Source organism: Apodemus sylvaticus, chromosome 5 (genome assembly GCF_947179515.1).
Source record: "Apodemus sylvaticus chromosome 5, mApoSyl1.1, whole genome shotgun sequence".
Taxonomy (NCBI): Eukaryota; Metazoa; Chordata; class Mammalia; order Rodentia; family Muridae; genus Apodemus; species Apodemus sylvaticus.
This window is the reverse complement of record NC_067476.1, coordinates 156,698,158-156,842,336: the sequence shown is the minus strand read 5'-3', so window position 1 is coordinate 156,842,336 and position 144,179 is coordinate 156,698,158. Positions and strand designations below refer to the sequence as shown.

Genomic DNA, 144,179 nt, shown 5'->3' with positions numbered 1-144,179 from the left:
TGAGAAAGGGGTAGCTCTTCTTAGATCTGTTCTCTGACCCATGTCCCTGTGGACAAATGTCTAAATTCTGCAGAAAATAAGAAAAAAATCCAAAAAACTCCTCCAAGAACCTCTTATTTGGTGACTTCAATCAGAGTGGAAGTGACAGAGAAAAGATGCCAGTTTCCTACGGCATCTCCCAAAGAGGGTGCATTATTATAAGTAGTGTCACCATCGCCACTACATCATCATCACTATCATTATCATTCTACATTCCCGACCATAGTTACACCTCCCTCCTCTCACCCCAGTCTCCCGTCTACCTCTCCTCTGCCCTAGATCCACCCCACCTCTGCCTCCCCTCAGAAAAGAGCAGGCCTCCCTGGGGGACATCAACCAAACACAGCAAAGCAAGCTAAATAAGACCAGGCATATACGGTCACATCAAGGCATAGACGGTCACATCAAGGCTGGACAAGCAACCAGGTAGGAAGGAAAGGGTCCCTCCCACAAGTAAGCGAAAAAGGCAGGGACACCCCCTGCTCCCACCGTCAGGATTCCCCTAAGAACACCAAGCTACTTGACCATAACATATGGTCAGACGAAATAGGTCAGACCGGTACAGGCTCCCTGATCTCTGCAAATTGCCACAAGGCTCGGTGAGTCGACTCTGCAGGCCGTGTTCCCTTGGTGCTATCCTGACCCCCTGCTTTGTCCAATCCTTTCTCCCTTCTCCACAGGATTGGCTGTGGGACCCTGCATCTGCTCCCATCAGTTGCTGGGTGAAGTCACAATGGTTTCTTTTATGACGATTCTGCTGGATTCTCCCAGTAGTTTCTCCCTCCCTCCTCATGACCCGCTCCTTCCTGTTCTCAACCCCTCCTCCCCCAGTCTACCTCTTATTTTATTTCCCCTTCCCAGGGAGATCCTTGTGCCCTGCCCCTCACCCAAGCCCTCCTTATTACTTAGCCTCTCTGGGTCTGTGGACTGTAGCATAACTGTCTTTTCTCAGCCATTAAAGGTTAGGCTCACAACCAAATATATAACAGTTGGGTGTTTTGCAGTCACCGAAATACAGAGCTTTTGCACAGAAGTAGCAGCCCTGAGCAAAGGCAGGCAGTGCGGAGCTGAAGACCAAAGATGACCAGCATGGCCACGCATGACCAGCGCTGCCACGCATGACCAATGCAGCCACGTCCCCTGGAAACTCAGCAAATGTGCTGGAGTTTACAGCCCCAAGTCTTGCAGAGAGACCATGTCATCTGTTCAAGTAACACAGGCATGCTCATTGTCTGGGGTAGTCCATGCAGCTCTGGGAGGAAGGAGGATTTATATACCTCGCTAAAAGGCCAAGAGACCGACCTACACACGTTTGACATTCTTTCATTCACAAAACAAACGAGCCCTGGGTGCTACTGAGTTTCACATTGCGTTGTGCAGAATAAATCAGTTACAGACACCAGCCTGTCTTCAAGGAACCTATAAGACACACATTAATAGAATGTACTAAATGATCTCTGTAAGGGATATTGATGGGTATTCAGAGTTAGGAACTGATTTAGAATATTAAATATATATTTAGGTAGTGAAAGAAATTCTACGTTGGAAAACTAAGAGGAGAATGGATCAGATTCTTAGCAAGGATGAAAAAGTTTCAGTACAAAGAGTGTCATGTGGGGCCTCTGGATGGAACATCAAAGTTCTGGTTTAAGAAATACATCTTCACCGGGCAGAGGTGGCACACGCCTTTAATCCCTGCACTTAGGAGACAGAGACAGGTGGATTTCTGAATTCGAGGCCAGCCTGATCTACAGAGTGAGTTCCAGGACAGCCAGGGCTACACAGAGAAACCCTGTCTCGGAAAAGAAACAAAAAACCAAAAACAAAAACAAAAAAACTTCACTGAGAATGAACAGGATTGACAGGCAAGAGTGTAAAACAAGAGAGAGATCGCTTGGAATTATTCTCATGACTCGATCCTGAAGTAGTTCCCAACCTACGGTCAGAGATTTGAAAACAGGAAGGACAAGTTCATCACGGAGCTCAGACCTTGACTGCACTGTGGTCACTTATGTCCTTTCAGTGAGTGGTTTCTCAGGCTCCTTCAGTCCATAATCTCCTTGGCGTATCTCCACTTCTCCTATAGAGCATGGCTCTATCCATGAGACGACGGTCCGCCATGAGTCCAGGTTCGATCAAAGCTATGCTGTGTTCAGCCTGTCTGATGACAATGCACAGGCATCCTGTTGTAACTAACGCCTTAGATGTGCGTGTCCTCCAGGGCTGCCTCTCCCTTTATGACCTCAATACAGAACTCTCCAGATTGTGAACAAGGTTGAACAAATTCTCATTGGTTTGTCCCATTGTCTGAAAGGCTTGATTTTTAACCTGCTTTGTGAATAGATGTTTGAAGGTATGTTCTAAACTAGGGGTTGCAGAGATGGCGTGGTGGTAAGAGCACTGGCTGCTCTTTCAGGAAAACTGGGTTCAATTCCTGCACCTGCGTGGCACCTCACAACTGCTGAAAGCGGCATTCCCAGGGAACGCAAACCTTCCTCTGGCTTCCACAGGCACTGTAAGCCCACACGTTACATATATTCAGCAAAACATCCATAATACATGGGATGAAAATAAATATCTTTAAAGTACTATAAATTAAAGGATCTTGCATAATATGAAAAGACCGGATAATTATTGGATTTTCAAACAGATAAAATTCTTCATCTATTACTTGCTAACCTATAAAGTGCCAGGGGTATTAGCTCACTAATCTAACCCTCCCCTTCTGCATTCATAAAGTGCCAGGAATTCCTTTGCAATTGTCAATACAGGCTTTAAGAGATTGTCAAACAACTCAATTGTCCGTGATACCAATATAAATATTTTTGCTGACTTAATCCTTACTTTTGGAGAATTAAATAAATTAAAGAAATAGTTTTAAAGATCCACAGTTCTTGATAGAAAAAAAAGTAGTTTCTAATTCTAAGCATTGCTACCGTAATATTAATTTGTATTCCCTGATATGCATTAAATTCTGGGGAAATGAACTTGTTCTCCACAAAGGGGAAATCATTAGAGCCTTGGGAAATGAATCCCTTGCACATAAGCCAGGACCCTTCAGGAGGGCTTGCTTCCTATACAACTCACAACTTCAACAGGCTTAACAGACAAAGCCCAAGGGTAAAATTGCACTTAACGTGTTCTCAAACAAGCTTTGATTCAGAAGGCTAAGAGAGGTATAGTGAAATGGTTGGGGGGGGGGGGCAGTAATTGATACAAATTAAACTAAGCTTTCAGTCAATAGTGTGATTACCAGGGCAATGAGCAGTGGAAAACAATATCTCATAGTAAATATGAAATCCAGTTGAGCTTTATGCTGTACCACAGTGATCATTGCTAGATGTGTTCAAATGTCAGGGAGGTACACACAGAGCATTGTCCTGTGTCTGTCCTGTGTGTGTGTTATCTTTAGGAACTGAAAATCCACATTTTTTAAATTTATTTTTTATTTTCAGTGTGTTTTGAATAAAATGAAGGACAGGTGGTATAAAATTTGCCCCTGTAAATCTAACATTTTTAAACAAACAATAACAATGAAAACCCCAATTATACCATTAGTGTATGTATGTGTGTATTCATATATGTGTGTGTATGTATGTATGAGTATAAGTTTGTGTATGTGTCTCCATGTATGTGTGTGTATGTGTAAGTGTATTTTTGTGTTTGTGTGTCTTTATATGTATCTGTATGTCCATGTATGTTTGTGTGTTTTTCTGTGTATGTGACTGTGTATATGCATGTATGTGTGAGTGTATGTTTGTATGTCTGTGTATGTGTGTGTATGTCCATGTATGTGTGTATATGAGTGTATGGTTGTGTGTCTGTGTATGTGTGTGTATGTCCATGTATGTGTGTGTATGAGTGTATGGTTGTGTGTCTATGTATGTGTGTGTATGTCCATGTATGTGTGTGTATGAGTGTATGGTTGTGTACATGTATGTGTATGTGTGTGTTATCACACAGTTCAGCTGACATAAAAAGTTAAACATAAACATTTCCGTTTGTAATATTTTCTTCAAGTTCCCATGATTTTTAATTTTTCATATTTTACTCTGCCCATTAATATTCTTTGTTGGTTTCAGTTGTCTTTTAGAGTATTTATGGAATTTTTGCTATTTTTCATACATATACTTCATATACATTAAGACGTAAAGTATTTCACATAGGAAATGGCCTAAGTCTCCCTGGTCCTGGCCTAGCTTGAACCCCATGAGAAGTGAAGCTGTAGGCAGAAGGGTTTCCCACTGCTTGGCCCATCTGTGGATCATGGAAGCAATCCCTAGCGAGGAGCTCAGTGAGATTTCCAGGCTCTTCTGGTGGAAGAGTGACATAGAAACGCGTGGATGGATGAGAGGCAGACTCCATGACTGACAGCAACTGCAAGAGGAGCTGCTTAGCTATGCAAGCCTCTAGCCCTTTAAACTCACCCTCATTTCAGGACCAGGAAGACAGAGAGGATGGCTCCTTGAGCCCTTTGTACCTGTTTCCAATGTGGCCACGTGAAATAAATCCCCCTCTGTCACCATCATTTGTCTCTTTAATTGACTGATAAAGGACAGTCGGCCAAATTTATCTCCTTAGGGCTGTCAGAACAGCTCCCTAAACAGCAACTTATTTATGGGGAGCACTCAAGAACTTGCTAGGCCTTGCAAGCTTCCTGGTGCAGTTGCCTGGTGATTTAAATGGTTAAGGGCACAGGGATTGTTCTCTACTGTCTAGGCCTGGCCTCTGGCAACTAAGGCTCCAGTAATGGCTCCTCTGTGAGAGTTCAGTAAGAGCCGTTTGTGTAATGAGGTCGCAGTGGACTCTATAAGGAGCGGAACTGTACTTTAGGGCTAATATCCATTTGTGAGTGTATACCATGCTATTCTTTCTGGCTCTGCATTACCTCACTCAGGATGGCCTTTTGCAGTTCCCATCCATGTGCCTGCCAACTTCATGATGTTATTGCCTATCATGGCTGAGTAATAATACTCTACTGTGTAGACGTACCACATTTTCTTTATCCATTGTTCTCTTCCCCAAGCCTTGAGCAGGCTAATCAGACCTTGTTTTGCCACAGTTGCCTAGCCCACCTGGAGTGGAATCTTTCCACCAGGTAGAAGTCTCGTGATTACCATATCCACAGTATTCCTGCAAAAACAAGACTGCTTGAATCAAGAACCAAGTTGAAACACAGGCTGGATCTTTACCTGTATAAATGCAGAGCTGAAAATTAAACTTTGAGCCTTGATCAGAACTTTTGTCTTGGCTCCATTCTTCTCTCGCCCCCACCCCCCAACTACCTTAATTCCAGCCTCCCTTTCAGGTAAACCCAGTTTGCCCGTGACTGCTGGATGGCTACAATCCATTCTTTGGTTGAGGGACATCAACCAAAATGTCTAGCTTGTTTCCAGTTTCTGGCTATTACCAATGAAGCTGCTAGGAAAACAGTTGAGCAAGTGCAGGATAATCATGCTACAAAACACAGACCTGAAGAAAGCTAAGCAACAAGGAGAGCCCAAAGGAGGACACTTGACTCTCACCGAGAAGGGGAGATACATCAGGCATCTGGAGTGGATCTGGGAGAGGATTGATTGAGGGAGGGGTGGAGATGTTACCCAGAGGGATGAGGTGGGGGAGGACAGAGGGAGAGAGTACTAGGAGATATTGGGGGGCATTTCTGGGACAAGCTAGAGAGCTAGGACAAGGGAAGTTCCCAGGATTCTGTGAGAGTGACTCTAGTAACTAAGATTCCTAGCAGTGGGGGATATAGAGACATAAGCCATTATCTCCCGTAACCAGGTAAGACTTCCAATGGAGGGACTGGGATACCAACTCATCCACAAAATCTTGGACCCATGATTTGTCCTGCTTACAGGATGTGCAGGGGTAAAAGACTGAATCAAGATATCACATTTATCCACCAAATGGTGTTTCTATTATTTCCAATTATGAAAAATACTATAATTGAAGTAGGAGGTAATACCCCTTTGAGATACTAATTGCATTTCCACTGGGAGTTTTGGCATATACACTGGTGTTCTTTGATTTGTGGTGAGATTACAATCTAACAAGTCTATTACAGTTTTAAAAGATTGCAAATCAGAACCTAGATGACCCAGTACCATAATAAAAGGACGTTACCTCTCTGTGTTCGTGGTAGCCTGGCTGATCAGAAGCAATGGCAGAAATCATGCATTATCCCAGTGTCATTTAACCAGGACATGGGTCGAGATAGTTTATACTAAATACCGCCTGCTTTTGCATTGTTGCAAAGTCAAAAACCCCTGAGCTGAACATCACAACTGAGGAACCATTTACACTCAAAAAGAAAGTGGAGAGAGGCTTACAGGGTTATGTGTCAACTCAAGTTTAGTTTTTTGAGTAATTTCATTTTTTTCTGTCTACATGGCCACGCCCATTTATCTTCCAATCAGGATGTACCTAGGCTTGCCCCTTCCCCACGTTCTTACTAATGTCTGTCATAATTGCTTTCTTTTTGATAAAAGCCTTTCTTACATGTGTGAGGTGTTACAACACTTGACTTTTCATAAGTGGGTAAATGTATATTTATGTATACATGTATATTTGTCATGTATATTTGAAGATAGACAGTTGTCACTAGGAAACTGAATGTTAAATGATATAGCTGGGACCAGAAATACAAATATTAGACACTGCCACCTACTAGGCCTGAAGTAGAGGGAAGAAGAGTTGGTAAAGGATAAGAAATGCTGTAGGATTAATACACAATAATAATAGTGATTAATATGATAATAATATCATAATACTGTATTATATGGTTACAATTTGCTGAGAGATTTGATCTCCAGTGTTCACACTATACCCCAAAGTCATGGCATGGTTGATAAGCAGTGGTTGGACGCTAGTTTGAATATGGTAATCAATACACAATAGGCCTATATCAAAACCTCGTGACATACACTTTAAAAGTGTCCATTGGCAAAGTATGCACTACTAAAGCTGTCTGCAGCAAATAAATAGAATAAAACATTGCAGCACATTTGGAGTTATCCAATATATTTGGTGAATGAACTGCTTAACGCAGGCTGTGATTTATGATGCATTTTGAAATTGAAAACTTTTCATGTTTTATGTACGCAAACTCTTCACCTTCCATGTGAAAACTCAGCTTTGTAACCACAACTGGAAGTAACTTGAGTGCAAGTTGTGCAGGACACACCTGGGCTCTCGTTTGTCCCACTCAGGCGCTTTCAGATCTGTTCTTTCAGAAATAGTAATTGAGAAAAACTAAAATCATTTACCTGAGTTCCTTTGGAAGGCTGTTTTGATTTCCAATCAGATTGCAAATCAATTAAAGGGAATCATTATTTGGTGGCAGTTGGCCGTGTTAACTTCAACCATCTGCATGGCCGCATTGCTGAGAGACAGCCTCAGCAAGTGGTGGCTTGCATTGTCTAACATGGTGGTAGGTGCAGCTAAGAACCACTCAGGGGCTCCTCTGCTCCACCTGCTGTGACCCAGACTTCCTCCCAGATAGCAGTGATCTGAGGGTATTCTCATTTCCATGTAGCCATTTCCTGCAGGGAACCAGAGACTCAGAATTCAGAAAGAAAAATTTTTTTAAGTTGCTCACGTTACAAAAGCTCATAAGAAAGCTCTAAGACTCACAGGGACCTGAGGTTCCTTAGACATGAAGGATTTCTAGGAGAAGGGAGGCTTCGTGAGAATACATTACTTACTTAGCTTTTGTCCTTTATCTCTTTCTTTGATGACTTCTGGAGGTTACAAAGCATAGCACAGCAGCTAAACATGGAAATCATGTGACCCACATCTTCCATCCCCAAGTCCCGCAGTCCCCATACCACCTCCCTGAGGATGTAAACTCCCTTTTCAGTCTTCACATATGCACAGAGTGTTATCCACTCATAATGACATTCTACTATTAACCACAAGGTCCTGAACCCTGTCTCACTATGGTCTCTAATCACAAACTTTACATGGCAGCTGTCCATTAAAAATAACATAATCGGCGTTCATTTCCTTCTCTCATTGGAGGATGACGGATCAGCACAAATGTCAAGAATTGTCTTTGGTCAACCAGGAGCTTACAATGGAAAACAGAGAAGTTTCTGGAGTCTGTTTCAGCAGGACAGAATATTCTGCAGGAAAGAACACAAAGGGCTTTCACAGAAACTAAATAGTTTTATTATGGGAAGGTGCGTGCAATTGTGAAACAATTACAGCAAACTTCCAGCTGTGTGGAACAGTGGGGAAATAAATATAAGGCTGTAGTATGTAGTTTCTACTACCCAACTTTAAACTCCTGGAGGACCGCACTACCAGCCCCTGCCCAGAGAATATTGGACCCTTGGATGAAAAACACAGACACCCATGTAGCTCAATTTCCACCCGCCTTATTGGCATAATTGGCAGGCTCTTCTAAGCCTTCCTTGGCTATCTCACACACTTCTTTTCACTCCCACTCAGCCCCCTAAATCTGCCCTCAACTTTAGTTGCTCAGTCACCTTCTTCTTGTTGAGCCCCCTAAATCTGCCCCCAGCTTAATTATGTTTCTAATATCCCACCTGCTATCCCAGACCCAGTCAGAGAAGCAGCCAAAGGCCACTCCACCCTAAATCTCACATGACTGGTGACTCCTTCTCTCTCCAAAGCATGGTGAATCTATTTCTCCTCCTCTTGCATCTCATAGACTGTCCTTGGGGCCCTGGAAGTCCCACCATTTTCCCTCCACAAAGCAATTGGCCCCTGGCATCTTTATTGATTGATCAAGAACTAATTGGGGAACAGGACCTTAGTATCAGAACCACCCATTACGTAAAGGGTTTGGGATTCATTTTTATGGTGTATCTACACCATCATGAGAGCAAAGAGAAGGGATGAGAATGGAGAGGCAGGACCTGCCTACTAAGGGAACCACTGTTATCTTAGTGGCAATAAACAGCCACATTCACTGACAATTCATACCTTCCAGAATTCCGATTTCACAAACATCTTTTCCTTTAAAAACTCTCTAAGACTTCTGATGAGCCTTCAGCAAATCAGAGGAAGAAAGATTTTCCTAAAACAGGACTGAAAAGAAGGCACACACGTCCACAGAGAACCCTCAGAAGCTATACAGTTTTCTTCTACATTGCACATGAATTGGATTTAAAATCCTAAGATACTCTTGAATGGTTTGGGTATTTGCATCACCCAAAGGAAAATGAATAAGTAAACACACTTCAAAATCCTGATGCAAAACAGAAACCAGGATTATGAATGGTGTACATACATTTAAGCATGTTCCTCACTTAATGAGCTGATGTGTTTTTATTATCTTAAAAACATGTTTAAAATACCTTTTAAAACACCTTTTCTCTAATTAGCTATTTTTTTAAAAAATAGGATGCTAATTAATTATGATTATTATCTATGATCATTATTCATTAGCACTAAAAGAGGAAAAACTGCATCAAAATACTATCTCATAATTTTATTTAATTTGTATACTTGAAACTACCTTTTGGGGGATGACCAGTTGGCTCAGTGGGTAAAAGTGCTTGCCACCAAGCCTGAAGGACCTGAGTTCAATCCCTGAGACTGACATGGTAGAAAGTGAAAACTAGTATGGAGCCCAAAGATGAACAAACCGGTGTGTGTGTGTGTGTGTGTGTGTGTGTGTGTGTGTGTCTGTTTGTGTGTCTGTGTGTGTGTGTATGCACACACTCAAGAGAGTACTTGTGTGCAAGTGCACACCCACAAACAAAAGGAAAAAATATGAATGCCTAGTTATTTGGAAAAATTCTTCTATGAATATTTAAAGGATTTGTAACAAAAACACTTAATTTGATGAAATAATTGAGTCATTAAACTAGTGTTGCTCTCTCTGAATTAGTTTTGGTTTGGGGACACATTCTTGGTGGTGTACTAAGTCCACCCCTTCAAAAGACTAGCTTTGGCACAGTAATTAAAATTCCAAATGCACCCTTCTTATCATTCAACAATTCACTGCTTGAGATTATTAATTGTGTGATTGTTTTGATGGCAAATGCAATTTTTTAAATAGAATATTCATTACCAAAAGATATGTGAAACAGAGTTTATATTGCTAATGTCTTACCAGAATTTTAAAAAGCAAGCACATTTATGTGAGAATTGTGTAAGTGAAAAGAGCAAAGTTTGAAATAATATATGATTGGAGCCTAGTTATACATATTAAAAAGTAATGAAATAGTTATAAACACACACCTAATGTCACATGGTTCTGAAACATTCATCCTGAAATCAATTTCAACAAATTATTGCCAGAATTTTCTTTTATGGAGTGGGTTAGAATAAGGAACAATCAGAAGAATGGAATTCACATTTGTTTTCAACCAGGAACCCTTTATATATTTTCTTTTTTTAAAATTCGATATATTTTTTATTTACATTTCAAATGATTTCCCCTCTTCTGGCCCCCCACTCCCCGAAAGTCACATAAGCCCCCTTCCCTTCCCCTGTTCTCCCACCCACCTTTTCCCACTTCCCTGTTCTGGTTTTGCCTTATACTGCTACACTGAGTCTTTACAGAACCAGGGGCCACTCCTCTGTTCTTCTTGTACCTCATTTCATGTGTGGATTATGTTTTGGGTATTCCAGTTTTCCAGGCTAATATCCACTTATTTGTGAGTGCATACCATGATTGATCTTTTGAGACTGGGTTACCTCACTTAGTATGATGTTCTCCAACTCTATCCATTTGCCAAAGAATTTCATGAATTCATTGTTTCTAATGGCTGAATAGTACTCCATTGTGTATATATACCACATTTTTTGCATCCATTCTTCTGTTGAGGGATACCTGGGTTCTTTCCAGCTTCTGGATATTATAAACAGGGCTGCTATGAACATAGTGGAGCATATATCACTATTACATGCTACGGAATCCTCTGGGTATATGCCCAGGAGTGGTATAGCAGGATCCTCCAGAAGTGAGGTGCCCAGTTTTCTGAGGAACCGCCAGACTGATTTCCAGAGTTGTTGTACCAATTTGCAACCCCACCAGTAGTGGAGGAGTGTTCCTCTTTCTCCATGTCCTCATCAACACCTGCTGTCTCCTGAGTTTTTAATCTGCCATTCTGACTGGTGTAAGGTGAAATCTCAGGGTTGTTTTGATTTACATGTCCCTGATGACTAATGAAGTTGAGCATTTTTTTTAAGATGTTTCTCTGCCATCTGAATTTCTTCAAGTGAGAATTCTTTGTTTAACTCTGTACCCCATTTTTAATAGAGTTATTTGGTTTTCTGAGGTCTAACTTCTTGAGTTCTTTGTATATATTGGATATTAGCCCTCGATCTGATGTAGGGTTGGTGAAGATCTTTTCCCAATTTGTTGGTTGCCGATTTGTCCTTTTGATGGTGTCCTTTGCTTTACAGAAACTGTAATTTTATGAGGTCCCATTTGTCAATTCTTGATCTTAGAGCATAAGCTATTGGTGTTGTGTTCAGGAACTTTCCCCCTGTACCAATGCCCTCAAGGGTCTTCCCCAGATTCTTTTCTATTAGCTTCAGTGTGTCTGGCTTTATGTGGAGGTCCTTGATCCATTTGGAGTTGAGCTTAGTACAAGGAGATAAGGATGGATCTATTTGAATTCTTCTGCATGCTGACCTCCAGTTGAACCAGCACCATTTGTTGAAAAGGCTATCTTTTTTCCATTGGATGTTTTCAGCCCCTTTGTCAAGGATCAAGTGGCCATAGGTGTGTGGGTTCATTTCTGGATCTTCAATTCTGTTCCATTGATCCGCCTGCCTGTCACTGTAACAATATCATGCAGTTTTTAACACTATTGCTCAGTAGTATTGCTTGAGGTCAGGGATACTGATTCCCCCAGAATTTCTTTTGTTGTTGAGAATAGTTTTAGCTATCCTGGGTTTTTGGTTTATTCCAGAGGAATTTGAGAATTGCTCTTTCTAACTCTATGAAGAATTGAGTTGGGATTTTGATGGGTATTGTTTTGAATCTATATATTGCTTTTGGCAAAATGGCCATTTTAACTATATTAATCCTGCCGATCCATAAGCTTGGGAGGTTTTTCCATTTTTTGAGGTCTTCTTCTATTTCCTTCTTCAGAGTCTTGAAGTTCTTGTCATACAGATCTTTCACATGTTTGGTAAGAGTCACCCCAAGGTACATTATACTGTTTGTGGCTATTGTGAAGGGCGTCATTTCCCTAATTTCTTTCTCAGCCTGCTTATCCTTTGATTATAGGAAGGCTACTGATTTGCTTGAGTTGATTTTACAACTTGCCACTTTGCTGAAGTTGTTTATCAGCTGTAGGAGTTCTCTAGTGGAGTTTTTTGGGTCACTTAGGTAGACTATCATATCATCTGCAAATAATGATAGTTTGACTTCTTCCTTTCCAATTTGTATCCCTTTGACCTCCTTATGTTGTCTAATCAACCAAATAATTGGTCACAAGACAGACCTCAACAAATATAAAAAGATCGAACTAATCCCATGCCTCCTATCGGATCACATAGAATAAGAGTGGTCTTCAATAGCAACAAAAACAACAGAAAGCCCACATACACATGAAGGCAGAACAATACTCTACTCAACGACACCTTGGCCAAAGAAGAAATAAAGAAAGAAACCAGAGACTTTTTAGAATTTAATGAAAATGAAGGCACAACATACCCAAATCTTTGGGACACAATGAAAGCAGTGCTAAGAGGAAAACTCATAGCCCTGAGTGCCTCCAAAAGGAAAATGGAGAGTGCATACACTAGCAGCTTAATGACACACCTGAAAGCCCTGGAACCAAAAGAAGCCAATTCACCCAAGAGGAGTAGAAGACAGGAAACCATCAAACTCAGGGCTGAAATTAGTCAAGTGGAAACAAAGAGAACCATACAAAGAATCAACAAATCCAGGAGCTGGTTCTTTGAGAAAATCAACAAGATAGATAAACCCTTAGCCAGACTGACCAAAGGACACAGAGAAAGTATCCAAATTAACAAAATTAGAAATGAAAGGGGTGATATAACAACAGAAACTGAGGAAATTCAAAAAATCATCAGATCCTACTACAAAAGCCTATACTCAACACAACTGAAGAATCTGGAGGAAATGGAAAATTTCCTAGACAGATACCAAATACCAAAATTTAATCAGGACCAAATAGATCATCTAAACAGTGCCATAACCCCTAAAGAAATAGAAGGGGTCATAGAAAGCCTTCCAACCAAAAAAAGCACAGGACCAGATGGCTTCAGTACAGAATTCTATCAGACCTTCAAAGAAGACCTAACACCAATACTCTTCAAACTATTCCACAAAATAGAAACAGAAGGAACACTACCCAATTCCTTCTACGAATCCACAATTACGCTGATACCAAAACCACACAAAGATCCAACAAAGAAAGAGAACATCAGACCAATTTCCCTTATGAACATCGATGCAAAAATACTCAATAAAATTCTTGCCAACTGAATCCAAGAACACATAAAAAAGGATCATCCACCATGATCAAGTAGGCTTTATTCCAGGGATGCAGGGATGGTTCAATATACAGAAATCCATCAATGCAATCCACTACATAAACAAACTCAAAGAAAAAAACCACATGATCATTTCATTGGATGCTGAAAAAGCATTTGACAAAATTCAGCATCCTTTCATGCTTAAAATCTTGGAAAGAACAGGAATTCAAGGCCCATACCTAAACATAGTAAAAGCCATATACAGCAAACCGGTAGCCAGCACCAAACTAAATGGAGAGAAACTTGAAGCAATCCCACTAAAATCAGGGACTACAGGGCAGCCCCCTTTCTCCTTATCTTTTCAATATTGTACTTGAGGTACATATTTTATTTCTGTTTTGTTTTATATTGTTTTGTTTTTAGCTGCCTGGTGTTTAATCTAATACGCATAGACAATTAAAACACAAAAACAATATAACTATGGTTGGATCTGAGGCAACCAATAAGTCCTTTTTTTTGGATTTTTTTGGGTCTCTTTTTTTTGTTTTTTGTTTTTGTTTTTTGTTTTTTGTTTTGTTTTGTTTTTCGATACAGGGTTTCTCTGTATATCCCTGGTTGTCCTGGAACTCACTCAGTAGACCAGGCTGGCCTCAAACCCTGAAATCTACCTGCCTCTGCCTCCCAAAGTGCTGGGCCACCACCACCCGGCCCAATAAGTCTTTAATGAGTGCATATGAATATATATTTCCTAATGATTTTCATACGTGTTTAATTTGAGGGATATAAGTAGGAATGTGTGAGAAGTTGTGCATATAAATTCTGTACCTAGAAAGACTAGAGTGTCAAATCCCCAAGGGCCAGAGTTACAGGCAGTTGTAACCACAGGATTTGGGATGCTAGAAACAGAACATAAGTTTTCTACAAGAACTGCACATGCTCTTACCTGCTGACTCACCTCTCCAGTCCCATGAATATGTGGTTTTATCTGGGAAATATGTGAAGAGTACATATATGACAAGCATTTATAAACATACTACTACCCATGAAGGATGTATGGCCATCCATCTATCATTGAATCTGTCCCCCAGATTATATCTAATTCAAACCTTTTCCCTTTGAATTATAAAATTGTTGTCATAAGTTTGTTGCAGGATATTTAAACCATTTATTGGAAAAACTTGTTTCTAATTGTAGTGTGGCTCAGCCTTAGCACACGTCTTTAATCACTCTGGCTGGAATACAGACATGCTCTTAATATATGCTTTTAATCCCAAACAATGCAGGTAAAGTTAGTTTGTAGAAGGAAGTGCCCATGTTTGAAAGTGATGTCCAATTGAGTGGTAGACAAAGTGATGAATCAGAGAGAGATCTTGTAGAATAGGATCTGCCCAGTTCTCATGAGAATAGAGAGGACAAAGAAGCTACATGAGGGGCAGTGCAGAGGGAGGAGGCCTTTTTATCTGGAAAGATTTACAGACAGGTTGAATAGAGAGCAAGCTAGACACAGGTGAAGACAGAATGAGCCAGAGAATGAGAAGGAGTCAAAAGATGAGATCAGATGGCCAAAATTAGTATGAGGCCAAGCAGAGAGATTCAGAAGAGAGAGAGAAGCCAGATTAATCAGTTAGTGTGGAAAGGAGTTTTGAGCCAGAACAGCTGAGTTGAACCAGCCAGCCAGAGTTCAGAAAGATAAGGTGAGCTTATTTGGCGGTAAGTTCATTCCCTTCAAGCTTATCCCCTTCAAGTTCAGAGGCTGAAAACATTCTAGATCTAGACTGTAAAGAGGCTAGACACTTACAGGACTCAGCCTAGGTTAGCAGATTGTGGCAGTAAGCCTCAGATGTCAATCAATTCAGGTTAATAAAAGTTACTTTTACATGAGGTTCTCTTTTTGTTTTATTTTTAATTAATTAATTAATTACACTTCATCTTTTATTCCCCATTTGTCCACCCTTTGATTGTTCTACATCCCATAACTCCTCCCCACCCCCTTGTCTCCACATGGATGTCCCCACCCCACCTGACCTCTAAACTCCCTGGGGCCTCCAGTCTCTTGCGGGTTAGGTGCATCATCTCTGAATGAACACAGACCCAGCAGTCCTCTGTTGTATGTGTGCCTCATATCAGCTAGTATACGCTGCCTGTTTTGTGGTCCAGTGTTTGAGAGATATCAAGGGTCCAGATTAATTGAGACTGCTGATCCTCCTAGAAGACTGCCCTTCTCCTCAACTTCTTTCAGCCTTCCCTAATTCAGCAGCAGCGGTCAGCTGCTTCTGTCCATTGGTTGGGTACAAATATCTGCTTCTGACTCTTTCAGCTGCTTGTTGCGTCTTCTAGAGTGCTGTCATGCTAGGTCCCTTTTTGTGAGTGCTCCATAGCCTCAGCGATAGTGTCAGGCCTTGGGATCTCTCCTTGAGCTGGATCCCACTTTGGGCCTGTGGCTGGTCCTTCTTTTCCTCAGGCCTCTCCCCATTTCCATCCCTGTAATTCATGTATGTCCTTTGAGGTCTGAGTTTCAACCCAAAAAGTGGCCAAACTCTGCAAAGAAGGAAGTATCTGAACAAGTATGCTAAGTGTTTAAAGATTATAAAATTAATTATTGTCTCCCCTACCCTTTATTAGTGGGGACAGTTTCTTGCTTGAAAACACACGGTGCTTTGAATTTATGATACACAATCCTCTTTCACAGAAAGAAAGCATCTCAGATTATATCCTTTTCAGTTCCTCGAAATATAATGGATAATAAATTACAGAGTTTAATTAAAACCTCTTTATCAGATGGGCATTTACCCGTGACTTGGTTATGCGCAACTGGGGTTTCTGTGGAGGGTTTCGTTTCCATTTCTCTTCATGATTTTACTCACAGATTCTTATAATTGCATTTCAAATTACATCCATTTCCACATAGCCGTACCATAAACACGTCAAACATTTATGACAACCCCTTTGCCACACTCACTTAAAAGTCCCTCTCATGTTCCTTTTTTGAGAAGTCGTCCTTTCCTCCGTTTTTAAATGGCAATACAAAGTAAACATTGGATTTAAGGGGGTGGGGGTAGAGAAGAGAAACCTAGCTTGAATTTCAGCTCTACATTTAGACTTGCTTTCCTTCCTGGAGACTCAGTTCCTGTTCCCACTACAGCGTAAGCCTGGTCATCCTCTTGAATAAAGAACAGGATGTTGCGTGTGAAAGGAGACATCTCCTGGCATCCAGTAAGGGGTGGGTTTGGTAATAGTCATTATTATTTCAAAATTTTACTAAATGTCTCAAAATAGTTTTCTCTTTTGGAGTTTTGGAGATGTTATGATACAAAAAACCCTTAATACTATTATCCCAGGCTGAAAGTGGAGAGTTTACTACATTATTAAGGTTTGGGCTTCACAACTTCACTTCCTTCCAGCATAGGTTTTCTCTGTACATTAAAGAGTGCGACTTCCCTTCAAGTTCACTATAGTCACAATGTTAACATCATTCTAAATTGGTGCGATTTGAAAATGTTGCCAGATTTTGCTTCTTATTTATATATCACAGGAAAGAGAATGACATTAATGGATTAAAGTGTTCAAAATCTACAAGGTGCCAGAAACAAACATTTTGCTAGAGACAGAAAAATGACCAAAATAATCTACAGGAAGACTATCAAATCCTTCATTTAAAGAAATGTGTTTTCCTGGAGATGGAGAGACAGCTCAGTGGTAAGTTGGTTCCTGCTCTTTAAGAAGTTCCATGCTTGTTCCCAGAACCCACATCAAGAGGGTCAGGATCACCTGCAACTCCAGCTCCAGGGGATCTGACAACTAACCACTTCCAGCAACCGAAGGCACCCAAGAGTGTGGTGAACACATACACGCACATGTACACGTTCACACATGCACACACATATATACACATATGCAGGTCCACACAAATGCACACATGTACATATCGACACACGTGCATGCACATGCTCACACATATATGCATACACACAGGTACACACATGCACTCAAACATGCATATACAAATGCACACACATATATACATATATGAAGGCCCACACAAGTGTACACACATGTGGACAAACATGCATGCATACTCTTGCACACACATACACACAAATACACACACATAGACATACTCACACAGAAACATACACATAAAATAAACAAAGCTTTAAAATGTGATTTTTCTTGAAGATTTTTTTTTATTAGTACGGTCATATTTTTCCTTTCCATTGACCATGGTTTGGGCAAAGAAATTCATTTAGTAGCCCCAGCTCTTTACATCTTCATAAAGATAAATGATCAGTAGCTCCAACCAGGGTAGTGCAAGCACAGAGCCTCATTCTCTCTTCTTCCTCATGGAGAGTTTACTCTGGTTTCTTTCCACTTACTTAATCGTTTGACCATTAAGCAAAAGACACATTCACCATCTTACCCCTGGCTTTATACCTGTGAGGAGAGAAAGGTGAGCCCTCCACAGAATGGTATACACTGGCCATCGCAGAGCAATGCCAAGATGTTATAAAGCAATCCCTTAAAATCTGCAGCCACCAGAGGGGTGCTTGTCCTTGTGGCATCTGATTAAGAGGAATGGAGCCAAAGCATAATAGACAAATTTGCTTGCACTAATTCGTCCAGCCAGTGTTTCATTAAAGTATGTTTGGGGGCCAAAGCCCAGATGCTTAAAAACATTGTAAATTATATCGGTTTCTTAAAATCCTAAGTAAGATCAATGATGGCCGGTGAGATGGGCCACCACCTGCTTTAACCCTCTTTGACAAGTATCCTAGGTGAATCTGATAAGCCATCCCTTAAACAAAAAAGTTAAAAACTAAACAAGCCCCTGGGTGAAGTGGAAACTTTGGTTTCCTTGGAAAGTCGGTTGTGTCAGATGGTGTTTAGCTCGAGTAAACACATGAAGCAGACATAGGTAAAAGGATGTTTTGCTAAAGCAGATGTTTGAAAGACCGTTTCACTGAAGTGGACACAAGTGAAAGGATATTTTACTAAAGCAGCACATGAAATGACCCGTGAGGAAGGATTCTTTGCCCACAGCACGCATGTACGGGTTCACTTTACATTGCGAGAGTCACGTGAGGTTTTGCTAAAGCAGGGGCCAGACGTGTGGCAAGGCAAGATCCATGCAGAACATGTGATATCTGGAGGGAGTGTCTGCAGGTCAATAGAACGCAACAGACAGTGCTGGGGGCTTGCACAGCTAGCTTTGCAATGCTTTGTTGGTTCCACATCTTAGCTGAGAGAGGCACAGCCGAGAACTTCTCCTGGCATCCCTGGAGGTCTAGGTTGGTTGCTCTTGATGGCTCCTGCCAACTTGGCTGAGGCCTGGCTCTTTCTGCTAGGTCATGGCCCTGCTGCTGATTCACGTTTGCTATCCAACACTACGGAACTGCACTGGTGACATATCCGCGAAGTGTTTGCGAGGGTATCCAGCTCCCACTGGAGACTCCTATGAACTGAACTGCTGATTTCCTGACAACACAAATGGGATTTGCTCCAAAAAGCAGTTTTCTAAACAGGTCCACATCCCCTGTATCCTAATAACCTTTTGTTTCCACTACCTCTGGTGTGGGGGGAGGGGGGCAGAAGATGGGGTTAGAGCACTTAAGAACACATATTAAAAATAGGGTTTGAAAATTTTAAAACTACACCTGGGCCTTACACACACACACACACACACACACACACACAAACATTTCTTCTATTCTTCTTAGCTATGTTTTCCTAGTCTCCTTGCATTCTCCATTGAGTTTTGTCATTCCTTGAGTCAGGAACATTGGCTGGGTGTGACGGATGAAGACTAGACATGCTGAAATTCCAGTTCCAACGAAGATGCCCTGGGTGTGAGATCTCTGCAGCCACAGACACCCCGTTCTCCAAGCTCTTGGTCTTCTTTGCTCTGCAATTTCAAATAGATCAGATTGTTTTGGAAGTACGAATACAGGATTGCTAGGTTACTGACGCTGAAAACATATGGAAGCTTCGCCTTTGTCTGCCTTAAATGCTGGAGGGGGATTGGCTCCAACCGCTGGTCTGCAGAATTCTCACACATGCAAACAGTCCTTGGTAGCTGAGGATCTTCTCTACACCGTCCACATCTGCACAACGAATGAAATCATCAGCTACAATCATCACGCCTATTTCCTGTACGCTATTACTGTACGTTAAGAGTTGCATCCCCAGAGAGCCACTCCTTTGGCATATGACTTGTCACCACCGTTCATCTGAGCAATGGATACTTCCATTTCTAATCTGCCGTGGCAGTCTCTTTCGTTTTCAGATCAGGAAACTTAAGATAAGAACACTCAGAGATAAAATGAGCAGAATTCCAACTGACAAGTTTGTGGCAGCCCATAGCCTCGTAGGGATGATTGCTTCCACAGAACAAAATCCATAGACGGGAATCAGGAAAGTCACAAAGAATGGTTACAAAGGGCAATGGGGAAAAAAGTGAATATCCCTGCTGTGACTAGGATTTTTAAGGCTTTTGACCCATAGTGAAAAATTGAAATCTATGCAAAATTCCAAAATCAAGCAAAGTTTCCTTAGTTTGTTACTTTGGTTCGGTTTGGTTTGGTTCGGTTTGGTTTGGATGATCCATGTACTATGTGTGCACAGCGCATATGCGATGGCATGTGTGTGCTCATCAGAGGGTGACATGCGGGAAATATTTGCCTTTCCACTCTGTGGATTAAACTCAGACCATTTGTCTGGGCTGCGAGCCTTTGTCTGCTGAGTCATCTCATGGGCTCAAGCCTACAGTTATGAATTAAGAACAAATGTAAGCTCTTATGTTAAAAAAAAAACTATAACCTGTCTTTGATTTAAGCTCAAAGTTTCCAGTTTAAGATCAAATATGTATGAGTTTGGAATCAAAGATCATGAAATGTAGAAGGAAACTAAGCTCAAAGGGAAAATGTCACAATTCATAGTAAACAGCAGAACGGGGCTCCAGGAACTCGTCATCAAAGAATTATCTAATATGTAATAAAAATAGCTATTTGTCTAAAAAGGTCTAAAGGCACCGAAGAACAGAGACAAACACTTCACAAAGAGAAGACGTAGCTGTAAAGAATATAAAGTGAGAAAATACAATTATTTTAAAAAATAGGTGTAATTTAAAGATAAATGGATAGTTAGATACCAGCTAAGACGCTTGAGTACAAATAGTGACTAGCGACTAGGAATCTGAATTCTCCCAAATGCTGGCCAGAGGTGGCAGTTAGGGAGGGGAGGTGGAGAGATGAGGAAAGAGGAGTGTCTCATGCCAGGCCTCTGAGAGTCCTGTCAGAACAGGGAGATGGTCATTACTGTGGAGAACCCTTGTGAGACCAATGATTCCATGGTGGAATATATGAAAGTCAGAGAAAGCCAAATAAATGTCAGGGGACAGGGAGCAGCCTGGAGATGCAAGGAGGACCTAAGGGACAGACACTGCAGGGGGGCAATGGACAAGGGAAGGAGGACTTGCAAGGTTTCCCCCGCAGGGACAGTCTTCAAAGACCCAGGACAGCAGAGGCTGTCACCAGAGACCAGAGACCCTAGGCAGAGGCTGTCACCAGAGACCAGAGTTTCAGGACAGAGGCTGCCACCAGTGACCTTGTGGTTCTAGAGTAAAGTAAAACAGCATTGGGTTTCCAAAAACAAAAACTGGAACTTTTACTACAGACAGACTTTCGTTAAATAATTTTTAAATTAACCAGACATTAAATTACTCCAAAGACACTCAATATGAAACAGTAACAGGTAATAGTGCTGCTCTGCTGTGAACAATGATCTATGTTTTGCAGAGGTGTGGCCAGAGTTTGAACAAATGCCCTCAAGTATTCTGTCAAAAATAAGTTACTGAAGAAAACAGTATGATGAGGGTTGGGGGGAGGGGGGAAGAGAGGAAAACAAATTAGGAACAGTAACATGGAGAATATCATCCCATTAAGGGGGGATATATTTTAAAAAGCAGGAGGGAAAAGGGAATCTATTCAAGTTGAGACAGTGGTATAATCTGTAATCATTATTACAGAAAATGGTAGAAATGTGCCAGTGTGTATCTCAATGGACACCAAATATACAGGTCTTGAAGAGAAATCCTTTGGAGGTGTTTATGGATGACACATAACACAGCTCACGGTTTTCCATAACAAAGAGCAACAGAAACCCACGTTGACTGAATCTTTGCTACAGAATGGACACAGTTCTTTCTGCCTAGAATGGTAATCCTCCTAACCTTCTATGTTACAAAGCAAATAACTGAGACCCAGAGGCATTGGGAAACTTACTCAAGGATTCGCATCCAAAGAGGCAATTTTGGATTTTGTGCCCAAAGATGCTGAGACTAGATTGGCAGTTACATTCTTGAATCTATTCAGGAATTCCATGCAGAGAGACTTGGGATGGTGAAATGGCTCAGCACGTCAAGGTGCTTGCTAGTAAACCTGATGGCATTAGGTTCAATTCCTGAACCCCAGAGCTGTAAATAGAGAACAGACTTCTGTAAGCTGTCCTCTGACTTCTGAAGGTTCACTGGGTAGCATATTGTATCCCTTATGCACAAAATAAATGTAATATCTTTTAATTAAAATGTATTTTAAGAAAAGAAAAAGACTTTTTCTTTTCTTAAAATACTAATGAGAGCTTACTAAGAGACAGCAATACAGTAAATTGTGGATGTTTGCAGTGGCTACCCCTGCTCCTGGAACTGTTTGAAACCCTGCAGACTTGTGTTATGCTTACAAACTATCAAGTATCAACTAGAATGTATTTTCCTACGTTTTAGAGCAGTTCCCTAGTGGGGCTTATAGAAATACACGTCTCCTGTCTCTCTTTCCTCCTGAGACTAATTTTCAACAGCTCAGCCCTGCTAAGGATAAGGAGACATAAATATTTGGATAATCAAAAGGTGACTCTCATCCCACTACCCAAGTCAGGGCCAAGACCAATGCGGTCAAGGACACATGGTCTTTAAAATTCCGGCCCATGTCTTGCCTCTCCAGTTTCCCAGGAATCATTATGGGAGCAGGGTTGAAACAACACAGCTTAACCAAGTTCATTTTCAGAGCACCGCAAGGTCTTGTTTTGATCTCAGACAAGCCTGACCGGTTAATACAAGGAAGAAAATTGTTTTCAAAGATGAATGTGAATTTATCAGTATTTTCTCTAGGACAGGCATGGGGGATATATGGAGGTAGAAGTTCATCTGGGGGAGGGGCAGAAGGTTAAGAGTTCAAGAAGTAGAGAGGAAAATAATAAAGAAGAAACAAGGACCATAATTCACAATTTCTTTTCTCTTCTAAATCACCACTTCGCAGCTCTTTCTCTATGGTCTGAATGATAATGCCCACATGAGAGAGAGGGCGCCTTGTGTTATCTTGTGTTTCCCTTCCCAGATAGATTTCAAGTGAAGATTCATACCAGTGTCAGCTGGTTTCTCCTCAGTGTCTTCTCTCTCTCTGTCCCACTGGGAACTTTCCCGGGGGGCGGGGTGCACAGTCCCCCTTTGCCCGTGGTATTCCCACTTCGTCCATTCTCTTGGCCCTTCCCCACTAGGAGGTGTGAAATGCTTTCTCAACTTTGTACTTCTTGGCTTATCTAACATGCTATGGCTTCCAGTTCTGGTCAATCATTCCTGGTCACGTTTTCCCCAACGTTCTTCACCTTTCTGTCAGTGGTGCTGGTTTGGGTTTCCACTGTTATATGTTGTTTGCTTCTGTGTTTGGCTTTTCGCTGTATACAGGATATTTATTGATCAAGTATTTTTCAGGAAAGTAGAGCAGAATGGGACTCAATTCCGAAGCAGGTTTTCAGTGTTTTCTAGGTTCCACATTCATCCTAACAGTGGTGACTCATTAAATTCCAATGAGTAATTATCTTGGTGTAAATATAAGTTATCACTTATCGTTTGTTGGGCAGATGATTGGCCCATTTTATTCTTATTTAATCTGTGTATACATCTCATCCTATCTGCTTTACCCACTTAATCGATAGGCATGCTGTATCTTAGAGGTGTGAATTTGCCCTTGTTCCTGCAAATGAGTGGTGGATGAAAACTACAGTCATATATGGTCCTTCCAGAGGCAGAAGGGGGTTGAGTGGATTGGGGAGAGGTTCTTGTGCCAGGCTTGGTTCAAGAGTCCCTTGATGAGATGCTTGCACTGCACAGCATAGGAGAGATAAATGAATGAGTCCATTTAAAATAAATAAGCAAAGCCAAGTTGGGAGATGGTCAGAAACGACTACTTCCTGTGGCTAATAAATAAAAGTCATGTCCAGTGCTCATATCCAGCCATTATATTTTGTCGCACTAAAAGTGGTTCAGTGATTCCTCAGATGCAAACACACGCATAGGCAAACCCCTCGTGAGTGTGGGCTGTCACTTCAGAGGTGAAATTGTGGAAGGGATGTGACTTCAGCTTGTTATTTCCTCCAGAGTCTTCACCCCGGGAGAACCCAGTTTCATGCAGCACTCTCAAGTGTTACATGGTTGGGGTCAGAAGATTCTTGGTAACAGACAAAAGAACCTGACACACGTCCTATGAACGTGGAAGCACGTCCTCACCCAGCAGAACCTCCGGAATCCTGCAGCCACAGACAATACCTTAAATGCTGATGTGTTTATAAAAAGAGAAAGAGAAAGAATATGTTCTAGGGGGTGTGGTAAGGTGTGGGAGAAGGGGGTGTCTCAGCAGGTCCATGCTGAGGCATTCCTTCCCCCCCCCCCCGAGGGAACAGCCACACAACAGTATATTATAGAATAGAATTTATTCAAGGCATAGAGAGGGGAGTTAGGAGGGTAGCAGAGACAGAGGAAGGCAGAGAGAAGGAGACAGTAGAGGCCACCATGACCATGTGGAGAGAGGGGAGATGGGAAGGGGGAGAGGAGAACCCAAAAGGGCAAGAGAGAAGCAAGCAGGACACAGGAGTAAGAGAGGGAGGAGGGGGCGAGCAGCCCCTCTTATAGAGGGCCAGGCTTACCTGTTGCCAGGTAACTGTGGGGCGGAGCTTAGACAGAATCCTAACAAATGCTGCCACATGTGACACCAGGAAACTGAAACAGCCAATCCAGTTCTTCCCCAATTCTTCATGCAGAGGAAACACATGATAACACTTGTTCATGGTGGCAAGCAGGCACTCCTTAGACTCCTTCCTCACACAGCATAACTGATACCTATGGAGCTGTAGGAAGGGAAAAGAGGTGCACAGGCAATGCATCCCACAAAGTGTCTGTTGTCTTATTAGAGACTCATAATGCTATTCCTCCTGGACCAAGTCTAGCTTTAGATAAGCAAAACATTAAGTACTCCAGTAAGTAGACGCCATGAGAACATGTCACCTCAGGATAAGCTAAGGTTTAGGGTTGTTGTAATGAGTTCTTCACATTTTCTGAATTATTTTTTACCTTAGAGATCAGAAACTATGAATTTTTCAGTAAGCATGCATGGAAGAGGTGAGTATTTAAATCAATAAATTGACTTAAACAATATAGACTGTATGCCATACAACGAATACTTAGCATTTATTAGCGTTGCCATGAATAATCTATGTCATCGATGCAGGGTCAGGAGTAAACTGTTGAAAAATTAAAATTACATCTGGTTCACTGCACATTTGTGTTTGAGTCATGTTCGCAGTTTCATCCTTAGCAGGAACAGTCACCCTGTGAGCCAGGTCTCAAATCAGACAGATTTTTTATATTATCAAGACAGGTTTGTACAGGCTCCTGAAAGTGCCACATGATAGCTGACTTACCAACGGTGTCTCTCAGGTGGCCCCACACAGGCCATCAGGAACTGTTTAGTGTGTGTAACAGGGTGTGTGAGGGGGTGGGCATGAACATGCTTACATGAGAGCATGCATATACACAGATGCTCATGCATGTGAAATAAATGATGTAATATGCTGTTGTTGTTGTTGTTGTTGTTGTTGTTGGGTCAGGGCCTTAAGTAGCCCAGGCTGGCCTCAAAATCTCTGTTTACCTACAGCTGAGCTTGAACCTTTGATCCTTCCACCTTTATCTCCCAGCTGCTTGGATTACAGAGGTGAGCTACATCACACACACTTTTATGTGGTGTTGGGAACTAAACACAGTGCTTTATGCCAATCGAGCCACACCCCCAAAGGAGAACGATTTTAAATGCCTAAATATGCATATGCCACTAATTCAAGTGTTCTCTTTTTTTTTAAAGGTCAGCAGAACACACCGCCTACGAACCAGTGTGAGCAACCGGCCAATTACTACCTCGCTTCCCTTACGGTCTGAAGAATATAACACACGGAATTCTGGGAGATTTATCTAAGAGTGCTTTCTGCATCTCAGTTTCATGAGTAAATTATTCTCAAACCATGAGGTTCCTAAGCTTGACCCTCCTGAAATTGAACCAGTGGTAACCAAAGAGAGCATTTCTTTATGATGTCCATTATCCTGGCGAAATGGAAGAGTATGTTCAGAGACACCCTGGGCTCAGAAGCTGTGCTCCACCATCTGGACTAAGACCCCCAGGGTTAGAAAACTACAGAAATTCTACAAATCAGACCTAGCGGCAGCCTCCAACATCCCCGGTCTCTGTTTTATTTATCTTTCCTGGCCACCTCCATTTTCCCCTCCAAATGGAAAGCTAAAGTAAGAGATGTGTTTGACAGAACATTGTCAGAATTCATTTTACAGAAACATACTGTTCACAGTGTCTTTTGATCAGTGGCACTGCCTTTTGAAATTGAAATGGAATGGATTATAGTGTGACCCTCCTCCTCTCCTGAGCTAGCTTTGGAAGTATTGTAAATACAGGGCTTTTTTTTAAATTGTTGTTGTTGTTTTGTTTTGCTTTTGTTTCTTTGGCTCTTTGAGGTTTAAACTTGCCTAAGAGTGACTTTACCGAGTCTTGGAAAAAGATGCTCCCAACAGGGCTGATCAAGGGGACTAGGACAATTACTTTAGAATTGGCCTGTAAGGATGCACACTCACAAACCAGTCACACAAAATGTGTAATTAAGCTTAAGTCTTTGAGGTTTTGGATGAAGAAAAGACTAGACGAATGTCAAGAGTAAACTTTGCAAGACGTGAAGCATCAGATCACCTTCTCGGGCTTTGTGAGTCGTCTTTGGGGAAAAGGTTGAACAGACTGAGACCACGTCTGGTCCTTCTGGTCCTCCTGGTCCTCCTGGTCCTCCTGGTCCTTGGCACAGCACATAGCAGGGTTTAGGATGCTCTTCTGCTCTGCAGGCTTCCCAGGTTTTGCTCTTGGATTCCTTCTCTTCCACCTTCAGCTCTGCTCTCTGCTGGGGAGTGTGTTGCCTCCCACCTGGCTGTAGGCTCTCCAGTTACACCCTTACATAGGATGTCCTCAGTGCACCCAGGGACTTTATCTTCTTTCTAGATGTTTCCACAACCCCAAGAAGTCAGGAGGGCATCAGATCCCATTACAGATGGTTGTGAGCCACCATGTGGCTGCTGGGAATCGAACTCAGAACCTCAGTGCTCGTTCCTGAGACAAATCACATATGCTCAAGATCCCTCATTGGTTTGTCTTGGCCATGTGCCCACTCTGGCATGGAGGAGGGAATGTTAAGTTCAGTAACCTTAGGGAGAGATAGCTCTAAAACGGAACATCAAAGGCAACCCATTAAGCGCACTGCCCTTTGACTACAAGTACATCAACCAGTGCATGTAGTGCTTGAAGTATAATGCTGTATTAAAAAAATATTCATTAACTATAAAAAAGTTTAAAAGTATAAAAAAGAATAAAAACGTTGCAATACTTTCCCTTATAATGAACATGACAAACTAATAATAATAATAATAATAATAATAATTAGCAAACACCTGCCACAGATGGAAACTTATTCTCTCTGTAGCTGAGGGGTGGTTTTTGTCAGAATATAGACTGTCCAAAACTAGGAACATTCTTAAAACAGATTCAAAAAGAAGGGAGTGGGAGACAGGGAAGGATTCTGAGAAAGGGTTACGGGGAGGGAGGGAGGGAAGAGGGGGGGAGGGGGAAGGGGGTAGTGAGTGGGATGTAAAGTGAATAAGTAAATAAATAATAAAAATAAATAGATAAAGATATTAATGCTGAATGTGTTTATGAGGGGTAGAATATGCTAGTTTTATAAAGTGTGAAAAAAAGAAAACTACATTTAGAAAGAAAGGTATGATTATCGTAATTGGTGACTCTCTAAATCTACCTCTGCGTACAAAAACCTCCTAAAGCTAGTAAACTCAAGTTATTACAAAACAAACGAAAAACCAGATACTTCCAGTTAACTACAATTGCACCAAATCTATGCTGGACCTACATAAACACTTAGACGTTGGGGCAAGAGTCAAATGAGCTTTCTGAAACTGCATCTGTGTGGGCGCAACATGCGTCACACCCTGACGCAACACAGGGTCGCTTTTCAAAAGCCCTCTTCCGGTCCTCGCAGCTGCACAGCCGGCCCTCAAAAATAATCCTGGCTTCTCCAAAGCCCGACAAAGCCCATCCAGGACGAAACTGCCTTAATGATTAAAGTGGTTTATATGGGGTGCCCCCACTGAATCACTGCTCCCGTGTCAAAAAATGGACATTTAAAGGGCGCTGGCAAAGGCTGGCCACATGTGCTGCTCCGGTCAGGTCTGTAATTTAACACCCATCTGCAGAAACAGTCACAACTGCAAAGTGACAGATAACCCTGATCATGACAGAGAAGAACGGCTCAGACCAGAAAACGGCGTTTGTGTGGAAAGGCTGCATGCAGAAACACTGACGTGAATATGTTACTGTTTCCTCTTCTCTTCCACTTTGGAGCGCACACTGTCATGTAAGTCTCACTCACAGAAGACCCACTCAGCCACGGGCACCGAGTTCTCGCTGATAAAACGGGCATTTGCCACACAGAGTTTGCGCACCTTGCGGATAAAGACACTGGATGAAATCACAAACCAAATAAATACAAAACTCTCACAGCAAGGTGACTGCCCCCACAGAAACGAGAATGTTTCTTCCCCGGGGGAAAGGCAGGATGGGTGCTGTGAGATGCTCCCTTCTGGATGCGCCAAGGCGTGGCCATGGCTGGTTTTGTTTATGATCTCATTGAAGCTGAGGTTGCTGACACAGGGTCAAGGCAACAAGGTAAGTTGACCTTCCCGTAGGCAGCAGATTGACTTCATCAGACAAGACGTGAACAAGAGACGTGAAAGGGCAAGAGGGATTCTTCTGCAATGTCGGGGAATGGGACAGGAGTTGGGTATGTGTTGGGTATGTATATGCATGCATGTGTGTGTGTGTGTGTGTGTGTGTATGTGAGTGTGTGTAGTGCATGTGTGGGTGAAAGGGATCAAGTGTATACAAGCGTGAAATTGTCTGAGAGTAAATACCATATACTGAAACGAAAAGTGTGTGTGAATGTGTGTGCATGTGTGACTGTGTGCATGTGTGTGTGACTGTGTGCAACTGAATGTGCTTGTGTGTGTGCATGTTCTTGTTCATGTGTATGAATGTGTGCATCTGTGTGTTTGTGTGTATGTAAGGTGTAGACATGGAACAAAGGGAGGGGATTAGACTACCTACTACAGAGCGGGTAAACTGAGGCAGCCTCTCTGTGGGTGTCCCGGTTTGCTTTCTTATTGCTGTCATAAACACCATACTCAGAGCAATGTAAAGAAAGAGTGCATTTGGCTTATAGCTTACTGAACATTATGGAGCGGAAGCCAGAGCAAGGGCTCAAGGCAGGAACCTGGAGGCAGGAACTGGAATAGAGACGGTAACGATGCTGCTTACGTCTCGCTACCTTTCTTACGTATCCCAAGCCCATCATCAGCCTAGGGATAGCACCGCCAACAGTGGGCTGGGCCTCCTGTATCAGTTATCAAATGTTCTAGGGAAAACTAGTGAGTCTGTGTAGGCAATTCTTCAGCCAAGGGTCCCTCTACCCAGGTTTGTGCCAAGCTGACAGCTGACGGTAATTATGATGGGCTGACAGAAGACAGGATCTGGTAAGCCACATGTCTAAGAAATGGCTCATTTCAAGGAGGCCATGGACCAAACTCCAAGACATGAGGACATTGGAAGGAAGTAATTACACCTTCTCCACTGAATTCTGAAGAAACATTTCTGTTAATTGAAAATTCTATAAAGCATAATATGCTTTAGACAAAGCCATCCACAAGGGGTGAGGGGGTTCATTGTTAAAGAAATCTTTACATAAAGCTTATCTATAGATTTTTATCCCTCTCTTGGAACTTTGTAGCTCATTCAGTAGTTTGTAAATGACTATTTTTTTTTTTTGCAACAAAATATAAATCCTCAGGTTTTAAGTGTCCTCGACACAAAAGTGAAGTTAATTAGTTTGATGTAGCTATCCCACAATATATATATTTAAAATATCATGCTGCTCCTAGTTTATGTATGACAAGAGAAAGAACAAAAACTGAGCAGGAGGAAAGGGTGGAGGCCCACACGGAGGGGGAGAGGAGGAACAAGGGGAGGGAAGAAACGTCTTCCTGATAACAGCTAACCACTGTGCGTTCAGAGCTTAGCACCAATGAGCACACAGTGGGTATTCAGATTTCTATTTGGTAGAAATAAAATGGGTGAGGAGATGAGGAAGCTTGTTAGCAAAGAGATTAGAAGAAATGAGGAAAAATCAAAGTTTCAGGACTAGCTCCTAAAATGTCAGAAAAAGATGCCACCAGCTTTTCCCAGAACAACTAAGCCAGAGGGGGTCGTCTGCACTGCTCCGTCATGGACGGCAGGCCTTGTGCTCACTGTTCATCCTCAGTGTTTGGATCCATTCGTTCGACTCTAACTACTGAGACCTCCGAAAGGTAATAATATCACAAAACACACACGCAGCCTCCATAGCCCTGGGGAGAATCCCAGTTCAAGCCAGATGCTGGCTCTGGTAAAGACACAGCCCATTTTCGGATTTTACCTCTTGGAGACGGTGGGAAGCCAGAGCGGACTGGCTGAGTGGCAGCCCTGTATGAGCCTCCAGCCCCGATGATCCCTGTGACTTTATTAATGTGGTTGGCTATTACAAGGCTTTGATCTCTGATGGACTTCCCACTGTTCCTCAGAATAAGAAGCCTCCCTGGGTTTATTACAGTCCAACTTATCCATAATGCATTTAGGATTATTTTTTCCATCCATACCTCTGCCCCCATTATGGCTTCATAGAGAAGTGATTTTTTTTTCCTTCTCTAAAAATAAGGAGTCTTGCTTGGAATTACATTTTTAAGATGACAGTAATCCAGTAATCGCTTCTAGGAACCCAGATTTGTAGGACAGCATCCCTTAGTGATTATTATATGCTGTGATACAGGGATGGTGATGAGAGGGGAGCTCGTTGTTACTGAGAGTTCAAACCTAATGAAAGTTGACACACATTAAAGGCGAGCCTGAAAGGAAAGCAATTTGGGTCTTTTTTTAAAAAATCTCAGATCAAGCCCTTAATATGATACAGGAAAAAAATTACCCAAAAGCTACAAAAATTAAGAAAAACCTTATTTAATATATGTATATTGCATCAAAGTCCTTTTCCCTCCCTGTTTCACTTAAAATAACCCAGACAAATCACTTCCTTGTATTATAAAATGTGCAATGACTTCAAAGAAGGCGTTCTACTCCTCTCCAGCTCTGTTTTCCTATAGCTAAGCTAGTGAGTGTTTATTAGACGCTCTCCTTCCCTTCTGCAGAGAAGAGGAAAGCAAAGCATCTTTCTTTCTCACTGTACATGTTTCTATTTCTTTTAAGAAGCCGTTCCTTTCGCAACACACAGTGGCTTTCTCTGCCTAGAGGAGACAGGATTGCCAAAGCCCTGAGCGTTGGCTATCTCTGAAAATGCACCTGCTCGTGAGCTGGAGCGGGCATGGGTATCATACATTGGAATCTGTTAACGTCTCGTCTCGCTAGAAATCCATTCTACCCAGAGGGAGACAGACAGAGACAGGAAGTGTCAAAGCAGAAAGTGCACTTAACTAGCAGACAACAGAGAAGACCCAGCCATGACAGTGTGCTTTGCTTAGAAATGCTGCAGCAAACCCAGGCAGAAGGGGGGCAATTTCCTATCTTCATTTAAAATAAGATTGGCCCCTTGTTAGTCAAATCAGAATTAAACCCAGGTTCCTTGGGTTGGTTAAGGTATGGTGGAGGAGAAATGTAGGTTTCGGTCTTGAGCCTGTTGTGTAAGAACAGCTCCCTCCACTGGGCTCAAAATTACCACAATGGTTGGCATGGCGGATTTTGCAGCTCATGATGTTCCAGCTGCATTCTGATTTGGCTAGTCTTGGAAGAGGGGTAAGTCTCATAGTGTTATCAGGTTCTGCTGTGTGTGCCTTAACAGAAAGAGATATTAGATATTCCAAAAAATGATAACAAAATAAAGTGCGCATGCACTCACGCACGCACGCACAAAACAAAACAAAATGCTTCCACACAAGGCAAAGTGCCCAACACAATGTGTTTTAGTCCTTTCCACATCTATGATGGTTCAGATTTCTGATAAATGCATTCACACCCATTTAAAAAAACATGGAAAATGGATGTTAAAATTAAGGCAACAAATATGCCCACGAGAACAGCAGAAACTAGATTCAGGGAGAAAATATATTGTGAGCTTTGAAGTGTTCCGTATATGAATACAGGTGGCCATTGCTACACATTGCTCTTTCTGCGTAAATGACACAGCATGTGGGTTAAGTCCCTGGGTGCAGGATTTGTTACATGGCATAAATTGGGGCTAATTTGTGTTTTCCTTCTGCACATGGTAAAACCTGATGGAGCAATGGTGGTCAAGGTCCGACTAACTCTGTGCAGTTCCTTAAGGATTATTCGAATGCAGGACACCAGAGCTGGTTTTTAGTTTCATTTTCTGCCAGCTTCTTCTCTAGGAGGGCCTCGTTCCTGGGAGAGTCTCTCTAGGAGCTGTTGAGTTTTCTAGGAGATATAGTGTTCACAAGCTATGGGTTCCTTGAGTTACATAGGTGGGTATGAGGGATTGTGGGAAACTTGTATCTCTCTATGATTCTATCACAATGCGGCCATTGTAATCAAACCCAAGGCAGTGCATGTTCACTCAAGCCAATGGCTGTGGCTTTTCTATGACAGAGTCCATGTGAGGTCAGCTGACCAGTACTAGACCTACAGACTGGCTGTTTTTCCTAACGACAACGGGCAAGGTAAAAAATGAAAGGAATGTTACAGACAAATGACACTGATGTGACCAGAGTAAAGGGAATGAACTCTGGGCAACTGCATGACCGCTGGAGTCCCACAGAACATTCTGGATGGCCAGGTACATAACATACTGACAAGCAGAAACCAAATTCAAAAATGGACAGTATGTTGGTTAGTTTCAGTTGGCAACATGACACAGTCTATAATCACCTGAGACTGGAAATCTCAGGAAGGGGTTATCTATATTGGATTGGCCTGTGGGCAGGTCTGTGGGGACTATCTATAAAACAAAATCGTTTCATCAACATCGTTGGTATGTGGCTAGAAAGATTGCTCAGTGCTAGAGTATTTGCTGTGTGTGCAACTATGAGGGCTTGGGTGTGGATTCCCAGGAGCTCTAGGCTGTTGGAGTAGTGTTCATGGTGGGCGGTCATTGGCCAGTCAGTCACCCTAAAATGAAGGGTCCCAAGTTCAGTGAGAGACACTGACTCAAAAGGGTTTGGGAGAGTGATATAAACTTCTGACATGTATATGGACAGGCACAGGGAAGTTCACATACACACACACACACACACACACACACAGAGAGAGAGAGAGAGAGAGAGAGAGAGAGAGAGAGAGAGAGAGAGTCTATGAGTGAAAGGGCTTAAGCAAAACCCACGGTGTTTCTCATCCGAAGTCACAGCATCAAATGAAGGTTTAAAAAGAGAGGATGGGGGGGGGGTAAGGGAGTGTGGCATGGCAGCGTAGGGAAGGGGGTGCCCAGGCAGGCCCCTGTCCAGGCACTTCCTCCCCCTGAGGGACCACACACACACACAGGTATGGTATAGAATAGAGTTTATTCAGAGTAGGGAATGAGAGTAGTAGAGAAAGGCAGAGAGAGAGAGAGAGAGAGAGAGAGAGAGAGAGAGTGTGTGTGTGTGTGTGTGTGTGAGAGAGAGAGAGAGAGAGAGAGAGAGAGAGAGAGAGAGTAGAGAAGTGGAGTGGAGGCCGGCCATGACCATGTGGGGTGGGGGGAGCCCAAGGGGCAGAGAGGTGAGAGTATGTGGGAGAGCAGAGAGAGCAAAGAGGGAGAGGAGGGACAAGTAGCCTCTCTTACAGTGGGCCAGATCTCTGGAGCAGGGCATACCTGGCTATTGCCAGGTAGGTGTGGGGTGGAGCTTAGACAGAACACCAACAGTGAGTATATGTATCAGCATATATGAGTGTATCTGTAGGAGTGTGTGTGTGTATGTGTGTGTGTGTGTTTGCATGTGCATGAGTGCACATAGGTATGAGAGTATATGATTGGGTGTGCGTCAAAGTGAGTTGAATGTATGTGTGCTTCTCTATGTGTGTGTCTGTGTTGTGAGAGTGCGTTTTAAAATAAAGCCCAAGTCATCCCTAGGACACTTAAGTGCCAGAATTGTAGGCAAACTAGACTTTCAGCATTTGAATTGGATGCTGTTAATTTCACAGCGCTCATGACCACACAGGACAGTCAAACAGTAGCTAAGTCAAGTCCCCCCCCCCCAAAAGTTCCTAATCTTTGAGTCACTGTCTCAGGCTCCAGCACACCTGAATCTACAGTGATTAAGAATGGACAAAGGGGTGGTGGCGTTTTATATACACATAATTACTTTAAAAAATAATTTCAAAAGGGGATTGTGTTTCAGGTTTAAAGAAAGCAAACCGATGCATTAGTGTCCATTGAGGTCACTCGTCACTGCCTCCTGCTTTATAACGCATGTGTGCTTTGGGAATTGAGTAATCCACGCCTGCAAACCCAGCACTATCACCAGATTGCACTGAACAATACACTAGCATCTCTCAGGCTCTTTCTTCCCCAAGACTCCGACAAATGGGAAGCACTCTTTTCTAAGGGAAAAATAGGCTTGCAACAAGGATTAGTTTGTAAGTCAATATGCACAGTGACTGGAGAATGACCATTGTCTCTTCAGTATCCCATTCAAAAGAAATCTTATTCTCCAAAGCATGAGATAATCAATGGTAGCTCCCCAGGGGCTATTTCTCAGCAAAGAGCAGACAATGTCTCCTTTTATTTGCAGGAAATGGTTTCTAGCTTTGTGTGGGTCAGATTGAGAACCTTCTCAGGAGCCTGTTGAGGATGATACTATCCTTTCTGAAAACAGGTGTATTTTTTCTCCAGAAGCTTTGTCTTAATTCTCAGGGCATTGATTGGAGATCCAAGAAAGGGGTCGGGGGTCAGGACAAACCCCCTGGCGGAAGGAACATAAGGCTGAGAACTGAGTATGAAGAAGGACAGGGTTAGGAAGGTGAGCCCATGAGCCACGGGTCATGGAGACACTCGGTAGAGTGTCATATTGAATATAAAATGTACAGAGTTTGCCCTTCTTCCTTCACATAGGCAGCCGTGAACATGTGGGGTGAAGACCTGTCATCTACGCTGCCTTCAAATTACCGAAGCTCTGTTTAAGCTTTCCAGGCCTCTCACTGTATTTATGTTGATTGAGAGGAAAATAAATGTTTTGGATACTTCAATTGGAACTGACAAAGATGCATGTATGTCTTCTTCAAGTGAGATGGTTCAAGCATTGCAATTACGCCAGAACCAGACAATAGAAAGATCTGTGTAGCATCCTTCCGTGAGGTTAGATGTTATGGTGACAATCATTGCTAGCTACCATTCTCATGCACATTTTTCCCCGTGCGTTTTAGAAAAAAAGAATTCAGTTTTGCATAGGAAAACACTGAACTCTTTTTTCTTTACTTTTTAAAAATTTTATTCATGTATTTATGTATTTATGTATGTATTTATTTATTTAAATTTATTTACATTTCAAGTGATATCCCCCTCCCAAAAATCCCCTATCCCAATCCCCCTCCCCCTGTTTCTATGAGGGTGTTCCTCCACCCACCCACCCACTCCTGCCTTCCCACCCTCAATTTCCCTACATCTATCATAGGACCAAGGACCTCTCCTCCCACTGATGCCTGACAAGGCAATCCTCTGCTACACTTGCAGTCAGAACCATGTGAACTCCTTGGTTGTTGGCTTAGTCCCTGGGAGCTCTGGGAGCTCTGGTTGGTTGATATTGTTATTCTTCCTATGGGGTTGCAAACCCCTTCAGCATATGCAATCTTTTCTCTAACTCTTCCATTGGGGACCCTGCACTCAGTGCAATGGTTGGCTGTGAACATCCAACTCTGTATTTGTAAGGCTCTGGCAGAGCCTCTCAGGAGACAGCTATATCAGACTCCTATTAGCAAGCCTTTCTTAGCATCCACAATAGTACCAGAGTTTGGTGATTGTATCTGGGATGAATCCCCAGGTGGGACAGTCTCTGGATGGCCTTTCCTTCAGTCTCTGCTCTACAGTTTGTCTCTATATTTGCTCCTGTGAGTATTTTGTTCCCCTTTCTAAGAAGGACCGAAGCATCCACACTTTGGTCTTCCTTCTCCTTGAGCTTCGTGTGGTCTGTGGATTTTATCTTGGTCGACTTAGCAGTGAATGCATACCATGTGTGGTTTTTTGTGATTGGGTTACCTCATTCAAGATGATATTTTCTAGGTCCATCTATTTTCCTAAGGATTTCATGAATTCATCATTTTTAATAGCTGAGTAGTACTCCATTGTGTAAACTTACCACATTTTCTGTATTCATTCCTCTGTTGAAGGACATCTGGTTTTTTTCCAGCTTCTGGCTATTATAAATAAGGTTTCTATGAACTCTTTTACAAAAAGAACTTGACTCTCTGATCTTTCCTAGATGTGTCTGTAGTACATCAGTGGGTTCTGTCCCTGGAGCTGTCAGCAGAAACACCTATGAATGGAGTTCATTTCTGAAGACAAAGGCAGACCCTGCCCATTTTCCATCCTCAGACTGTGGAAGGTCCTTGAAGCCCTGGAATAGATATCCAAGCATTAGTAAGAATTGTAAACACATACAGATACAATTCTGGTTTAATTTCCTTGGTTGTGATGAAATATCCAGACAAGGGCAACTTAGAGAAGAAAGGGTTTAGTTTAACTCACAGCTTCCAGCTTCTGACTAGTACTGCAGAGAAGTCTAGGCCCAGTTGCTACAATGTAACTTGAAGCAACTAGTTACATCACATCCATAGTTAAGATCAGAAGAAAAAAATCATGTATGCATGCCTACATGATTACTCTCAGCCTGCCTTTTCTACTGTTCTGTAATTCAAGATCCAAATAAAAGGACTGGTGCTGCCTACTTTTCGGATGGGTCTCTATACCACAATTAACCCAGTTTAAGAAAAATCCCTTGCAGTCTTGCTCGTGAGCCATCCTAATGGAGACACTGCCTCATCGAGACCCCTTCCATGATTCTATGCTGTGTCGAGTTGACAATTAATACCAAGCACCACAGACATCTCATGTCATGGCCACCTCACCTTTGCTAGCAGTGTCCAGAGGGTGATTGATTCTGTGTCTACAAGGAAGGGAATGTAGACTGATAACTGATTGTATTTCTGTACCAGGAATAAGGAATATTAAATAAAATAAGATAATAAAATGAAAACAAGGAGAATGTGCCAGGGCATGAAAACTTTCTTGAGTCAAGCCTGGCATAGCGAGCCCCTCAAGGGAGGTTACAGAGACCAGCTGTGATTTACCAAATGAAAGTGAGCTCCCACAGCAAATGTGGTGCAAGTCTGTTCACAGGGGCATTCGGGAAAGAAAGAGGTTGTAACAAATCACTGTTTGCTTAGTTTTCAAGAGAAGACTCACTCTAGCAATAAATCTTGAAATCATAAAGGAGTTGAGAATTATCTGGGTTTTTTTTTTCAAGAACCACAGTAAAAATTGATTTCAACATGAAATTACCAATAGAAGCCTTTATTCGAGATACGATTTTAGACAATGCAAAGGATCCTCACATAGACTATTTAGTGCAATTGGAGACAGGGGTGGTAACTCCACAGTGAATAATCTGGGCGACCACCATGGAAAAGGTGAGCAAAGAGAGACTCATGAATAACAGCTAAATTGACATCATGGGTCCCTAGTATGGTACGCAGAGGAAGAAGACACAATAGTATTTACACAGCTGATAGCATCCAAGTGCAACTTAGCTAGAAAAGAACATTAAAACTTAAATCAATGAGATTTCAGAAGCACCCATTGTTTAAGGGTACTATTACACCCACCCCAGATGAAAGCTACAGGCAGTCACTGGATACTGAGAGACTCCAAGGATGAGAACCCTGATAGGTTTCCTAATCCCAAATGTTCAGGCCTAAATGTACATACACATCAGTAACATTAAATAGATTTCACAGATTATATTTATATACACATATGCTTTCCAATAGTTAAAGAAGGGGTCATAAAGTTGAGGGAGACTTGTTGGAGAGGAAATGGAGGTAAGATTGTAGGAGTTGGAAGGAGACACCATGGGACCAAAAAAATGATGTAAATACAGTCCTTGTGCATGAAATTCTTAAAATAAATAGTAAGGCAAATGTTTAAACAGAAAAAATGAGAAACCATCAATTAAAAAATGAAAGATATGCTGTAGCTAGATGAAACATATGATTTTTGCTCAGATTTCACAACTGGAGAAATGCTACTTGTAAATACCAGCTTTAAAACAAATGGATGTGAGACAGAGGTTAGATGATACAATTCAAATAATGCTGGAGTCCCCGACATTGATCCATGTGCTGTGGTTCAGGTCATAGAAAGTCATCTTCTACAGAACCAAATCGATCGCATGGTCACATGGAATCAGGTGGTTGAAAATGACTCACAGATATCTCTTCAGGGCAGAGGGAGACAGAGAGGGAGAGGGAGAGGGAGAGGGAGAGGGAGAGGGAGAGGGAGAGAGAGAGCACTTATGTTTCAAAACAGCATGAGCAAAATGAACTTGCGAAGGAAAAGGCTTATTTTATGTTATAGTGTGTGGTTCATCATTCAAGGAAGCCAGGGCAGGAACAGTAGACAGGAACCTGAAGTCGGGGACTGAAGCAGAGCCCCTAGATGGATGCTGCTTACTGGCTTGTTCACTCTCCACAGCTTGCTCTGCCTGTTTTCCTATAACACCCAGGCCACCAACTCAGGAGTAGCTCTGTTCTTGGTGAGCTGGGCCCCACATCAATCACTAATCAAAAAGTAGACTACAGACTTGTGCACATGGTAGCATTTTCTCAACTGAGAGTCCACCCTTTCCCAATGACTCTAGCATATCTCAAGTTGGCATAAACCCTGTTTGAGGAACAGGCTACTCAGAGGCATACTGTATTCTATGAAATTAAATGTTTCTCATTACAAATGGAAATTTTTTTAAAAAAAATATGCCAATGGGAAAAAAATCAATGAATTGACATAAAAGTGTATAATAAAAAGTGATACACAGTATATACATTTCAGAGGTGAGGCTAAAACAACTAATGGCATTCTCTTGCCAAAGGGAGGTGGAAACAGAAAAGGAGCATACTAAATATTAAATAAGATATTTCTAAATGTACAAAAGGATCAGAAGCTATACACAACTGAAGAAATTAATTTGAATATAATGACTTCACTCATTCATAATGCAATATAAACTTAAAATTCACATAGATATAGAGCTCAGTTCTTTGAATTAAAACTGTTCATGGCTACTATGTATTACGTATATTCTCACAAGTTTACATGGCTACTCTGTATTACATATGTATATTCTCACATGGTTTCCATGGCTATTTTATATTACATACATATATTCTCCCATGGTTTACCTGTGCATCATCTCTATGGACCAAAACAAGCTAACTCTTTGTTTTGATTGCCTATTCCCAGAACACCAGATCCATTATTTGTGCTGTTTTACTAACTGAACATCAATGGGCTGGAGAGATGATTTAGAAACCAAGAAAACATCCTGTTCTTGTAGAGTCCCCAAATCTGATTTCCAGAACAGCATCTTGGGGCTCACAAGCACTTTCAGTTCTAACTCAACATGATCCCCTCTTCTGGTCTCTAAGAACACCTCAACTCATATGTATATACCCAAACATAGATGCACACATATTCATATATTTAGCAAAATAAGTCTTAAAAAGTAGTAAATTAATGTGTTTTTAATAATAGTTCATATAACCCTGGTGTACAAAGTGACAAAAAATAATATCATAAAACAAGATGACAGTTATTCAAATAACTATTTTATAGTTAATTGAAACAGTCATGATTATAAATTAATAATCTTCATAAAACCTCAGTCAATTATATTTAGCTATTCACATACAGTGCTTCTCAACCTTCCTAATACTCTGACTCTTTAATATAGTTCCTCATGCTGTGATGATTCCCCCACCATAAAATTATTTTTCTGTTACTTCATAACTGTAATTTTGCTACTGTTATGATCTATAATGTAAATATTTGATATGCAGGGTATCTGATACACAGCCTCACAGATTGAGAACTACTGATTTAGAAGCCAATAAGCAATGAATCTTGGGGAACCAAGACTTGTTTAATACTTGAAGTGAGTGACTTTTATTTCAAGTAAGTTGCATATCAAGAAAAATGATCATCTAAAAACAAACCTGGAGCTAGTATATTAGTAACTTTTCTATGGCTGTTATAAAACACCATGACCAAAAGAAACCTAGAAAAGGGGGCTTTATGTGCCTTCCTTCTGGAGGGCCACAGTCCACCATGCCAGGGGAACATGGTCTAGCACCCGGAACAGGAAGCCAGACTGTTACATGTTTATCTACACAGGAATCAGAGAGAGAATACAGAAAGTGTGGTAAGGCTACAATGTTTCAAACTCCACCTGCCAGGGACATACTTCCTCCAGCAAGGGTATATCCTTTAAAAGTTTGATGACCTCCTGAAATAGCATCAGTAACTGGGGTAAATACATACTACTAAGTGTTTAAATGAATACTAAGTGTTCACATAAACCTGTGGGAGACATTTCCCATTCAAGACCCTCTCACCAGACATCATGACCAGGCAGTCACTACAAGACAAAAATTAAAGCCACAACCAAAACCTGACCTGAATCCTAATTTATACACTGGTTTATTTAGCTTTTTCTAATCCTTCCCTGTCTTTGCTTGTCATAGTTACTTATATATTGATTTAAATAGAAAAACAACAATGAATTCACCAATTGATTTTATAGTGAATAAACTAGTAACTCGAGACTCTGATATATCAAATTAAACAGCCTTTCTGCTGTTATAAGTTATTTTTTTGAGACATACTCTTCCGGCCAAGTTAGCCTCAACCTCATGATCCCCCTGTTTCAGTGCCCAATGCACTTATAGGCATATGCCACCACATTGGACCATGTGCTTTGTTTCTTATAAAATGTTTTGTAATAAACATTGATCTACGTGACTTGGCCTTAAATAAGTCTCTTAAGACTCGACACTTTGAATTCTATGATGTTATTTTAAAGAAAGTTGACATCCCACCTCAGATTTTAAATTATAGATTTGATACCAGGTATTAGGCCCAGTGACCGATTGACATAGAAAATGATTCTTTACTCCCTGAGACGTCTTGGCCATTTAAACTTATGGACTTGGTACAGAATATCAATTCTGATGACTGATTAGCATGGAAAAATGATTTTGTTCTCATAGATATCCATATTTTACTGTCTGAGTTATTGTTATTAATATATTGCTATTGAAATTGCTTAGCGAAAGTGTGTATATTAGCAACATCAATGTGTCTTTCTCTCTTTGTGAGTAATAGATTAAGGGGTAAAGCTTAATATTATGAAATTAATTTTCAAATATTGCCGGTTTATGGCTGTGAAGAACGTGTTTGGAAAATTGCTGAATCGAATTAATTGGTATTCTGATTTCACTTCTAATGTGAAGCTTCTTTTTAGATTGAAAATAAATGAAGAGAGACATTGAGCTCTCTAGACTGACTGATCTATGGACAGTCTAATTAGCATGCAGGACCTTTCCTCAGTATTCACCTGTCTGCTGCACACCTACAACAGCCTTGTGACTGCACCATTACCAGAGGAAGGAGAGGTTACACGGCTTTCCTGCAAAGGTACCCGGCATACGGTTGAGTGCTCCTCTGATCTTCAAAGTCCCGGGGGGTCTGCAGTCTCTGGGTCCCTAGGGGCTCACATACAGTTCAGGGTTTTTCACCCGAGAGATGATGTTGTTTTTTAAAGACAATAAGAACTACTGTAGAAAATGAAAAAAAGATCTGGTTCCATACTTTCTTACAAGTATAATCTGGGAAGGAATGACTGAGCTCACCTTACATGTGTATTCAGTAGGAAACATGGGCACAGAGAGAGAAATCCAAGCTGCTGCCCATCGCCGCTTCTGTCACTCCCATTTTTGATCCTGGCCGAGTCTCCTCTTGTCTATCCACAGCTGACCAGAGCAGATGTATATATGTGTTTGCGTTTCTCATCTATTGCTTTCTCTCTTCCCTCCCATTCCTCCCTATTACACCCTCATTGTTAGTCCTGCTCAGACATGCCAGCTAATGGGAGGTCTTTTGACTCTAAGTCCAACATATCCATTTTTCACAACATGCTAGTTAGCCAAGAATCAGTATATGCCCCTCTCAGGTCACAATAATAAAAAAACAAGGTCACTGGCTTCATGGTATCTAAGGAAGTCCTAGGAATGATAAGCCAATCAGGAAACAATAACAGAAGCCTCACTAACGAACCACAACAAGGAAAGCAAGTAGCGAAGGAGAAGACAGCCCGGAGGTGGGATCACCTTTCCAAAGGGAAGATAATGTCACCTGACTGAACACCAGCTCCACAAATCCACAGACAGCAGGTGGCTTCCCAGAGTAAAGAGGCAATGAGGAAGTCAAGACCGTGGGTGGAGTCAGGGTGGTGAGTGACCAGCAGTGGGCTACAAGAAGGTTCTTCAGGGGGGGTCTCCTGTACTGCTGGGGCAGGGGCGTATCAGCTTCCGGGTGTGTGGATTTAGCTATGCACATAGAAGTCTTACGTGAATAAGTTATTTATATGTTTTCTCTGTATATATTTTGCTATAAAATACAATGCATGTATATTTATAAATACATGTGCGTATATATAAGTAAATATATAAGCAAGCAAATGAGAGAGAGAGAGAGAGAGAGAGAGAGAGAGAGAGAGCATACAGAACCGGAAACACAATCTTGCCAACACTCTAGAAACTTCTGGTCTGCTCCCTAATGTCCCACCCATTCTCATGAATAAAGGTTAATTTTACTTATAGCAAATTGATTATCTTGTTTCTTCTAAAATGTCTTTCCTGCCTTAGGATAATAGCTAAGAGGTGGGGCTCCTATTCCCAGCTCTTGAGACTTCAGTGCTGTTTTGTGTCTGGTTTGCTTTCATGAACAGAATCATACAAGCTCAGGACACTCATAGAAGTGCGGCCATCTTCTTTCCCCATTGTAGTTTATGTATCTCAAAACTGTGTGTTTCTACTTGTCTCTATTCTGTTGTGAGTCTCTCTCGGTATAGTGTTTGTGTTCTGGCCTGCTATTGGGTTGTTCCCTCTGGGTCTACTGTGAACACTGCTGGTACAAGCATCCTTCTAGGCATATCTGTGTGCATCTACACATGTTCCTGCTGGTGTAGCCCCCAACAAAAGGAAAACTGTGCCCTTTCAGCTCTAACCTCTGTGGTTTCTCAATCACACTGCTCTGTGTATAAGAACTTGGTACCTCGTGGCCATGCCAACCACTGGTACTGAAATTTCTTTATAACTTTCATTCTTTCTCTCTCTCTCTTTTTCCTTTCCTCCTTTATCTCCTCTCTTTCCCACTCCCCTTCCCTCCCTCTCCTTTCCCTCCCTCTCCCCTTCTTTCCTCTCCTCCTCTTGCTCTTTATCTCCTCTTTCTTTCCCCTCTCTCTCCTCTCTCTTCTCTCTCTTCTCTCTCCTCTCTTCTTTCTCTCTTCTCTCTCCTCTCTCTTCCCTCTCTCTCTTCTCCATCTCTGTCTCTCTCTGTCTCTCTGTCTCTCAGACTCTCCCCCCCCCCATTAGTGTAGATGGATACTTACATATGTGCATCTGGGTGCCCATGTGTGTGAAGACCTGATATAAAGCACTGTGTGAAACCTTCTTTTGTTGACTGTACACATTTATTTTATGAGATAGAGTCTCTCACATACACATGTTTGGCAAGGTTTATTGGCAAATGAGCCATCTGTCCCATCTCCCAGGAGCCCAAGTGATAGAAGCACACCACCATCTCTACCTTTCTACACTCTGACTCCAGGGTTCTAAACTCATGTCCAGAACAGTTGTCACTTTGCAGATTGAATCATTACCTGAGTCTTTATTCTTAGTTCTTCACGTGAGGACTTATATTTAATAAGCAGTTACGTTAGTTGTTGGTATCCAGCACAGATTCTGAAGCCAGAACAGATAGATTTTGCCAACAGATGAGATGCAAGGAATGAAGGGTAATATCAAGGTTCACAATCACCTTCCAGAATGAGGAGGATAGGGTTTCCTGACATTAGCAAGACTGAAACCAGGGCTGGAGAGGTGGTCTAGTAATTAGGAGCTCACACTGCTTTTCCAGAGGACCACAGTTAACTTTCTAGCATCTAAGTCTAGCAGAACAAAACTGCTATTAACTCCAGTTCCCAGGGTATGAGGCCTCTGGCTTCCTCAGACACCCATAGCCATGTGTGTACATAACCACTCATGTATAGACACACACACACACACACACACACACACAAGACAAAATTCTTTTAAAAAGAGATGGAGTCAAGTAGAACTATTGGTTTATATGAACAGATCATATCTGAAAATTATGTTGTATAAACACTCTGTGCCAAATAGCTATTTTAATATAGGAATCTAGACCTCAGAGGAAAGGCCATCAACAGATAGTCACGTTTACTTTAGGGAATGATATAATTTGGAGGAAGACAGATACAGACACAGATATTAAAAAATGTCAGGCTGGCCTTAGGAGGTTCTAAAGTCTCCATGATTTTATGGGAGGAAAAGAGTCAGAAAGAAGCAGTAAGGAATGAAGTAAATGTGTGTTTTTGTTTTTGTTTTTTAAAAAAAGCAACTCAGGGATATCGGAAACTATGAATGTGCTGATCGGTAAGTAATATTGGTGGTGATGGTATTTTATAGGGATTCATCTGCAGAGAGTGGGAGCCACAGAAGTCTGGTTGCCTGGGGCTGGTAGGAACCGGTGAGAAAATAGAGTTTTTAATGGGCTGAAAGGGATGTTAGAAAATGAGAATGTATAGAGCTCAGGTTCTATTTTTGACTGGAGAGAACAGAGGAATGGGTTTGAAAGAAGGAAGAACAGCCGCAGCAAGTTAATATAAAGATGAAAAAGCTCAAGAACACTGTCATGTCATGCCATAATGGTCTAGAAGGGGAGGTAGATTAACAATGCAGTAAAAGAAAGAAGAAGAGAAAAAACAGAGCAAAGACCTAACAAAAGGCAGGAGTTCTGCAGGTCTAGAGAAGTGAGCAAGGTAAAGATGCCGTGGGGCAGAGATGCAGTGTCAGGAAGCCAGGATAGAAAGCACACAAAAATGTTCCAGAGGGCTTCCATTTCTGAGTAAAGTTTGAGTGAGATCCCAAGATGATAGAGAGAAAATTGTGAATAAACGGAAAAATGAGACAAAAACAAGTTCTAATCCTTACCAGGAAAGCATAAAAAGATAAGCTGCTGTATCCATGTAAAACATGATTACTGTGAATTAAAATACAGACCAATCATGAACATGGATGTTTTTTGACAAGGTTCCACTACTAACACACCAGTAGAAGAATGCCTAGTTACACTATAGATACATGCAACTAAGCACCAGCAAATAGAACCAAGGTTTTTTCTCTCTCACAAAAGTTTAGAATAAAGTACCTACTGGTATTGGTTTAGCTGCTAGGTGATATCCCTGAGAGGCCACGTTTTCTGTCTTCAGCTGCTGTCATTTGCACATTGGCCCTACCCTTCTCATGGGCATTCATGATACAAATAAGGACGAGCTTCTCCAGTTTTAGGGATTTACTTTGGGGAAAAGTTGGGATTCCTAAGAATAATAACGAGACTTCTGTCCCCATCTTAATTGCTATTTCTATGGATCACAGCCAACCCTAGCTACAAAGGAGTCAGACAATGAGTCTGTGAAGATAGTCACCCTACACCGTGTCATGGCTTCAGTTAGGGAAGAACGGCAGAATGAGCTGTGTTGTAATAGACAGCTACATGTGAAGATGGTGGGTGTTTAGTTCACTCTTGTTGGAATTCATTAGTTTATTTGCTAAACAGGAGAAAGGATTCAGAGAGAGCAGTGATCTCAACCATGAAAGGTATTGAAAATAAAAAATAAAACATACTGTGGGGGTTGGGATCAGCTGTGGAAGAAGAGTTTGACATTTTTTAGCTATGACTTCGATTTTGATGAAAATATAGCAACTTGTGTGTTGAACTCCTGAATTTTTTTTTCTTTGAAACAATCACTAATCTTTTAGAACATACATTTGTAAGACTCAGAGCCTTAACTTACCGGAGACACCAGAGTGAACAACGTGAAGATGGGAATCGATGCAAAAGCAAGAGGAATTTTATTTACTCCAGCATGCTGGGGTCGCCCTCCACATGGGGAGAGAATGATCACGAGTAGTCCATCCAGCTGGCCTTTACATAGTCCTCAGGGCAGTTGCCATTAGGCACAACGTGATTGGCAGAACAGTGTTACCTTTAAGCTAGTTGGTTATTAGGGAATGAGGGGACCTGATAGTCTCCCCTAACTGCAGGAACCTCCCTGTGGTCTGAGGAATGTAATTTACCCTCTCCCTTTTGGGCAGGGCAAGTGTTTCATGACCTTTCCAAAGTTCCTGAGCTAACCCTTTCAAATGTCATTCAAAATAAAATACTGACACAAAAGAAGACTAACTCATTATGGAAGATTAAAATATATGATATCATGTTTTGGCTTCTTTTAATTAATTAAAATTAAATAAGGTTTATAGCCCCAACTTTCTATCTGTCTTGTGATGAAAGACATTTTGTGTGTCATGTTTTGTCTATTAAATAACAGGTAAGCCCTAAACATTCTGTGGACTAGACTGTCAGTGTCAGTAGGGGAGAGAAATTTAAATTAACACAAAAAGTAACACTTGCTTGTTTTGCCAGAATCCTGGAGGTTTAAGAATCATCACCAATAGCACAGTTTGGGTTTGTTTTTTTTTTTTCATAAAATTGATTGAATTAATATCAACTCTGAAGTATTATTAACTGAAAATTCATACTTAAGTTGCAGATATGAAGAGAGTAAACATTTTCCAAGGGCTGTATCATTTCTTCTAGGGGCAGAAAGTGTGCTTTTCATAATATACAGGATGGTTACATGTTGTCTAAGACTTATCCAAGTTGTACACACACACACACACACACACACACACACGAATGTCCCAGGTCTGGCTCCCCTGGCTAGTGAGGATGTCAATCAATTGCCCTGTTCCATCATTTCTACCATGTTCCAGTAAAACAGAGTCCCTCACTGAACCAGGAGCCAGGCTTGTCACCAGCAAGTGGCCATGACCCTCCTGCTTTTCTGCCCTCCATACCTCTAGTACTGCAGTTGAAGGCATGTGCAGTCACTTCTGAATTATTTCTTTGGGTTCTGGGAACTCAACATGAGGTCCACATGCCCATATAGCAAACACTCTTACCTGCTGAAGCATCTCCCAGCCCTGAAGGCAGGTTCTTTACCACAGACATTTATGTTGTCCCCTCAGTCCTCAGAACAACCTGAAAGGATCCACCCTCTACAGACTATGGGAGCAGTGAGCGCTCCTCACAGGACAGAAGTAAAATGAAGTCAAAGCAAGAATTCAGTAATCAATCATGCTCCACGACCTATCATTTCAATTAGAATTGTGTCCCTACCTCATTCTTCTACCTGCACAAAACTCAGACCTCCTTCCTACTCTGGGATTGACATGTATGATCTACACCTACATATTAAAGGAGAACTTTGTTCAGTTCCAAACCCAGATTTTCAACTGCCCATGCTGAGGGTTGGGAGCAAGGGCGAACTCCCTGAATTACGCAGCTATCTTGATAGAGCCAGCCTGGGATTTTCAGAGTCCTGATTCTCTATGGTCTTAGAAATGTATCCTCAGAAGACATCAGTTCAAGGGAGAGAGGAGAGGAAAAGTCAAAATCTTGCTGAAATATTAAAACCTACACAACTCAGTAAATTTAACATACAGGGCATATTCTCACAGAACTAATTTGATTCCAAGAGGCAGACATTATCCTTCAAAGTCATTTGTCAACATTTGACAAGGATATGTCCTTTCTAATTTTTCTGAGATCTATTTGCTTGTATCTATGTGTATTCTGTCTATCGGCTGCCTGTAAGAGAAGAGGTACACAGTATGTGCACCATACATTGCTTATAAGTTCAGAAGGAAATGCAGCTGGAAACTCTGCACGTTGCTTTATAACAGTAGATTGGAAGGCTAAGCACAAATGCAGCCATCCTCCAGCATGTCAGCCAATTATTTCCAAATTGAAGCTGTCATTTACATTTAGACTAGTTGTCCATGATCATCCTTCCTCAAGAACTGTTAAGGGAGCAGCCCACATGATACAGGAACTTTGATTTCTTGTTTCCTGAGGATCAATCTTGACTTGTTAGGAAAAACTTGCCAAAATCTGCTACCTATTGAACTGTCATCAAAGACCTCGCAGATAGACTTATACACATTGAAACTGTTTTGTTTCCTGATAGTTATCTAACTAATATTATGAAGATCAAAGAGTAGCAGGAGTTACTCAGAGAGCCCACAAGACACTGTGCTGCAGTAAAGAGACTAACAATCCATTCTTGACCTTATTCACTGACTCATATTCAGACCTGAACAGAGAAATCGGCCAGTAGCATTTCCAAAACCAGGAAACGCAGGACTTCTTATTGTAAAATGCATCTTCTGCTTGCTAATTGCCAAACACAGGAGCCTCCCACAGGACAGGAAATCAATGATGTGGCTTTGTAAATAGAGAGCTGGGTACCACACAATCAGACAAAAGCAAGGTGATTTAAACTGAGGTATATGTGCACAAACAAAGAAAATCTTCACCTGATGTCTGTGGGTGAAATGTTTTTGTGACCTAAATGACCTTTTGTCGTACTAAAGGCATGTTCTGTTCTGAATTTCTCACTCCTGAGACATACACTCCATCACAACGTAAGAGGGCCATGAATGGATATGTGTTGTGGACTTTATAGTCACAACATGGGTGTGGTTTCTGGTTCTGAACTAATGGGGATGAGACGGTTATATACAACAATGCATACAAGGCCAGGTTAGAGCCATTTATTTTTGTCTAGAACCTCAGAAAGCCTCTTAGTACTAAAACACAAGGGTACAGTGATCTTGAATTCAAAGACTACACTGGCCACAATAACATCAGTCTCAGATGAGGATCAGAGTAACGTGATAACTAAGTTTGATTTATACTTTATTGTTTATTTAGTTTCATTTGCACAAACATTAATTATTTTTGGTTGGTTCATCTGGACTATGGTCAGGGTCACAATCAATCCCAAAAGCCTTGCAAGGGCAGACACAGCCACTGTGATCACAGTCACTCAGAGCCATTGTGAGGACAGAGGGCTGAGAAGGTCTAAGCATGCAAAATGGAGTCTGGACAAGATGGTGTCACCTCAGGTCCAGGAGAGTCTGGACAAGATGGTGTCACCTTAGGTCCAGGAGAGTCCATCCACAGTGAGGCAGCATGACAGAAAGCATGGATCTGGAAACAGAGAGATCACATCCTCAGTGCCAACAAGGAACAGGGAGAGCAAACGGCTGTGCAAAGCTCTGCACTCTCCAAGTCTATGGCCAGTGATGTGCTTTCTCCTGCAAGGCCATGCTGCCTAAACCTCCCCAAACAGTGCCACCTACTGGTTACCCAGTGATCAAACACAGAAGCCTAGGGAAGGCATTTCTCATTTAAACCACCACACAGGCTCTCTTCATCTTTTATAAGCGATATAAACTCCCATACTTACTCTCGTATTTCCTTATTAATAGGTAACACCTTTATGAGTGCTGGCATTGAGATTTTAGAGTTATTGTTATTATTGTCATCTTGATTACATAGTTTGAGTGCTTTGCCTAACTTTATTTTCCCCATAAGCCCCATTATTTTTACCAAGTAATTCTGCAAGCCTTCCTGGGAATACACATACTGCAGTCTAGTAATATGGATGGACAATATATATGGCATATAGATCAGAGAATGACTCTCGTGAGGCATTTACCTTTTCTTCAGTTCAGGAAAAGGATGGTGCCTCCTGGAAAGAATTACTTCATCCTTTGAGCAAGGTAAACTATGAAATTTAGCTTTTAATATTAGACCTGTAGAGAAACTTAGTGCACATTCTATCAATTGCATCGGCAGGAACGATCTTCTGTCCTACACCTATCACTTGCTTCCTGGATTTCTCTCACATTGCTTATGGTGAGTGTGGAGGCTTCATCAGCCCCCTACTAAGTGCTTTTATGATGCCATTATTTCATATGTGTTCTTCTGAGCTACAGATGGTGTTGTCTAGAGAAAGGAAAGAACCCCTTTCATATACACATGTGTACTCACAAATACATGTGGTCATATAAATGATACGCATACCTGCTGTAATAGTTTGTATATGCTCGGCCCAGGGAATGGCACTATTAGAAGGTGTGGCCTTGTTGGAGTAGGTGTGTCACTGTGTGTGGGGGCTTTAAGACCTTCATCCTAGCTGCCTGGAAGTCAGTATTCTGCTAAGCATCCTTCAGATGAAGATATAGAACTCTAAGCTTCTCCTGCACCATGCCTGCCAGGACACTACTATGTTCCTGCTTGGTGATACTAAACTGAACTCTGAATCTGTAAGCCAGGCCCGATTAAATGTTGTCCTTTTAAGAGTTGCCTTGGTCGTGATATCTGTTCACAGCAGTAAAACCCTAAGACACCTGCAGATACCCCTATTCTGTACTTAAAAATCACTTGGTTATCTAAATAGAAGTAGCAGGTGTAAAGTTCAAAGTAATTCATTTGGAGCTGAATGACTAGACCAGTTGATGACTGGCTTCTTCAACAGACACTGGGCATTTCAGAGTTGTGAGAAGCTGGCCTCTACGGCCCCACTAGGATTCTGCTTGTCAGGTTGGAACAGAACCAGAATTCCCTACAAGCATTCTGGGTTCATTAAGAAGTTAGCACATCCTCTCCAGCTCCCTAACTCACACCCCAGTGAGCGTTAACAACACTGAGCGGTGCTGAGTCAGCAGGCCATAAACTCTGCATATACACAGATGAGAGGGGATTCAATGCACAGAATGTCCTAGTTGTAAAAGGTAAGCTATTACCAAGACACAGGACAAAAAAGCATCATAAAATGCCAGTCATATCAGCTCCACAATAATTCCAAAATGTGAAGGACAGACAGTTAACTTGGGTCGCTAGGATGGGCGTGGGATGAGACCCTGTAGCACTGTGCGTTTGTTCAGCACATCCACAGCATGCTGTGATGATGGTGAATGCAGGCTCCCTTTTCTCTCTGCCTCACAAAATTCCCCCTTCTAGGAACTCTACCCATTTCACATCTGTGTGCAACTCCTATCCACAATGCACAGACTCCCCTTCTGGAAAACTGCCCCAGCTCCGGGCACTACTGTGCATGCCACTGACTGGCCCGTACTTGTTGGGTTTGTTTTCTTCAAAGTGAGGGGACTGTTCAGTCAAGTTCTTTCCCCAGAGATGCTCATGAGAAGAGGGTGATGAGAGACAGCCCACAGTTCCAGAGTTCTTGACTCCGCCCTGGCTTTAGCACTAAAGGTTCTGGGTATTTCACATCAACATCTAACAGGAAAGATTGATCACTCTAGAAATGGAGCCATTTGCTTTTAGCTTCTTACCTAGCGAATTTTCTGCCATTCTGGTCTTCAGAGCCCAATAAAGCACATGCACACAAGACAGCTCACCTCAGCCTCTGCACCTGGACAAGTCAGAGATAACCCACTTCTTCTGTGCCTGGAAAAGTCTGACAAGTGGGTTCTCAGAAAAGCAGGCAAGCACACTGTCCTCATTACCTTCCTGCTGCTGTGGTAAACACCATGACCAAAAGCAACTTGGGGGGGGGGACACAAAGGTTCTCTTTGCTTACAGGTTATAGACTTGTCTTGAAGGGATGCAAGTCATGAATCTGGAGGCAGGAACCAAAGCAGAGATGAGGGAGGAATGCTGCTAATTGACCTGTCCCTTTGTTTTCTTATACAGCCGGCACCATCAGCCCAGGGATGGCACTGCCCACAGTGGGTGGTGCCCTCCCATATCAAAGGCCGATCTAATCAAGTCAATCCCTCAATTGAGGGAACCTCGTCTCAGGTGACTCTAGTTTGTACCAAGTTCACAAGACTAGCCAGCACGTGCAGTTTCACCAAGGGACTAACATTTTATTGATAAAGATAATTTTAGGTAGATATTACAAGAAGTTAAAGAAATGAGGATGATGAGATGGTATCCAGGAGCAAGTGGGCATAACAGTAGACAAGGGGCAGGGCAAAGCCTCTCTGAGGACCATTCTTACTTTGGCTAGAAGAATCAAGAAGCACAGTGACAGAGCATTCTGTGTAGAGGACACAAGGATGCAGGCATCCTAGACTGGAACATACTTTAGGAATGCATAGGAAGTCCTCCATTTTGATGCTCTTTCCTGGGTGTACTGGCTGGTTTTGTGTGTCAACTTGACACAGGCTGAAGTTACCACATAGAAAGGAGCTTAAGTTGGGTCAGTGCCTCCATGAGATCCAGCTGTGGGGCATATTCTCAAATAGTGATCAAAGTGGGAGGGCCCCTTGTGGGTGGCGCCATCCCTGGGCTGGTAGTCTTGGGTTCTATAAGAAAGCAAGCCAGGGGAAGCAAGCCAGTAAGGAACATCCCTCCATGGCCTCTGCTCCTGCTTCCTGACCTGTTTGAGTTCCAGTCCTGACTTCCTTTGGTGATGAACAGTAGTGTGGAAGTATAAGCTGAATAAACCCTTTCCTCCCCAACTCGACTCTTGGTCATGATGTTTGTGCAGGAATAGAACCCCTGACTGAGACACTGAGATACTGGGATCATCAGCACATCTGCCATCTTCCCTTCTCCAACTCACTTTGCACAGTAGGTGAAGCAACAACCAGGTGGTAAATTCAGGTAGAATCATTTGGATCTTGTGTCTCAGGAGCAAGTGCACGATCTGATGAGGGAGGAGCTATTTGTCTGGCCTCTTTAAAGGCTACTCTGCCCAGCTGGGCATGGGAGAAGCAGGAATGCTGCCTTGCTAAGGGGCTATGATGTGGTTTCCAGCTACAGCTCCAATCCAGCCTCTGTGGAAACCAAGGGGACATTTGACCACAGTTTCTTCATCTGGTTTTCAATGCATTTGGAACCTACATAGGCACGGGTCTTCTTTACCTTGGAGGTGCAGGATGGACACTCAATGTCAAGTTGCATCCAATAAAGGACTCTTCCAAATACAGGAAGATTCTGAGTTGCCCAAACTAGACAGGCATTGGTTAAGCCTCCATATAAAACTTTTCAATGACTATTTTATCCTTAGAGATAAAATCCAAAGCCACAACTAAGTCCTGGCTAATTTCTTCCATTCTGAAAGACAGACTTTCTGTCACCTTTTATCAGTGCTTGCTAGCCATTTTAGGTTCTTTATTTATTATTTTAATTATTTTATCTGTGTAGATATTTCTACTGCATATATCTCTGTGCAACTACATGGGTGAAGTAGTCATAAGGCTAGAAGAGGGCATCAGATTCCCCTGGAACTGTAGCTATAGACAGTTGTGAACTACCATGTAGGTGCAGGGAATCAAATCCAGGTCCTCTGGCAGAGCGACCAGTGCTTTTAACCTCAGCACCATCTCTCCAGCACCTCCATTAGGCTCTTAAATGTCTACCACCTCTTTGCCGTCCCAGCTCACTCCTGTCTGGTTTTCTCTCGTATGAGATTTTTGTACTTCTTTGGTCCATCATTCTCAGGTCCAGATCTGCATTTCTTAGGGTTCAGTATCAATAGCATGACTGGAAGGAGGGCTCCCTAAAACAGGCTTGTCTTTCGTTCAGGGTTTTTGTACAACAGTCTGGAGATTGCTAGGAGTTTGTTGACCTGTGCAATTCCTAGTGCCTCAATTTCACAGAATTCCTCACACTCAATGAGACCCCGGTCAATCTTTCCCATCTCCCATTTCTCTCTATTACCCAGCATAGTTATAGCCACAGGGGAAATAGTCTGTCAGCGCTGTAAAAGCAAGAGAAACATATGGCTTTTGCATAGACCTGCATTTTCAAACTGCATTCTGTAGCACTCTACCATGGTGTGTGTCAGAAGAAAAACAGGGCAAAGCCTCCCCTGCACCCAACTCCAGCTTCATGGGGAACTTGGCCTCTCACCTGTCTTCTCCAATTCAAACTTCTCAGCAAGGGTTCACTTGAAAGATTTGCATCCAAGTGAAGCCAGACAAAGAGACATTCAACTGAAAGAAAGAAAACTTATTAAAAGAAATTTGTGCTTTGATAATTCTGATAAAAGTTCTCGACATAGATGAATAGCTCTCACAAATGGGTGTTATTCAATGTAACCTGTATCTTTTCTAAATCTTCCACCCCACCCCCACCCACCACCCACCCCCCCACCCCCACAGCCCACCCCCACCCCTTCACCCCCGCTAAAGGATTATGTGTGGAGAACTACCAGTAGAGTTAAACTGAGCTTAAAGTTATTTATGCTTCTGAGTGCATTGACCTCTGTCTCCACCATGGTTTATATGACTATATCGGATTTGGTGTCCACTAGAAAGTGATTGAAAGTCCAGGAGTAAAGAGGTGCTTCTCAGGAAGAAGGCGTCGGGTGAGCAGGGCTCAGTTCATCTCATTCCGTCTGCTGTCTCCTGCCTTAAGATGGCTGCTGCTATGAATGTGGCTCATAAGATATCAGGATGAGAATTCCAGAGCAGCGAAGAGTTAGAAAGAAGTCTCAGAGATCAACTGTACTGAAGGACAGTCCTTGTGTTGAGTGTGATTTCAGTGAATGAACGTATTAAGTGTGTCAGCAGCTCAGTTTTCACGGTTAAAAAAAAATTAAAAATATAAAATAATAATGAGAGTTGATAGATTCAGATATGCAGATGTGGATTGATAAAGATAGAGACATATGATACAATGAGACCTTTCTACCCACCCCTACACCTCTGAGAAGCATCAGGGAGTACTGATAAACGAAAGACAGTGAACACAGCTGTGCTCACCCTGGGGTTTCTAGCTGCTCTCTTCTGGAAGTAAGAGGTCTGAGACAGGACAGAATAAGGTGACACTGGAACATCTAAAGCCAGAGCAACAGGTACCGTGAAAATAAAGCACAAGGTGGAATCTGTGTCAATCTCAGGATTCCAACTGGACATGACAGCCAACGACACCCGCTGAATTAAATATGAACCTCTGAGCTCGTTCTGATCCAAGGGGTAGAGCAGAAATGGTTTCCTACGGGAGAATATAAGATAATAAACGTAAAGAGAAAATATAATGGCGTTAGACACTCATTTGACAGCCATGTGTAATAATTCAGTCTCACAATGTGTGGATATTGAGCTAGGTAGTAAAAAATTAATGATGAATTGGGTGTTCATGAATTTTCAAGTTACACAAATATGTCCCTCTTTGTATGATTTTTGAAAATTCACTGCATGTATGCATGTTTCAAAACCTTGACTTATCCATCCCGTTACTCCCTCTAGGTACACCTAGATCCCCTCTTCAATATATTTCCCTTCTAACTTCAAGACTTTTAGTTGTTTATTACCAAATGAATTCAATTAGTCCTGTTTCTATGTGGAGTTACCTACCAAGATGTAGTGAACCTGTCAGTGTCTCCCCCATCTCCTTCCTGTATTAACTTCCAACTGCCAACAGCTCTTCCTCGAGTAGGAATGGGACTTTGGGAACCACTCCGAGTGCCATTCTGAGCTTTAAATGGTTGATCCTGTGCAGATCCTGTATTTGTGACCACAGTTGCTATGATTTCATGCGTGAAATAGCTACATCATTATAAAAAACACAATCCTTTTTCCATAGGAAGGGCCTGGAAATGAATGGAGGACATCCCAACAGCAGCAGAACAAACGTCCTCTGTGGACACCAACCATAAGTGTGCAGAGCTCCAATCTGTGACCCTCTGGCCTCTGGAGAAGATGACGAGGACACATCGGGGAACTCTGATGGGCAGGTACTCAGGAACACATGTCCTCTGTACGTTTCTGAATTGTTAAATGAATGCTGTGGAAGTTAAGCCAAGATGGCCGTAGTGCTGCATAGTGAACAGGGAAATGGGCATGGGCCGTTGTCCCATAATGAAGAAGATGGAAGGGACGTAGGCCCTGCAAGGATTCTTTTGCTCTAAATGACATCACTATAAAGTCTGAAGACACCGGAATTCCATACAGGATGGAGACAGAAGCAGTACTGGTGTCGATGGCTGAGTTCAATGCCAAGCTACACTCGTATAGAAGAATAAACTCATGTGTGAGATGGTGTGCTAAATCAGTGGGTGCTTGGGGGCAGCTGTATCCCGTGAGCAGCCAAGCCTCTAGGGAAACTATTCTTTATAGTAGACTTTTATCTAACTTTTAAGTTGTTTCAAAATTGAAAGAATGCATACAGGTACTGCTTTCAATGCTCTGAATCATTCATTTAATCGGTTCATAAAAATCAAGACAAATTAAAATTATGTGAGATTTTCTTTTATGTGGGGCAAGAGAGGCATTTTAATTAAGCATTGTTCTTCTTCCCATAGAAATGAATGTACTCCTCACTGGCCAAATGTTTATGGACCACGTCCTGCATGCTTCTTGCTGTTCCAAAGAGAGCAGATAGTAAATGACTCCTTCCACCTCTAATGAGCAATGCATCCTCTCTCTCTCTCTCTCTCTCTCTCTCTCTCTCTCTCTCTCTCTCTCTCTCTCTTTCTCTCTCTCCCTCTCCCTCTCCTTCTCCCCTCTGTATAAGTCTTTTCCTGATGAAGTTATATAGATTTATATATAACACTCATATAAATATATATGAATATATATATATATATATGAAAAATTAAAAGAACAAGTAGGCATGTCTTCAGTTCTTCAGTCTGCCCTTGCCTTTGGACCACAGACCACATTACTGGTCTTCATATCTTGCTGAGAGAACTCCTGGAACTCAACAGCTCAATACAAAAAAACAAACAAACAAACAAACAAACAAACAAAACCAGGGAAAGTGTCTGGTGCATTCTTGATTATTGTTAAATGTAGATACATCTTTTTACCATTGTGTGTGTGTGTGTGTGTGTGTGTGTGTGTGTGTGTGTGTGTGTGTGTGAATTGAAAGGACTTTTCTTCCATGGGGAAGATGCCAGCACAGAAAATGGGCTCTAAAATCACCTGCGTGCTCCCTAAGGAGGGAGGGGAGGGGCACTGCGAGTCGAAGGGGACCTGTTTAATTGTTTTTCTTCTTAATGAGGACACAACACACAGCAGAAGGATGGGATCAAGTGTCCTCTTCCATCGTGGGTGGGAGGAAAACACCATGCTCCAGGTGACATCACAGACTTAAAATCCCTCTGAGGATATCATGATGTGGTTGTGAGGATGACAGATCTAAAACAAACCTGCAGGACTGTGCAGCGCATCGTGAGATCTCAGACTGGGCTCATTTCATGACTTAGGGTTACTCTAATTGTTCAAGAATTTCTCAGTCATGTTGATAAAGGCTAAAGTAAAATGGCAGTCAGACTTGCTCCTTGTGTGTATGAGATACTGTTTCTGTTAGGTTAATCTTATTTTTATGACTTTTTTTGAACATTTAAATAATAAAGTTTGCTCCAGGAAATGTAGGAGACACAGAACAGCATTTTGTGGAAGTCTGCATATGGCACTGTGCACCAGTGTTCTGAGTTACACTTGCTAATCACATGTTAATGCAAACATATTAGCTAACAGAAGAGAATCCATAAAGTTCTCGTGTTCTTCTGTGGACTATGTAGGGATGGTATGTATTTTTAATAAAAACATGTTCAATGAATCCAATAACAATTCTTTCAGTCAACCCTTTGCTTTTAGACATTAAAATTCTTTCAAAGGCTGGCCTACATGCCTGCCAACAGAAGTACAGATAAAATGATATGATGTGTGTACACAATGGAGTTTTGTTCAGCCATCAAGAGTTAAAGTATGTAGCATGTTGGGAAATGGATATGCCCACATATGTACATACACATGCATATATACACATACATGTACACATGCCACATATCTATGTATATATCCAACACATATATGTATATATATATATATATATATATACATATATACATATGGATACATACCACATATATATGCATGCATACACACACACAATGGAAGAAGAAGGAAATGGATTAAGGAAAGGAAAAAGACCTGATTGAGAAAGGGCTGGGAGAGAATCAAGAGGGTTAATGAAAGGAGTGAATACAGCCAAGGTGCATGAGACACCAAAGGAGTTATCCACACAATGCTCACTACTATATGACATGAGCTGAAGGTGTGCAATAAAAATTAAAAAACAGTTTTCAAGGCTCTTTTCATGAATAATGCTGTAATCGATGTATAAATGTATGGTAATTACACTGTACTTTATTACATAATGATAAATTCATTGGCCAAGTTCTTTATATTTGGAAAACATGTGTCTGTGTCTGTGTCTGTGTCTGTGTCTGTGTATGTGTGGGGGGAGACAGAGAGAGAAAGAGGGAGACAAGGAGGAAAGAGAGGAAGAGGGAGAGAGAAAGGGGAAGAGGGAGCGAAGGAAAGAAAGAATTTTAAGATTTACTAGGCATGAGTCCACAATGTGTCTGCTTTCAGTCCAAGTGGTTTCACCACTTAGTGCTGAAAGCACACACATTGTCAGATGGGAAACATGGAGTCCAGAGCATCTTGAGTTTGTAGGGATCTTCCTCTTCAGGCTGACAAGCAGCAGCAGTACCTTCTCAAACTCTTGAGCCTCAGAAATTCTGACATCACCTTGCTTTGTCTTTGGGCAATTTCTAAGCGTCTTACATTCACATCATCTTGAGGTTGGTGCTAAACCGTTGCTTTTTAAGCTTAGTTCTGCTTTCTATCTGAGCCTTGGGGTTATGTGTCTGCCTCAGACCCTTTAGTTCTCTAAGTCATTTCACACCTGACCAACCTTTAGAATTTTGGGGCCACTTCTCAGCAAGCACATTTACTATACAGAGCTCTGACCTCTTAGCCACTGGTGACTGGACCCCAGTATATGCTTGGGCCATCCCAGGTCTACCTGTCCCTTCCACAATAATTCCTAATTCAGCCCAAGACCTTTAGTGTGTGGCCTAGAACAGAGAGGACGCACTATTCCGGAGGCACATTTAGACATCTCCAGTCTGTCCTGTACAGCTGGAATCAGCCAAAGAAGAGAGAACTGTGATACAGAGAGGAGCAGAGATCTGGTCCAGAGCCAGTGTCCTGGAGACTGAATCTGGCCATGTCATTCCTTCCCTGAGTCACAATGATAAAATCCTGCCGAGGGCCTCCTTGTTCACGATTCTCCCAAAATTCCCAGCAATAAAATACTAATGTTTTATAACTGATACAATTCTCCTGTTCCCGTGGCTGAGATTAGCATATTTGAGAGCAGAGTGTCCCTTGTAAGGATTTTGTAATAGAAAGAGCCAGAATGAGCTCAGTGTATGCTCTAGGCACTAGGCTTCATACTGGTTCTGAGTCCATATGCCCCATTTTACCACCATCTACAATCATTGATTTTAAAATATATATGTGCAAACTGTATACCTTCAAGAATGAGAGAGAAGATGGGAATGTTAGCTGATCATCTACTCAAAATCTTCAGGGTTTTCTTGTGGATGTGAACACATTTGCATGAATCTGGGTGTACATGTGTGTGGACACGAATGTAGAGGTCAGATGTTGTCTTTGGATGGCACCTTCAATCCCTCTGTACATTATTATTTGATACAGTCTTTGACAGTTTGAAGTTCACCAATTCTGGAATAGCTAGCTGGCCAAGTCCCAGGGATCTATGTAGCTTCGTTTCCCTGGTGCTGGGATTATTTACTGAGCCATTTCCCCAAGCCTGACTATGAATATTCTCGTGTTCATAACATTGATTTGGGGTGAGAGAAATGGCATTAGAGCCAGAGAAGTCAGAAGAAGCCCAACCTGGGAAGGCAAGAATAGACAATCACTGAAGACTTGACTACCCCCCTATATATGTATGTGTGTGTAAGTACATGTACATGAGAATATATATGTATATGTGTATATATTTATATATGTATATATACACATATGTGTACATGTATATGTACATATATGCACATGCATGTGTGTATGTATATACATATATGTGTATACACAGATGCACATGTGTGTGTGAGAAAGAGAGACAGAGACAGAGAGCAATCCTGGACCCTCCAGTGCCACACCCCTTAAGGTACACCCCTACAGTGAACTTGGCAGTGTTGAACATGGTCACAGCCCCAACACCAGGAGGTCCTATGGTTCACTGACAATTGTGACCTCCAGCGATCCAGCTGCATTCAGGACATCCACACTCCTAGGACATTCTTTCTTGTTTATCTTTCTTCAGAAGAATGAGGCATAAGTTTTAGTCATTGAGGCAGTCTGGAACACATCAAAAGGAAGCATCACTCTTTCTCCATTAGTCATGGAAGGACTGATCCGTCATTAGCTATATTTTAATATCTGTGTTTGCTGGAAACAGTTAAAGAGAAGTGTTAGATTTTTTTCCTTGGCCTCCACATAAGGAAAACAGCATTTCATTAATGACTTAAATAGCAGCAAGAACTTGGCCTCTGGTTCATAAGTTAATCAAGAAAGGATTAAAGGGTAGAATGAAGATTACAAATTCCATTTTTGATGTTGTCTTTAAAGCCTTTACAGCAGTTTTAGCCATCAGGGCTACACCATGGCTGCTATCTGCTCCCCCACCTTGTTTGTTGTATCTGTTTTAACAATGTGACTGAGGAACAACAGTCATAGTATAAACCTACCTGTTTATGGTCTATCAGCTCCTTCCATCCATTTGACTAAGAATTCCATGAATTCATTGTTTTAAATAGCTGAGTTGCAAGTACTCCATTGTGTAAATGTACCACATTTTCTGTATCCATTCCTCTGTTGAGGGACATCTGGGTTCTTTCCAGATTCTGGCCATTATAAATAAGGCTGCTATGAACATAGTGGATCATGTGACTTTGTTATATGTTGGTGCATCTTTTCAGTATATACCAAGGAGTGGTATAGCTGCCTCCTCAGGTAGTACTATGTCCAGTTTGAGGAACCACCAGACTGATTTCCAGAATAGTTGTACTCTCTTGCAATCTCACCAAAAGTGGAGGAGTGTTCTTCTTTCTCCATATCCTTGCCAGCATCTGCTGTCACCTGAGTTTTTGATCATAGCCATTCTGATTGTGAGATGAAATCTCAGGGTTGTTTTGATTTTCATTTTCCTGATGATTAAGGATGTTGAACATTTCTTTAGGTGCTTCTCAGCTATTTGGTATTCCTCAGTTGAGAATTCTTTGTTTAGCTCTGTACCCTATTTTTTAGTAGGGTTATTTGATTCTCTGGTGCCTAACTTCTTGAATTCTTTATATATATTAGATATTAGCCCTCTGTCGGATTTACACCCATACTCTTCAAACTATTCCACAAAAGAGAAACAGAAGGAACACTATCCAACTACCCAACTTGTTCTATGAAGCCACAGATACCCTCTACCAAATGTAGGATTGATAAAGATCTTTTCCTGGTCTGTTGGTTTCCATATTGTCCTATTGACAGTGTCCTTTGCCTTACAGAAGTCAATTTTATGGGGTCCCATTTGTCTATTGTTGATCTTAGAGCATAAGCCATAGTTGTTCTGTTCAGGAATTTTTCCCCTGTGCCCACATGTTGGAGGCTCTTCCCCATTTTCTCTTCTATTAGTTTCAATGTATCTGGTTTTATGTAGAGGTCCTTGGTTCTCTTGGACTTGAGCTTTGTACGAGGAGATAAAAATGGATAAATTTGGATTCTTCTACCTGCTGACTACCAGTTGAACCAGCATCATTTGTTGAAAATATTGTCTTTTTTCCACTGGATCATCCTCAGTGAGGTAACAAAAGAATATACATGGTGTGCACTCACTGATAAGTGGATATTAGCCCAAAAGCTCAGAATACCCAGGATACAATTCAAAGACCACCTGAAGCTCAAGAAAAGGAAGACCAAAGTGTGGGTGTTTCAGTCCTTCTTACAAGGGTGAACAAAATACTCACAGGAGCAAATATGGAGACAAAGTGTGGAGCAGAGACTGAAGGAAAGGTCATCCAGAGACTGTCCCATCTGGGAATCCATGTTGTGGATGCCAAGAAGTGTATGCTGGCAGGAGCCTGATAAAGCTGTCTCCTGTGAGGCTCTGCCAGTGCCTGACAAATACAGAAGTGGATGCTCACAGCCAACCATTGAACTGACCCCGGGGTCCCCAATGGAGGAGTTAAAGAAAAGACTGAAGGAACTGATATTGTTGTCAGAAGAACAACAATATCAACCAACCAGAACCCCCCAGAGCTCGCAAGGACTAAACTGCCAACCCAGGAGTACACATGGAGGGACCCATGGCTCTAGCCACTTATTTAACAGAGAATGACCTTACTGGCATCAGTTGGAGAAGAGGCCCTTGGTCTTGTGAAGGCCTGATTCTCCAGTGTAGGAGAATGCCATGGCAGGGAGGCAGGAGCAGGTGGATGGGGGAGCACCCTCACAGAAGCAAAGGGAGGGGGATGTGATAGGGGGTTTGGGGGGAACCAGAAAAGGGGATAACATTTGAAGTGTAAATAAAAAAATCCAATAAAAGAAAAGAAAAGAAATATTACACCCACCACACACACACACACACAAACTATGCCTGGAAATAAATCTAGCCAAGAAAATAAAAGATCTCCACAGTAAAAACTTGGAAAAAACAATCTACCAGCTCAGTGGTATTAGTGCACTGGAGCATGGTGAGACTATAATCAGACCCTAAATGTAGATGGTGTCTGCAAAGCCTTCGGATAAGGACCTGCTGCCAGGGGCAGTCACACCCCTGCCCCTTCCCCTCCCTACTTTTCTCCCAGCTTATGGAAACCATCAACCAATTTCCCATCCCTACCTAATCTGCTTATTTTGAAGAGTTCTCATTCATCCTGTACAAGCTTTCTGCCACTGTTGTCTCTACGTGTAATTCTCACAGTCTGCTACCAACTCAAAAACTCAACATAAAATGAGGGAGGTGATGAATGCTTAGAACCCTGGCACTTTCGAGCCACAGCCCAGGGATCCGGCATTCAAGGCCATCTGCAACTACACAGTGAGTTTTGGTCCAACCTGTGCTATTTTTGAGACCCCTGTCTCAAAAATAAATTGATAAATACAAATCAATTAAAGAACAAAGCTCTGGGGGCTGGAGAGATGACTCAGAGGTTAAGAGCACTGACTGCTCTTCCGAAGGCCCAGAGTTCAAATCCCAGCCACCACATGGTGGCTCACAACCATCTGTAATGGTATCTGATGCCTTCTTCTGGTGTCTGAAGACAGCTACAGTGTGCTGACACACAACAATAAATAAATCTTTAAAACAAATAAAAGAACAAAGCTCTGTGTCCCCATAATGATGCATTTGTGAAGGCCAGCCCATCTTTATGTCATGACTTTGTTGTGAGTTTCGATATCACAGATAAGCTTTGGACAAACATTGGTGTCATAGGACATCTGCTTCTGTGGGCGCCTTGAATATAGAAGCAAGGTTCGAATAACAGGGAGGTAGGTCCTGTGTGGGTCTCGCGTTTCCTCTGGAATTGTTGGCCACGGGACCCTGAGTGTGGAGGGTGGAGGGAGCCAAAGTGGCAAGAGAAGTTCAGGGCGGCTGGGAGTGCGCAGAAAGAAGTCAGTTTCTCCGGAAGTGGGCCTCAGAGACAGCTCATTTTGTTATTCCAGGGGTCAGGAATATAAGGGCCCTTTGGATTAGGGTCAGGAAGGGCTCATTGGTCATAGCACAGTACCTAATTATCATATGGGCTGGAGGAAGGAGCAGGACTTAGATACTGAACCATCAAGCACTTGTAGGAAGCTCTGCGTAGGCTCATCTTCCAAATAGGGTCAGGCATCTGTGCTCAGTGGTTTCAGTACATTGTATTTTGGAGAGGCTAGAATCAGACCCAACGGAGGTCAGGCAAAGAAAGGGAAGACCCGCTGAGAAAGGGAGCACTCCATTTTGTGCCAAGCTTGGAGAGGTGTCCATATGACCTTAATAGAAAGGTTCTCCAACAGTTCTGAGTGTGTGTGTGTGTGTTGGGGGGGCAGGGAGAACAGGCATAAGACCTCTAGACTATATGAGTCGCAAAGACAATTCTCCCCAGAGACACTTGCCCTTAGTTGTAATTAAGTCCTGTGGTTGCCAGCAGGCTTTATTTCACAGTGTGTGAGAACTTCATGTCAACCAGGTGTCTTGTGCAGGGATTCCTGCACAAACATCATGACCAAGAAGCAAGTTGGGGAGGAAAGGGTTTATTCAGCTTACACTTCTGCATTGCTGTTCATCACAAAAGGAAGTCAAGACTGGAACTCAAGCAGGTCAGGAAGCAGGAGCTGATGCAGAGGCCATGGATGGATGTTTCTTACTGGCTTGCTTCCCCTGGCTTGCTCTCTTATAGAACACAAGACCACCAGCCCAGGGATGGTACCACCCACAAGGGGACCTCCTCCCTTGATCACTAATTGAGAAAATGCCCCACAGCTGGATCTCATGGAGGCACTTCCCCAACTGAAGCTCCTTTCTCTGATAACTCCAGCCTGTGTCAAGTTGACACACAAAACCAGTCAGTACACCAGGTTATCCCAAGTTTAGGAGGCATCTTTCTTCCGGATGTTAATGGGGAAAACCCTTTTAAATTGGCCCAACACACCTGCAGATTCTGCTGCGGGAATTTATTCTAAGAATACATTCTAGAATATTCAGAACCCTTCAGAATTGCCTCAGGCATACCTCCTCTTCTCTGTCCCCACAGAATGATGCACTTTTGCACTGAGACAGTAGCAATGACATAAACTCCACTCGCCCGGAGATTACAGTTTAGTAAAAGCCGGGCAGTAAATGCTGTAAGTCTGTCTCTTTATCTGACCACTGGAGCTTTTGTGTTTAAAATATTTATGCCGTGCTTCATGAACAGAAGCCCTGAAGTGACTTGTTATGTAGAAAGACATGTAGGTACAAATACCCCTAGTAAAACACGGACTTATATAATTAGAAATGATTACTTACTATAAGCATGGCCCGGTGGCATATTGTTAGTGACTGCAGCACAGAGAAGACTAAGGCAGGAGAAGTGGGGATTTGTGGCCAGCCTGGGCTGGATGGAGACAAACATACATGGAAGTATAATGAAACTCTGCTCCCCAAATCAAAATAAGATTTAATGTACTACTGTTTCTGCTTTCTCATGGCAATTTGTTGTTATGGGTATGGATTTACTGTTTGTTTGGTATGTTCAGGCAAAAAACAAACAAAAACAAAAACAAAAAAACACCAGTACAATCCCTCTGCACAAATCTATGTCAGGATTTTGTTTCATTTTTGTATTGGGCATTGCAAAGTCATATGGAGGAAGGAGATAATAAGGATGAAAGGCACATGGATCACTCAGCTAAAAGTGTAACTATGGGTTCCTAGGCGGCGGCGGCGGCGGCGGCGGCGGCAGCGGCAGCGGCAGCAGTGGCTGCTCCAGCTGAAGGGCCATCAGCAGTGGAACCAAGGCGTCACAGGGACCAGTTAGGCCCTGCGCCCACGACCACTGACCTTCGCTGACCAGCCGGGCAGCAAGCAGCTGCAGTTGTGCGGTGCCTTTCCTGCACGGAGGCCACTTCAGAACTCGGCCTCCCACCAGTCAGGAGAGGCGCATCCATCTTGGTTCCGTACTCCACGGATCGGACTGAGGTACACAAACATAATCCGAGGCCAACACCGCGGTGGTCTGAGCCCGACGGGCGTTGGCCTGCACCCAGGCCCTGGGTGGGTCGGGGGGCGATCGGGGTGCCAACCCAGGCAGGAGGTTTTTTTGCACAGGCCAGCGAGCGCGCCGCCGCCATTTTGCCTGCAGGACGACAGAGAGCTCAGGCGGGCAGACCTGTAACAGGCATAGCCTAAGGCTAACAAAGCGGGGGTCCAGGCCCCAAAAGGCACAGGACTGACCCCAAGAACTGGGCGGCTTGGTGGGCCATCTGTGAGTCAACCCGCCCAGGTGATTGTTAGCAAAGCAGACTCTCCCGGCGCTTTCAGGGAGCACGGGCGCGCACGCCCGCCATCCTAGTCACCTGGCAGACCCAATTAACAGTCATAGCCCTAGGGGAACTTTGCTCGGACCTTGGCCTCCCAGGCTTTTGCCTGGACTCAGGGACTGGGCGGCCAGGCTAACCTTGTGTGCGACAGCCCGGTTGGCGGATCAGCTGCCCAGCGGAGTGAGCGGAACACAGGGGAGGTCACAGTAGCATACACCATCGATGCTCCCTGGGAGTGCACACGGGCTCCATCTGCTCCACAGACACAATCTGGGGCAAGGCCTCAGGCAGAAGCCCTTAGCTCTACTCTCTCCGCTTCCGGATCCAGATCAGTCTGGGCAGCAGCATTACATCTCCAAGTCCTGCAAGTGGCTAGCTGGGCTTCCGGGCGGCCAGCTGGGAGAAGTCAGTGTGCTCCAGTGAATCCAGCGGGCCCCAGCGGGAGCCTTCGGGTGCCTGCTTTGGGATCGGAACAGCCTGGGCAGCAGCACACTGTCTACAAGCAGTGCAGGAGGTAAGCTGTGCACCAGAGGCCAACTGGGAAGGGGCAGCTTGCACTGGTGAGTCCAGCACTGACAAGATAAACTAACACCAGTGAGAACTAGATGGCAAAAGGCAAACGCAGGAACATCACTAACAGAAATCAAGGCAATATGGCAACATCTGAACCCAATTCTCCTCTACCAACATGTCCTGGATACCCCAGCACACCAGTAAAACAAGATTTGGATTTAAAATCACTGGTCATGATGCTGGTACAGGAACACATGAAGGTCATACATAAAGAAATTCAGGAGAAAATGGATCAAAAGTTAGAAGCCCTTGCAAGGGAAACACAAAAATCATTGAAAGAAATCCAGGAGAATACAAAAGCCAACAAAGAGGAAATGCAAAAAACACTTAAAGAAATACAGGAGAACTTTGCTCAACAGGCTGAGGTCATGAAAGACGAAACACAAAAATCTCTTAAAGAAATACAGGAGAACTTTGGTCAACAGGCTGAGCTCATGAAAGAGGAAACACAAAAATCTCTTAAAGAATTACAGGAAAACACAAACATGCAAGTGAAGGAGCTAAGCAAAACCATCCAGGATCTAAAATCAGAAGTAGAAACAACTAAGAAAACTCAAAGGGAGACAACTTTGGAGATAGAAAGCCTTGGGAAGAAATCAGGGGACAGAGATGCAAATATCAACAACAGAATACAAGAGATAGAAGAAAGAATCTCAGATGCTGAAGATTCCATAGAAACCATGGACTCAACAGTTAAAAAAAATGCAAAATGCAAAAAGCTTGTAACCCAAAATATCCAGGAAATCCAGGACACAATGAGAAGACCAAACCTAAGGATTATAGGCATAGATGAGAGTGAAGATTTACAACTTAAAGGGCCAGCAAACATCTTCAATAAAATTATGGAAGAAAACTTCCCTAACCTAAAGAGAGAGATGCCCATGAATATACAAGAAGCCTACAGAACTCCAAACAGACTGGACAAGAGCAGAAATACTTCCCATCACATAATAATCAAAACACCAAATGTTCTAAACAAAGAAAGAATACTAAAGGCAGTAAGAGAAAAAGGCCAAGTAACATATAAAGGAAGACCTATCAGAATCACAGCAGACTTTTCACCTGAGACTATGAAGGCTAGAAGGTCCTGGGCAGATCTCATGCAGACTCTAAGAGAACACAAATGCCAACCAAAACTACTATATCCAGCAAAACTCTCAATCACCATAGATGGAGAAACTAAGATATTTCATGACAAAACCAAGTTTACCCAATATCTATCCACTAACCCGGCCCTAAAAAGGATAATAGGAGGACAACACCAATACAAGGAGGGAAACTTCACCCTGGAAAAAGCAAGATAGTAACCTTTCATCAAACCCAAAAGAAGTTAAGCATTCAAATTTAAAAAATAACGTCAAAAATGATAGGAAGTAACAATCACTATTCCTTAATATCTCTTAACATCAATGGACTTAATGCCCCAATAAAAAGACACAGACTAACTGAATGGATACGTAAACAGGACCCTACATTTTGCTGCTTACAGGAAACACACCTCAGGGTCAAAGACAAACACTACCTTAGAGTAAAAGGCTGGAAGACAATTTTACAAGCAAATGGTCTCAGGAAACAAGCTAGAGTAGCCATTTTAATATCAGATAAAATTGACTTTCAACCCAAAGTCATCAAAAGAGACCATGAGGGACACTTCTTGCTGGTCAAAGGAAAAATACAAAAAGAAGAACTGTCAATCCTGAACATCTATGCACCAAATGCAAGGGCACCCTCTTTCGTAAAAGAAACTTTATTAAAACTAAAAGCACACATTGCACCTAACACAATAATTGTGGGTGACTTCAACACTGCACTTTCCTCAATGGACCGATCAGGAAAACAGAAACTAAACAGGGACACAATGAAACTAATTGAAGCTTTGAACCAATTAGATTTAACAGATATATATAGAACATTCTATCCTAAAACAAAAGAATATACCTTTTTCTCAGCACCTCATGGTACCTTCTCCAAAATCGACCATATAATTGGTCACAAGACAGACCTCAACAAATATAAGAAGATCGAACTAATCCCATGCCTCCTATCTGATCACTATGGAGTAAAAGTGGTCTTCAATAGCAACAGAAACAACAGAAAGCCCACATACACGTGGAAACTGAACAATACTCTACTCAATGATACCTTGGTCAAGGAAGAAATAAAGAAAGAAATTAAAGACTTTTTAGAACACAATGAAAATGAAAACACAACATACCCAAACCTATGGGACACAATGAAAGCAGTGCTAAGAGGAAAACTCATAGCCCTGAGTGCCTCCAAAAAGAAAATGGAGAGAGCATACATTACCAGCTTAATGACACACCTGAAAGCCTTAGAACAAAAAGAAGCTATTTCGCCCAGGAGGAGTAGAAGGCAGGAAATCATCAAACTCAGGGCCGAAATCAATCAAGTAGAAACAAAGAGAACCATACAAAAAATCAACAATACCAGGAGCTGGTTCTTTGAGAAAATCAACAAGATAGATAAACCCTTAGCCAGAATGACCAAAGGGCACAGAGAAAGTATCCAAATTAACAAACTTAGAAATGAAAAGGGAGATATAACAACGGAAACTGAGGAAATCCAAAAAATCATCAGATCCTACTACAAGAGCCTATACTCAACACAACTGGAGAATCTGGAGGAAATGGACAATTTCCTTGACAGATACCAAATACCAAAATTAAATCAGGACCAACTAGACCATCTAAACAGTCCCATAATGCCTAAAGAAATAGAAGGAGTCATAGAAAGTCTTCCAACCAAAAAAAGCACAGGACCAGATGGCTTCAGTGCAGAATTCTACCAGACCTTCAAAGAAGAGTTAACACCAATACTCTTCAAACTATTCCACAAAATAGAAACAGAAGGAACACTACCCAATTCCTTCTACGAAGCCACAATTACGCTGATACCAAAGCCACACAAAGATCCAACAAAGAAAGAGAACTTCAGACCAATTTCCCTTATGAACATAGATGCAAAAATACTCAATAAAATTCTTGCCAACCGAATCCAAGAACACATCAAAACGATCATCCACCATGATCAAGTAGGCTTTATCCCGGGAATGCAGGGTTGGTTCAATATATGGAAATCCATCAATACAATCCACTACATAAACAAACTCAAAGAACAAAACCACATGGTCATTTCATTGGATGCTGAAAAAGCATTTGACAAAATTCAGCATCCCTTCATGCTTAAAGTCTTGGAGAGAACAGGAATTCAAGGCCCATACCTAAACATAGTAAAAGCAATATACAGCAAACCGGTAGCCAGCATCAAACTAAATGGAGAGAAACTTGAAGCAATCCCACTGAAATCAGGGACCAGACAAGGCTGCCCCCTTTCTCCTTATCTTTTCAATATTGTACTTGAGGTACTAGCTCGAGCAATTCGACAACATAAGGAGGTCAAAGGGATACAAATTGGAAAGGAAGAAGTCAAACTATCATTATTTGCAGACGACATGATCGTCTACCTAAGTGACCCAAAGAACTCCACTAGAGAGCTCCTACAGCTGATAAACAACTTCAGCAAAGTGGCAGGTTATAAAATCAACTCAAGCAAATCAGTGGCCTTCCTATACTCAAAGGATAAGCAGGCTGAGAAAGAAATTAGGGAAATGACCCCCTTCACAATAGCCACAAACAGTATAAAGTATCTTGGGGTGACTCTTACCAAACATGTGAAAGATCTGTATGACAAGAACTTCAAGACTCTGAAGAAGGAAATGGAAGAAGACCTCAAAAAATGGGAAAACCTCCCATGCTCCTGGATCGGTAGAATCAATATAGTTAAAATGGCCATTTTGCCTAAAGCACTATACAGATTCAATGCAATACCCATCAAAATCCCAACTCAATTCTTCACAGAGTTAGAAAGAGCAATTATCAAATTCATCTGGAACAACAAAAAAACCCAGGATAGCTAAAACTATTCTCAGCAACAAAAGAAAATCTGGGGGAATCAGTATCCCTGACCTCAAGCAATACTACAGAGCAATAGTGTTAAAAACTGCATGGTATTGGTACAGTGACAGGCAGGAGGATCAATGGAACAGGTTTGAAGATCCAGATATGAACCCACACACCTATGGCCACTTGATCCTCGACAAAGAGGCTGAAAACATCCAATGGAAAAAAGATAGCCTTTTCAACAAATGGTGCTGGTTCAACTGGAGGTCAGCATGCAGAAGAATGCAAATTGATCCATCCTTGTCTCCTTGTACTAAGCTCAAATCGAAATGGATCAAGGACCTCCACATAAAGCCAGACACCCTGAAGCTAATAGAAAAGAAATTGGGGAAGACCCTTGAGGACATTGGTACAGGGAGAAAGTTTCTGAACAGAACACCAATAGCGTATGCTCTAAGAGCAAGAATTGACAAATGGGACCTCATAAAATTACAAAGTTTCTGTAAGGCAAAGGACACCATCAAGAGGACAAATCGGCAACCAACAAATTGGGAAAAGATCTTCACCAATCCTACATCAGATAGAGGGCTAATATCCAATATATATAAAGAACTCAAGAAGTTAGACTCCAGAAAACCAAACAAACCTATTAAAAAATGGGGTACAGAGTTAAACAAAGAATTCTCACCTGAAGAACTTCGGATGGCGGAGAAACATCTTAAAAAATGCTCAACTTCATTAGTCATTAGGGAAATGCAAATCAAAACAACCCTAAGATTTCATCTTACACCAGTCAGAATGGCTAAGATTAAAAATTCAGGAGACAGCAGGTGTTGGAGAGGGTGTGGAGAAAGAGGAACACTCCTCCACTGCTGGTGGGGTTGCAAATTGGTACAACCACTCTGGAAATCAGTCTGGCGGTTCCTCCGAAAACTGGATACCTTACTTCCAGAAGATCCTGCTATACCACTCCTGGGCATATACCCAGAAGACTCCCCACCATGTAATAAGGATACATGTTCTACTATGTTCATAGCAGCCCTATTTGTAATTGCCAGATGCTGGAAAGAACCCAGGTATCCCTCAACAGAAGAGTGGATGCAAAAAATGTGGTATATCTACACAATGGAGTACTATTCAGCCATTAGAAACAATGAATTTATGAAATTCTTAGGCAAATGGATGGAGCTAGAGAATATCATACTAAGTGAGATAACCCAGACTCAAAAGGTGAATCATGGTATGCACTCACTAATAAGTGGATATTAACCTAGAAAACTGGAATACCCAAAACATAATCCACACATCAAATGAGGTACAAGAAGAAAGGAGGAGTGGCCCCTGGTTCTGGAAAGACTCAGTGAAACAGTATTCAGCAAAACTAGAACGGGGAAGTGGGAAGGGGTGGGTGGGAGGACAGGGGAAGAGAAGGGGGTTTGCGGGACTTTCGGGGAGTGGAGGGGCTAGAAAAGGGGAAATCATTTGAAATGTAAATAAATTATATCGAATAAAAAAAAAAAGTGTAACTATGGAGATGTCACCCGGAGTGGAACTATTAGAGGGTGTGACCTAGTTGGAGTGGGCGTGGTCTAGTTGGGGTGGGTGTGGCCTTGTTAGAGTAGTTGTGTCACTGTGGGTGTGGGCTTTAAGATCCTGGTCTTAGCTGCCTGGAAGTGAGTATTCTGCTAGCAGCCTTCAGATGAAGAGGTAGAACCCTCAGCTCCTTCTGCACCATGCCTGCCTGGATGCTGCCATGTTTCTATCTTGGTAATAATAATGGACTGAACCTCTGTACCTGTAAGCCAGCCCCAGTTAAATGTTGTCCTTATAAGAGTTTCTGTGCACTCTTTGGTTGGTGGTTTAGTCCCTGGGAGCTCTGGGGGTACTAGTTGGTACATATTGTTCCTCCTGCGGAGCTACAAATCTCTTCAGCTCCTTGGGTCCTCTCTCTAGCTGCTCCATTGGACCCTATTCTCATTCTATTGGTTTGCTGTGAGCCATGGGTGTTTTGATCCACATTCTAATAAGGATCAAAGTATCCACACTAAACCACCAACCAAAGAGTACACATGGAAGGACCCATGGTTCCAGCTACATATGTAGCAGAAGATGACCATTTCAGACATCAATGAGCAGAGAGGCCATTAGTCTGGTGAAGGCTTGAGTCTCCAGAATAGGGGAATGCAAATCAGGAAATTAGGGGGGGTATGCAGGGGGAGGGAGGATGGGATAAGGGGTTTTTGGTGGGGTAACATGGAAAGGGGTTAACATTTGAAATGTAAATAAAACAAATATCTAATAAAAAATTAAAAACAAAAATGTTGTTGTGATAATGGCGTTTGTTCACAGTGGTAAAACCCTAACTAAGAGACCTGCCCACAAATACTTTAAGCCGAACAAATCAAAGGATGCACTATCTTATTAAAATATTTATTTTTGCCCTTTTCAAGTTGTGAATATTTGTGTGTCTCTGTGTAGTGTAGGATTAGTTCCCTTATAAGAAGGGTCCCCAGGGAGCTTACGACTTCCTCTACCATGTAAGGAAGCATAAAGAATAATCTCCCTGAAACAGAGCACAACCCAACGTCAGAATGGGTCACAAATAGAAAGTTCTGGAAGGAGTCACTGGGGTTATAGCCAATGTCACTGACCATGGCAAAACAGGAGGTGCTAAGGTGAGAAGGGACTTCATAATTCTCAGCAGATAACCTCCTGAGGTATGAGGCTGCTTAACAATGCAGCTACACCACTCCTTAGTCAAAAGGGAGAGAACTGGTTAAAGAGACATCAAACCTCATTGATTGAGGCTGGCTGTATTCACGCACAACTGTTCCCGAGAAGCGCTCAGCCCTCTGAATGCAGCCAGATCTCAATAATAAAATGCTCAGAGTAATCAGGACAATTAAGATGTATTTAAACATCACTGGGCTGAGGGGGGGAAATGGATTTTTTTTCTTGCTGCTGGCGATGCGAGCAACAAAAGTCCTATCCTCTAACAGACTTACCCAAGAAAGCCTGTGACTTGATCAAGAACAAATGGTAGCAATCTCGCATCCCAATAGCTTCTTGCTGATTCAATTAACATCATGCTCATTTAACAAAATCTACCAACATTATTAGGCTGCATTGATGTAGCACAGGCTGAACCCTGTCCAGGGACTTAGGCTTGGAAGTTTATTTTCCAATTTCATTAAAAAAACAAAACAAAAAAACCAAAAAACCCCAGCTCAGAATGAAGTAATAAGATGCTAAACATTGTGCCAAGTGGCAGAGGCTTAGAATTCTGGTCAGGGGATGTACCCAAGCCTCTCTGAGAAAAATCATGCTGAAATAAGTAATGAGAGGGGCACTTTGAGCAAATGCTAAACTTCCCTCAGATCTGGTTACCCTACTAAGGATTGTAAGCTTGACTTTAAGCAAGCTTTGGGTGTTCACAGAGGTGACAGTTCCTGGGCCATTAGTGAAGGCACTATTGTGGGACTTTTACCAAATGGAGTGATTTTCTTCCACCCCAGCACTACAATATTTCCCTGAAGGAAAGAACACTGGGCTCCTTGTTTCTTACTCTTTTGTTTGCTCACTCAATCGCTTGCTTGTTTTCAGTATGAAAAAGGAAACTAGAGAAAGTGTTACCTGGGGGTTGTCAAAGAAAGACAAGGATCCACTGACAGCCAGAGTCATTCTTACCAGTATTCAGGTCACCCGGGAGAGAAGGGAGGGTGGAGGGTCCTGCAGCTCAGCCTCTCCCTCAGTCATTGAGCATGGGTCAAAGGGAAGGGGTGTGAGCCCTCACAAGTTGGGGAGCTCACCCTTTGTCTAAAGGGGTAGCAACTAGACACCCTGTTTCCACAGCATCCCAAAGGGCTTACACCCACCCACCTCCAGTCCCTGACTGGATTTCGATGGCTCCCTAGTGTCGTTCAGTAACTGTAACCTGGCATTTAAGTTCAGCAGAGTCTTTCTCTTCTTACCTGTCCACACTCCTACGGCATCCTTTTTCTTCCACTGTACCCAGGGTTTCTATTCCTGCACAAATATCACAACCAAGGAGCAAGTTGAGGAGGAAAGGGTTTATTAAGCTTATACTTCAACACAGCCGTTCATCACCAAAGGAAGACAGAACTGGAACTCAAGCGGGTCAGGAAGCAGGAGCTGATACAGAAGCCATGAGGGCTGGGTGCTACTTACTAGCTTGCTTCCCCTGGCTTGCTCAGCTTGCTTTCTTATAGAACCCAAGACAACCACCCACCCTTGTGGGATGGTACCACCCACAAGGAACCCTCCCACCCTTGATCACCAATTGAGAAAATGCCTTACAGCTGGATCTCATGGAGGCATTTCCTCAATTGAAGCTCCCCTCTCTGTGACAACTCCATCCTGTGTCAAGTTGACACACAAAACCAGCCAGTACAATTGACCCTTTGACACACAAACACATCACTATTAAGTCTCAACCCTTACTTTCTTACTCATCCCCAAGATCTAAATAACTTTAAAAGTCCCAGTCTTTGCAAATTCTTACATATTAAATTTCCAATCCCTTTAAAATATCCAATCTCTTAAAATTCAAAGTCTTTACGATTAAAAGTCTCAACTATGGGCTCCACAAAAACTATTTCAAGAGGGAAAAGTATCAGGGCACAGTCACAATCAAAATCAAAATCAAACTCCAACCATCAAATATCTGGGATCCACTCACAGTCTTCTGGATTCTTCCAAGGGCTTGGACCACACCTCCAGCTCTGCCCTTTGTAGCACACACCTTGTTTTCTAGGCTACAGATGCCTGTACTCCACTGCTGCTACTGTTCTTGGTGGTCACCTCATGGCACTGCCATCTACAAAACACTTCTGTCTTTTCGCTGTAACTAGGCTTCACCAATAGCCTCTCATAAGTTCTCATCATAGTGCCAAGCCTCAATTCCTTTGCATGATCCCTTCAAGTCCTGGGCCATCAATTGCAACTGAGGCTGTACCTTCACCAATGGCCTTCTGTGGTCTCTCACAGTGCTGTGCCTCAGCTGCTCTTCATGACCCCTTCATGCCTTCAAAACCAGTACCACCTAGGTGACTCTTACACAGTACCAAGTCCAGCCACAGCACAAGGTACAACCTTGGCTATCTCTAAAACGCAGCCTCTGTCTTCTCAGAAAACACTTCCCAGAAGATCTAACCTCAATGTTGCTGGTCTTTTCTTAAACACCACTAATTTCTTAGCTCCAGCTAACCAGCATCAATGGTCACAGTAATGTAAAGTTTTCGTTTTAGTAGTTCTGGTATCTTGTTAATCACAGCTAATTCTTCAGCCCCAGCTAACCAAAACCACAGAACCCAGAACCATCACAATCAAAATAGCAACAGCCCTGATAAGAGTCTTTAATCTTCCCTCTGAAATTTCACAAGCCAGGCCTCGATCTTCTGCACTGTTTTTAACATTATCTTCCAAGTTCCTACACAATATTCCACAGAGCTCATAACACTGAATGGATCTTCTAGCCCAAAGTTCTAAAGTCTTTCCACAGTCCTCCCCAAAACAGTCATGTTGTCATAGGAATACCCCACTCTTTGTACCAATTTGTCTTAGTCAGGGTTTCTATTCCTGCACAAAAATTATGACCAAGGAGCAAGCTGGAGAGGAAAGGGTTTATTAAGCTTACACTTCCACACAGTTTTTCATCACCAAAGGAAATCAGGACTGGAACTCAAGCAGGTCATGAATCAGGAGCTGATACAGAAGACATGGGTATTACTTACTGGCTTGCTTCCTCTGGCTTGCTCAGCTTGCTTTCTTATAGAACCCAGGACCACCAGCTGGCAGTTGGCACCACCCACAATGGGCCCTTCCCTCTTGATCACTAATTGAGAAAATGCCTTACAGCTGGATCTCATGAAGGCATTTCTTCAATTGAAGCTCTCCTCTCTGTGACAGCTCCATCCTGTGTCAAGATGACACACAAAACCAGCCAGTACACTGTCTCACACACACACACACATGCACACTACAAGCTAATAACACACACATACATGCCATCTACTGAAAGCCTGACATTCCATTTATACTATCTGATTTAAAAGAAATCCATCCAGACACAGGAGTTTTACTTCAGAGCTAAGCAACAGGGCTTCTCATCTTTCTCACATGTAACTCCAGGCCAAATGGGCCAAGATCCACAGAGTATAGAAATATCCACTCCACTCAATATTAACTGATTGTGGTTCTCTATAAGCTCAGCGTCAACTTCCTGTTTCTCTTTAGCATGCTCCAGAAGGCCACCCAGCAGCAGCTGCTCAGGGCTGGCATGAGGCATGAGGCTGATTTCAATCTCTAGGTCCTTAAAGCCCAAGCAGAGTTGCCATGGTGAGAACCAATGGCTGTACAAAATGAGATGCCCACCTCCTCTGCCTCTGAAGTTCATGTTGGCACATCCGCCATGGAACAGGCTGCTCATGGCAATACCCTGAAGACACATCTCTTCAGTGCAGTGGCTGTTAGTACCTCAGGCGTCCTCAGACACTTGTTGGGAAGAAGGGTTCAGTGACAGTGGGAGGGACAACAGAGGATGGTGGAGTATATAATGTCAGAAAACATTATACATGTGCAAAATCTTTATTAAAACTCTCTAAACGTACCTTTCCTACTTTCTGTAGTTACTGAATCTGTGTGTGTCTGCATGTGTGTGTGTGTATGTACGTGTATAGGTGTATATGTATAGGTGTATGTGTGGGGGGGTGTATGTGTGTATGTATATGTGTGTATGTATGTGTATATGTGTGTGCATGTGTATGTATACATGTGCATGTGTGAGTATGTGTGTGTATTGTGTGTGTGTATGTGTGTGTATGTGTGGGGGTATATATGTGTGTGTATGTATATGTATATGTGTGTGTGTGTGTGTGTGTGTAAATGTGTGTGTGTCTGTGTGTGTGCACAGACTAGAAAATAGCCTGGAATGTGCTATGCAGGTGTCCTTCATTTTGTCTAGCTTTTCTGTGACAGGGTTTCCTCTTGGTCTGAAATTCATCAAGGAGGCTGGCCTGGCTGCCAGTGAGCCCCAGGGATCTGCCTATCTCTACCTCAAACCCAGATCACCAGGCCCCGCTCCCCAGGATCACTGAACTTGTTTTGATTTAAATAAAATCTAATTCCATCATCCTACCCTCCCTTTCCTCCCTCTTAACTTCCCCAGTACCCCATCTGAAATTCACAGCCCCCTTGCCTTTAGCCATCATTGCTAAATATGCCTATGAGTGAACAAATATAAAAACTCAACTTGCTGAGTCTCTTCAGTATTGCCTGCATGAGTTGGTACAGCAGTGCATAAAGGCTGACTCACCCAAGTAAAGGTGGAAGGGGGGAGCCCAACCCCACAGGGGCCTGCATCTCATGTGAGCTCTGGGATCAAACTCAGGTCTTCACAGTTTGGAGACCTTCCCCTGTAGAGTATTTTTGAGAAAGAGCAGTGCGATGTTCCCAAAGAACTTACTTTAAAGTGCTATTTAATTCTTAGTAGGCCCAGGAAGACCACACTCTAACAATGACCCATCCCTGAGTTTTTGCTTTGTAGAGGACAGCTGCATCCCAGCATGCTTGCAGGGCACATTAATTCATAAGCCATCACTGCTTTAATTACTTATTTATGAATCTAATTATCCCCTAACACAAATACGTGGGACTCAACTCAGTATGCATTCTCCATTAAAGGATTTTTGAGCCATTAGTGGAAAATCCATAGGTAAATTAAGTCTGGAGCCCAGCTCTGTGTGTTTCTTTTGTGTAAGGACTTACATTCCAAAGGAGGCTGATCTGATGATGCTCAGTGTGTGTGTGTGTGTGTGTGTGTGTGTGTGTGTGTGTGTTTGCACAAACTCATGCACACAGGCTCTGAATGAAACTTCCTGAGCCTTCAGATCTTCATAACACAATTGAATAAATAAAAGCCACATTAATATTTTATATATTATTAAAAGGCCTTTTAAAGGAGAAATCAAATTATTTTCCAATTAAATCTAAAAAAAATAATTTTAAAATAATTTAAAATATTGGCTCAAAAATTTCCATTCTTCAAAGCTAGAGACAACACCTAAATTTTAAGAGCATTTATGAGAATTATATAATTACAATAATTTAATAACACATTTACTTATGTGCTTATTAGTAATAGGTTAGCCATCTTACATACTATGACTCATTTTGTCTCCAGAATAATTATGTTAATATCCCTACCTTATATATGAGTGAATTAAGGCACAGAGAAGCTAAGTAAAACTCCCAAAGTCACACAGCTGGAAGGACTAACAGGTTCCTGACTCTTGCCTGACATAACAGGACTTCATCACAGGTGACTTGGGTAGAGTCCATACTCTGAATTTCCTCACTGTACTGCCTCTAAAGGTTTGTACAAGTCTTTTATCTTTTCTGTGCATATGTATATGGCATGTGTGTGCATGTTCATATGTGAGTGGGTGCATGTGTCTATATAGGTCAGAAGGTGATATCTAGTGTTGTCCCTAATTGCTATTAGCAAAGTCTCTCTCTCTCTCTCTCTCTCTCTCTCTCTCTCTCTCTCTCATTGAACCCAGAGCTCAGTGACTCAGCTATTAGCCAGTCAGCTTGCCCCAGGGATCACCTGCATCTGCCACTCATAAACTGGTATTATTGCCAGGCCACTTGGCCCATCCCTCATCACACAGGTCCTAGAGCACTAGACTCTGGATCATTAACATTCTTATCTCGTGAGTCATCGCCCAATCCCCTTCTTTTATTGCTTTAATAACAACCATAAGCACTATAGTCTTCTTTAATGTACTTTTGTATGTTCTTTTATGTCAGAAAAGATCAATACATGTCCTTACATACAAAGGCTGACTGAGATGTCCAGATTTCATTTCCTCACTGGACCATGAGTTCTTGGTATCCATGGATTCTAAACATCTCTATCAACGGCTTCTTCCAGGCTCACTGAAAACAATGCAGTAGACAGTCATTCAGTGTCTAGAAGGATTTCCCCTTAGAATTAGAGAAAGTGGCTCACGTAGTTAACTCTGATGTATCTGTGCACAAAGAAAACATCCTCTGTGAAGCCAGAAACAGATGTTCAGACTTGGGCGAGCTGTTAGCTTTCAGTGTGCAGCACCACTGACTTCAAAGGCAGAAGATAGGAAGTGTAGATATTGAAACCCAACCCGCTCTCAATCAAATAGGTCAATAGAAAGTGGGAGGAGCATGTTGTGGAAAAATTTTAAAAACTAGTACTAAAGCAACGAGCATTTTCTTAATTTGTAAAGAGCAAGATGAAAAACAGAAGAAACTAGAGGAGAGGCAGTGTAAAGACAGGGTGACTAGGGGTAAGCAAGGTTGAAAACAGCTACTTTTGGGGCTGGAGAGATGGCTCAGCAGTTAAGAGCACTGACTGCTCTTCTGAAGGTCCTGAGTTCAAATCCCAGCAACCACATGGTGACTCACAACCATCTGTAACGAAATCTGATGCCCTCTTCTGGGGTGTCTGAAGACAGCTATAGTGTACTTACATTGAATAAATAAATAAATCCTTTTTAAAAAAAGAAAGAATTTTTTAAAAAAGAAAAGAAAACAGCTACTTTTGAACTCAGAATGTTAGGTTCTCCCCAGAAGTATATATTTGTAATTTTTCTGCAACCTGCTCACTTTAATGCATTTTCTGAGTCTATCTGATAAAGGCTTGTTCACCATGGAGCTATTTATTTTGTCAGGCGAGGTCAAAACAAACCAGGCTTTGTGGGTCACACATCCACATTTTCACCGCAGACACTTTGTGTCCCTAGAGTGTTGCCGTACATTAGAAGGAAAACTGACAGTTCCAACCGTCTTCCTTGTGCCAAAAGTCGAATCTTCATATCTGCATTTGCTTCACCTCCATGTGTATTTCTAAACCTCCCTCATGGGAGGCTACGGCAGCTTGTGGGTTGATTTATCCTCTTTCCTTATAAATGTAATTGTGTTGTGGTTAGAACATTTGATATGAAATCTACCACTCAGCAGAGGTTGTACTGTGTTATTTGCTGCAGTGCCTCCTTTCCGTTTGAGGCTGAAGAGTATCTCCTGAGTGTGCATGGACCACATCAGTCCGCTCATCTTGCAATGCACTTAAGGTAACCAAACACTTAAGGTTTGGGTTGTTATGATTACCAATGTATATATAGCTGATTTTTGAAGTAATGATTTTCCTAGAAAATGCTTTGTTGAATTTATCTCTGCAAATTAAATATAAGACCTTCTTCTCGTCTTCCTCTTCCTCCTTCTTCTTTTCCTCATCCTCTTCTTCCTCTTCCTCCTCCTCTTCCTCCTTCTCTTGCTCCTTCTCCTCTTCCTCCTCTTCTTCCTCTTCCTCCTCCTCCTCTTCCTTCTTCTTCTCTTCCTCATCCTCTTCTTCCTCCTCTTCCTTCTCCTCCTCTTCTTCCTCTTCCTCTTCCTCCTTCGTTTCTTCCCCTCTCTGTTTCTGATTCTCTGTCTCTCAAGCTGTTGACTGGGAAGCCAGCATTAACCACCAAGTTTGCTATCTCATGAACAACCACAGTGGGGGTTATGGAATTTCTTTTCACCTCTCTATATCGAATAAGCTTCCAATTACACCAGAACCCCGGTCTTCTCAAAGGATCCATGTGTACGCCTTTTGAAGTCTCTCTGACTCCACACAATGCATCTAACTTCCTTTGTCAATGCTGTAATTACAAACTGCAGTACTTGATGGTGGTTAGCACATGTGAGATACTAACAGGACGCCAGTAATTCAGTGGAAATGGCAGCGTCAAGAAATTGCTAGAAGCCTGATGCAAAGCTCTACACACACAGCACAGCAAAGGAAGTTTAATTTTGTGTCTCAACATCTTTCATTATGAAAGGCTCCAAACAGTAGCTCTTAACAGAAAGGCACGGATCGGGCAGTGCGTTCGTCTGCATCTCGGATGCACATGTCTTAGATTACAAGGTTTGCCTCCATCTTCTCTAAGAAGAAGAGTTCAGTCACAATTGCAGCATGGATGGGGGAGGATTCACTGTCTTAGGAGCTTCTGGTTTCTAGGGCAGAGAGTTTTCTCTAGGGATGTCTCTCCTGGCCAGTCACCCATGTTCCAGTGGATGACCCCACACCCAATGAGCACATACAGGCAGCATTAGTCAGACCCTGTTGCTATTAATTACATTTAACATACTGACAAGTTCAATTTCCCTACAGCTTTATTAACCAAATTGCTTACAACCTGGGAAAATGTCAAGCCTTTCAAAGGGTAGGAGTAGCGTATAGGCACATTTGTGAGGTCCAGGGAAGAAAGCCCTGGCGGCTTCTCTTGGCATTCCCTGATTGGCTCTCTCCAGAGTGTTTTGTTTCAGGCTTGTCATTTGCATGAAAATCACTCATGTTTTCCTTCTCTGCCTTTCTTGTGATTAATTTGCTGAACTAATCAGCCTATTGAAGCTCACTAGCAAATATCTCATTGAAAAGGCTCCTTGGCCAAAGTAAGTGCTACTTTGGTAGAGGAGACCTCATGTGCATCTGAAGACTGGTCCCATTCACAATAATCACAAGGGCTGGAGAGAGTAGGGGACCTGCTTGCCAATGGAAGCTTGAGCACCTCAGTTTGAGGCCATAATCCACATAGAAAGCCAGAAATGAAGGTTTGTAATCTCAGCCCCAAGGAGTTAGATAGTAAGGCTCCCAAGACTCTCTGGCCAGCCAGCTAGCCAGCCTAGCCTATTCAGAGATCCCAGGTCCAAGTGACCAACCCTGACTCATAAAACAAGGAGAACGTCAAAGTATGGATACTCTGGCCCTTCTTAGAAGGGAGAACAAAATACCCACAGAAGGAGATACAAAGTGTGGAGCAGAGTCTGAGGGAAAGACCATCCAGAGATTGCCCCACCTAGGGATCCATCCCATATACAGTTACAAAACCCAGACACTCTTGTAGATGCCCACAAGTGCTTGCTGACTAGAGCCTGATATAGCTGTCACCTGGGAGGCCCTGCTAGTACATGACAAATACAGAGGGGAACACTCTCAGCAAGCTATTGGACTGAGCACAGGGTCCCCAATTGAGGAACTAGAGAAAGGACCCAAGAAGCTGAAGGGGTTTGCAGCACCATAAGGGGAACAATAATATGAGCCACCAAGTACTCCCAGAGCTCCCAGGGACAAAAACATCAACCAGATAGTACACATGGTGTTACCCATGGCTCCAGATGTATAGGCAGCAGATGATGGCCTTGGCCCATCAAAGGGAGAAGAGGCCCCTGGTCTGGGGAAGGCTTGATTCCACAGTGTAGGGGAATATCAGGACAGGGAAGCAGGAGAGGGTTGATTGGGGAACAGCGGGAGGGGAGATGGGTTATGAGACTTTCAGAGGGGGGGCACCAAGGGGGGACAACATTTGAAATGTAAATAAAGAATATATCTAATAACAAAAAAAGAAAGAAAACAAGGAGAATGGTAACTGAGGACAGCTTCCAAAAGCACTGTCTTACACAGACACGGACACAAACACAGACACACACACACACAAATAAAAGTATTTATAATAACTAGAAATACATACTTGCCGCAGTGGCCCCAATGAAACCTGTAAAACAAAATTTTACAGACTGAGGCAAGAAATATCTCCTGAGACTTTGAGGAACACCTCTATTTAAAAGCTGAAAATCTCACTTGGCAATTTACTATACTTCTAAAACTCTCCTCCTTCCTAGTAGCTGGGACCTAGAAAAACCAAGCAAATTAAGATGTAAAAGAATCCATCTTATAGTAAGTCACTAGCCAGAAAATTCTGCAATGCTTTACTCTTATCATTTATGAAATTACATTTACCTCCCAACAAAATATATATGAAGTATGGCTCCAAATATGGGATAAAAACATTAATAGCAGGCAGTAAAATTTTCCAGGAACCCTAAAAATACAGGTTCCTTTTGTTATTTAACCCTCACACTATTTCCTTGCAGGATGGGTGGATTGGGGCAATAGGCTCAGATTAGAAGATATTTACTTCATTCATGTCCTTTCAGAACAGGTGGGTGTTGGGCAAATTAGAAAGAATTTACTTTTGAGTTGGTGCATAGCTCAAAGCTACCTCCCCCACCCCAGAGGCCAGGCTTTCTGTCTTTTGAATTGCTAATTTGCAACTGAATTGGATATCTCAGGGATATCCTTAAACAAACTAATCCTGTTCCACCTTTAACTCTTGACCTTGTTTGTTAAACAGACAGGCTGTCTCCACCCAGGCTCACCTGGATAGAAAGATCCAATGTCTGTTAAAGACATTGGCAGACCCCACCTAGGGAATCTTTGAAAACAACCTTCTTAGCTTATCCAGATGTGATTCAGGATACAGTTCATACTTAATACTCAAGAAGATTCATTTTTAGACTCAGGGAGTTTGACGCAGGGTCTCGCCAGTTCACTGGGCTGGGACTAGGGGCTGCAGCTGGAGCTAATCCCTGGGTGCCTAGGGCGGCCCTGGGCATGGTACAGAGAAGAATTGTAGCAGGTGAACTAGCAGAGGTGCTCTTGGAGGACAGTGTGGGCCAGGAGGCTCTCCAAGCTCTGCAATGCTGCCATTGTCGCAGGAAAGCTAGGCGCGGGAGCCGTCCTTCCCTAGCTCCTGGGCTAGCTCGACCGCAGGGCCATGATGAAGAAGCAGTTTAATGGCATGCGCCCTGGACGATGGGTAAACACCCTGTACTGCCCAAGAAAACTGAAGCTTTGACAGATTAATGTGATGCTTAATTTGAGATGTTAACTTCACTGGACTAGGGGATACACAGAAATATACATTCAGATTCAAGCCGCCTCTGTGTGTGGCTGTGTCTGCTTGTCACTCGCTGAAACCTGTTCCTCTCCTGATATCCAGAATTCCCCCTCGGATTTAGTTCCCGGCTGGGACCGTCCTGTGACACACACTCACTATAATCTACTCTGAGGATAAAACTTGGAATTTAACTAATAAGCATCTCATCTTTCAATATGCTGCGTTAAATGATGACTAACATACCCCGGTGCTGAGGTTGTTTCTCCAAACACCATCTGAAGAAGGGGGAACTATTATTTTGACATCAATTATTTGGTCACTGTGACATACACCAATAAGCAGTCTACTGCCTCAGACAGCAGGTTCATGGTAAAGCTCTAAAGGGACTCTGGGTGTCCGTAGCTGATATCAGCTTTCCCAGCTGATCTGGGATATACTGGTATTAACAGTGAACCTCAAGGCACTTGCTGTGGCTCCTGTTTGTGAGTCCAGAACTGGAGATGCAGAACCAGGGTCTCACACACACACACACACACACACACACACACACACACACTAAAAAGAAGGAAGCTAAGCATGCACACAGTTGACATTCACCTGCACCCTCAGAGTCAACCAACACCAGAACTGCAACCCTTTAATTGTTAAAAATACCAATGTCTTCAATTTGGCGATCTAAACTCGGAATTAAGTTTTAGAGCTTGCAAAACAAAGATCACAGTAAGACTGAGTACCCGAGAAGAAGTGATGAAGAGATAATGGAGCCAATGAAGAGAGAGAAGCCCTGTGTGAATGAATTAGTCTCTGAGCACATCAAATATGAAAGGATTAAAAGAATCATAAAACGTCTCTCTTACACATAGTCCCATTTCATGAGGGAAAATGAATTTGAAGAGATGACAGGATAAGACCTCAGCGGCCAATGCTGTTTCATTATTTCTTACATAAATCACACTGAGATTGACTTAATGATAGTTCACTAAACACTTAAAGGTGGTGATGATGTGCAGGATAGTCTCCCTCTGTTCTCCAGTTATGCTGTAACTCTATATCTGATCGGCATGGATATTATAAGACTACATGAAATACTTCTGTCACCTCGAAGACCTTTGTAAGGAGGGCGCGCACATGCATGTGGGAACAAATGGCCTCTCACTTATTCAAATTGATTGCTCTTGACACGCGAAGGCTTTTAGAGGTTTTGCTCTCCGTGTACACAGCACAGCACACTGTGACTTCTGCTCACATTTGGGCGGACAAGAAAAAGTTACTGTGCAATCTCAGTAAGGAGTAAATAGGGAACTCGGGAACTACCGCACCCTAAAGTTGTAATCTGCTATTGATTGACTATGTCAAAAATGGCCATTCAAGTGGTTCTTTAGCTCCCAGTAGAACCGTTCAGGGCCTCATAAAATAGTTTAGATCCCTTGCATTTTGTATAGATGTCATCCTTACCTTTAGCTTGGTATAAACCTAGAGTCACCTGGGAAGAAGGAACATGAAATAAAGAACCTACCTAGATCAGAGTGGCCTGTGGCCATGTCTGCAAGGCTTTTTCTTAACTTCTAATTGATGGAGGAGGACCCAGCTCACTGTGGGCAGTGCCATCCCTAGGCAGATGGGTGGGGTCTGTATACAAAGGAAATGTAGCAACTCAAGGGGAAGCAAACCAGGAAGCAGAGTTTCTTTCTCAACTCTACTTAAGCTCCTTCCTCAAGTTTCCTTCCTTGAATCTCTAGCTTGGCTGCCCTTGATGGACTGTGACTTTTAAAATTAAATAAACTCTTTCCTCCCTAAGTTGATTTTACTCATGGTGTTTGTCACAGCATCAGAGAAGCAAAGTGGAACAAGAGACAAAGTATTTATCACTCAACGTTCTCGAATTCTCATCTATATAATACAATTTATATAGTAAAAATGATAACTGTACATTGTTAGCAAGGTATATAAACAGAAATGTATATTAGGTCTGTGGCTATCCACAGGACTCAGAAATTGCTTTACTTATTATTCAAGTTTATTACAACCAAAGATAAAAAATCCAAAAAGATGGATAGGAAGCAGGCATATTTGGCAGAGTTGAAAAGTCAAAACTGTTTAACTTAATGTTCCTATGATAAAATATCATGGCCACAGCAACTCAGGAGAGAAATGGATTCATTTTTTACTTATGGGGCCAGAGAGAGTCCATCATGGTGGGGAAGGCATAGCTTAAGGAACAGGAAACTACATGGCCACATAGGTGTGAGGGACAGAGAGACGCACAGAGACAGAGACAGAGAGACAAAGAGACAGAGAGAAAGACAGAGACAGAGAAACAGGGAGGGACAGAGAGACAGAGAGAGACAGAGACAGAGAGAGAAAAAGAGAGGCAGAGAGATAGAGCGAGACAGAGACAGAGACAGAGAGATGGGGGCAGAGAGACAGAGATAAAAAGAGAGATAGACAGACAGAGAGACAGAACAGAAACAGAGAGACATAGAGAAGGGGACTCTCAAAACTCTACTTTCAAATTCTTCTTTCTCAGCAAACTCCACCTCCTAAAGGGTCAGTAACCTCCCCCAAAATTGCACCACCTGGGGACCAACCGCTCAAATATAGGGAACATTTCTTATTCAGACCACCACACAAGGGTACATTTTAATGCTCTCCCTCGGAGTTGCATGGGGCACATATTATCTTTAAGCCATGAACTGAGGCGTCACATGTGAAGAATTTTCAACCAGAGGAAGCTGTTTAATCTTCTGAGCCTGGGGGTTTTGCTTGCAGTCTACAATCAGCTACATGTCGTCTTCATGACTGACTACTTAGGCATAAACCCCATTGTTTACACAAACTAGACTCTACATTATCTCAGTGGGCTACATGCTTCAAACATCAAAACACCATCGACATTTGAGAGACTAGAGTGGATCCCACTCCCAGGAGCTAGTACCCTGCTCAACTTTCTTCATAACCATGTAAATGGTAAGCAGGCACTACGGTCTCCTGAAGTATAGACTTGAAATCCATGTCACAATCCGTGTCCAGAGAAGGGGATAGAAGAAGAAGAAGCTATGTGGATGACCAAAATGCCCCAAGGGAATATCAACTGCAGACCCTGGTTCCTGGTAACTAGACTGCAAACACTCTGATCAGAGCTCAGTTGGTCATCTTGGATTGTGAGCCAGTCAAACAGGACTGACAGCAAAAGCCACAGTGGGCAGGTTGCTTTAGTGTCTGTCGGGGACATATAACATTTCAGCATGTTTTACATCTGCTTGTACTGTACAGAAGAGAAATAAATATAAATCCTGTTTATTACTATCATGGTTATTTGTGTGTATGTGTGTGTGTGTGCTCAGTATGTGTATGTATGTGTGTGTCTGAGTGCATGTGTGTGTTTGTACAAATGTGTGTGTAGTGTGTTTGTGTGTGTGTCTGTGTGTTATCACTAAGGATGGTATCTTCCTCCTTGAGCAGATACAAACCAAAATGAAGATGTCCACCTGGGAAGCTACCCACTTCTACAACAGGAAGTGGTAGTCTACTTTCAACCAAAGGGAAGTAGGCGGTTAGTGTTTGCCTCTTTGCTACTTAGCTTTCAAACCCTGCTACACCAGGGCACGAGTTCCTTGGGAAGCTACAAGAACAGCTGCATGGTGGAATATGTGAACAGAGCAGAGGTGTGAACAATTTCTGTTGTCGGTTCTCGGAGAATGGAGTATCTATTTGAAGACGCATGTCAACTGAGTATAAACGAGTTTATTTCCTCATCACACAAGGAACACTAACTTCTTCTGATGGAATTACACGAATTTCATGACATTCCTCACTACTATTTAAAAGCTCTTATGGCTTCTAATGGCTGAATACTGAATGGCTATAGGTTAAAATCCAAGGGGAACTCTATTTGCATCTCCTTTTCCTGATATATTCAGCCCTCCTCTCTCTCACGCTTCCCTTCAAATTTTCCTATTCTCAGTGAAGTCTCTGCTGCCCATTTCATTTGAAATTATAGCTCCTATCTTCGGATTCATTTTCTGACTTATAATAAGCATGGCCCTATGTAATATAAATACATCCATTTATGCATTGTTCTCAGTACCCATCTCTTCTCCCCATATTAATATAACATTTATGATAGGAGCTTTTCTTAAATTTCTCTAGTCCCTGGAACAGAGTTTGACACATGATAGAAGCTCAATGCTTACATTTTTAACAGTCAGAATAAAAAAATGCTTCCTAATCTTGTTTTTCTAAACCAATTGCAGAAAAATGTTCATAAGACTCGGGGTACCTCACCCTCCACTGAAATTAGACGCAGCTAGGCTTTGATTTAATAATATTATTTATTATTAGTGGGTGTGAGGCAGTGAGACAGAGAGTGAGGGAAGAGAGAGTGAGGGAAAGAGAAGATACCCTCAGCACATCTGCGGAGGTCAGAGAACAGCTTTTGGTGTTTGTTTTCTTCTACTTTATTGTGACAGGGTCTCTCTGACAGTTTCTTCCATTCTATATAACTCAGGCTAATTGGCCTGGGAGCTTCCAGAAGGTTCTATTGTCTCATCCCCCACCTCACTGTAGATGTGCTGGGATTGAAAGCAGGTGGCATCACATTGGTGACATCACATACGTTGCCTTATGCGGTTTCTGGGTCTTGAACTGGGGGTCCTCAGACCTGTATAGAAGTGTTCCTACCCACAGAACCATCTCATTGACCCTGATTTAATATTTTGAAAATTACAGAACAGTCTGTAACACTTAGTACTTGTGCCCTTATGAAAGTGTCCAGGAGACATACAGCGGTGCTCCATACAGCTTGTCCAGATGACATTCGGCCTTCCACACCTGAATTCAATCAGAGCAATCCCAGTCATCCGTTGGGTCACGTGTAATTGCGTGAGGCTTACAAGGCAAGGGCCGAGAGGACAATCATGCAGAGTTGAGGAGCAAATAGGAGATGAGGCAGAAGAAAACTCCAGATGTTGAGCAGCTACCTGGCTTTGACTTTGCGAACAGAAATGGTGAGCTGCAGGCCAAGCAATGCTGGCGGTCTCCAGAACCCTAGAACAGCTCCTGGCTGAGCCAGTGATGAAATGGAAGGAAGCTCTCAGTGCTGCAAATGCCTCAGGCTGAATTCAGCCAACAACCTAAATAGAATTGGAATTAATGCTTCTCCAGATCCCAACAACAAAACCATATCCCTCCCAGTGCCTCAGTCCTGGCCTTGGGAAAGTATCTGAAAGAAAGATCTGAGCCTTATTTTCTCCCCTAAAGGGACCTTTAGCTTCGTGTTGTATGTTTTTATTTCACTTTGTCACGGTGTCAATATTTCATCGTCTCCTGGATAATTTCAAGCAGCAAGGTCCTCAGACAGCAAAGGAAATAAATAATAAACCATTGACATGTGTGTGCTGCTTAATACATTTCTTTTGTTCTCTTTGATTGGTTGGCCCTTGTTATGAGGAGGAAATTTCAGAGTCTCAAATAAAACAGGTAGCCTCGTATGCTATTGATGAATATCTAAAATCAGACAGTCTCTCCATAGGGCTACTTGTCATTAGGAGTGTGTGACAGTTAGATTTGAAAACATGACACAACCTAGACTCACCTAGGAGTCGTCTCCATGAGGGACAGCTTTACCCTGGGTTAGGCTGTAGGCGTGTCTGTGGGTAACTACCTTAATTAACTGATGGGCAGGGAGACTGCCCCTTGTGGGTGGCATCATTCCGTAAAAGCAAAGAAGCACGCTTGCATTGTTTTCTCTCTGCTCTTTAACTATGCACATGATACAATTAGCTGTCTGAAGCGCATCTGAAACTTCCCCACAATGATGAGCTGCAGCACATCACTGTGGGCTAAAACATCCTTCCTTTCCTAAGTTCCTTTTTGTCAGGATATCTTATAAAAGTAATGGAAATATAGCTAGGACAGTATTAGAAAGCAACTTCCAAGTTCCCTCTGACACAACTATTTCATGCTCAGAAATTTGTCGCTAAGAAACACAATGGTGGTAGCCAAAGACACACAGACATTTCAATTGCATTAGTATTTAAGTTCTAACAAAACCTGCCAATTGCTTAACCATCTAGTGAAAATAATCATTTAATATGATGTGATGAAGAAAATAAAATCACAAATATGTAAATTAAATATGAGGCAGCTATATCACTCAAAAGCTAATATAATGTAGCACACAGTATGTACCTGGTTTGTAAGTTGACTTCTCTCTCTAAGGATCGATAGATACACAAACATATGCTAGATCAATAATTCCAAACCATAAAAGCAATACAGTGCTTTAAAAATTATTTTTGTTTTAGTTACATGTGTGTGTATGTGTGCGCAGAAGTGTATGCACATGAGTGCAGTTTCCATAGAGGCCAGAAGAGGGCGCCAGATCCCCTGCAGCTGAGTCTATAGGCAGTTTGTAAGTTGCCTGACTTGGGTCCTGGAAACCTAACTCCAGTCCTCTGTGAGAAAGCCACACACACTCTCAACCACTGAGTACTCTCTCTGTACCCAAGTTTTTGTTGGGAAGGAAAAAAATAACAAAACAGTGTTATTTCAAAAATAACAGCAGGGCAGTGGTGGTGCATGTCTTTAATCTCAGCACTTGGGAGGCAGAGGCAGGTGGATTTCTGAGTTCCAGGCCAGGCTGGTCTACTGAGTGAGTTCTAGGACAGCCAGGGCCACACAGAGAAACTATGTCTCAAAAAAACTAAAAAAACTAAAATTAAATTAAATTAGAATTAGAATTAAAGATAATGTATTTTGGTAGTGTTGTCAAAGATTTAGAAATACTTTTCATTTTCTTACAAATTGTAGTATTTAACTAGCAGGAAGAGGAAGGGTATAGATATCGTCTGCCTGTGTGGCTTTTTTTTTTTTGACAGTGTTTCTCTGTGTGTAACCCCTTCCTTGAACTAACTCTGTAAAGCAGGCTGGCCTGGAACTCAGATCCACCTGCCTTTTCCTCAATGCTGGGATGAAAGGCATGTGTGTCACCACTGCTCAACTCTATAGAGGAATAATCATATACTCACAATATATATCGTGTAACCTCCAGACCTGCCACACCTGTTCCCTGGTTCCACCTGCTCAGGCTTCTCCACAGAGCTTTCTAAAGGGCACATTGACCAAAAAAAAAGGCACTCAGGGGTAAGGCTAGCAAGAGGAAAGCACTTAAGATGTAGCATTAGTGTGGGGGTCCCTAGCTTTATCTGAGCTAAGCCAGCCAATGCTTTGTTTCAAAAACATAAAGGTGAAAATCCAGTTTGGGTGCTTGGTTTTCTATCCAGTGTAAAGCTGTCATAGCCAATCGGGGTCCAGTAAGAAATGACTTGTGACAAGTGGCTTATCTCAAGCCTGCAGCAATGGCTTTAGGAGCCACTTAAAGTTCCCTTGATTTTCTTCACCAGATTCACCCCAGCTGCTTTGCTTCTCCTGGCACCTGGCAACACATCTTCATTTCTTACCCTATCCCCCCCACCCCACCCCCCCAGCCAATCAGGTGAGCATCTGCATTTGAAAAGAAAATCTCTCCCAGCTGTCATGTACCAGAGACAGCTCTCGGCAGATGCTCCAAGATCAACAGATGAAATCTCCACCACAACTGATAGGCATCCCATGCCTGGCGGGGAACCCAGAGAGACTGACTGGTGTTCAGACGGGCCCATTCTGCAAGACTCCTTTAATAGCTTTGATTTAATGCCAGCCTTGATATGTATATTGTGTCCCATGTGTTCTTTCCTTAGCTCTAAAACCTTCCACTCTGAGGTGACATTTCTTTTGACACAGTATGACAGGTCCTCATCCCTGCATTACTCACAGGGTCTAAGGAATGGAGTCGGGGAATGGCTCACAGGCCTTCCTCCTGAATCTCAGATTTCTTCTGCCTCCTCATTATCCTTAACACCAAACCTTTAAAAAGCCAGATCTCCCCCTGCATGGGCCTGCTCTCTCTGTTTTAAAGTACCGATGGTCCACACACCTTGTGGGATTCCCTGATACTCTCAAACCAGTAGTGTACTGACAGCGGGCTCTGTCTGGTTAGGCTGCACATTCCATCCAGTGGCCCAAAGATAACACTCAACATCAGGTGATAAGTGCTGGATCTCCACTGAGTCCAGCACTTCCTGTCTTCAGCTCCTGTCTAAGGTACACTAGATGAGTTCTGAGCTATTCTCACCATCTAAGACTTCCCACCTGAGGTCCAGAAAGGTAGACCCAGGTTTCAATAACCCCAGTGGTGAATCTTCCCTCCCAGTGAACAAATCAATCTCAGTATCTACTGAAGACACCAAGACTCATGTTGCCCTCTGAGTCTGGCTGTTCTTTCCTGGGTTGTGCCCTCAACCCCGAATGATCCAGAAATAGAGTAGTCCAGGCCAGCTATGGATACAAAGGATGTGCTTGAGACATTGACGTGTAGGTACTACGTGTCTAGCACTGAGTAGACATCAGCTCCCCTAGATTCTCTAAGAAATAACAATCGGATCTCCATTGTTGTATTCATGCCTGGGCTTTTGTGCGACAGGGCCCCAAGTAGCCAAGACTAGCCTTGAGCTTGTTACATAGCTAAGGATGACTTTGGAATTCTGCCTCTACTCCAGAGCGCTGGGAGAGCATGTGCAACCACACCCAGGTTGTGGAGCTCTGGGTTCCAAAGCCAAGGCTTTGTGCAGACCAGGAAAATGTTCCACCAACTGTACATCCCCACACCCACGTTGGTTTTTAACTACCTTTATACAACAGTTCCAAAGTTTCCAAAGACACCTGCATGGGATGACATCATGACGTCACGAGTCTGCCCTCAGTGTTTCTGGAAACCACTCATCCGTAAGGCATCGTCACTTCATATCACACATTTTGTAAGACCTGTCTTTCCAGGAAACCCAGCAAGCTGACCCCAAACATGCACGCCTCCTGCCTCCACCTCCCAACTGCTGCCAAATACTGCCACACCTAGCTATACTACAGGCTGTGCTTTTCTCTTTCTATCACATGATGCTTGAGAGCATCAATCAGATAGTCTGCCACTCATGGTGTTGGCTGTTCCAGGCACAAAAGAAGCTCGGGGTAAATGGACCGCAATGTACGTTAATCCTTTCTTTGGTCTTAGCAATCATGTTAGATAATTTTCAGTTCTTGTCACAAGCTTCTGAGAAGACCGACTATAAAAAACGAAGGTGTCCATTGACTTGAAGTTTCTTACACATCTGTGTACAGCATGGTTCTCAACCTTCCTAATCCTGAGACCATTTCACATGTTATGGTGACTACCCTTCCAACCAAAAATATTCATTGCTGCTTCATAACTATAAGTTTGCTTCTGTTCTGCATCCTAATGTCAATATCTGATATACAGGGTGTCTGATACGAGACGCACAGGGTAAGGACTGCCGGTCTGAAGTGATTGTTCTATTAAACATTTTTCTAAGTTGCATGAACATGTATTTATCCTATCTGCATGTATGGTGTCTGAAGGCACAGATGCGCCCTTGTAAGCACATGGTGGTCAGATAATGCTTTTGGGTTCTTTCCTTCTAGCATACAGGGACTTGAACTCGGGTTGTAAGGTTTGGAAGCAAGCATCTTTACCACTGCACAAGAACTGCTTTCGTCAGCTCTTGGTGAAACATGACAGTTAAATCTCATGATGTCTCACATCTGAGGAAATGAACGGCCCCTTGATGGGCTCATAATATGATGGAATTATTGGGAAATGGAGTTGGGCTGGGGATGTGGCCTCCATGTAGATGATCAATCATGGGATGCATCATTGGAAGTTACACCTTGTCCTGACTCCTGTGTGTGTGTGTGTGTGTGTGTGTGTGTGTGTGTGTGTGTGTGTGTGTCCCTCTCTCCCCTGCTTCATGCTCACCAACTCCAGAAGTATTTTCTCAGTTTTCTTTATAGACCTGGTACTGAAGCCAAGTACTTGAAGCCAGACAGTGATAAACTGAACCTTCTGCCACCATGTGCCAAACTAATCTTTCTTCTTTAAACTATTTCCATTGGGCATTTTGCTACTGAAATTTAAAAAAACACTAATGTACAGTCCGTAATGAACTGGCTCTCATTGCTTGAGTCCTGTGGAAGGAACCTCAGGCCTGAAGCATATGGTTGACCAACCCTGCTCGTGAGGAGGAAGGAAGACAAGGAAGGGAGAAAGGTGAAGGTCACATGTACCCTCAAGGTAGATCTTCAGTGACCTAAAGACTTCTGGTAAGGTGCCAATTCTTAAGGTTTTTCACACCACTTAACAATGGCAAGCCAAGCAAGCCCTTATGAACGTAGATCTTTCAGGACTATTAAGAGCCATACTATGACATCAAAACTAAGATGCCACATTAGTTTTTTTTTCCCGTTTCTGTATTAATAAACCACAACAGAAGCAACCTATCTGTCTCCTTTTTATTCACTCCAAAAAACCAGCCCTTGGAGTGGTGCCACACATTGTGAAGAAGGGCCCTTTCACTTCAATGGATCTAATCTGGATAATCCTTCACAGGCATGCCCAGAAGCCTGTATCCAATCAGTCTAGATCCACCAACTTAAAGAAACTAACCTTCATAAATGTTACTGCTAGTAGAGTTACCATCTTGTGCTGAGGGAAACCATTGCTCCCAGATGCTCCCAGGTGATTTGCATGTGATCACATGCTGAAAACTGGGAGCATATGAACTGAAAACAACCCCAACTCTACACACCTCAGCAATGCTGCTTTCTGGAGTCACAAGCTGTGCTGTCTGGTGCTACTCAGTGTCTTCACGAAGTAGGGCTTGTAACAGCCTGGGAGTTGAGTTGTTTAATTGATGTGAATAGAGCAGAAATAGGGCTGGCCGGGAACTCATCATCTTCCTGCTTCAGCCTTCTAAACTCTGCAATTCTAGGCGTACACGGCCACATCCAGGATGGAATGATGTTTGGACAATGGTATCCAGGCTCTGTCTCCAGCTTTCTAATCCTTTATCTCTGCTACCCTTTCAAGACACATGCTTAGCTATCAAACCAGTGAATTACCACCAGGGCTGAGGTCACCTTGGTTGAAAGGAGCATCAGCCAATATCTGGGACCTTGAGTAACCACCCTTTGGGGTCAAGAATGCAACTAGGATGTATAGGAGTAGCCACTTGTGCTGCTCAACACTCAACAATACACAGAAAACCTCTCATAGTAAGGAGTGTTCTGACTGAAAACCACACTACTGTCACACATTATCTCCTTAGGTTAGGCTATGAACTCCCCATTAGCACTCAGTCACCTGTGGCTTCTGAAGTCTGTTATTATCTCTGGAACTCAGCTTGCATTTCCACACACCAAGGGACTTTCATTTCCTGCTGCTGCTGTTGTTGTCTATGAGGTGGTAAAACCCACCCACCATTGGTGGCACCATTCCCTAGGCTGGGATGCTGGGTTAAATAAAGAGGATGTGAGCTAAGTGAGAGAACCAACTGCTCTGTTCTTCCTGGCTGTGGATCCCATGTGACTGGATGCTTGAGGCTCCTGCTGCTGTGCCTTCTTTGTCATGATGTACTTCCAAGAGTAAGCCAAAATAAACATTTCCTTACGTTGCTTTTGCCAGGGTGCCTTATCACAGCATTAGAAAATGCACTCAGGACATTTACTAACCTATTAATCTCAGAAGAATTAACTCAGATCTTTACAGTTATGTACACTAAGGCCCCATGTTCTAAGCAATGCAGTTTTCATGACTTGTCATTATAATACAAGCAGAAGAAAAGTGGAAATACATTTACAGTTTCCCAGGAAGTAAGTTAAAATAAACTTAGTTATTCTGTTGGCAGCTTTTATAAGCCCCAAACATGCACTTACTTACAGTTAAACCCTACCACAATGTGTGCCTTTCCTGGGGACAGAAGGCTATTCTTTCCAGATAGAGAAGGTGACTATAGACCGAAGAAATGATTCCAAATGCCACAAACCAGTTAGCAAGTCTTGGAACCACAGCAAAAGAGATATTATCAATTAAAATATTATGTTAATTAGATTATAGGTGCCTCAGATAGTCATGCAAGAAATAGCCTAACCAATAACATTCTAGACATTTAATTCCTTGTGTAAGTCACATGATAAGACACAGGACAAGAGGCAGGGCTGTGACTTAAAACACTAGACCTACTGCCTCAGTTTTAGCAGAAGCATGGCAGGGGGAACACGGGAAAGCCATTCTTTCGGGGGAGCAGGAGAAGCAAAGTGAAGAAATATTACCCGAAAGTAAAAAGGCAGAAAAGAGAAATTTAATTTCAAGAACTGAGAACTTTTTACGAAGAGCAGTGTGGAGAATACACATACAAAGCCACTTTTTTGGGAGCTTCAGGGAAGAATTTTTCATTTCAGGGACAAAGGATGAGAAAAAATAACATTGGGATAACAATAAAAAGAGGAGATAAATTCACCACTGTGAAGGAGACAGGACAAGATAGCCCCACACAGAGGAAGAAAAGAATGACAAATAATGATCATTTAAAAAAGAGACTCAATGTTTCATTTGAGGGAAGAACTCAGAGGGTCATCGGAGAAAACTGTGATGTAGAAAAAACTGGTCCATGATTATCCATTATTACATAGTGGTCACTGAGGAGAGTACCCAGAACTGCCGCTTCAATATGAGGCTGCGAGATATCTGAACTTTCTTTTTGGGCTAATCAAAATGAGAATGGAAAATGCAAAACTCTAGACATTTAATGTAGTTATTTCATTGCTATAAATGTGCCTGGTGGAAATAACTGTAGTTTAGAAGTCACCAGGTACATGAGCAATGGAGTTTTCTCCTGCAACATGTTACATTAGCATTAACTAAACCCAAATGGGGAAGACAATTCCAACCAGAGATTAAAAGCAGTAATAAATTTCAGCTACATGAACCCTTAGTTTGAAAGAAGGAATCCAAGAAAAAAGGCCATGCCAGACCTAGCTGTATTCAAATCTCAGTTAAATTTACCCTCCACAAAGTCAATCTCTTGCAAAGAAGTGGAAGACCAGATGGTGTCATATGACTCCTGGGTATACACCGGCCCCCAAAGAAACAAAGTCCCCACACCCTAGAGACACCTGCACTCATGTAAAACTTACACAATATCAAAATATGATGTGAACCTGTAGTGCCCCATGGATGAATGGCTCAATGGAGTATTGTACAGTCACAGAAAAGACAAAAGAATGTCGTTTTCAGGGAAAAAAAGGATTTGATCGGTCGTCATGTTAGACAATTTAAGCCGAGCTCACAAAGACAATGCCATGCATTTTCTCTCATATGAGGAATCTATATTCAATATATATATTGAATGTGGCAAGGGGGAAAAGACTTTCAGAGGAATACCAGGGGAGAAGGGACAAATGAAAGAAGGTGGCAGAGGGCAGAGGAAGTATGGTCAAAGCTCAGTGCATATAGATATGAAAACGTATTGGAATGCACTACTTTATACAGACACTATACAAGGATAAAAGAATTAGTTTCTTCAGAATCTCACAGCCTAAAGATGTGAATATGAGTGACAGTTATACCCCATCACTGTGTGGGATGTTTTCTAGAGACAGGATGATGGCTGTTTACTCCAGATAGTGAGGAAACCATAGACTGAAGGAATGATTCCACCATACCCGGTTCATTGAAGCAATGAGCCTTTTAGTGTTACCTAGAGGAGTATCTTAGTTAGGGTTTTAATGCTGTGAGCAGACACCATGACCAAGGCAAGTCTTATAAAAAACAACATTCACTTGGGGCTGGCTTATAGGTACAGAGGTTCAGCCCATTGTCATCAAGGCAGAAGCATGGCAGCATCTAGGCAGGCATGGTGCAGGAGCTGAGAGTTCTATATCTTCATCTGAGGGCCACTAGGAGAAGATTTGCTTCTAGGCAGCTAGGATGAGTGTCTTAAAGCCCATGCCCACAGCACCACACCCACTCCAACAAGGCCAAACTCTAAATAGTGCCACTCCCTGGGTTAAGCATATTTAAACCATGACAAGAAGCACATGTAAGAGATTAGCTCTGAGAAAATTTGTGACAGAAAGTTACATAACCCCAAAACCTAGTGGCATGAGAGCTGCCTCACTGAAATGTCTCCCCTACCTGAGCAATGCCCGTTCTTCTTCCTTTTCTTTCTCTCCTCCTTCTTCTCCTTCCTCTTCTTCCTCTCCTCCTTCTGCTTCTTACTCTTCTTCTTCATCTTCTATTTCTCCTCCCTCTCCTTCTTTTCCTACTCCTCTTTCTTCTTACTGTAAACATTTTGTCTTTCTTTTTCCCCCCAATAGATATTCTCTAGTATTTATCAGAGCCAAAGTTTCCAGAAAGACATTAAATGGTTCCAGGGACTCCCCTGTTCACATGCTATTGGCTGGCAGTTATATGGTGACACTCAGCTGAAAGGGAGACTGTGTTACATGGTCTCTAACTGGGTGGTCATAACCGTTTTAGTAATGGGACCTGCCTCTGTGAGGAAGAAAATTAAAATTACTTCTGGAGTCAGCTTGCTAAGCTACAGGTAAGGATTAGCATGTCCTGGAGATAAAGCCAAAATAGCATTTATGACCACCCCAATTCTCCAACTCTCCCTTCTCCATCCCCCATATTCCTTTTCCTTTCTCTTAAGACACTCAATGACCTTCTACGGATATCAACCCGTCTGGGCATATCAAGCCGTGGTAGGACTGGGTTCATCTTTTCCCATTGAGGCTAGACAAGACATTCCAGTTAGGGGAAAGGTATCCAAAGACAGGAACCAGAATCAGACAGCCCTGCTTCTGCTGTTAGATGGGGACCAAGCTGTACATCTGTTACATATGTGGGAGGGGGGTCCCATGCATGCTCTCTATTGGTGGTTGGTCTCTATGAGCCCCATGTGCCCAGGTCAGTTGATCCTGTAGGTTTCCCCATGGTGTCCAGGACCTCTCCAGCATCTTTAATCTTTCCTCCCCCTCCTTCCTAAGACTCTGGAGCCATGCCCAATGCTTGGCTGTGGGTCTCTGCATCAGTCCCTGTCAGCTGCTGGGTGAAGCCACTCAGATCACTGTTATGCTAGCCTCCTGTCTGCAAGCATGTCAGAATATTACTAACAGTATCAGGGGCAGGCTCCCTCCCAGAGCATGGGACTCAAACTAGGCCAATCATCGGTTGGCCATTCCTTCACCTTCTGCTCCATCTTTGCCCCTTCACCTCTTATAGGCAGGAACAATTATGGGTCAAAGGTCATGTGGGGTCAAAGGTACTGTGGCTGAGTTTGTAAACCCCACCCCTTCTTTGGAAGTCCTGCCTAGTCTCAGAAGGTACTATTATACTCTCCATATCCCCCATTGCTGGAAGTCTCAGCCAAAGTCACTCCCATACTCCCAGGAGCCTCTACTGTCCCAAATCTCCAGCTTCTCCCAGAGACTGATTCCAATTCTCTCTCCCAGTTCTCTTGCCCCCTGCCATACTCTTCACACCAAATTCTCCCCTGCTCCCCTCCCCATTCCTCTCCTACCCAGCCCCCTCCCTCCCTCCACTTTAGATGTATATTTTATTTCCCCTTCTCAGTGAGATGCAAGCATCTTGCCCCTTTGGCCCTTCTTATTACTTACCCTTTTGAGGTCTGTGGATTCTAGTGTGGTTACCCTGTACTTCATGGAAAATATCCACTTATAAGTGAGTATATTCGATGTGTGTCTTTCAGGGTCTGGGTTACCTCACTCAGGATGATATATTCCAGTTCCATCCATTTGCCTGCAATTTCATGATGTCATTTATTTTAACAGCTGAGTACTGTTCCATTGCATAAATGTACCACATTTTCTTTATCCCTTCTTCAGTTAATGAACATCTGGGTTGTTTCCGGTCTCTGGATATTATGAATAAAGCTACTGTAAACACAGGTCAGCATGTGTCCCTGTGGTATGGAGAGCATCCTTCAGGAATATGCCCAGGAGTGGTACAGCTGGGTCTTAAAGTAGGACTATTTGGGATTTTCTGAGGAACCATCAAATTGATTTCCACCTTGGCCGTACAAGTTTACAATCCCACCAGAAATGGGGGAGTGTTTCCCTTGTTCTACAGCCTCGCCAGCCTGTGCCATCCCTGAGTTTATCTTAGCTGTTCTGATGGGTGAAGATGGAACCTCAGAATCACTTATTCCTTTGTCTTGTGAGCCTCTGAGCCTCTGTCCAAGTCCTGTCATTTCTTTTGACTTTCACAAGCCTTGGGAACCTTTTGTAATTCCTGGAGGTGAGGGGGGAATGCTGTAATCTCAAGGAAACAGCAGTTCCATCACCACACTAGCAAAGTGTCCATCATGGCAGAACAGGGCGAGCTGTCATCAGAGACCTTTGCCTCTCACCTCACTTCTTTGTCTTCTCTGTGTTCCCTCTCACCATTAAAGAGCTCGGGGATCTGCAGCACTGAGACAGACCCTCTACATCGCTCTGAGCTCAGGGACCCACAAAACGGAGGCCCACTAATGCACTCCTTATTGAGGTGAAATGTGGATTTGGTTTTGCCTTTAGTTCTTAAGGAAAAAAACAGCAAAGGAACACCCATAGATTTAAAATATAAAGGGAATATATAGTGTACTTCTTATAAGAGGTAAATGAGGAAAAAATAGATGTATTTATGTAGGAGATGAAAAAGTCCCTTCAACTTAGAGAAAAGAGAAAGCATCCACACTTGCTTGTGGAAACTGCTAAGGTCTTTACCTGAAGTTATTTAGAAGTCTTTTCATGAATAATCAGAATTTAGTCAGGAATTCTCACAGTCCTCTGCAGGGAAACGGACTCAGAGCAGTTTATCCTAAATCACAATCTCCTTTGATTTTTACAGGGTACTTGCTTGGCTCCTCCAAACAAGTGTGTGGGAAAAGTACAAAAAAAAGAAGTGTTTCTAAAATTATTTCCCAAAGGAACGGAGAGGAATGGTGACCACTTTAGAAAATACTTGTTAATTTTCACTAACAGATTTTGAAAGGAAAAGAAAAAAAATTACTGTCCTCAGTGCAGCGTTGAACTAAGGCTCAGGCACGCGTGGCTGCCAGAAAGCTTTTAAAAACTTTACCTCAGCTTCTCTCCCTCCCTCCCTTCCTCTCCCCCTCTTTCCCTCCTCTCTCTCCCTCCATTTCCGTCCCTTCCTTCTGTTTTCTTTCATCCCTTTCTTCTTCCCTTTCTCCCCCATAACTGAGAATTATCCCCCCACAGAGCAGGATACTGCCAAGGAGGATAAACAGTGCCTTTCAAGCACTATTGACAATTGTAGCAGAAAAGAATCGTTTTCCTTGAAACATATTAACCAGACCTAGCTGTTCCTCCCGCTCCACAGCTGGCTCTATGGAACCTTATTAGTATATGACGACGCAAAAGTAATTGCTGTAACAAAACACTCACAGCTTTATCCCCCAGAGACACTAACTGCTCCTCTCATTGACCACCCCGATTCCAGTGAGCTGAGAACTGAAAAATTCACTCCCGGGTGTAGGACAAGAGTTAATTCTCTGACTGTCCGTGGCTAGAATGTTCTCCTTACATGTATGAAACCTAAAGTGATAAACTACTAGATCATGATTCAAGAAGGAAACTCTGTGACTACAAAGTTAATAGTAGAAAATAGTAGAAAAATATTTACTTAGAATGAACATTACAGTTTGATAAGCTGGGTGACAAACTGGAGGAGAACCTCTCTGGCCTTGTCCAGGAGCAGCATGGGTGATCAGTGTAATTAATACTGGGAAGAGGCGCTTCCTTTTCTCCAGAAGGCCTGGTGAGAATATATACAGAAAGGGAATTATTTTGGCACAGGAAAGAGACTATAAAAGGAAGAATGAACAGGGTGGCTAGAAGTTAAATATGAAATGAGACATGATGTATGTGTGTGAATATGTCAGAGTAAAACTCAGAAATTTGTGTGATGACAGAAAAAATGATAAAAGAAATTGAAAGGGAAAAATCTATTGTTTAAGCATTAATCTCATTTAAAAGCACAGAATTTATATAATACTCCTTAGTTAATGAGTCAAGCATCTCCGAGCCTTGTGAAAGTGACTCAGACAATTAGCCATCACTGGACCTTTCTGGAATGGAGAAAAAGTAAGGCTTTCTTTCCAAGGAGAAATGTGAATTTTGGATATAATTGAGAATGAATTGCTTACAAAAGGGACAAGTATTTTGAAGAGATCTTTGCATCCAGAAAGGAGACTAAAACTGGTCTGTCAGAAAGATATAGATGCTGATGAAGGAGGAGAGACAACTCTCAGAAGCACCAGGGAGAGTCAAACCTGCTCATGGATGTCTGTGAGTAAGATGTTTAGACAAAGGACAGCCATAGGCTGCCTCCTACTTCAAGTCTTAGAAGCCAGAGAAAGCGAAGAAAGGATACAGACACAGGCAAGAGAGAGGTTGAAGAAGAAAAAGATGGGCTGAGGCTGAGGAGGCACTGTGGTAAAGCACTTGCCTGGCCATCAACAACCTGGGGAAGAAAGGTTTATTTCAGGTCATAGTCCAGAGGGGATAGGACTGCACAGCACCAGAGCAGGAAGCTGAGAGGCTCACCTGAGCCTGGGAGGACACTTCTCATTCAGTCACCACAGATGCCAGCCAGGCGACAAGGCTCTTCACCGATAGTTGGGGAATGGAGAAACTGAGGTTTAAGGTTGGACCTGACCTCATGATGTAGAGAGAGTGAAGTGATTCCTGTTAAGTAATTTCACCCTTCAGGACAAATATACACAAAATAATACTAATAAATTGTTTAATGTTATGAGAGGGTATTTGGAATTTTGTCAAAATTAAAATACTGGAAAGCTACAGTGAGTGAAGAGGGTTAAAAAGACGTGGTTTCGAATTCTATGAATTTGCAAGCATATGCTAAGATTTAACTTATATACATGTGGTTTCAAGTATTCCTGTGAAATACTCTGTAGAAAAGGACAAATTCTCTTTAGAATTAATTCAAATGATTCTTTGTCTTCTATTCTCTTTTAAAACCTGTCCCATATAGTGTTTACTATAAGATGTGATAGTAACAGAATTAACTCAAAGGCAGAGTGTCTAATAACTTCTTTTTTGTTTTTGTTTTGTTTTGTTGTTGTTGTTGTTGTTGTTTTCGAGACAGGGTTTCTCTGTGTAGCCCTGGCTGTCCTGGAACTCACTCTGTAGACCAGGCTGGCCTTGAACTCAGAAATCCCCCTGCCTCTGCATCCCAAGTGCTGGGATTAAAGACGTGTGCCACCACCGCCCAGCGTCTAATAACTTCTTAAGTGAAGCGCACACACACACACACACACACACACACACATACTCATAGCATGTACCCTTGCATGAACCTGTACTCATATGTGAAAAGATCTCCACAGCCAGATCTTATGTTAGATGTTATCTAAACATCTATCTACACATAGAAAACAGGCAAACATGTCAAATAACCCTAGCATCCCCTGAACTTATTATGGAGTTACTTTTGTAAATATGTCAACCTAACATATAATGTCATGTATACATACATGTGTTTTGCCCACAAATAGGATAAATCTCACTTAAGTGCACATAATGAATAAATTTGGAATTTTGTGATATTAAAGGAATAAATCTCAGTTATGTGTGTGCTCTATGCGTGTGTACATGCTCATGACTGTGGACATGCATGTATATGCATGCATGTCAGTATTATTTAGCCTGTGGGTGTGGGTAGGTTCCTGTGTGTAGGTCAAAGGTCAGTTGCTTTCCATCTTATTTCTGGAGAAAGGGTTTCCCATTGAATGTGGAACTCACTGGTTCATCCACCCTTGCTCACCAGCGAGCAGCCAGGGATATCTGTCTCATCCCCAGCTGGTACAAGGGTTGCTTATTCATATTTCTGTACCCAGAGTTTATATGGGTCCTGGAGATTTGAACTCAGATCTTGACAATCAAATGGCAAACACTTTACCAATGGAGCCAGGCCCCTGCCCCATAAATCCCAGTTCTGAATTATGAAATCATCCCAGGAAACCATGAGGTCCACACAGAGAGGGTCACCCGTCTTAAACCTGCCACTGACTCTTCTTTGAGACTTACCTCACCAGCTGGCTGGCGACTAGGCTGGAAGGGGTGGCTCAACTGAAGTCCTGCACCGCATGCAATATCTTATAAACAAATTGTGATGTTCTTGCTGAGATTTAATATAGGACAACACCACTTAAACACTTTTGAGCTCACTCACACCGTATCTCAGGTGGCCACTAAGCGATCCTTGTTTTGTTGCTTTAATACTGGGTATCATAACAGAAAGCCGCCGGTAACAGATGTGATAGGATGTCAAGAAGGAGTTTAAATCAGCACGACATGCTGTGCTATTCATTTAGACAATATCATTACCTGAGACATCAGCAAACATGCTGTGGTCCCTTAAAGAGGCATTAGAGCAAATGCACGCGCGCTCCGATGCAGCACTGGTCTCGGGTTCCGGTGCTCCAAGACTGAGGCCGTGCACTTTCAGCTGCCACAGGGAAGCTAATCTTGAACAGTGTGAGTCTGGGATCACACTTTGTGTTTAGGAGATCTTCTTTGGCATGGATATCATGATGTCATTCATTTAAGCAAGGGGAGTCCCATTGGCTCTTTAGGAGATTAGTATGTCAATATGAATGAGAGAAATTTGGTCTTAGTCATTTCTTTGAATCTCTGATGTTTTATTTGTAAGAATGTCCATAGAACTTTATTTGTGTAAAATGGACAACAAAATTGGCCATAAATAGTGAGTTAGTTAATATTACCTATTTATATAGCTAAGAAAATAATGTGAAATGATTTAGGAAACTCAGGGAAGAGTTAGAGAGAAGGCTGAGGTAAGAGCACTTGCTGCTCTCTCAGAGGACCAGGGCTCATCCCTGGTATCCATATCAAGTACCTTACAGCTTCCTGTAGCTTCAGCTCCAAGATAGCCAATGCCTGTGCAGGTGCTGCACATATATACACATATACATATATATACATACACATATATACACATCTACATATATACACATATATACACATAGACATGCACATAGATAAAAATACATAATCTGTTAGAAAACAAACTGAGATAGCTTTATGTCTATGAATAAGAGAAAGAAACAAAAGAGCAGCAATCTAGATTGTTTTTGTTCTAACCCCAAACAAAAATGAATACCCATAAGTCCAAAATAACATAGATTATTGACTGAGTAACTGATTAAAGAAAAGTCAGGATAACCAGGCATACAGAAGGAGAGAAGAGTCTTCTATGCAGAAGGGTCCTTGGATGAGAAAGTGCAGACTCCTTACAACAAGAATGTTCATCAAGAACAGTACTTTTGTCTTCCATGTGTGCAGTGTGAAAAGAATAACTATAACTGTATAACAGAAAGATATGGTAAAGACTGTCCCATGCAGAGACGATCTTGAACAGCGACAGTGGCCAGCCTTGTTGATGATGGCCAGCCTTGTTGATGATGGCCAACCATGTTGATGATGGCCAACCATGTTGATGGTGGCCAGCCCTGTTGTCGATGGCAGGCCATGTTGATGCTGTACCCTTTATGAGAGCATGAAAATGATCAACTCCAGTGTGACAGTGAGGAAAATCTCACATAGGTCTGAATAGAAGCACCTGAACCATCAAAGGAAGAGAAACTCAGGGAAAATTAACATGGCTCAACTTAGAATTCATCTTTGCTAATTATTCAAAGAGTTAACAGCTCATTTAGGATAAAATCCATAGGTTTATGAGTCCTGTCACAAGTCGAGTGCTGTGGACAGTCTCCACGTTGTAAACCTCTGCTGTGGTCCTCTCCCCAGCACTCAGCTTCTTCAGTCCTGCCGCCGCTGTCCCTCTCTGTGAAGCCCACTCCCCTCTTCCCTCACCCAGCCGACTTTCTGCTCTCCCCCTTTGCCCAGGACTACGTTTGAGGAGTTTCAAAAAGTCTTTTCCTCTGGTTTTTGGCTCACTCTGTCCCAAGACTGACTCCCAAATCAATTTCACCAAACCTTATGCGTACCTGCTATGTTAAGAAGTCTTCGTTCAACTAAGTCCTTGATGAACCCATTTGGAAGTCTACTTGAGACCCCAACTTACAGACTAAAAGGGAGGTTGATTTACAAAAGGAACTCAGGAATCAGAAATTAAGGCTGAAGCTTTTCAAAATGCTATGTTCATCTAATACTACCAGTTTCCTGTTGCTCAACCGCAAACCAGAGGTCCTATTGTTCCCTCCTCAGCCTTGTAGCTTGTGAATAAGCCCTACCTACCTCCAATGTCCCCACGAATGCATCCAATGGTCCTGATGGGCCCTGAGCTTGTATCTTCCTAGGACACCTCCCACCTGCAGGGGCAAGCATCTCACTTGCTTCTGTGCCCACAGACCTGTCAACCCCGGCTGCCCTCCCTAGTGTGTCCCTAGCTTTGCGCTCATTTGCATATGGAACACCTCAGGATTGGAGTATGTCTGACAATCAGTAGCTGGCACTTGAGAATCATGCTACTTATTTTCCTTTTCCCCTTTTCTTTCAGAATCTGACGTAGTAAAAAAATAAGTACAGAAATTGCAATCAATAGTTTTTTTTAACTTTGATGAAGTAGGAAGCATATAGTTTCTACAAAATGCAAAAAAAGGATGGATTCTACAGTTCCCATCAGACTGTGTAACTCCCCTGACAAACTTTCCCAATGGCTTTGGGCAGCTCCAAGAGATAAATAATAAATACTCACCACTGCAAGCCCGACAAAACCTTTTATTAAACCTTTGCCTGTCCCTGGCTTTATCTTCTTCCATTCACCCAAGTCTCCACAGTGCAGCCCCATTGGTGTTTATTATATTTCCTAGAACATGTCAGGACCACTCCAGCCTAGATACTGCCTGCCCTGTGCTTGGACAAGCTCTGCATGGCTTTTTCTTTTACCCACCAGGTCCTACTGAAAGCATGGCTCTCAGCCAACCACCCAATGTGGCTATTTTTCATCAATTGTATCCTGGAAAACCTCACTTTATGTGCAGTACTTAATAGCCTATGAAATGGCTTATTTCCTTTTTTTTTTCTTGGTCATTTTCTTCTCTGCAGGGATATATAAGCTACATAATTTCTGGGAACTTCTGTGCTTATCAACTGATGCCCAAGACCCAGATCAATGTCTGGTGCGTGGGAGGACCAATGTCTTGGTCATTTTGTTGGCTTGCTGGGGAAACTGGGGACTTTGTATATAGTGCTTGGAAGCAAGCCTTTCTCAGAAGGGTCTCCTCAGAGGGCACTATGCTGTCATGTGTTTTAAAGGCACAATCTGGAAACCGTCCCTTTTAAAAGTCTCAACAAAGGGGGCTGGAGAGGTGGCTCAGTGGCTGAGAGCACTGACTGCTCTTGCAGATCTCCTGCATTCCCATGGTGGTGTACAGCCATCTGCCACTTCTGCTCCAGGGAATCCAACACCCTCTTATGACCTCTGAGAGCACTGCATGTACATGGTACACAAGCACACATCCTCACAAAACTCCTGCACATATAAAGATAAAAATAAGTATTTCTCCTCAAAACCCCTCATGTCACTCACAGGTCCTATGTCATTCGATGGAATGGGATACATCCTTCAGGTGCCACTCTTTCATTCATTATGTGTGGCATTTTATGACTTGATATATCTCCTACTTAAACCAGTAAGATGACAAGTGTACTGGCTGGTTTTGTGTGTCAATTTGACACAAGCTGGAATTATCACAGAGAAAGAAGCCTCCCCTGAGGAAATGCCTCCATGCGATCCAGCTGTAAGGCATTTTCTCAATTAGTGATCAAGGGGGGAGGGTTCATTGTGGGTGGTACCATCGCTGAACTGGTAGTCTTGTGTTCTATAAGAAAGCAAGCTGAGCAAGCCAGGGTAAGCAAGCCAGTAAGGAACATCCCTCCATGGCCTCTGCATCAGCTCCTGCTTCCTGACCTGATTGAGTTCCAGTCCTGACTTCCTTTGGTGATGAACAGCAATGTGGAAATGTAAGCTGAATAAACCCTTTCCTCTCCAACTTGCTTCTTAGCCATGATGTTTGTGTAGGAATAGAACCCCCGACTAAGACAAGGAGGTGATATAAAAGCCCAGTGATCACCACCGTTTTGTGTTATGAGTCTGTAAGTCTCCACTGATAATCCTTCCCATAAATTTATCTCCATCAAATCAGCCAGTAATCAGCTGGCATTCATAAAACTCAAGGTGCACCTGATGTCCAGATCATGGGTTTTCGTCCCACTGGATAATAAAAAGAATTAAGGCTCCTTAGAGAAATGACTGACTCTAAAGCCAAGGAAACTTCTATGTGAGCCAATATCCTACTGCACCTGTATAAACTAAAAACAAATAAGGAAAAACACAGAAGCTAGTGAAGGCTCCTCAGAACCAGTTGAGAGGGTTCCCTGAATCCAAGGCTGGAATGATATAAAAATACAATGGTTTAGTACTGACTATAAACAAATGTATAATATAAAATTCTTTTTTTAGACAGAGTTTCTCTGTGTAGCCCTGGCTATCCTGAACTCACTTTGTAGACCAGGCTGACCTCAAACTCAGAAATCCACCTGCCTCTGCCTCCCAAGTGCAGGGATTGAAGCGGTGCGCCCCCACCACCAGGCCAAAATTCTTAGCTCCCCACTAATACAAAAAGTTGCATAAATAAGGGAAAAGAAGGGGCATCATCTTGCTAGGAATTCCTGATGCTATATGATCTAACTTTATTTCTGTTGCTGTGACACATGCCCTGATATAAAGAGACACAGGAATGAAAAATGGTTATTTGTGCTAAAATTCCTGTTTACAGTCTATTATTTTTGGGAAGTTAAGACAGGAACTCAAAGCATCACATCCATAGTTTGAGAGCAGAGGGGGTACATATGCGTGGAGTCTCTCTTCCCTGCTTGTTTATGCTCTGCTCAATATCTTAACTTTCACACTGTTCAAAGCTCTTTTGCTTAGGGAATGCTGCTGCTCACAGTGAGCTGTGTTCTCCCACATGAATTAAAAATCAAGACGGTTCCCCACTGGCACTCTCATAGAACAACCTGATCACAGTCACTCCTCCATTAAGACTTCCTTCCCAGGTGATTCTAGAGTGTGCCACATTAACAATGAAATCTAACCAGTATGCCACATGTAATTTCATCTCCTGTACAAAATAGATACTAATCCTCGCCCTTGCCACACAGACACTTTGGAGTATGGGCTGAACAGAGTGATCCACTTCTAAACAATAGCATGTGGGTTAGGTGGGTAAAGTCACTTTTAGGTGTGTGAAAACTCTTGGCCATCTAGTCACACAGCCTTATAGATGTCATGGATCCTTTCAAAGGACAGAACAGGAATGGTCTTGTGCTCTTGTGCCATTCTTACTGGAGGTATTTAACCATGAGATACTGCCATAAAATCTCATTGGACCATACCTGAGTGGTAAGCTGTCAAGCTGTCAAAGGCTCAGCGCACAAACACAATCTGAGGAAGCATCTCAGCGTAGATATGGAGGACGTGTTATCTCTGTCATGGTCACAATGGCTATGATATAAACACCATGGCCATTAGCAACTTGGAGAGGAAGAGCTTCATAGTGATTCTACTTCCATATCACAGTCCATCACTACAGTAAGTCAGGAACAGTAAGCAAGGCAGGAACCTGGCAGCAGGGACTGATGTAGAGGCCATGGTGAGGTGCTGCCTATTGGCTTGCTCTTCAACATGCTCTCATGCAGCATACAGGACAACCAGCCCAGGGTGTTCAAGTGAACTGGGCCCTCCCCCAACAATATCAACCAAGCAAACATACCCCAGGCTTTCTTGCAGGCTGATTTGGTGGGGGTGGGGGGTGGGGGGGAGGTGGGGGAGGGATATTCCCTCACCTGGGGTTCACTCTTCCCAAATATCTCTGCCTTGTGTGAAGTTGACATAGAACTAGCCAGCATATACGGGGCAGAAAGAAATGCACTGATGGAAGAGAATAGAATCCAAATGGAGTCTAGAATGCAGCTCATGGTGAGGCACCCATCAGGTTCTTAGTTTCAGCAAAAGTTATCAGGATGACTGTAACAGGGATGACTGTATCAGGATGACTGTAACAGGGACACTGGAAGTGGCCTGGGGCATGTGAGAACTGACAAATGACCAATCTTCACAGTAAATTAAAATTCCTCTAAATATTTACTTGAAAAAAATCCCAATGCATCTTTAAGTGAACAGTATTTCTAGAAACATTCCATTCTCAGGACAAGAGTTTGTAACTAGCATGATTTTCTATACCAAATTCCAAGTTGCTGGGGTCAGTCAGCATTAGGCTTAACAAGGAGGCAACTTCCATCTTCCCTTGTAGCACATACTCACTCCAAGGATTTGTGGCCATGAAATGGGATCTGAGCCAAAGTTCCAGGAGGGTTTTCCAATGGTGAATAGACAGACAAGGCAGCTGAGAGGGGATTTTGTTTTCTGTTTTCTCTTTCTAGCTGCCAGGGATGTGAATTAAACAAAAACGCTGTCCAGAATCCCATAGTGACCCTGAAAAGGGAAGAATAATGCTACGTCTAGATCAACAGAAAGAAGATGGGAGAAGCCACATCACACAGAGGCGGGTGAGAAGTTGGCTGCTCTCTCGATGGCAGCCGCGGCCTGTGAAGTGTGTGCATTGAGGACTCAGCGCCTTATTATGAGATCTCATGGCGGCTATTGAGCCTGTCCACACTGATAAGAACTTCTGTCCTCTCACCTTTAGCAGTAGCTAGAAAGGAAAAACATGGTAGTCTCTGTCTCTTAGACTACACTGGACCCCAACACCAGGAACCTCAGATCATCCCAGGCCAGTGGCCTTTGCTTAATCTCTCAAGCTCATTTCCAACCTGCTTCAGAAACCCAGAGGCATAAGTCCTATAAACCATAAACCATTCCATCTTTTTCAATATGTATTAAGGAATTCTCAAAGAAGAAAACATGCATTGAAAATGCACAATACAATGCCTTGAGATTTATAGATGTTGCAAAGTGGTCACCAACACTACACTAATTAAATCTCTACCACTATAGCTAAGCTCTTTGGCAAAGTTTCAGTATATATAGTGCATTCTGGTCCATTGGCTTTCTAGAATGCACAGCTCACAAGAGCAAACCTTGTACCCCTAGATCAGTAGCTTCTAATTATGTCAGCCTGGTCTATGACTTCTTGTAACCTCCTGTCTGCTCTCTGATTCTAAAGTCAACATTTTAAAACCCACATATAAGCAGCAATGCACAACATGTATCTTTCTGTGTCTGGCTTACTTTGCTTTAAAGGATCCAGGCTCACTTTATACATACATGATATCATCATGTATGATACATACATGGTATCATCATGTACAGAAATTATAACCAGACTGTGGGTAGGGGCCATTTTGTCACTACAGATGACACGACAATGTGTCTGTTTTTTAGTCTCTTAGGTGTGAATGCACACATACCCAAGCACACACTCAGCCATGGAGCCTGTGCATAGAGGAGACAACCTCAGGTCTAGTCCTACCCTTCTCCCGCTAAGATACAGTCTCTTGTTCACCCTTGAGTACTCCAGGCTGAGGATACATTGACTTCCCAGATTTTCTGGTCTCAGCTTCCCAACTCACCCGGGCCTGGCTTTATGTGGGTGCTGCAGAAGAGAAACTTAGATCATCACATTGCTGAAAACCAGGGATTGGCCCACTAAGCCACCCCCCAACATATGTCTATTATTCTCTTTTGGGGGGTATTTATTTTTATTGTTGTTAGTTTTCTTCTTTTTGTCTGTTTGTTTTTAGCTGAAACATTTACATTACCATTAACTGGTTAGAATCTGTTGGCACTTAAGTGTTGAAATTCTTTAGTATGCATCAGACCCATTGGCTAATTCTCACTCTATCTCCTGACATTTCGCCCACATCACTGATGGCAGCTTTAGTTGATAGGTCTGAGGCATTTGAGAGGTGCAGGGATCCAAATCCTTAATCTGATATATTTATTCATAAAAAACATTCGATGGGAAATCAAGGCATCTCATTGATTGAGCCTTAAAAGCACTGAAATTATATCTCTACCAAGGTCTCAGCTTGACACATATTGCTCAAAAGATCATCTCTTTCAACATATATAAAGCTAAGGAAAATCTTTTAATTTTGTCTGTATACATGTAAGTGTAGTACATGTGAACCATGTCCACAGAGGTCAGAGAAGACATTGAATCCAGAAGGAACTGGATTACCAATGGTTGTGAGACACCATGTGGGTGCTGGACAGTAAGCCTATGCCCTATACAAGGTCAACGAGTGCTCTTAAAGACTGAACCATTTCTCCACCCTGAAGAAGGGCATACATATTGGGTGGGGAAAGTTTTCAACTAGATGGTTTTTCAGATGTTCAACAAGACAGAAAAAGGCAAAGTTCCTTCATTAGGAAACTGAGTCTCCATTTCTGTATTCTGCAAAAAAAATATACAGTGTGGCTAAAAGATGCTGATGCTTTGAAACCGACTTAGCATAAAACACTGAGGATGTAAGTTGTGGGGAAATGCAGCCTGCTGTCTGAATGCTCTACAATGCATTTGTGACTTCACCTAGTTCTAAAGAGAGGTACAGCCTTGGAGTAGACAAATTTCCACAATCCATTCAATGACTCCCTGCCCCATGCCAATCCCATCTCCAGGGACTTGAGCCAAACTGGTTATTTAATTATAAGCTGCAGAATCTAGCAAAGATCAAGGAACTTTGCAAATGTAATTAAAACATTTAATCAGTTGACTTTATGTTAATGGAAAGGAAGATTAGTGAACGATTCTTTTCAAAGAAGGTCTGAGGTCAGAGAGCTGCTGCTGATGGCTTTGAAGATGTCTGCTGCTGTGTTGAGAGAAGATTCAGAGAACCACGTAGTCAGCATATCTGGGGGCCGCAGGAGATGAAGGCTTAAAGCGGACCCTTAGTAACAGCATGGGGGTCTGTCTTGGAATTCTGCCAGCAATCATGTGAGCTGAGAGGTAGGAAGGGAAACACCAAGGGACAGAAAGAAGTTGGTCCAGCTAGAACATAAATGAATGTCAACCAGTTGGGAACCTTAAGAGCAGACATAGCAGACTGTATCCATGTTTTGGACCTACTAATGCTGTGAAAAAATACACAGGGACTGTTTTAAAGACGCTAAGTTTGTAGTTATTAGTTTTACAACATAGAGAATGTATATAACCCTGGTATTATTTTCACGTGAAAGATACCAAAGTGGAGACTGACTGGAGAGAGGTCCATGATGTCCACATGAATACTGCTATCAAGTAAATACTAGTACTGGAATTTGAACTCAGAGCATTCAGATGGCAAAGTCTGTACTCTCCTACCACTGTATAGTCAGTCCATCTTTGTGGTTTGCCTTTCAGAAGTGGCAGATGTACAGGAAAGACAAGCAACTCTTACTATACCTTGTAGGAATCAAGGCACTGGCTTTGCCAAAATTCCTGATACTCATGGAAGTCAATGTGTGGTTTAGAAACACTGAACACAGGAGAAAAGCAAGCACTTTCTCACTGACATGACAGTCAGATCTCAGGCATACTCTCAGAACTACGCTGAACGTTTTCTGATACAGAGCTGCAAAGGTTAAGGACTTTTAAATCTATTCTTCAAGTAGGCTGATGTGTTATGTACAAAATTAAACTATGGCATGAGGGTGCTACAAAGCCTTTCATTTATGCTTAGCTCTGTTGCCTGACTGCACAATTTGAAATTAGAATTTGCTTCTTTTGTGTGCATCCCAGGCTGTCATTTTCATGCCGATTGTTCGATGCTTCATTTTTAAAGATGCGTCCACTCTATAGGATGGAGAGTCGGTTCTATTTCCATTTTAATCCCTCCAAGTAGCATTATTTGGAAGTGGCCACAAAGTCAAATCCTCTAGCTAGACAAGGAAACAGCACCTTTCTATATTTTACCTCTTCTTGTTAAATACATACAATGTGCATAGCATACAGATTAGAAGGAAATCATGATGTCATTGGATGGTGCCCCTCCCTGCACATTCATATTTTTTTGTCTTACACTTACTGTACATGAAATGGTTCCTGAGATTCTACAATTCTCTATTTCCTTAAATTCCATAACTATCCTACCCTGCTCTTTAATTTGCAGTATCAACATAAGAATCATTTAAAACCCAGGACTGAAAATTTTCATAAATTATCAAGGAAGTTTAGGATATCAGATGCTGTTTTATTAACCACCATGTCCTGAGTTGTTAGCAGCTTGCCTGCTACAAGGTAGCTGAATCCATAAGCATCTACTCTGTTCTCTTTCAATGCCTTCTGATCTTGTTTAAATCTACCCTCATTTTGGAGACTTCTCAGATACCAAATATGTTCAATGCCATATAATATTTGTTGTTTACTATTAACATTAGCTCATTGATAGAGGGATTAATAAGTAGAAGAAGTGGTAAAACTGGAAAAGTTCAATAGATAAATAGAATAAATAAAGGGTGGATGGGAGAGTAGATGAATAGACAAGTAGAAGGAAGGATGGATGGATGGATGGATAGATGGATGGATGGGTGGATGCGTGGATGGATGATGGGTGGGTAGATAGGTAGATGAATAGATGGGTGGGTGGGTAGGTGGATGGATGAATGGATAGATGGATGTGTGAATGGATGGATGATGGGTGGTTTGGTGGATGGGTGGATGGATAGATGGATGGATGGGTGGGTGGGTAGGTAGGTATATGGAAGGATATGTGAATAGATGGATGATAGATGGTTCGGTGGGTGGATGAATGGATGTGTGGTTGGGTAGGTGGATGGATGGATTGATGGATGGATAAACAGATGGATTAAGAATGGGTAACTAAGTGGATGGATGGGTAGATGGATGGGTAGATGGATGGATGGGTGTGGATGGATGGATGGGTGTGGATGGATGGGTATGGATGGATGGATGGAAAATGGATGGCTAAGTGGATGGTTGATTGGAAGGAATAATAGGGAACTAGTCGAATGAATGGGTAGATGGATGAATGGATGATCTCTGGAATGGTGGGCACCAGAATGAGTAGATGGATGGATGCCTCTGTGTGGCTACTATTTTCTCCTTTAATACAAATAAAATCATGAGAATGAGAAACCATGAGACTATCTTTGCCTCAAAACCAAATGACAGCACCCAGTTCCCACTAGATGTACAAGAAACATTTTCAACCAGAAAAAAACTTGTTTTGCTTAAAAGTCAAAATGTTGAAAAATACCGAGTAAATCATGCCAGTGCTTAAATTACAAGCAAAGAAAGGGCTCTTTCATTCTGAGTGAATAGAAGCACAATTATCTCCATCATTTTATATTCAAACCACTATTGTGGTAAAAGACTATTTATGCAACAAACACACAGTATCTATGCACTGCTACTGACATGTGGGCTGACGAGATGGGGCTGGGGAAAATGACACTTCTGCTCGTTGGTACCTTAAATCATTGTCAGAACCTCTTTGCAAATATCATCTCATTGTCCTCTCAAAAAAGCGACCAAGTGTGGTAATTGTGCTCGCTTGAAGATGAGGAAATCAGAGCTCAGAGAAGCATCATCAGCTGTTCAAGTCCCCAGAGCCAGCTGTTTAGATGGCTCGGCAAAGGCAAGGTAGGAGGCCATGAAGCTACTGCAGCGCTCAGTGCTTACCATCAGATAAACATGTCAACAGGGTGATGCGTGTGTAACGTGCATCGAGGAGGTGAACGCCATCCACCAATCGCATCTGTGTCCTGCAAGTTCTTCCTTTACAGAGAGAAAGATTCTTGGGCTTGAGAGGACGGCCAGACTACGAAACGCTGGGTATACAACCATGAGAGCTGGGCATAGGTCCTAAGCACGAACATCAAGGTTGGCCATGGTGTCATGCATCTGGAACCTTGGTCCCAGAGAAATGGAGCCAGGAGAACTGTGAGGTCCCCTGGCCAGCCAGTCTAGCTGAAATTCTGAACTTCGGGCTCAGTGAGAGACCCCTGTCTCCGAAAATAAGGCAAAGAGTGATTAGGAGAGGCAGAAAGATACCTAATATCAAATTTCACCCTCAACACACATTCCATCTGCACACACACACACACACACACACACACACACACGAAGATAAATATGGGCACACACATACTTGAACACATATGCACACAGACTTAAAAGCCTGCTTTAAAAAGAGAAGAATTCTTGTATTACTATGCCATGGTAACTGGAACTTCTCCTCATGTCTGGAGAAAGCTCATTCTTGCCTGTGCCTGTATCATCAAGTCCCAAGCAGAAGGCTATTCTCTGAACCTGGTGCCAGAAGGGGAAAGGTCAAAAGTCGGAGTCTACTATAAATTACAAAATATAGAGTACATCGTTTGGTGATTTGAGTTCAGAAGTCAGATTCCTGGGATAAGCTCTCTCTAACCACAGGTGAGTCGTGCCATTTGCCAAGATTTTCTGTTCCAGAACTACAGAACCAACTGAAAATGGTCTGTAACAGAGGTGTTGTGGGGACTAATAAATACCTAGAAGTACAGGAGGTGTTCAGCAGAGGGCCTGCCATCCAGAAGGGCTACACCACGAATGTTATATTCTTAAAGTTGATGGCCTCACAGACAATCTGTAAGGCTTTGTTTCCCTTCTAAACTATTCACATAACGTGATGCCTTTGTCAACAACCTCCATTTGGATTTGCGCACCGCGCTGGCTACAGATGAGAGAAGCGATAGTTAGACAATTACCTGGAAGGGCAAGCACAGCCGTTGACAGATCCTCAGATTTACTGCTCATTGCAGGCCGCGGACGCCCTGGTACCTGTCTCCTTCCCAATGCCATGCACCCAGAACAAAGCAATCAACATGATAAACAGGATCTTGACTCATTCATATAATGACGGAAAGATCCAAATGAGCCTTTGCCTCTTATTAAAACCAGCAGATTTTGCCCCAGAGTGTTAAAAGTTTTAATCCGACATTCTGTGTGCCCGCAGGCAAGACATTCTGCTAGGTAAAATAAAAACACATTTCCAGTTCTGCTCCCAGAATGTGATAAATCAAGGTTGTAAACAAAAATGGCAGTTGCTGTGTCTGTGCAGGAGAGCGTCTCTGAGGCCCGGCTCTGTGGCTGCTCTGCACATCCTGTTCCTCCAAATTCACATCTGGAGGCACATGGGATGTTTGGCTCGATAGTGAGGTCTAAGGGTGATCCCCAATTATTCCTGAAACAGAGTTTTTCCATCTCATGTGTATGGGTCCTCATGAGCATGAACCATCTTATTTGTCAACCTCCATCCTGGAGGAAGTGGCGTGTGCCTACCCTCGATGAAAATGAGCAACCTTCACCATCAGATACTCTCCCAAAGCTTTGTCCTCGTCAATGCAGAATCTCTCCAGTAGCCAGCTACTTGAGAGATCTAAAGCACTGCGCTGAGCGAAGAGCGCCGGCTCTCAACTGCGGTTGGGCTGCATTGTGAGAGAAGGATAGATTTTAAAAAATAAATTAAATATCTGGAAAAGCAGTCACCAGTGTGTGCCAGTTCTAGCCAGACAGCCTTAGCACTCATTGTTCAGCGGAGACTTGGGACAATTCAAACTATGGGGAAATACTTCATTTCCTCCTAAGCAGTGGGTGTGAGCTATGAAAGTAACAAAAATCAAAATTACATGAAAACATATGACAGAAGCCTGTAATTCCAGCTTTCAGGCTGCAGAGGCCAGAGGATTACTACACTGAGTCTATCCTAAGTGACAGAAGACAAGAGCTAGAAAGAAAGGAGAAAGACAGACAAAACACGGCTTTGTTACTCAGAGTTGCCCGCTGTCATCTCCTCTCCCCTGTTTCCCCCTTCCCCTTCCCCTTCCCCTTCCCCTTCCCCTTCCCCTTCCCTCCCTCCCTCCCTCCCCTTTCTTCCTCCCTTGCCCTTCCCTCCTCCCTTCCTCTTCTTTCCTTTCCTCTCCTCCCTCTCCTCTCCTTCCTCCCCTTCATTTACCCACCCCCTTTCTCTCTTTCAATGTTATTAGCTTTAATTTCCCAGAGTCAGAGCTTACAAGTTGTGAATTTAGGCACGTACACCCTTTATACTGGAGGCATTTACCTCCAAGTTATTGTGGAGATTCAACAGAGTATTGTGAATAATTTTGGGAAGGGAGGCAGTCCTCAGCAAACAGAAACCTCTCTGCACTGTCAAATTTTACTTAATGATCTATGTCTTAGTCAGGGTTTCTATTCCTGCACAAACATCATGACCAAGAAGCAAGTTGAGGAGGAAAGGGTTTATTCAGCTTACACTTCCACATTGCTGTTCATCACCAAAGGAGGTCAGGACTGGAACTCAAACAGGTCAGGAAGCAGGAGCTGATGCAGAGGCCATGGAGGGATATTACTTACTGGCTTGCTTTTTTATAGAACCCAAGACTACCAGCCTAGAGACAGTACCACTCACAAGGGCCCCTCCCACCTTGATCACTAATTGAGAAAATGCCTTCCAGCTGGATCTCATGGAGGCATTTCTTCAAGGAAGGCTCCTTTCTCTATGATAACTCCAGCTTGTGCAAAGTTGACACACAAAACCAGTCAGTACAATTGACCCCTTGTCAACTTGACACACAAACACATCACTATTAAACCTCAACCCTTACTTTCTTATTTATCCTCAAGATTTAAATAACTTTAAAAGTCCCACAGTCTCTACAAATTTTTAAGTATTAACATTTCAATCCCTTTAAAATACCCCATCTCTTTTAAAATTTAAAATCTTTTTACAATTAAGTCTCTAAACTGTGGGCTCCACTAAAATGCTTTCCTCCTCCAAGGGCGAAAAATATCAGGGCACAATCACAATCAAAAGCAAAAGCAAGCTCCAACAGTCCAATGTCTGGAATCCACTCACAATCTTCTGTATTCTTCCAAGGGCTTGGGTCACTTCTCCAGCTCTGCCCTTTGTAGCACACACCTTGTCTTCTAGGCTCCAGATGCCTGTACTCCACTGTTGCTGCTGTTCTTAGTGGCCATCTCATGGTACGGGCATTTCCAATACTCTGAGGTCTTCTGCTACAACTAGACTTCACCAATAGCCTCTCAGAAGCTCTCTTCATGGTGCCAAGCCTCAACTCCTTTGCATGACCCCTTCAGTCCTGGGCCATCAACTGAAACTGAGGCTGCACCTTCACCTTCCGTGGCCTCTCACAGTGCCGAGCCTCAGCTGCTCTTCATGACCCCTTCATGCCTTCAAAACCAGTACCACATGGGTGACTCTTACACATTACCAAGTCCTCAATTGTGTGACAATATGTTATATTACATATTACATACCATACATTTTATATTTGTCTTGAGAAAAAATTCACGATAATTTCAGAGTCCTACTAACGTACATTGGCAGCATTTTAAATGTGTGGAGTGTATTCCACAACACACACAATGTATAACCCAATCTACTCACTTCATTTTTTATTTGGGCGTATTTTGTTGACCCTAATTTTTTAGAATTGTGGCCTTCTAATTAGTCTCTAATCAGAAATCGTAAGAAGGCTAATTAATCTCTGCTTTTGTCTTTATCGCATTCCTTACCTGCTTGTTCCTAGGAAAGAGCTCACGTGATCAAAGGATAATGGGCTTCACCATGAACAAGACCGATGTGGCCACGAAGGAAGACAGGCGCTCGGCGGTGGGAGGCAGTCTGTTGGAAAAGCACGCGCATTTGAGATTAGATGTAACAGAGACCGTCAGCTCCAGGTCAGCACACAATCTCCAGCAAATCACTTAAAATCTAAGTGTCTTAGAATTTTTAGTAAGAGGATGCAGGCTTAAATGAACCATACTACTGCAGTAACTTAAAGAAAACCATGCAAAGAAAACTACCCCATAACCTACGAGAAGCAAAGCAAACATGGCCTCCTGCCGCTGTACGCACTGAGCAAGCAAAATGTTGTCCTGCAACTTAAGATGTAGGCACAAAGCTTTAAGTTTTAATAGTTCTGTGTCTTTGTTTTTTGTTGTTATTTTTGTTTGTTTTTTTGTTTTGTTTTATTGCTACTTATCAAAGAGAGGCTGTCAGCCAACTGAGTGACCGAAGTATGATTTTAAACTTAGAAAGCTCCTGGAACCAATTGCAATGCCTTCTATCCCACAGAGAATTCAGGTAAATTACACCATTCAGTAATTAATAGGAGATGAGGTTCAAAACGCTGAGAGTCTTTCTTCATTACTCAGAGACAAAAGATAAGATAAAACTTCCTCGTCTGTCAGTCTTTATCGATTAGACCATATATACTTTTAAATGATTCTAGTCTGCGTGGTCTCTGTAGGAAGGCAGGAGTTACGTAATAGATGTACTCGTGGGTGTGTGTTCTTTGGGGAAGCTGTAATGATCAGTTTTTAACAAACAATTGGAGCATCATTTTAAGTCCCCGGCTCTACCACAGGACGTGGACAAGTGACTGGCAAGCAAACTGGAACAGAAGCAATATTGCAAACAGCCTTACGGCCTGTTATGGTTGTTTGAAGAAATAGAGAGTAATCATAAACAGAGAAGAATGTAGTCAAGACAAGAACGGGGGCATAGCCATAAAATGAAAATAAAAACGCAGCAGAGTCCTGCTGTACATTCCCCAGACGCATAAAGCTCAGCTTGTGTTCTGAGCGCCGTGTGCTGGGAGCGGGAGTCCCCGACAGCTGCGGACGGAGCACGGGCCTCATAGCGCCATTTCGGAAAGCGATATGGTCATGGAAGAGTGTCCTCTCCACTCCCTCCCGAGTGTGTGCCCGGGGAAACAGAATCTAAGTTCCGCTAAAATAAGTGTACACAGTAGCTGTATCCACAGCGCTTAAAAGCCAGAAACAATCGAAATCACCATAAGCACAGACAGTCGAGCGGGGCAGCTCTCCCAGCGCAACAATACACTGAAATAAAATAAGATGGAATCCTGATGCGTGAGAGGAGGGATGAAGGACAGACATGGTGATTCGGTGAAGCCAGCCACAGCCAGGTCTGAGGTGAGGCTTAACTGATATCAGCTTCTGAGACAAGCAGTCTCTAGTCTCCTGATGTGGGCATTGTTTTTAGTATGATCCCAAAAGCACAGAAAAGAAAGACACATACAGACACACATAAAAAAAAACCTCTCTGAAGCACAGGAAATAATCAATAAAGAGGCAGTCTGTAGAATGGAAAAAGGTTTGCAGTCATGTATGTGATATATGGATAGGCCTAATATCAGAAATGAGGAACTCGATTCGACAGAAAACAAAAACCATTTAAAACATGCAAAGGGATTTTTGTGTCTCAAATGAAGACATACAAAGCACCAATTAAAATTAAAAAGTCTGATGTGATCAGGAAAATATAAATTACAAGCATTGAAATATAACCCCATATTCATCATTGTGGCTACTATATAAAGACAACATGTAACCCATGACAACAAGGGAGTAATAGAAAGCTCTTGTTCATGCTGGTCTGAATGTGGGGAAAGCCCTCCTCAAAAATTTAAACCTCAAAATACCCTAGACTTTAGCCTTCCCTCTAAAAGGTATATACCCAGGTGAAATGAAGTCAACAGACTCAGAGGATATGTGAGTAAAGTTCCAAAATGGGACTTACCTCATACCTCAGTGTGTAGGAAGAAATATTTTGCAGCCTAGTTTTAAAAAGGGTTCAACCTCTCCTCTAATATACCACCCAGCAGAGGTAGTAAAAGAGAAAAGTTATTAGATATGGGGGACATGGACCTGTTCAGTAAGAGTTCTTTGGAGGCGAGCTCAATCTTCTTTCTTAGCAGTTCAGTCCTGTAGCAAACACCAAATGCAAATCAGCAGCTAGCTACAGACAAGTCTTGAGCAAGTTTCTCTCAAGGGTTGCATTGCCACAAGTTGAGTTCAGCAACTCTTTATAAAGCAAACCAATGCATGCATGTCCTTAGTGAAGAATAGCGAGGTGGAACAAACCAATCCAATGCTCATCCTCCACTGTCTGTGGGGTCATATTTATGTTCCTTCATCAAGCACCCTTTCACGTGTTTGCTACATCAAACTATCCTTTCACCTGTGTCTGCTTCAGGAAAACAGTCTTATGCCTGCTTTAGCAAGACCTCCTCTTACCTCTGTGCCACAGCAAAACATCATCTGTCATAACTGACTTTCCAAAGAAATTACAAGTTTCCACTGCATCGGTGTCTATCAACTGATCTGTAGATGAAGATAGTGTGGTCCATTTGTACAAGAGAATAGTAGTCAGCCTTTGGGAAAGCATGAATAAACCTGGAGGGATGGTCTTTGGTGAATGAACCAAGCCAGGCATAGAAAGGCAAGTTCTACCTGACCCCGTGTGTGTGTGTGTGTGTGTGTGTGTGTGTGTGTGTGTGTGTAGACTCTAACAACCCTGGATCCATAGAAACCAAGGGTGCATTTGTGAAACTTTCACACTGGGGTCCAGAGGCTGCTGAGGAGATGGGGAAATGATACTCTATGACTTCCATTTGCAGAATAAATTCAAGAGGTCTATTGTGTAAAATGGTAGCCACAGCTTGCAACAGTGTATCATAGTTGTTATTAAGAAGAGATCTAAGTGTTTTAGTCACACTAAATAAGATACACATGTGCCGTGATGGATGTGTTAGTTACTGTGACCCATCAGTGCTCTACCATGATGCATAGAATGTTCAAAATGTCATGTTGTAAAACAAAACTATTCTATTTTCTCTTTTCTTCTTCTTTTTTTGAGTTTTCAATTACAATGATTTAGAATGAGTTACAAGCAAACAAATATTGCATCATATTAAAAACTAGCTTTGGGTTTGTTTGATAACTCGGTGCTGAAGAGCAGAGGACTGGAGTTTGGCTTCCAGCGCCCATATTATTGAATCTCAACTCCAGCTCTGAGGAGTCTGATGCCCTTTTCTGGCCTTCAGAGGCATTGCATGTACACACACACACACACAGAGAGAGAGAGAGAGAGAGAGAGAGAGAGAGAGAGTAAAATAAATAATTAAAAAAGTGATTTCTAAACATTTTCAATTCAGCTCCTTGCCACTTAGTAAAACAGGAAAGACCACAGTTTTTGCTGACCTTCTCAGTGGTTTGGGTCAACCTTGAAAGGGAATTTTACTTGATCATTTGTCTTTGAAATGAAAAACCCTGGAATTCAAGTGAAGCTCAGATAACGTCATTTCCATCTGAAGTGCTTCCTAATTACAACTTTGCTCAATACAGGGAGAAATATCTATGCTAATAGATAGCAGAACAAAGTCTACTTCTGATTATACATGTTATTACAGGTAGGAGTTCTAACTTAGTATTCTTTGATGCAAATGCACTCATGTGTATGCATGTGCATTTATGTGGTAAGTGTATAGGTGTACATGGTTGTGTGTGCACAAGTGGTGTGGTGTGTGTGTGTGTGAGAGAGAGGGGGGTCTGTTCACTCTGGTTTTATTGAGGCAAGTCTGCTGCTAAACCTGAAGTTCACTAACTGGCCAGAGAGCTCCAGGACTCGACCTGTCTCTGCCTCCCAGTGCTGGACCACAGGCACGTCCTGAAGTTCCCACCTTCTACTTATCTTTCCACATCCTACCCACACATACACAGGCATTTTTGTTCAGATTATTATAGGGGGGAATAGAACATCTGAAGGCTTAAGCTAGGAATTCTCATAAGAAATGTGCGACATCTTACTTATCATTCTCTAAAATCGTGTCTGAAATGTAATCCCTAAATCCGTGTAAATGGGCCTCGTAGGTGAACCATTGGTGATTAAATAACATGTTATGAGATTACTAAGGGGGGTGGGGGGACGGACCCCATGGTGGCTTCAGAGGCACCTAAGAGGGGATAACTAAGCTAGTGCAACTGAAGGGCCTAACTTGAAGCTGCAGCCATCCATCTCCTTGAACTGCCAAGCCTCCGGGACGGTGTCCTAAATGGCCTTTAATTCTTCATAAATCACCTGGTCTGGGACATTGATATGCAAACAATGAGACACTCTCCAGATTTCCAGTTAGACGTGTTTGTGATATCAGGAGCCAAGCTCTGAAGGGACTCTACATAATTGACTGAGCGCCACTGCTCAGGAGAGGCCTCACTCAGCTTTAGCCCTACTCCAACCCACCGAGGAAAGTCTCAGTAAATATGTGTCCAGTGGACAAACAAGAGGAGCCATGCATTTGTGTACAGATTACAGGTTGTAGCTGGACAGATGGCTCTGAGGTGACAAGCTCTTGCAGCCAACCCAGGCTCAGCCCCCAGCACCGACATGGCAGCTCACAGCTGCCTGTAATTCCTGTTCCGGGGAATCCAACACCCTCTCCGGGCCTCCTCGGGCATTTGCCAAGGGTAGAAGAGAAGGCGATGGTTGATAGTATGAAGGTGCAAGAGATCTTGGCAAAGCATCTTGGGTTTTTTTTCTAATGACAGAGTTTGGGTTATGAGCACGCTTATCACGTTTGCCTCCTGTCACTAAGGGATAGTGACATAAAATAGGGCTGATTTTGGAACTTTACTATAAGATTTATTAGTGGCAAAAACCGAAGATAAAACACCACAGTAAAAGCGCATAATAAATATTCCATAAACAGAATGCACACCGCCAAATTAAATATTTAATAGCATCTTTTATCAAGAAAAATATCTCTGAAATCAGGAAATTTAAGCAAGTGACTAAAACTTCAGATAAGTTTTAGTTCACCAAAACTAACTCAGCTACACAAAGCCTCCCCTCCCTTGCAGACAGAAGGACGCACAACAGAAGATACTTGTTTTATATAGCTAGCTCTGATCCCATCTTGCAGTCATAGGTTGACAAAGGTGTTAGAATCCCCTGACCAGCAGGTAACCCTTGAAGTTACAGAGGGATGACCCATGCATGGAGGATAGGAGTTGGTATAAATGTCTTCGCTGTCCAGAAAGCTTCTGTGATAGGTCACTTGTTAACTTGATTAAGACAAGACCCACCTGGGAGATAGGTCTCTAGCTGTGCCCGTGGGGAATTATCCTGACTGATTCATTGGAACGAGAAGACTTGCTCATTGTGGGGGCACAGCTCCCTGCCCACTGTTCTAAATGTGAATAAAAATAAAGAGTTAGCTATGGGCCCCCCTTCATCACCCCTTCTTTCTGACCTCAGATGAGATCAACTGCCTTAAGCTCCTGATATCTCAGCTTCCCAACCGTAGTGCCTACATCCTTGAACTGTGAGGCAAAAGCATTCTGTTTCCTCTCTAAGTTGCTTTAGTCCAGGTGTTTTATCACAAGAATAGGAAAGCCAATCAGTTTCCAAATAAAACCTAAGGTAACTGATTGAAAAATTCATTTCCCAAAAGGCTATTTGGCTACTAGCTTCTACACACACAGAGAGAGAGAGAGAGAGAGAGAGAGAGAGAGAGAGAGAGAGAGAGAGAGAGAGAGAGAGAGAGAGGAGAAGGAGAAGGAGAAGGAGGAGAAGGAGAAAGAGAAAGAGAAAGAGAAAGAGAAAGAGAAAGAGAAAGAGAGAGATGTATTCAGGAAACATTACCTTTAAAAACACATCCAAGATGGCCACCACAGCCACAATTGATGAGTTTGTGAGTTAAGGTCCCAGGCAGACAAGATCTGTACTCAGTTTATCTGAACACAGATCTAGAGTCTGGCCCATTTCCCACTTTAATTTTGGATGAGAAAATACTCAGATTTAATAGAGAAGCTGACAGGTAGGAGGTCACAAGTACTCAAGCTAGCGGAGGCTGGGGTTTGGGGATAGAGGAAGATTTTAGGAGGGACTTTTGATATGGAATCCAGAGCTGAGGCAGCAATAGACTGAGGGAAAACATGGAAGTAGACTGTTGTAGAGACAGGAAGCAGAAAGGATGAAAACAAAGGATGCTGAGGTGAACCAAGAAAGCCAAAAGGCGTCCGCAGGCTTTCTGTGCAAATGCTCAGACATTAAATATGTCTTGACACGCCATGAGATCTCTACTGCACCAATTCAAGTTGGTCTTCCTGTCTCAAGCCAGCTATAGGCAGCATGTAAATAAAGGATCTGGGCCACTTCTCAATAAAACTTTCTTTATTAAAAGAGGTCTGTGCTGGTGAGTTCTGTTTGTCAACTTGACCCAATTAACAATCACCTGGAAAGGGAGTCCTAATGCGGAGTCATCTAGGCCAGGATGGGCTTTGGGCGTGCCATGGGGAATGTGTTGATTGTTAATTGATGTAGGAAGACCTAGCCCATGGTGGGCAGCACCATCCCCTAAGTCAGTTGTTCTCAGCCTAGATGGGTGGGTCACAACCCCTTTGGGGGTCAACGGACCCTTTCACATGGGTTGCCTAAGACTATGACAAAACACAGATATTTACAGCAATTCATAAGAGTCCTAAAACTACCATTATGAGGTAGCAGCAATAAAATAATTTTATAGTTGGGAGAACAACACAACATGAGGAACTGTATCAAGGCTTGCACCACTGGGAAGGTTGAGAGCCACCGCCCTAGAGAGAGGGTTACAAGCTGTAGGAGAGAAGAACAATGGCTTAGGGCAAGTAAGTGTGGGTCCTGGTGTTTATTCTTTTTCTTCTTCACCGGGCACCATGTGGCTAGCTGCTTTCCCTTACCCTCTTGGTTTCTCTGTAACCCTGTAATCCTGGATTGGAAGGCAAATAAACCCTAATTTGTATTTTGTTTGTTTGCTAGCATTGTGGGGTGTTTTATCAAAAAAAAAAAAAAAAAAAAAAAAAAAAAAAAAAAAAAACAAAACAAAACCCAGAAAAGAAACTAAAGAGGGCCTCATTCAGACCCTGGACTATAATTTACCAAAAATTTCAGTATTCTCAATAAGCATACGTTGTTCATACTTTTTCCTCAAGAATAAGTTTATGCTGTTTCCATTCCTGTAACAATTTATTGAAGTCCAAACCTCTAGATTCCTAAAATCTACCGACACATTAATTTTAACTCAGTCTTATTTCAGAGCTTCCCGCCAACACCAGGAAGTAAGATTTTTCACACCCGGCATTAATAGTGAAAACTACTTTTATTTATATGCAAAATACCACCATCCATGGATAATTAATATTCCAATAAGTTATAGCCACTCCAGTGCATCATGCATTATGAAACAGGAGCAAAATAATCTATGGGATGTTACAGTGTAGAAGAAAGCAAGAAGAAAATGCTATGAGGGGATGGTGTCCAATGATAGCCTTGAAGGTTAATTGTTCTACAAATCAGTTATTCCCTATGGCCTGTTTTTCCTTAAGGAGATAGATATGGTCAGAAAAAAGTAGATTCCCAAACACGCACACACACACACACACACATATGCATGTGCATATGAGCACACACATATGCATGTGCATATGAGCACATGTGTGTATGAACACACAGAAGTATACACACACATACATACATACATACATGTGCCCCATGAGCACATGTGTGTATATACACACACATACATGAACACACATATACACACACACCACACACACGCGTGAACATGCACAAATACAAGATACAAAAAGTAGTCAGAATATTGGCTTGTCTATTTGCTGAAATTGACCTGGATTTCATAAATTCTCTTCTGTGGTCACCATGTGGAACTGAACATTGCCATCATTGTTGTTTAGCTTATTTCCTATTTTAGCACATCAATGCCTTGAAGTCAGAGCATTCTCTTATTTATCCCAGTCTCTGAGAGAGACCGCAGGAGAAGACCTGCTGACTGCTAGCTCGGGGTGGAGAAGAGGCTCTGCTGACAACTGGGATAGACTGGAAGTGATTCCTGAGCCAAGCGTGGAAAGTGCGATCCAGAGACTTCTGTATACACAGTTTCAGAAAGGGGCATGTCTAGGCCACTGGAATCTGTGTTCATATGTTAATTCTTTTGTGTGTGTGTTCTTATATATGCATGTATATGTGCATGTGTGTATGTACGTGTGTGTAAGCATTGTGGGGGGGGGGCGTGTGTATGCAAGTGCAAGTGCCTGTTCACACAGAGTCCAAGGGAGGATGATGGTATCCTGTTCTGATACTCTTCACCTTATTCTCCTGGAACTGGTAACCAGGAAACCACCACAACCCCGTCTCCAACGCCCCACTTGCAGCATTGGGATTATAGGTACATAAGCAACCATGCATGGCTTTTTATGTGGGGATTGAGGGTTTTCAGCTCCCCTTGCTTTTTCAGCAAGCATTTATAAGTTCTGAACCATCTCCCTAGCATCAATGTGTTAATTCTTTCATTTAAACTGCAAAAGCAGGAGCTGGGAGATGACTGGGTGTGTAAAGCTTGCTATATGAGTGTAATCACCTGGAGGCTGATCCCCAGAGCATTAAAAAAAGGTAGAAAAAGTTGGGCAAGGCAGCAGGCATCTGCAATCCCAAGTCTGGGGAGTCGGGACAAGCAGACATCTGGAACTTGACCAGTCAGTCTAGCTGACTTGGTGAATCCTAGGTTCAATGAACGAGTTTGTCTCAAAATGTAAGGTGGAGAGTGACTAAGGAAGACACCTGATGCTAACCTCTGAACTACTCCACACATGCGAACCTGCACACATGCCTGCACATACATATAAGCACACACACACCACACACATACACTGGCAAATCAATGCCCTGACCTTGAATAGTCTCTCAAGGAACTTCTGATGAACTTCAAATGTTTGGCAGGATAGTCACCCTGGCTTGGTAGTTTATACAGGCCCACTTCCTCCTCAAAATTCCCAAGAAGGAAACACTTACCTTGGGATGACAATTTTCATGAAACGTGGCGGTGGCTTCACCGGTTAGCGCAATTCCCGACACTTATCTTATGCGATCGGTAGTTTTCTCGAGATCGCAGCTATTTGTGAAGGCACCAGGACTTCAAATCAAACAGCAGAATATCAACTTCCGAAACTGCTAATAAAGACGGAAGGATTCCCCCAAATGACTAAAGTTCCGAGTTCTAGGTGTTCATTTCTCCTCACTGATTAGCTTTAGCCCTCCTCTTTCTTTCTGTTTCTTTAATCTTCTGGGGAGAAAAAGAATGTCTCTTTTGCACCAAATTCTCATTACCACTCATTACAAAAGCTGCACAAAACTACGCAGAGAATATAAGGATGATGGAAGTAATAGTTCAATATTTGAACTAGGAGAATTTTTTTTATTATTTACTAAATTGGGTTTACATTCTAAAATAACATATAAAGTTTAAAATACCATTGTGGTATTCTCAGGGAAGAATATTTTAGGAGATTCTCCATCCCCATCTCCAAGTCCTGCAGCCCCCACCACCTCCCACCCCCCACCCCTCCCCCACCACCCACCCCCAACCCTCCCCCACCCCCAACCCTCCCCCTCCCACCCCCACCCCCTTCCCCCCCAATTCCACATGTGTCACGCCTGTTCCCCCACAGCCCACCGGTGGTCATCTGTGCCTTTAGCTGTCCTCACCGGCACCACCACCTCAGTGTGCTGTTCTCAGCTCTGCCTCCTCTCTAGTTTTCCAGGCTTCATGCGTGACTACATCCCTTTATATGCATCAAACATATGTGTATGCTTTGTAAGTCAGGCTCTACATATGACCAAGAACACATGCCTCTTGTCACTCTGAGTTTGGGTCACCTCGATTAATACAACACTTTCCTAGACAGACTGGGAGATTTGTAGGGGACTTAGAAATGCTACACACAATGTTGGTGTAGGTGTCACTGCACCTTTGTGATTTTTTTATAGCTGTCTCATGAGAGGCTCTGCCAGTGCCTGACAAATACAGAGGCGGATGCTCACAGCCAAACATTGGACTGAGCACAGGATCCCCAATGGAGGAGCTAGAGAAAGGACCCAAGGAGATGAAGGGGTTTGCAGTCCCATAGGAGGAACAACAATATGAAACAGCCAGACCCCCAGAGCTCCAAAGGACTAAACCACCAACCTAAGAGTACACATGGAGGGACCCATGGCTCCAGCTGCATATGCAGCAGAGGATGGCCTTGGGACATCAGTGAGAAGAGAGGTCCTTGGCCCTGTGAAGGCTCAGTGCCCCAGTGGAGGGGATGCCAGGACAGGGAAGCCAGAGTGGGTGGGTTGGTGAGCAGGGGGAGGGAGAATGGCATAGAGGGTTTTTGGAGGAGAAAGGAGAAAAGAGGATAACATTTGAAATATAAATAAAATATCTAATAAAACATAATTATGAATTCAAAAAAAAGAAGAAAAAGAAGAATAAGGCTTGAGAAAAAAAGCAAAAATGGTTTTTTTAAAAAATACCTTCCTTCCTTTGCAGCTTGTTGTGAGGATGTAAGAACATTCTAGATAAATGGACTGGGCAAATACCATCTTGTAGGAATCTGTCATACATGCTGGTTTGTCCCCACACATTTCCACTTTCCTTTCTGATTCTACTGTGTTGAATATAGATACAGCAGGTGATTGATCAGGCACAGCCTGAGGAATAAAAAGCAGGATTGTCCCCCTAAAGCTGATAAAGATGGAGGTGAAGCTTACGATATCAAGGAACAGAAGGAAGGCACACTTCACAAAGTTTGTTACTTGCTATGTATGATAGAACTCTGGATTTTGAGAGTTGTTATTGTTGTTGTTGTTTCAGTCTGTGGCTACTTTGAGTCTATTTTACCCATAATCCAAAGGTATGCTAAGTAACAGAAATGCTTGAAAAGTTTTTCCTTGTCATCTGTTGACTACAGCTGTTTACATATGAGATAGTACTTAGGGGTGAATAAGAAAATAAGCTCTGACCTCTACGTATATGAAATCCATTAAGAAGATGCATGCTTGCACACAGACAATGCTGAATAATAGATATATGAATTTAAAAACGGATCTTGTGACTTCATGGTAAGTTATGGAAGATGTGAGAATTTAATAAGAAGTCTCGAGATTCATGGTCTCTGAGCTCGATTTTCCATTGGTCTAGATACATTAGAATTCAACCACAGAAATTCAAAAGAAATTTGAGAATACTGATTCATTAAGAAGGGCAGCCATGGAGTGCAGGTGATGGAATACTTGTCTAGCATACATGAAGCCTTGGGTTCTAATCCTAGCACCAGATAAACTGAACACTAGTAGACTTGTAATCTTTGCTAGGGTAGATGGAGGTAGAAAGGTCAAATTTCAAGGTCATCTGCAAATACTGTCCTCGTTCAATTGCTTTGTTGTTGTTAAACAAACATTAAGCAAATCAAACTAGCAGAGAAGAGACCTTTGTTTGGTTTTGCTTATTCTTCCCCAGCAGATGCTGGGATCCAGGCCGAGTGCTGCTCGCTGGCTCCATCCTCATGGCTTGCTCAGCCTGCATTTAAACAACCCAAACGTGCCTGCCCAAGGCTGGTGCCTCCTGTAGTGGTCTGAGTTCTCTTACCTCAGTCATCATTAAGAAAACTACCCCCCCCAAGAGCAAGAAAACATATACATACCAGATGATAAAGACTATACCTCAGCCAAGGAACCCTCTTTCCAGATGGCTCTGCTTTCTGCCAAGATGACAGGAAAAACTAAGGAGCATAATTATATAGTGAATCAAAGACAGCCTGGCAGAGGTGAGACCCTGTGTCAGATTTTAAAACAAAAGAAGGTAAGAAGGAAGGGAAGGGAAAAGAAGGAGAGGGGAGGGGAGAGGAGAGGAGAGGAGAAAAGAGGAGAGGAGGGGAGAGGAGGGGAGGGGAGGGAAAGGGAGGGGAGGAGAGGGAAAGGGAGGGGAGAGGAGGGAAGGGGAGGGGAGAAGAGGGGAGGGGATGGAAGGGGAGGGGAGAGGAGGGGAGAGGAAGGGAGGGGAGGGGAAGCAGGGAAGAGAGGGGAAGAGAAGAGAGGAGAGGGGAGTAGGAGAAGAGGGGAAGAAGAGGAGAGGGGAGAGGAAGGGAGGGGAGGGGAAGGGAGGAGAGAAGAGGAAAGGAGAGGAGAGGAGAGATTTAGAGAGGGAGGGAGAGAGGAACTGAGGGAAGGAAGGAGAGTGGGAGGGAGTAAGAAGAGTGGGAGGGAGGAAGAGAGAAACAAACAAAAGGAGAAAACTTCAAGTCTCTGCACAATGTATCACTGCCTAGCCCAAATTGGATCTGATGCAATTATCACCAGATTTCAAATGAAAGCTGTCATGGCTTTGGGTTTAATGACAACACCTGAATTATTTACGACATAAAAGCCACACACATCCTTGGGAGGACTACTTAAATCATTTTTATTTCCTCTGTGAGCCTGCATCAGTGTTGATTCAGGACCAGATTTAGGCTTATGGTTTGAAGGTCCTGATTGACAGAAGTTCTTGGTTGAAAGGAAGACCTGAGGACCAGGCGGGTGTGTGGCTGCTGTCCTGTCACCTCCCTCTCCTCCCTCACTCCTTTCTGACTTCATTCCATCAGCTGCTGGGACCTGTGTTCAAACACTGGGATTGTGCTTGCTTACTAACCATGCATGGCTGGCTTTCTCTACCTGGAATGTTCTTGCCTGGAAAGGCACTGTACTGGCTGGTTTTGTGTGTCAATTTGACACAGGCTGGAGTTACCACGGAGAAAGGAGCTTCAGTTGGGGAAACGCCTCCATGAGATCCAAGCCAATAAGTAACATCCCTCCATGGCCTCTGCATCAGCTCCTGCTTCCTGACCTGCTTGAGTTCCAGCCCTGACTTCCTATGGTGATGAACAGCTGTGTGGAAGTATAAGCTGAATAAACCCTTTCCTCTCCAACTGGCTTCTTGGTCATGCTGTTTGCACAGGAATAGAAATCCTAAGACAGGCATCTTTGAGAACACCAATACAAATTTCTCAAGAAGGCCTTCCAGTCTCATGCCTCTTCTCTGTTTTCAATACTTTCTGGGCAGGTGTGTGTGTGTGTGTGTGTGTGTGTGTGTGTGTTCTTGTGTGTGCAGGTACATATTGTATACCTTCACATGGAAACCAGAGGCCAGACTTAAGCCTCTGGGACACTGTCCTCCTTTGAGGCATGGTGTCTCATTGATCAATATATAGCCCCAGGGATCCTTCTATCTCCACCCCTACACCATAAGTACAATTATTACAATTATGTGCCACCATATCCAGCATTTTTACATGAGTCTGGAAAAGAAACAGTTCCTCGTGTGTGTAAGACAAATACTTTGTTGTTCAAATTGTCTCCCCATGCCACACTTTATCCCACTTAACCTTTTAATTACAACTTTTCCTTATGTCCCTTTTATTGCATATCATCCAGTGCCTGGTTTTTCTCCAGGTGTGTTTGACTGATGCAGTACCACGTGGTACCCAGCACACAGGTCCCCACTTAATGTTTGTGGATGGTCCGATGAGTCTGTAAATCAGCAGTTCTCTTTAACTCGTTCCGTGTTTTAGACGCATCAGTTTTTCACACTATGAGAAGCCTGGTGATGTGCACATGAGCTGAGCAGTTATCAGTAGTTTATGAACAGAGTCTCTTGGTGGAAACACCGCTATCATTTGGTCCATAGATAGTATCTTTGCATGCAGTAAAGGACTTCTAAAGCAATAGCGAAGGAATGACTGCCTGCCTGTTTACCCTGTGTGGCTGCAAGGGGCATCTCCACGCATCGTGTGAGTCTCTCAGTCGGCTGTGTGCCTCTTAACAGCATCACTGCTGCCTTTTGTCCTTTGAGTGGTCCCGAGAAAGTGTTCTTATTCCTGACATGTCATTTCTGGTGATGATGACCAGGGAAACCCTGATTGTTAGATGACTAAAGGGGCAGCTAAGGAGGAGATGGGAAGCAACCCATAGAAATCCCTTCTAAGTTGAAATCCAATGGTAGTCTGGACCACTCTGTAGTTCAAAGATCATGGCAGACACTTGGTCAGGTGCCTATTAAAATGATTTATTCTCAAATTATGGGACAATGTCAACCCGTGGTAACTTTGAAGAAGAAAATCTTTGGGTCTGGTACGGAAGCCGCAAACAGGAGACCGTGAAAATGGAACGTCGACTCATTAATATTAAAAATGGGCTTCATCTTTCCTGCTTGTCTAATTTATTTGGTCTGAAAGCTTTTAACTTTTAAACTGAATCCAAGTCTGAACACTTGCAATTTAGTGGCTCTTTTGAAACTTATCTGTTCAGACGGCGTGAATATTCCTCCAACCGAAGGGATAATAGGAGAGTAAATTAATTATATTTTAACTTTCCAATCTCATTTCCTCTTCACAAGAGCTATGCAGGGTAACTATTAACCTTTCATTTTAAATGAAAAATTTAAAGAATTACCGTCAGGTAATTTCTAACTACAACACAAAATGATCACATAGCATCGATTGCTTCCTGCCAAAATTATCATCCTGAAATATAGATCAGTTTAACATCATTTCACAATTTTTTTTTAGCAGACTTACCCCCTGTCCCCATTTTATTGACAGATATTCAAACAGATGTTTATGGAATTGATAGTTATCACAATAGACAGGTTTTACAAGTATGTATTGTTTTAAGCAACTTTAATTTCCTCTCCCTAAAAAATGCAGAACAGAATCACATATATGTGTCCCTGATCTAAAATCTATTTATGAAACAAAATGTATAGATTTTTTTACATTTAAAGTCTCTTGTGAGTTTGGATCCCAAAGAACAAAAGTAATCTTTTTTTTTAAACCAGTGTGTCATAGAAACCACAGAGTTACACTTCCCTGGTTTATGTGCCAAGGGGACCAGATCTTGTCACTTCCCAGCTTAAACCTCTGTAAGCAGGGCCATTTGCTTTGGGGATAAAGCATATAATCCCTAATACCCATGCTCTCCTCTCTCCCGGCTCTACCCCCCTCCACTGGGTGTCCTGAGTCTTCATTCCAGGCAGAAGAACACCATGGGCCGTCCACTGCTGTAACCTGGACAGTGAGCTCTGATGCTCGCCTCCCTCCCTTCATGCAGGAGAGGGAAGACACCAGCACACACCCACTACTTACTTTCCTGGATAGCTAAATACTTTCCCTGTGGGGCTAAATAAAGCACTTCCTGATTTCAAGAAGCTTATTGAAATGTTTGCATTAATGTCTAACTTAGTAAACATCTTTTAAGCACTACTTATCTTAATTACTGATAATTTTTTAAATTCATTTATGTCTTTGAGACCCTTACCCATGTATGCAATGTATTTACCTCCACTTCACTTCCTCCTGGGCTCCCCTCCCCATATTTCCTCCCCAGCTCTATGTCCTGCTATTCTTTTGGTCTTTTATAACCCATGTAGTCCAAAATGGGCATTACATACATGTGCACCGTTCACAAGAGCACGGTCAGCCTACCAGGCAACACAACTCTAAAAACGAATTTTATTTAAATTTTCCCTCTCCCTCCCTCAGCAGCTGCTAAGAACTCTGAGCTAGGGGTGGGGCCTCGTGATCCCCTCCCCCTATGCCTCCTGCAGTGCTGGCTAGCTTGCAGTTGTGTAGATCCCTGTGCAGATATCCACAGATGCTTATGAGTTCACAAGCACAGTGGCCATGTCAAGGCCTGGAGACACTTTTGCTGTAGTCTCCCTTCTACTTGACTCTTACAACCTCCGCATCACCCATGTCACCCCCTATCACCCACAATCCTGTGATGTGGCCACTGATACAGATGTCTCATTTAGGGCTGAACACATCACACCTTGACAAGTTGTGTGTCTCTGTATGAGTCACCACCTGTGGCAAACAGAGCTTCTCAGACAAGGAAAACTGATCTAATTCATGAAAATAGAGATACCTCGAAGGAAGTTTGACACAATGTCAACTTAGCAAACAGAAGTGATGCTCATTCCGTATCTTTAATTTTGTCTCAAGGAGGGCGAGGCCCACGGCCCCTGCTCCTTCCTAGTGGTCGCATTTTCCTCTGCACAACCTGATTTAGATAGCTAGTAACTTCCTGCTGAATTCTGGGACATTTGAAGATTTAGAAGCCAGGTTATATACGGAAAGGAAATGGTGCATTCAGCCAATTACATGATAAATACAAACTCGCTCTCACACTATTTTCTATGAGCCACACTCGGCGTATCAACTCCATTGTTCCTCTGAGAAAGCCAGAGGAGTTGAGTCCATAAACCGGAGTGTCAGGTAATCCCAGGAAAACACGTTAACCTTAACCTTGTAACCTTGTACCAGATCATACAGATCTTAGATTTAAACCTGGAGAAGTAGTTATAGGAACTCCTATTTACAGGTCTCCTGCATAATGGTCACCTTAAATAGTGTGGGTCGTGGCGAGATCGATTTGAAGGGAGATTAGGAGGGATATGAGAGCGTGAGATCTGGGAAAGGGGGCTATGGCAGGTCCCAGGATGTTCTCTCAATGGGAGCAGGACACTTCTCCCAGGAAAACAGCAATGACGTCACCGGAAGCAGTCAGCCACATGCCCAAGCGCTTCATGGGAAGGACGATCTCTACTCTCCTGCACTCTTGCTTGGCCCGGCTCCTAGTGCTGTAAGCCCTGGATAGAAACTCCCCTCCAGCACCCGTTTTATCCTGCCTTAGTCTATGCCAGTCAGATGAGCCCTGTGAAAATGTTATTTCACAAAGGTCTGGGTCTCACTGGAGCCTAATATGAAAATCGTTGCATGTTCATGCACTCGACAAAAGCTATCAATCACCAGTTTATAAGGAATATCTGAAATTATTCGAATGTGGAATTCTATAAAAAGTCCTGACAGTGGCCACCTTTAGGGGTCTCCTGTCCCCTCTGTCCCACTCGTGACACCCCCATAGATTTACCATCACCCTGAGATAATAGCTCAGAGAGGAGTCTCCTCATAAAGCCTTCTGGCCTTCAAGGCCTGGGGGTGTGAGGCAGTTACACAGCCAAGTCAGCTCATCAGACCAGAAAGCAACAGGCATCTTCCTCTTTCCAGGGCATGATCCCCACCTCAGGATTGAATTCTAATGCTGTATTGAAAAAGAAGCATCCCAACACATAAGCAACCGAGTATAGCTTTGTCCCAATAAGTCCTTATTTGCCCAAACAGGAAGTAAAACACATTTGTCCTGGAGGCAAATATGTTGGTCTGGTCTTGACTACCTAATCTATGAATGCCGGATTTTGCCCACCAGGACCAGCGTCCTATTGGTTTCTAGGATTCCAATTTTTATTAATTAGTTATTAATAATTATGTAATTGCTAAGTACATAAACTGAATGGGTTTCCTCTCTGTGGGTTTATTTGTGTGTATGAATGTCAGGCCTGCATGTATGCCTGTGCACCATATGTGTGCTTGGTATCACCTGGGCTCAGAGAAAGGGCATTTGACCCTTTGGAACCGTAGTTTTGGTTGTGAGCTTCCATGTGCATGCTGGGAACTTAACCCCTGACCCCTGGAAGAGCTATAAGTGCTCTTAACCACTGAGAGCCCCCCTCTAGCACCTGAAAGGATTTCTTAGCATAAAAACTTAGCTATCATTGCTATCCACACCTGGAAAGACCAAAAAAAGTAGCAGCCCTTATTTAAAAACAGATTACAGGGGTGTCTTAGTCAGGGTTTCTGTTCCTGCACAAACATCATGACCAAGAAGCAAGTTGGAGAGGAAAGGGTTTATTGAGCTTACACTTCCATGTTGCAGTTCATCACTAAAGGAAGTCAGGACTGGAACTCAAGCAGGTCAGGAAGCAGGAGCTGATGCAGAGGCCATGGAGGGATGTTTCTTACTGGCTTGCTTCCCCTGGCTTGCTCAGCCTGTTCTCTTATAGAACCCAAGAGCACGAGCCCAAAGGTGGTACCACCCACAAGGGGCCCTCCCACCTTGATCACTAATTGAGAAAATGCCCCACAGCTGGATCTCATGGAGGCACTTCCCCAACTGAAGCTCCTTTCTCTGTAATAACTCCAGCCTGTGTAAGTTGACACACAAAACCAGCCAGTACAATTGACCCCTTGTCAACTTGACACACAAACACATCACTATTAAGCCTCAACCCTTACTTTCTTATTCATCCCCAAGATCTAAATTACGTTAAAAGTCCCACAGTCTTTACATATTAAAAGTTCAATCACCTTAAAATGTCCAACATCTTTAAAATTCAAAGTCCTTTAAAAATTCAAAGTCTCTAACTGTGGGCTCCACTAAAATACTTTCTTCCTTCAAGAGGGAAACATATCAGGGCACAGTCACAACCAAAAGCAAAACTCAAACTCCAAATGTCCAATGTCTGGGATCCAACTCACGATCTTTTGGGCTCCTCCAAGGGCTTGGGTCACTTCTTCAGCTCTGTCCTTTGTAGCACACAGCTTGTCTTCTAGGCTCCAGCTGCCTGTACTCCATTGCTGCTGCTGTTCTTGGTGGTCATCACATGGTACTGGCATCTCCAAAATGCTGCTATTTTCCACTGTAATTAGGCTTCACCAATAGCCTCTGATAGGCTCTCTTCAGGGTGACAAGCCTCTGCTCCTATGCATGACACCTTCAAGTCCTGGGCCATCAATTGCAACTAAGGCTGCACCTTCACCAATGGCCTTCCGTGGCCTCTCACTGTGCCAAGAGCCTCAGCCGCTCTTCATGATCCCTTCATGCCTTCAAAACCAGTACCATCTGGGTGACTCTTACACAGTACCAAGTCCAGCCACAACACAAAATACAACTGTGGCTATCTCTGGAACACATTCTCTGTGCCCTCAGAAAACACTTCCAAGAAGATTTCATCTCAGTGATGCTGGTCTCTTCTTAATCACCGCTAATTTCTTAGCTCCAACTAACCAGCACCAATAGTCCCAGTAACACAAAGGTTTGCTTTAGTGGTTCTGGTATCTTGTTACTCACAGCTGATTCTTCAGCCCCAGCTAACCAAAACCACAGAATCTTCACAATCAAAACATTGCCACTCTAAGAGTCTTTAATCTTCCCTCTGAAATTTCACAAGCCAGGCCTCCATCTTTTGCATTGTTCTTAACATTGTCTTCCAAGCTCCTACAGAACTTTCCACCGAGCTCTTAATATTCTAATGGCTTTTCTAGCTCAAAGTTCCAAAGTCCTTCCACAGTCCCCCCCAAAACATGGTCAGGTTGTCACAGGAATACCCCACTACGCTGGTACCAATTTGTCTTAGTCAGGGTTTCTATTCCTGCACAAACATCATGACCAAGAAGCAAGTTGGGGAGGAAAGGGTTTATTGAGCTTACACTTCCATGTTGCAGTTCATCACTAAAGGAAGTCAGGACTGGAACTCAAGCAGGTCAGGAAGCAGGAGCTGATGCAGAGGCCATGGAGGGGTGTTTCTTACTGCCTTGCTTCCCCTGGCTTGCTCAGCCTGCTCTCTTACAGAACCCAAGAGCACCAGCCCAAAGGTGGTACCACCCATAAGGGACCCTCCCCACTTGGTCACTAATTGAGAAAATTCCCCACAGCTGGATCTCATGGAGGCACTTCCCCAACTGAAGCTCCTTTCTCTGTAATAACTCCAGCCTGTGTCAAGTTGACACACAAAGCTAGCCAGTACAAGGGGTTAGAGAGATGACTCAGCATTCAGAAGCAACTGCTCTTGCAGAAGACTCAAGTCTGGTTCTCAGCAAACAACTACGGCAGCTTATGATCATGTGTAACTCCAGTGGGTACACAAGTCACACAGTATTTCATTTTGTTACTGGGGAATTTCAAGTGTCTCTCTCTCTTTGAAGTGAAGAGAAAGAAAAGCCTTCTGTCCTCATCAGGATGACCGGATTCAGCTGAGTTTTAGACAAAGACAGTATAGGCACAGATAGAACAATCCCTAGATCCAGGATGCTTCCTTGGGAGAGCTGGTAGCCCCAAATCCCCGAGGTAAACACAGCATCACCCGAAGCACCCACTTCATGGTTAAGCACCAATAAGGACATCACTCGCAGGTGGCTCAAAATGCTTTATCCCCTCATAAGTACACTTCATCGTTAATGCCTGAGATGATGGTTTAGGAACACAGCTGTAAAGAACAGCTTAGGAGTAAGAGAGAGTACTCTGGAACTGCAGAGGCGGTAGGACCTGAAGCTCATCATGGTCAGCATTCACAGGAGCGTTTCACCAGATGGGAACCAGAGGAAAACTTAAAAGCCAAAGGCTTTTGTTTCTATATCTGTTTTAAATTTGAATATTCATTAGTGACCAGCTAACACAGATCTTGTCAGTGAGGGTCTGAAGATAGAGACACTTTGCATTCCAGCTGCAAAACTGAAAATCAAGATGGAAGTGAGATTCTTCAAGAGTTCCTTTCCCATTTCTACTCCTTTTACTTTAACAAGCATTCATCTCAAAACAGAATTCTGATCATTGGTGAGTGTGATGGTTTGTATATGTTTAGCTCAGGGAGGGGCACTATTAGAAGGTGTGGCCCTGTTGGAGTGGGTGTGTCCCTGTGGATGTGGGCTTTAAGATCCTCATCCTAGCTGCCTGGAAGCCAGTATTCTGTTAGCAGCCTTCAGATGAAGATGCAGAACTCTCATCTCCTCCTGCACTGTGTCTGCCTGGATGCTGCAATGTTCCTGCCTTGATGATACTAAACTGAACTTCTGAACCTGTAAGCCAGTCATAATTAAATGGTGTCCTTTATAAGACTTGTCATGGTCATGGTGTCTGTTCACAACAGTAAAATCCTAACCAAGACTGTGTGTGTGTGTGTGTGTGTGTGTGTGTGATGTGTGTAGATGTCTATGTGTATGTGTGTGTGTCTGTGTGTCTGTGTCTGTGTGTGTGCTCGTGTGTGTGCATGTGGAGGTCAGAGGACAATCTCAGATGTGCTCCATGCCTTCCACTTCTGTGAGAGGAAGGATCTCTGTTGTTCACCACTGTGCCATGTATGCAGGGCTGGCTGCTCCTCTTGCCCTTTGGTTTGCAGGGATGCTCCTGTCTCTGCCTCCATTATGCAGGAAGAACGCTGGGCTAGCATAGGTGCAGCACTGTGCCCGGCTCTATGTGGGTTTCTGAGGATCTAAACTCAGTCCTTATGCTTGCTTAGCAATTGTCTTACCCACTGAGCTATCCCCCACCACCACCCAGCCCTGCATACTTTAGAATACACTCACTAAAATGCATTGAGTTTATTTACTTATAAGACAAAGTGAAACAGCCAGTAGACAGCTAAGATACCATGATCTGTCTGTATGGAAGTAATGGCAGCTCCCGTGACACTGAAGCTTGCCCTCTCTATGTCTGTGATGAATGAGTGCCGTACACAAAAGAGGGAACTTGGGAATACCCAAGATACAATTCACAGACCACATGAAGCTCAAGAAGAAGGAAGACCAAAGTGTGGATACTTCGGTCCTTCTTACAAGGGGGAACAAAATACCCATGAGAGGAGATAGAGAGACAAGGTTTGGAGCAGAGACTGAAGGAAAGGCCATTTAGAGACTGCCCCACCTGGGGATCCATCCCATATACAGTCGCCAAATGCAGGCACTATTGTGGATGCCAAGAAGTGCATGCTGACAGGAGCCTGGTATAACTGTCTCCTGAGAGGCTCTTTCAGAGCCTGGAAAATACAGAGGAAGATGCTTGCAGCCAACCATTGGACTGAGCATAGGGTCCCCAATGAAGGAGCTAGAGAAAGGACCCAAGGAGCTGAAGGGGTTTCCAGCTCCATAAGAGTAACAACCATATGAACCAACCAGTACCCCCAGAGTTCCCAGGGACTAAATCACCAACCAGATCACCCATGGCTCCAGCTGCATATGTAGGAGAGGATGGCCTTATTGGACATCAAAGGGAGGAGAAGCCCTTGGTCCTGTGAAGGCTCGATGCCCCAGTGTAGGGAAATGCCAGGACTGGGAAGCAGGAGTGGGTGGGTGGGTGGGGGAGCACCCTCATGGAAGCAGGAGAAGGGGTGATGGGATAGGGTTTTTGTGGGGAGGGGGCAAACCAGGAAAGGGGATAACATTTGAAATGCAAATAAAGAAAATATCTATTAAAAAATCAAAAAGAAAAGAAAAAAAAGAGGGAACTTGAAGTTCCCAGTGATCTTGTGTTTCGCTTTATCCCCCCCACCCCCCACCCCCCACCCCCCACCCCCACCCCTCGTGAAATGCTCATCTGCTCACTCATCCAACCATTCCCATATTTGCCCATACAAATTATGGTTATGGGAGTGCATGCTGGAATATGTCAAAGAAGAAAAGCGTTACTGTGGAATGCACTGGTCCTTTTCAAGCGAGAGAGAGAACATAGAAACAGACCCACCTTGTTCTTACTGACACAGTCACAATTCCCAAGGAAATTCTTCTCCCAGAAAATTGTGATGCAATATTTCCCAGTCCCAGCTGCCCACAAATACAGACACTGAAATTGTTTCATAGAAAGAAGAGGTGCCAGGAACGGTGTGGTGTGGCATTTAAGAGTTCCTGCTGTGGATGAAGGGCCAGAATCCCACAAATCAGTCATTTAACCCAGCTCGGCCCTGTCTTGTTGCCCAGGTCACAATGGAGGAAGAAGATGTGGACATGTGGAGTTAGAAGCAGAAATGATGATGATGATGATGGTGGTGGTGGTGGTGGTGGTGGTGATAAACCTCATATTCAATTTTGTGAGGTTATAAAATTTACTGAATGAAAACAATGAAACATTTTCCTTAACAAGAAAAAAAATTGAATTATTCCCTATTTGTGAAGACTTTTCAGAAGACTTCATGATCTTTTCTTCTCTATGAGATCTGAAACAAGACCCAGACTGGAGGGAAACTCCTGCTGGGAAGAAGGCAGCATGAAAGGGGACAATGGCGGGGCAGAGATCAATGTAAACAGAATGCAGTAAGACATATACGGGAAACAGTGGAGCCATTACTGCCTGTGTTTATTTCTTTAAATATAGGCTGAGACACACTTAAAATTTAGGCACTGTTCAGAGAATGCTTGGACATCAGGCTCCCTGCCAAGGCAAGGCACAGGGATGACTGAAGCCAGCCTCCCTGTGTCAGGTATGGAGCCAACAGAATGTGACTACTGCCCCTCCCCCATGCACTTTCCAAGTCCCTCATTCCTGTTTGGAGTCACAGTGATAAATTCAGAGAGTGTGTCTTCTGTAAGATCACCCAGTTGCTAACAAGCTTCCATGCAGGCCGTTTTTAAAATTAGGACGTCAAGAACACACTCATACCTCGCACAAACTCGTGTAGAAGTCTTCCCTCAGTCTTCCTATGGGGAGGATGGGATCATCAAAGATTTCTGCCTCATGTCTGTCCCTACTTGGTCAGCCCACAGAACTAAAAACTGTTCAAGGAACCTGTGAATACAGCACATCTTTCTAGAATATTCAAACCATGTTCTAACCAAGATCACTGAGGGCCTGAGATATAAAATTTACACAATTATACACGAATGAAAGGAGTATAATAACACTACCTAACCCTCAGTCTGGCCTCATTCATTCTCCAGAAGCAGTACCCAGAGCTGTCCAATCAATGGATCAGTTCACTTCTTCCTCACATAGCATCTTGGTGAGATGTGTGTTCCTAGAGCAGAAGATGCACTGTCGTTTACATTTTGCAGTTGAGGCACTAGGAACACAGAAATTTTGGAGAATTTGGGCATACTCCCACCGCTTGGACAGGAACAGACACAGCTGAGTTTCAAATCAGAGCTCATCTTTGCATTTTAAGCCCCAGCAACAACTCAATGCTCCTTGTAAACTGAGATCTATGGTTTCTACAGCGTTGTCTGCTCTTCTGCTTCATCTATGTGATCTTTAGAATTGATTGATAGAGCTGCACAGATGGTTTGGTGGTTAAGAGTATTTGTTGCTCATTCAGAGAGGGCCTGAGTTCAGGTCTTAGTATCCACATGACAGTCCACAGCTATCTGTAACTCCTGTTCCAGGAGACCCTCTTTTGACCTCTGTGGGTACAGGGCATGCACATGGCATATATATGTATATACATGTGTGTATGTATATGATGTATATGCATATGTATATGATATACATATAAGATAAGCATATGCATATACATATGTATATGATGCATATGATATATATGATGTATATGATATGTATATGTATACACATATATGCAAACAAAACACTCATAAACATAACAAATAAGTCTAGAAGTCAATTTAAGAGTTGAGTTGATAGAGGACAACATTGAAAGGTTCCCC

At 42.7% G+C, this 144,179-nt stretch overlaps 1 long non-coding RNA gene across 1 annotated transcript; it reads left to right on the top strand.

The window, feature by feature from the left end:
• The first annotated feature begins 24,197 nt into the window (after window positions 1–24,197).
• On the top strand, window positions 24,198–26,140 carry LOC127684711 (uncharacterized). Its single transcript, XR_007977769.1, has 3 exons — window positions 24,198–24,913; window positions 25,449–25,505; window positions 25,653–26,140. It is a non-coding gene; the product is annotated as an uncharacterized LOC127684711 (long non-coding RNA).
• The last annotated feature ends 118,039 nt before the right edge of the window (window positions 26,141–144,179 follow it).